Source organism: Rhipicephalus microplus, chromosome 1 (assembly GCF_043290135.1).
Source record: "Rhipicephalus microplus isolate Deutch F79 chromosome 1, USDA_Rmic, whole genome shotgun sequence".
NCBI classification, from domain to species: domain Eukaryota; kingdom Metazoa; phylum Arthropoda; class Arachnida; order Ixodida; family Ixodidae; genus Rhipicephalus; species Rhipicephalus microplus.
This window is the reverse complement of record NC_134700.1, coordinates 71,514,650-71,645,610: the sequence shown is the minus strand read 5'-3', so window position 1 is coordinate 71,645,610 and position 130,961 is coordinate 71,514,650. Positions and strand designations below refer to the sequence as shown.

The 130,961-nt window shown below is 47.5% G+C and overlaps 1 protein-coding gene across 1 annotated transcript; it reads left to right on the top strand.

The window, feature by feature from the left end:
• Positions 1-9,520: 9,520 nt before the first annotated feature.
• On the top strand, positions 9,521-69,648 carry LOC142765396 (uncharacterized). The gene is made up of 5 exons (XM_075866295.1): positions 9,521-9,673; positions 10,956-10,997; positions 27,184-27,225; positions 65,678-65,869; positions 69,511-69,648. Exons 1-5 carry the CDS (start codon positions 9,635-9,637, stop codon positions 69,646-69,648), a joined length of 453 nt encoding a protein of 150 aa, XP_075722410.1. The 5' UTR covers positions 9,521-9,634.
• The last annotated feature ends 61,313 nt before the right edge of the window (positions 69,649-130,961 follow it).

Here is a 130,961-nt window from a genome sequence, read left to right as displayed (position 1 = left end):
GGTTATTGTGCTCTTCGGTATCGCGTTAAGTCATTCAACTTTTGTGCGATTTGTTAAAAAAAAAACTCTATCCTTCGTTCTATATTTAAAGTGATTATTTCTGATTTCAAACAGCCCCAACCACGCATATTCGTAAGTCACTACGTTGCTCTAAAATTGATGCCATTCTGACTGAGGCGGCTGTCCTAAGGCGTTTTTTTTTGTTTAACAAATATGAAGTTACATATGCCCTACATGCTTCGTCCAACCAAAAGCAGTTTTCAGGTGATTTGCTGCTCCACCAGATATGCTCAGCACGCTCGTAGCTATTTTTTGCCATCTTGCTTTACTCACTACCTCTGAGTATTAAAACAAAAGTCAAAATGTAATAGTTTCTTCGTCGCATTCTTCTTAAACTCTTTCGTGATGCTTGGACGTTTCCTTCAGTAAATACATCTGCAGCATCAGAACATTCAGCTTGGCATACGCATCAGGATACTCATAACTGTTGGTGTACTAAAGGAACAAAATTCACGTCATTCTTTTGTTTCTCTCTACGCGTCAGAACAATAATATAGCACTTTGTCGTGTTTTTGGCCTTTGCGACTTTTATCTTTCGTCAGCAAAAACTGATGACGTGCTATGGTTGTGTTCTTGCTATTGAATGAGCGAACGAAATGAGTGGTGACGCTACATGTAGTAGCATCAGTTTTAGTCCTTTATGTAATATTGTACACGTGCAATAATAGTTTGCATGAATACGCGAAAAAAATGTCTGCCCCTGTGCGGTCTTGCATAAATTCATTTGTGCTCTCTGCTGTTTGACGATTCTGCCCTTCAAGCGTAGCGAGGCTTTTGCAGACCAGTTTCATACTGCCTGACTGCTTTCAAAACTTCAAAAAATTAATACTTTGATATCGACAGCACATAAACAGCTAGCATTACCTTGGCCTTCACCTGGAACATTGAGATGCAGGTTCTTCAATTCATTGGCTAGCAACCACTTTTATCTGAGCTATTCATCAGGCTGACATAAATAGTTTCCTCAGGCCCCCAATAAAGTATTGTATCAACCGGGTTTCCCCACCAGAAATTCAAGACACCTTCCACACCAGAACACCAACCGAATAAACCGAAGTGGTGTCGCTATTCTATCGCGAACTGCTGCAACATTATAGGCTACAACGCAGGTTCTACCCTTCCCCGCATTCCAAACTTTCAAGGGATGAAGAAACGAACTAAAAGCGCCTTCAAAGCAATACATTTACGCATGGCGTTCTAATGCATCACCCCAAACAAACTTCATACGATATCTGCCCACACTGTATTGTGGCAAGCACCCTAGCTAACCTTCTACTGCGATCCAAAGGCAGCAGCCAAGGCACACAAGCAGTAGCATTAAATGCAGACCAAAACCTCCTCAGGGAAGAGTTAGAGGCTCCAATATCCACGCCGGACCTCGTCGTCCAGCGCCAACTCGTCGCGCGGGCCCGCCAGGTGATCCAGGTCAGAGGGTTCCTGGAATAAGGCACGCTCAAACATACACTCAATGGTCACCTAATCAATGTTTTCTCTCTTTTTCTCTCTCTGTCGCCATGCTTCTCTGAGGTGCCAAGCGAGTTTAAATAAATTAGGTTTTCGAGTACCATTTGTTTGCCTGTATTGAAAACATTAACAAAATAAATACTTACACTGTTCCCAGCACACAAAACATTGAAGCGTGATGCCCACCCGTGCCTCCATAGTATTGCCTCTCACATAAATTCGTCATGCCGAAAATAATCAACCTGTATCAATGGAAAGATGACCCGCACAAATGTAACGTCCTCGAAAATGTTTACTTTTAAATAATCGCCTTTGTTCACTCTTTATTGTGAATAAATAAAGAGTTCCCCACAATTGGGCATAGAAGAAGACGAAGAAGAAAGCATAAAGCAAAAGGTAGGTAAGATTGCCAGCACAGTAAGTGGCCATTGTAGAACAATAGTCACTAATAATTTTTACAGCCACGTTCAAACGTCACCAAGAGGTCTTGAAGAGCCTAGACGCTGAGCGAACTGCCTCAGAAAGCTCATGGCCACCAAACACAAGGCTGTCGAGGCGAAAAAGCCAATCGTATCTGAGTGAGTACGTGTTTAAAGGAGTCTCATATTCAGTCACCTATTAAAAACATGAGGCATTTTGAATCTACGACACGCCGTTATTATGCTGATTGCAATAAGGACAGATAACAATTTGGGACATGACAGTGCGAGAAGACGTGAATGGTAGATGGTTGGTTTTTGCATTGACATGTTTGCACGCGGTAAACACAAATGTCTGAAAGGATGAGACAGGCGCCAATATCTGAGACAGCAACAAAAGACCATAATGATCACTTGAGCCGGTCACTATGTAAATCAATGGCGCCAAGTTTGCACTGTAGCTACGGCATATAGAAAGAAGTAGGGGGGGTAGCGGCATCGTTGCTCGATTGCCTGAATGTTTTCAGCAACGCCTCCTCAAGAAAGATGCCTGCAACGTCACATGTTTTCCCATGGGGATGGGAGGTTCTTAGTGGTTCAGTGCTTTTTAAGCAAGGAGCTCTCGCAGCTGATACTTTCACTGGAGTCAGAAGTGACGCCATCGCAGAGACATGACCACAATGCCTCAGAGACAACACCAAACGTCGCTTTAATCTGAGAGGCTACGAAGGTTAAAGCGGCTGCCGCAGCGAGCGCTCGCAGCCAGCACTGTTGGCTGCGAGCTAACAGTGCTGGCTGCTAACAGAGAGGTAAAACAGCTAACAGAGAGGTAAAACGGGAGCTTAGGCAGGGGTGCCCCCTGTCACCCTTATTATTCATGATGTACCTACAAGGATTAGAGGCAAAATTAAAAGGAAGTGGACTGGGCTTCAACCTCTCTTTAGTCAAACAAGGAAAACTTATTGATCAGGCACTACCAGCATTAATGTACGCAGATGATATAGTGCTAATGGCCAACAACAAGAAAGATTTGCAGAGATTGATGGACATTTGCGGTAATGAGGGAGATGGCTTAGATTTTAGATTCAGTAAGGAAAAATCAGCAGTCATGATTTTCAATGACAACGAAGGTAGTGAGCTTAGAATACAGGAGGTCACGCTAGAGATAACAGATAAATACAAATATCTGGGCGTATGGATAAGCAATGGGACCGAGTATCTGAGGGAACACGAAATATACGTGACGACTAAAGGTAACAGGAATGCAGCAGACATGAAAAATAGGGCACTGTGGAATTACAATAGGTATGATGTTGTGAGAGGAATATGGAAAGGGGTCATGGTTCCTGGGCTGACGTTCGGCAATGCGGTCTTGTGCATGAGATCAGAAGTTCAAGCAAGATTAGAAATTAAGCAACGTGGAATAGGTAGGCTTGCTTTAGGAGCTCGCGGGAATACACCAAATCGGGGAGTACAAGGGGATATGGGATGGACATCATTTGAGGGCAGGGAAGCTAGCAGCAAGATAAAATTTGAGAAACGATTGAGAGAAATGGGGGAAGAGCGTTGGGCTAGGAAGGTTTTCAGCTACTTGTACATGAAGAATGTCGATACAAAATGGAGAAAGCGAACCAGGAAGTTGACTGGTAAATACTTAGAAAACAGCAGGTGGCCAAACCAAAAAGAACTATCGGTTAAGAAGAAAGTGAAGGAAACGGAGACTGACATGTGGAGAATGGGCATGATTAAGAAGTCCGCACTAGAGATCTATCGAACGTTTAAGCAGGAAATTGCCAAGGAAAGGATCTATGATAATACACGGGGTAGTTCTCTACTGTTTGAGTCCAGGACGGGAGTACTGCGAACCAAGACATATCGGGCCAAATACGAAGGGGTAGACACAGTATGCAGTGCGTGTGGAGAGGAAGAAGAAACTTCCGAACACTTGATAATGTTCTGTAAAGGGCTTCACCTCATAGTTCAGGATGATGGCGCAGAGTTTTTCAAAGCACTGGGGTTTAGGGACCGGGAGGGCAAAATAAACTTTAAGCGGGTAGACTTAACCAGAAGGAGGTTATCTGATTGGTGGCTAAAGTCAAGACACGAGTGAAAATTAAACTCTTCACTGCAAAGTACGAATCCTCAAACTCACTTTTTAAGGAAAAAAAATAAATATAGTTTTTGGTTCATTAGGTGTTACAGCTTGGTGGCGCTAGCCACCGCCCGATCTAAAGGGTACAGCCATATCCATCCATCCATCTATCCGTTGGGGGGAGCGGAGGAGGAGAGAACAGGAGAGGGCCAGGAACTAGCTCTTCGTCTCAAGTCACAGGCATATTTCTAAAGCAGGCGTTGGTTTTCAGGAGTGCTGTGATTAGGCAAGCCAGTGGCATTGACAGAAGCATATATGTACGATCGAGAGTGTGGAAGAGAGGAGTAGGAGAATACCAGTGGAAGGCAATGTGAACTTGCTCATGAAGACTAGGTGAATACACAAAAGGGAAAGTGCTCACTCGGATAAGTGTAGCATGCCTGGTGCATGGACACCACTTTCTGTTCATGAATTCCACTGCCAAATTCGGAGTGGTCGATGAACCCTTCATCGGCAAACTCCACTCCGAAGGAGGGCAATCTATATAGTCAAGAAAGGAAGGAGCACACTTACAAGTCTACGTATTAGTACTTGTTTGCGTTTCGGCTGCAGCGAACATGTATACTGCCACGTGATGTCTTTTGGTTTTTCGCGATGAAAGTGCATGCTCATCAATTTGTGCCAATCATCTTTATATGCACCAAACTAGACATCATGTGGCAATACAAAAGCATTACACAAGCTCCGAATCAAGCAATCGAGTACCAAACATTCCGAACAGTTCGCGGGCGTATCAACGGCATTGGGAGCTTATGGCTCTGGTTAGCTCCGAATTGAGCACAACGCACGGCGCTGCTTCGACGCCACGCATCCGTCACCCTCCAGCCTTGGACAGAGCCATCCCTTTGCAGGCTTGGCGGTAGCCCATTACCTGTTGGCGCAGACATGCAGCTCCGAACTAAAGCCGGCAGCAAATTCTCTGCAGCTTTTCCTGTCTTCGAGCACCTGCCCAGTGATGTATTCAAGGGAGCGGGTTACGTTTTAGATGGGGACGTGCAGTATGTCATCAAGCGTGGTTGAGTTTTGCTGCGCCCATCGGTCAATAGTTGCAGCATCCAGTATACTGTTAAGGGGACAGGGTAAGCAAGAATATTATAGTAAGCAAAAATCTGCAGTGAGAGAGAATAAACATTATTTCAATGGGACAGTCCGTGGTTTACTCCCGGATGAAGCCCTCTTCTAGAGTCCCACTGGCCGCGGTAGCTTGCCGGGCCTGCTCTACGGTCACCCGTTGTCTCCCCAGTGCCAGCTCGGAAAGCGGTGCCACCCAAGGCCACGTTCTTAGTGTTTCGCATGAACGTGCCAGCCTAAATACTGCATGGGCTGGACGCTCTGTACATCGCTAAGTGATGTGTGAAAGTGTGGCTGTGTGGTGGATACACCAGAGGCATATCCTTGTTGTGTTTGTCTGACGGGAAATAGTGTGTATTGTTTATAGTGTGGGTATGTGTTTGTATGAAGGCGGCGCCCATTCCTGGCGTGCTGGCTGCTTAAGTTGGAGTGCCAAGGGGCGTACTTTCATCTTGTAAGGCACTGGATTTCTGATATCTGCCTGCTTGTTATGCTGTGTTATTTATGGGGTCTTGAGAGAGAAAGAGAGAGAGAAACGTTTTTACTCACAAAAGCATGCAGAAGGAGGCCGTGTGAGGAACCCCTTGTCCAGGGTCCTTAGGACGACTCTAGTGACGCGTCGGGCCCGCTGTACCAGAGCTCGATGAACCTCTGAAGGTCCATCGCGGAGAGCAACATACCGCAGCTCCTTATTTCGTAAAGAGTGAAGGAAAACAGGTAAGGAAGGAAAGATGTTTGCAGTGCCCTCCATCGAGACATGGAAGGCCGTGGGTGAGTTTCCACAGCCGGGGCAACAGTCTGCATAGCGCTGCGGGTAGAATTTAAAAGTCATACTAGATTTGGAAATGTTTCAGTATGTAGCTGGTATAGGACTACTGCCTCGTTTGGCAAGAAAGATGGCGGTGGGGCGCTTTGAGTGTAACGGACGTTATTGTAGTGACAAAGAATGTTGTTGTGAGAAGAAGATCACCCCACTCCGAAGTGGTCGCCTCACCTTCCGGGCCACCCGGAGGAAAATTTCACGGGCGACAGCGTGTGCGAGTTCATTTCCTGGCAGAGAGACATGACCAGGAGTCCAGAGTAAGCGAACGCGAAAAGTACTGTTTGACTCAGCGGATCTTGGGAATTTTTTGGCCTGCTCTTAGGGTGCTATGTCCTGATAAGGAGGCCCTACATGCCTGTTGCGTGTATGCCAATATGTATACCTCACTGTGAACACGGATAGCGTATCGCATCGCTAGAGCGACTCCAGGAATTTCGACGTGAGCCGCATTCTTCCCATGCACTGCAGCTGAGTCCTGCAGGAAATCGGTGCCATCTAACACTACCGAGGTGTAACCTTCACGAGTTCGAGATGTGTCTGTGTAAAGAGTATGTGATTCCAGGATGTCTTCCAGCATACAGCTTAGGTATTGTACGAGGGATCCGCGCCGGGCCTTGTCATACTGGGGGTGCATGTTGCGTGGTAAGGGATGGACAGTTAGTATCGCAGGCGATAAGGGCGTGGGGCAGGTTTTAATCTCAAGTGTAGAGATGGGATATCCGAGGAGTGAGAGTAGATTGTGGTCAGTAGGGGTGAGTAGGAGGCGTTGGTACTGACTGACCAAATCTGCCTCGAGCAGCTAGCTTAGCGTGTTGTGTGTCCCCAACTTAAGAAGACGTGTGGAAGTGTAGTTCGGAACGACGTGGGCCCGCTTTGTCGCTTTGCGGATCATGGCGTGTATGCGTAGTTGCTGCGGTTGGTCAACCACTAGAAGGGCAAGTGATACGTCAGGCGGCTGATCACGCAGGTCTCTACCAAGCACAACAGCTTTTCTTCAAGTCCTGAGTGCTGATTTGAAACCTGCCAGATCATGGACAGTATTTGGTCAGCTTGTCGAGATAAAAGGCTGGCGGTGTAGTTAGTTTTCCATTCACTTGAACATGCAATCCAAGGATGCGGGCAGGAGAGACATATGGTATGGGTATGCCATCCACGTGCACAATAATTGCGGTAGGAAGGCTACTGCTTCGGGAGCGAATAACCATGAGCCCTGATTTTCGAGGAGCACATTGCAAGCCACCTTATTTAGCTTATTTAACGACAGTATCCACTGCTTTCTGTAGTCGGTCCTGCATGACTCGATTAGAGCCCCGTGTGAACCAGACAGTGATGTCATCCACATAAATATCATGGGTGACATCGGGGGTCTGGTCGAGCTAGCCGGGAAGCCCTGTGAGCGCGATATTAAATAATGTAGAGGAAATAATGCCGTGGTGTCCTTGTGGTGTCCCACGTCCTGTAAGGTGGATTGTACCAGGCCGATGTGGTCCCATTTCCACAGTGGCTGTACGATCTCGAAGAAATGAGCAGATGTAGTTATACAATCGAGGGCCACAATGCGACTCGATTAGATTGCGAAGAAGGAGGTCGTGTTCAACATGATCGAAGGCCCCCTTCAAATCTAAAGCAATTAGTGCTCTCGTTTGGGCGCAAGAAGCAGGCCCTAGGACTTCCTCCCGTAGCTGTAACAGTACACCTTTGGCCGATAAATGAGCTTGGTATCTGAATTGAGACCGCGCGAAGAAGGATTGCTGTTATAACAAAGGCTGCAGACGTCGCGAGAGTACATGCTCCATCAGCTTGCCAATGCAAAAGGTTAGGGATAAGGGACCTAGGTTTTGAACCTGAACAGGTTTGCTCGGCTTGGGAGGTACCCTGAGAAAGGGTGCAATTACGATCTCGTCACCACAGAATTGAGAGATGAGGGCGTATCCTAGCCTCTCAAATAGTTTCCGTCTCTGTTGTGTCGTGAGTCGTTCTTTTTGCGCTATTAGCGTGGTGGCTGCCAGTTGCTTCATATGTATTATGCATGCCATGAGCTTGCTGTGCTCGTGCTGTTCGGAAGTCGCAGTACAGCTTTCTACGCTATTCTTATGAGATTGTTATACGCTAGTCTTATGAAATTGATTGATAAGCGAGCAAACTTTGAAAGAACGCCTCCTCCCCCCCTCCCCCCCCAGCACGCGCACGCGCAGGGGCGGAACCACTAAACATTTGCCGATTTTATTTCGTGAAAAACCACCTCCAATCCACAGGAACACACGCGAAGTCAGAAGTACGAAGATTAGACAATACCATGAATCCATATACTACCCATCATTCCCATGCTGACTAAAGCGCCCTGCGTTGCAGCTTCCATTGACACTATAGCCCCCAATGTTCCCTCTAGTGTATATTTGCGGAACTCTATGCCCACAGTCACATTGTGTAAGACACCTACATGCGATTAAGGGGGGACATCAATACTTGGCTTGCATGCAAGACGTGTTCTACGGCAACGCCAGCATCCGCGACATGTCGCATTTTGGGCTAGCTAAAAAGGCGCAACGCTTTTTCGCCATTAGTTGCTGGCGGACTAGGGCCTCGTTCGCAGACTTTATTTCATTGTTCTGAACACACATAATTCAGAATGAGCAACAATTTTGTCATGAAAAAGTTTAAAAACGGTTTTTCCTGTTCTCAGCACTCACTCTTATGGCCTAGCTGACACTATCTGAGTATCGCACGACACTTGTTGCGTCAAGCCAATCCAAATAAACTTTCTTTATAGTAATGTCACATGACTAGAAGCACTTCCCATAATAAAAATAGCTGATTTGCGTAGCCGTAGGCCGAAATAAGGGTAGTTTGTCGCGTGAATTAAAAATTATGATAGCTCGGACTTCGAAGTTGCCACTTGCACAACGATATCGGCGCATCCTACAGTGCCTTAAGAACCGGTGAAAAACAAATTTGCAGAGCCCCTTGGAGAAAAACTCTCCGCTTTTCTGTGTCATTCGCCAAAATAAGACATGGCACAGCTATTAGAAATGTCTACGTTACTTCTGTTTTTGATGAACTCCCCTACAGTGCTTTTTTTGTAACGACAAAACGCAGTCTGCGAAATGCTCTAAAATCACTTTAACGCTGCACCACATATCCTATGACTACTATAGCGTCTTCCATGCCAGGTATAATCTGTGAAAGTTTGCTCATTTTTCATCCTAATATTCTGCTGTTTAGGTAGTAACTGTTTCCGGTCGTTCAATCATTTTATTTTATCGTTCTTAATTGTAATGTTAAACATTTTATGTCTTCTATCTCTGATTACTTCACGTTACAAGTTTTTCAAATTGCACGTCACATTTCGTTTGTCGATATGCCAGGCCTAGTCATCCAAGCCATCATCTGGCTTTATCAGGTCTGTTATCTACGTTGTACTCAAAATGACCAAACAGATTATATTATAATTATTATTATTATTATTATTATTATTATTGTTGTTGTTGTTAATATTTAAACGTGCGTTGCAGGGGCAGCAGAGGAAGTTTTAGTGCTCTTCTGCAGAGCCCTCGAGGAAACACCGGTGACGAATCTGGTGGAGGTTTGGGATGGTCAGCCTCCCTCGCTTTTACCGCAACCTGCCTTGGGTCCGGTATCCTGTTCATGTTAATATTCGCACTGCAAGACAAAGCGACATTTCTGGTGAGATACCTTTATGCTATGAATGCTGAAAAAAATTACATCAAATCCCACTGAACCGTCAGTCACAAGAGCAGAACGGCTTGGGCCGACTGAATCTTTTGTTCATAACGGGTCCCTCACGCAATGTTAACGCGTGCTTGCAAGTGGAGCACACCATAAATTCCCTACAGTTTCTGTTTGTTGCCCATCCCGAACTTTTGTTGCAGCATCCGACGCGTGTTCATCGCCCCGCAACGCGAGAGTGCGTGAGTTCATCGCGTGTGTGCGGAATTTTGTTTCCTGGTGCCATCTAGTGATTCATCGGGAGAGGTTAAAGCGTCTTATACAGCCACTTACGTAGGACCGACTACGCTAGCGCGTGTCAGCGCGTTCTGACTAAGATACAACACGGTGGCTCATCGTGCGTCTACAGAATATCGTTCTTCGACGCCATGACATGATTGCTGAGAGAGTATAAGGCAAACTGCCGAAGAGTCTTACCCAGCCTCTCACAGAGGCAGGAACGCGCTTGCGCTTGAGCGAGTTTTTGCGGTACTTGTGCCACGTATTGCGCATGCGCAGTAAGGGTGATTATGCACACCGGATGGAACTCCACCATAAGCTGTTTCGCATATGAAACCATAGCATGCTAGGCTGTAAGGCTTCATACGAATAAATATTTCCAGCCATTTCAACGTCATGGTAATCTTTGGACAGCTGAAATAAGGTTGAAAAAGAATTTCAACATTCCTAAGTTGTACTGTTTTGTTTGTTTAGACACGAAGAATAATGTATACTTTAGGCAACTTTCGATAGTGTCACCTTTATCGTGTGCACTCTTTCCTATTCAATAAAGGAATTCACTTATACCTAGAAATGATTCAATGCTCCTTATTTGGGTGTAATGTGAAGCTGGAAAGTGCCCAGTGCCCTAGAAGTATGAACTGATGGGCCAGCTTAGATATTTTGTTTTAGTTCACAAGAACGACACTTCAGCTGTCGAGGTTCCCACCCTTGGTTCAGAAAAAGCACAACTTTATACCAAACTACCTGGGCCTGTTCAAAGTAGCTGCCCCATCTGAAATGCAAAGATGTTGCATCAAGGTTCCTCTTTTAGAAGGGCGAGTAGGTACTGTTCAGCACTGACATGGCTGATGGGCAAAGCTGATCAACCACGTCAGACGGGAATGTAAGGCAAGTGAGACTGTAGACCAGGGATTCTCTCATGAGAAGGATTAATGCTTCAACAAAGCATTCTTGTTCTGCTATATACAAATCAGTATTCTGTTGTTTCTTCTTAAAGGCGACAACGGTGATTTTAACAGATCGGACAAAGGAACAATGGGTAAGTTACGCCTGTTGTCTTTCATTAAAACTTTTCATAGCTAGCTCTAATAAATGAACACAAAACAAAATTATCTGAGACTTCTGTATAAAACACGAACAATCGACGCTTAAAGGAGCAATCAGTCTGCCACAGCTCTTTTACTGCTGAGGCTAATATTACTTATATTTCAATGGAAGAAATTCCCAGGAGCCCAACTACAAATATTCACTCTGATATGTACTTGTTTTCAAAAATTTATGCAGAGAAAAAAATTTCTCCACCACGCGTAACCTAAAGACTAAAAAGCAGTGACAATGGCGCGCTTTTATTGTACAATAGCATGTGTTAGGATACTTTTGGAAGACGTCTGACCTCACCGCCATGTTTACCCGTGAATTCCCAATCACTACCATGGAGCTGCCCTTTGCATGTTCTATGAGGATGCAAAGTTTTCTGATCCCTGCAGTGTTAAAATTCTCTTTCATCCATTTTATATATAAAAAAGCATTATTTATTTCGCTTTGTTACTACAATAGTCACCGGTTTCAATACCAGTCCCCCATGATGGGTAGTAGCCATACATCATGAAATAAAAAAATTGGCAGATCACACGTATTTTAGGAATCGATGATATCGGAAGCGTGAATTAGGAAGGTTGATAGGTCACTTCAAAATTAGCGCAACTTTACGAGGCGGACGTAGACTTTGCCCTACATGACTTCCATATGCCATGGTTATCATGTTCGATTGTGTGGTTTAGCTTCGTAGTCTATTCAAGTCATCACATGATACCATATTTTGTATCCCGTGACATAATATGTAGAGCTGAAAAACGGCTGCGAGCACGGTATGAGCGTAGCATGTAGTCATGTTTCATATGACACCCATATCAAGATCATGATATTTGGACGTGTCATTTACTTTCGTCGTGCATTCACGCCTTGCAACACCAAATTTCGTATATAAGGAGCTAACGCATCGGACGTGAGCACGCTATGAGCGTAGCATATAATCATCTTTTACGTGACAGGCATATCAAGATTATCATGTTTGCACGTGTCTTTTACCTTCGTCGTCTAGTCACGTCACCTAATACAAAATATGGTATATGTGGAGCAAGCGTCACAAGCTGCGAGCGCTCTATGAGCGTAGCAAGTAGTGATGTTTTACGTGACATGCACGTCATAATTTTCAGGTTTAGACGTGTCATTTACCTTCGTAGTTCATTCACGTCACGTAATACCGAATTTCATATATGTGAAGCTAGCGAAAGGGCCGCGAGCGCATCATGAGCATTTGAATCTAGTCGGGTTCTTACATGAGATGCATCTGATGATTATTGAGTTCGCACCAGTCATATACCTTCTCATCGATTCACGTCTTGAAATACCGAATTTGGTATATATGAAGCTAGCGAAACGACCGTGAGCGCAACATTAGCGTGGCGTGTAGTCATGACTAGTCATAACATGAAAATCAGGACATGCATATTGTGATTTACACGTTATGGTCTCTCACTTATGTTTGCCACGCAGTCATGTCATATCATACCACTTTTTCAAAATGTCATTTGAACGGAACCACCGCGACAGCAGCAAGGCTAATAAAGGTAAATGACGACATTATTCACGTACTGATCATGATTTAGACGTTATGACTACACAATTATGCTCGTAATACAGTCATGTTATGCCATAGGAATTTTGGTATCTATAACAATATCGAGACGGCCAGGAACGCTAAAAGTCACAGGCGGCCACACACACACACACACACACACACACACACACACACACACACACACACACACACACACACACACACACACAAATAGATAAATAGATAGATACGCTCGAGGTCGCTGAAGTTCGCTAAAAATGCTTCGCATTTAAAACGAAGGAAGTGTGTGAGCTTTGCCGATGATAGTGCAGTGTAATGTTTGTCCAGCCAAAAAGGGGGCTTTGTCGAGGCTCGCACACGGTGGAGAACTATACAGTTTCAAAAAAGAGATCAGAGGCATCTTTCAGTGACTTAGCGAAACAGTCGCATTGGTACATGTGGAGGTTGATACCTTGGCGGGCAAGTTCAGCGCGCTGGATGCTAAGGTCAATGCATTGGACGCTAACTTCGGTGCATTGGATGCTAAGGTCATTGCGCTCGAACGCAGACGCATATCTTGCGAGCTTCACCATAGCACGTCCGCCTTGAATGTTCAGGATTTTTCAATGAAACTGCTGGGAATTCACACACAAGAAGGTGGTTCTTCAGCAGTTCGTTTGTAGTCAGTCCAAAAAGTCGCACGCCATCTTGCTTCAGGAAAGGCTTTTGGATTCTATCAAATTGCCGGGTAACAAATCTCACGCTGTCTATGTAGACGGACGAAGAGGCATATACACGCTCGTCTCTAAGGCATACACCTATATCTGGCACGATCTCTTTATAGACACTAGTAAGGTGGAGCACTCATTGGTCGAAGTTATTTTGTGTGGTGAGTTCAACAGTAGTGTTTTCATTCCCCAGATATATAGTTTACCAATTGACTCAAGACAAATGTTTGCGGTGATTTTGACTTGGGCTGCTGCCAGGGCCGGCATCTCCCCGCTTGTGGTTGCGGGCGAATCCAACGTTCCTCGTCAGACTAGGCGTTATCTGCGGTCATCCCGTAAAGGCGAAAATTCGAGGCAAGTAATGGTGGACCTAAACCTAACCCTGGCGACGGACTCATCATTTTTTACCAGGAGGGGTGACTCTTGCACAAAGGACACAATTAAAGATCTTACCTTTGTTGAAATTGTTGGATCTGCCACTTGACACGACTTGCTCGTGGATTTGGGGAGCGACTAAAATGTCCTAGCTACCCATATTAGTGTAAAAGGTAAGCCCGTAAGAGTGTTTAGTAGTACAGATTGAGATTACTTCCAAGAAAAGAACGCGCAAGTTGAAGGACCATCCTTTAGCGTGGATCAACGGGCCAATCAGCTGAACGTAGACGCTAGTGAGGCGACAAAAAAGACACACACAGATTTGAAAATGGGTAGGATGGACAGCCGTATCGCACGCCTTCTAGAAGCCAAGAAATTGTTACTCAATATGTGGAAGGAGGAGAGGCTCGATCACCCGCTCCGCAAGTAAATTACAGAACCTTAACGATGCATCGAGGACCACTGCCAGACTCTGTTTAGGCTGTAGTGGAATGAGATGTGCAATTGTGTCGATTTCAAAAGAGATTAGGAGGAAAATGAAATTTGCGAAAGCACCTTTTGAACGAGTCACATTCCAGGAGTAATCAAAGGAAAGCCTTTGGAAAACTATACATGCAAGCAGACAGTCTGAATCTTAAGATGCTAGACTGGGTGGTTCGGCTCGCAGATATCTACCTATTGGAAGCTCGAGCTGTTCATACTATCCGTCTTACCCTGGACCCTCTTGAACTGAGCTCAGAGAGCCCTTTAACAACAGCGACGTCTGGAAAGCTCTTCAAAAGCTTTAGGGGCGATCGGCTCCGTGGCCGGAAAGTAACTCCAACAGGGCCCTTAACAACCTGGAAGAAAAATCTATTAGGTTTCTTACCAATGAGATCAACAGCATATGAAGAGAAGGTTCTGTTCCACACTCTTGGAAAATGGCGTCAGGATTCTTCATTCCAAAACCAGGAGAACCTCCAAGTCTAGCCAATCTTAGGCCCATATCGCTAACGTCCTGCGTGGGCAAGGCGATGCAGCACCTCATTCACAGCCGTATCTCTAAGTACATCTAGAAGACAGGTATTTTCCCCTACAACATGGTTGGGTTTCGTCTGTCCTAGTCCTCACAAGACACAATGAAGCTACTCAGGCATGAAGTCATAGTCGTTAACACAAGGGACGTAAGAGGCATCCTGTGTCTTGACTTGGAAAAAGCGTTTGACGACATTTCTCACGTGCACATCCTAAACACCACTTCAGAGCTTGAACTGGGTGAAGCCTTTCACAGATACGTAAGCTGCTTTCTCGAATCCAGGAAGGCCATACTCAATATTGGGCACCTCAAAACCTCTTCCATAGCACTGAGACCTAGAGAAACGCCGCAAGGTGTGGTGATATCCACGTTTCTCTTTAACATCACTGTGTGCAGGCTGTCCCCACTGCTATCTAACGTGAAAGGCATCAGCCACACACTTTCTGCGATGATATTACCATCTGGTGCCTCGGATGTAGCAAAGAGGAATTCGAGTCTGCACTCCAGGAAGGCATTCATCAGACGGAGTTCTTTCTTGCTGGCACAGGGCTGAGGTGCTCCTAGATTAAAACGGAGCTGCTTTTGTTCAGGCCCAATAGCAAAGGGGCCAAGCGAAAGCACTGGAAGCCTTTATCAGTGGTGGACATTTTGCCTCACACTGGACGTGGCAACTTCATTGCGAAAGTGGACACGATTACAGTGCTGGGCATGATTATAGAGTCGTATGGGTGCAATGGTCTAATGATTGCTAAGATTACAACCAAGACCATGATCAGGTTATTTCGTTTCGAGCAGAAGGAAGGGGCGACTCAGGGAGAGATATCTACTGCAACTCTTACACGCATTCCTCAAGAGTCATACTACGTACGATGATGCTGTGCACTCTTCGTATGGATTTGAAAAAATGACCCCAGAAAATCTGATCAGAAAAAAGAATAAAGAGGCTTCTGGGCATCCCCGTACGAACAAGTACTGAACGACTTATGCAGCTACGGGTCCATAACGCCTTGATTGAGGTTACTCAAGCCCAAGAGAATGCATAACTAGTGCGCCTGTCGTCTACATCCACCGGTAGGCAAATTCTGTCCGCCCTAGATCTCAGCCCAACGCTCGTAGAGGATCACCTTGTTCAATTGCCGGATGTGCTGCCATTCAGTTCTCTTCCTTCCCGCGAAACGTTCATCCCCAGCACACTGTAGGCTGATGCCGGGTTATGGCCATTACACTTCTGAAGAGCATCAGGACCCAGGCAGCACAAAATGTTGGCCCAATGTTGGGAATAGCTGACAATTCATAGCCCAAGAATGGCCCAGTTTTGACAACGTACCGCCAATAATGGCTGAGTCAGCCAAATAGAACGGTGATGTTGGACCAGCATTGACAACGTACCGCCAATAATTGCTGTGCCAGCCGAATAGAACGGTGATGTTGGACCAGTATGCAGAACTTCCCGCCAACATTGGCCGTGCCGGCGTATTAGAACGAACACATTAGACCAAGTTGTACAACCAGCAGCCAATATGGGTGGAGCCATGCAACTGGCCCGTCGTTCGAACGTTATTGCCGGTGACGGCTAAAGAGTCAACTTCGTTGGCATAACATTGGACCAGTATGAGCTAATTTCTGCGTCTGCTGCTTTTGGCGCTGTTCTCCTCTCAGTCACGTGTCAATTTTTCAAGTTCGAGAGAGTAATATTCCGGGCGCATAAATAATATAAGTTTGTCATTAAATCATGCACACCTAGTTGATATGCTTGATTGTTAATTGAAGTTGAATTGAATTCCATTTTCTGGTTAACCTCCCTGCCTTTCCCTCATTTTATTCTCTCTGAAGTTTCGCAAGGTAGACTGTTTTACTGATAAACATTTATCGAGTTTGTCGCCTGTCAGACGTCCGATGCGATGGTTTCCCAGATGAAGATTGTGCAGATCTGTGCGATGAAGCAACCGTGGATGCCACTGCCGTACGTCACCCACTTCGACGTGAACCGGCACGCGCATACGCCGGCGTTCGTTTTGTCGCATCTCGCTGGCGACGCCTCGCGAAGCGCTTTCGATTTTGTGGATATCCGACGCAAAGCGTATCGTAATGCGTGTCCTGTTCTGCTATCGCCATGACCGATTTGACTTTTTCGCGTTCACAGCGCTGTACCAGTTAGCGGCACACAAGTTTTTGACGTGTGAGAACTGGAGTTATCAGTTGCGCTACGGTGAATGAATCGTACAACACACGCATATGCCCTAATCTGACACACGCACCGATGCTCGAATCTTGTATCGCAATCACCACACGAATTACCTGTAACGTTGCAGCGAGCGGTTGCTAAAGTGTGATGGAATGCGTGGGCGTGGGGCACCTTGTCTCCTTGGGTCATCGCGAGTTACAATTTTGTTGTGAAACGTTTTTTGTTGAATATATATATATATATATATATATATATATATATATATATATATATATATATATATATATATATATATATAATGAGATATAACAGACAGTAATCGAACGCGTAATTCGAAGGTCGTAGGTTCGATTCCTGCTTACAGTTGGTAATTTTTTCATCCACTTTTCTTTCTTCTTATTTACATTCCATTAATGTTAATAACTTCCCCTGTACATTCCTTGGCATTACTGTCTGTTATATCTCATTATTATTGTGTTAAAAACACGGAAAAACGAGCCCTTAGGTATACACTTCTTTCCCTTATATATATATATATATATGTATATATATATATATATATATATATATATATATATATATATATATATATATATATATATATATATATATATTTACAATGCCCTACTGTAGCCAAAACATCAGCTAGCTTACGCAGTACGTAGACTTTATTGAACCCGCAGTACGACGCGCTAAAAAACGTTTCCGTGAGTTCATATGTGCTACCACATATGACACATACCACGTAGACTAAATCATTTATATACAAGAAACACGCACGTTTACGGCGTCGTGTTGTTTTATGAAATACAGAACCACAGACCCCTCTCCGCCCCTCTCCCTCATGCTTTTTCTCAAGTCTGGGGAAAGAAGAAAGTGCTCTGTACAGATCTGGCAAGCTGGTTCCTGTAAAGTAGAGTTTTATTTCACACTAGCTGTCCTTTATTAATTTTCCATTTAGTGGGGCAGCTAATGCCAGCTGGCTGTCTTTCGAGAAATCATTGGACATACACGTTACAGGCCGGAAAATGTGTCAAAAATTGCTGTAATCTCCAGAACATGAGGAGGGTCATTTGATAGCTGGTGTCAGGACTGATTCTCACAACTGAAAGGCAATATCTATGAAAAAACCTTAAGCTACGAGTGAGTGACTGTTTGTAGTACTGAAGATTGTTGCCTGTGTTGTCAGCAGCTGTGCATTTCTTTGTATATTTGGCATGTGAGATCTTGCCATTTCTTTCTCACAGTGTTTCTCAATCTAGCTCAATCCTATTTTTATAGTTTCCTTGCTCCAAAGTAAGTGCAGAAGAGCAAACAGAAATGTTGTGATCAGTGAATAACTAGTTCAATTGCCTTCATTATCACATACTGTGTGTGCACTTTTGTGGGGTATGTGTCTTCAGAACATCCTATATACAGTGGGAGAGTCAAACAGAACTGAAAGCAAGGAATGGCTCAGTTGGCCAAAGTAGCTGGTGCATATCACTCTTCCCTGACTTTATATCTTTAGGACTTATACTGTTCTACACACTTGAAGTTCTCATTGGCTTTCATAATCATGTGTTATATGAACATGTTTTCTCAAGGCTTTTCAAACTGAGTGTTGAAGATTGGGCGAGTTGGTTCATCGTACTTGAGCTGGTATAGCGCATTACGGGGAAGAAGAAACGGCCGAGCAGACCGACACAAGAGGACAGAGCGCTCTGTCTTCTTGTGTCGGTCTGCTCGGCCGTTCTTTTTTCCCCGTAATGCGCTATACCAGTTCAAGTACTTTTCAAACTGAAACGACCCTTTTCATTATTTGTTTGACATGCAGATCAAGATATTTAGCCTATCTCTATTATCCATGGCCTAAATAGTCGTGTCGACCAGAGAGGCAGTTTAATTGATGAGCCACTGAAGACACAAAAGTGCAAGATGGGTGCTTCATAGTCAATGCAGTGGTGTAGCCAAGGAATGGGAGACTGGGCAAATAGCCCACCCCTGAAATTTTCAGCAATGGAATACCGAGAACCAAATAACACATAGTCCACTTGCCAGCACTGAAGACCAAGGACGTCATCCCCCTAACCCTCCACCACACAAAGTTCCACCTATGTCACAGGTTATGAGTCGATGGCCCATGTTCAAGCATTTTGTCAATGTTTGCGCGACCTTATGTTTTCAATATAAATTTTATTTTAAGATAAACAAATATAACCTTTAACATCAGGGGCGACATTTGTGTATGCAATTTGTTTATGCTAGCTGTGTCAACTTGAGGCCAGAATAGAGTAAAATACATAGTTCGTTAGATGAATTGAACCTTCTCCCTCGTCGGTATGTCCTGACTTGACCTCAGTCTGCTGCTCACAACGGTAGCTGATCTCTTTAGTGAAGGAACTGTTATCTTTGATTGGTTGTTCAAATCGTGTTCTAAAACAAACGCCAAGTGTTGCTTTTCTTCTCCCGAAATTAAGGCAAAGAAAAACTAATTTTCACACACATAAAGAGCTTATGATTTCATTCTTTTATATCAAAACTAAATATAATTTACAGAAGAATAAAGAAGTATCTAATTTTATAGAAACTGTAATGGCTTGCTGAAGCTCACACAAAAGAACACATCATTTTCTTCCTTGGAATATAATATCGAGTGCCTTGTGATTGTGCTATCTGAATTTGCCACATTTGTCGGCAGTGCATCATAATACACACCTGAAGGGGCTATATTTTCGGAATTGTTATTAGTACTCTTCGCACGTGATTTGCAACTGACTAAAAGAAGAGGTTTTGCCTGTAGAGCTAGTAATACATACTCAGGACATCCCCACTGCAAAGATACACCAGCCGCAACCAAGAAATTGCCCACCTGCAATGGTTATTCCACACTTTTCATGTTTTCTGCTGTGCCAATAAGGCTGGCTGAGTGAGCACTGCATCCAGTACCAGGAGACTGCAGCGAAAAAGTCCCATTTACAAAACTTTCACCAGCTGAGAGGAGAAGTACCGCCGTGCCAACCATCCAAAACGGAATGCCGGAAAAAAGAGCGGTGATTACTTTTACAGTCCATAAAAAATGCTACGAGTTCAAAGTTGTAACGTTGCTGATCTTCCGGCCAAGTAAAATAAGGGTACACTGAGAAAAGATACCGATGATACGCCACCCGGAAATGACCAAACAAGAAACGACGGAGGTTCATCTTCATCACATGAACAGCCTTCAATTGATAAGGCGAGTAAGTAACTGACAAACAATGAGTGCACGAGGAAGAGCTGTCACACGAGGTCGTCAGCAGTCAAATGACACAGGCTGGATTTAGGTCTGGTGCCAGGGTAGGCACAGGGAGGCTAGACTGGAGCACCCCCCCCCCCCCCCATTTCCCAATTTTCGCCTGACCCCTGTGCTGTGTTATGACTATGTGTTACGACTATGTTCCTAAGAGGAAACACAGTCGTTACGAAATGGCCAAGTTCCCCGCCTCTCTGCTGCTCCTGAAGAGCCTCGCTTATCGTGGCTGCACCCCCAGTATAAAGCGATCCTGGCACCGACCCTGGCTAATATGCAAGAAGAACTACAGAAAACTCAAACCAAATGTAACCACCATACTTCGACTTCTTGCTTTGTGTGCAAATGAATCTAGCGAGAAGTATGTGGAACGCCAAATGAAAGCACCACAATCAGCATCTGCTAGTACCTGCTTTCATAATAGTACATAGTGCTGAAGAAACTTGCAAAGAGCAATCCTACGAAGCGAAATATTATAAAGCAATAAGAGGCTGTGTGGCCCTGACTGAGACAACACCACAACAAAAATAAAAACCTTTCAGTTATGTCAGCAGTTCATGCACAGCATTGAAAAGTCGTGAAAACCTACCTTCAATGCCTTTCTTGCACAAGAACATTAAAAGGAACACCCACTGATGGAGAAGAAAGCCATTACTCGAATCCAGCTCTTATGCACTGATTAAAGATACTTGAACCTGGGTTCCTTACAATAGCTTCAGTACAACTGTTGAACATACCCGCAAAAGTGCTGACCGCAAGTGGACGAGACATGAAGGCAGACTACAATGCGACACAATGAACAAGTCAACCACCAACCATGAACTTATGCTAGAGTGGATGCCGCAAGAAATCTTGAAGACTGGGAAGACGCAACGTTCCCAACCGAAATGTCAACCTCACAAACACAATAAGAATGTTCCCATGACGTGCTGCCCATCAGCATTATGTAAAACAGGGGCATATACATATTGTCACGAGGTTGTGATACACGCAGCACTTGAGAGGAAGCACGCAGGAGTCAGGGCGGTGTCAGGCGAACTGTTTATTGGGCGAACTTGTGCCCAGCAAAACAGGGCCAAACACAACTCACAGCAACAGCGGCGTGAACAGTTGTCGGCCGACGGAAAAAAAAAAAGACCCCCAGTGGCGCACTGCGCCGGCTTTTTATACACGCGTCGTAACGCGTTCCAAAGTGGCATACAAGATAAACGCGGCCTGCGTTGCGCTTAACAGAAAGTGATAGCGTCTTCCTTCGCAAACGAAAAGAACCGCACGTGTCAGTTTTTTATACACGCGTCGTAACGCGTTCCAGAGTGGCATACAAGATAAACGCGGCCTGCGTTGCGCTTAACAGAAAGTGATAGCGTCTTCCTTCGTAAACCAAAAGAACCGCACGTGTCACTACCCCCCTCTGAAAAAGCATCGTCCCGATGCTAAAGACAGAACATAAGAGAGAGTACATCTTTTTATACACGCGTCGTAACGCGTTCCAAAGTGGCATACAAGATAAACGCGGCCTGCGTTGCGCTTAACAGAAAGTGATAGCGTCTTCCTTCGCAAACGAAAAGAACCGCACGTGTCAGTTTTTTATACACGCGTCGTGACGCGTTCCAGAGTGGCATACAAGATAAACGCGGCCTGCGTTGCGCTTAACAGAAAGTGATAGCGTCTTCCTTCGTAAACCAAAAGAACCGCACGTGTCAATATACACACACAACTAATCTTTACGTGATCAAAATACTGTTGCTTCCAGGTTTATAGAAACCGTCTCACCAATTTTCTCTCTAATAAGCTCACCCTATTCATCGTTGCTGGGAGGGTGTTCAAATGAAAGGAGACAGAGGGCACTGGTAAGGCTGCATGCAGATGGTGTTCTTGGAGTAAATGAGCAATGACCTGCATGGTCATCTTTGACCACCTTTCACATCTGATCCAATTGTTATATTCACGTTGACATGTTAGTGTAGTAGTTGGGCCTAATGAAAGGCACGAAAAACATAAATATCAGTAAACGAGGCATGTAAACTTTGAGACGTCTTTTAAAAATTGCATACTTGAGCTGTGTTTGAGATAAAAACCAAATTGTTGCTCTAGTGACACTGTGTATATTATTGAGAAATATTTGTGCTGTGTTTCTAATAGTTTCCTACATGCAATGAGCGGATAAAGCGAGGCTTGCTTAAGCTGAAGTGAGGCTTGGAAGCTGATCAGAGAATGACAATCAACGTGCTTTCTTGTATATCCTCTGTCATAATCGGCTCTCAAGTTCTATAATATTATTAATATTAAAAGTATATAGATAGGGCTCACATGTTCCTCGATTTATATGGCCTTTCTTAAAATATAATACTGTGCCTTGCTCCAAACACCTTTTTCAATATGAAAAATGTCATCAATAGCTGTCCTCTTACTTCATTTGCCTTGAATGTGTGTTTGATCCAGTGAACTGCAGGAAAATTCGCTGCATTGACTTACTGTCAGCGGCGAATTCAGTTCATTGCACTAAAGCTGCCGGGAGTCTGAATAGTAGCATTGTTTCAGTGTGCTAGAGTTGACCAAAAAAAGAACTCTTCAGGCAGAAGATACACAACAATTATGGCAACAGTGGAGTCGAAAAGAGCTCATACTAGTGAATTTTCACATAAACAAGTAGGGACAGAACTACTATAGCTAATCTTGAGATCCCGTAAGCTTCCTGGTTTTTAGATTGGCACGACAAAGAAGATAAAGACTATTGAGTAACGTGCACGAGCGCAGGCTTCGTGAGTTGTCCTGTGATGATGTTTTGAAAAAAAAAAGAAGTAATTAAGAAGGTACAGTCAAAATGAAAAACAATCATGCATCAGCTTTCTTTCAATTATACCGCAAGGTAAACAAATCCTTCACTCTTGGGTAAAACTTGTTTTTTTAATTTTTTTTGGCACTGCTTGTCAATTTTGCGTATTGTCATGTAGATGTAGTTTATATATGTTCTGTTTTTTGAATAAACTTCAGCCGCGAATGGGCACTTTTGTTCCTGTGGCTCATTTCTTTTTAATCTTCTTTGTTGTACTGTTCTAATACCATTAATTCATACCAACTCAATCTGTCAGTCCTATTCAAGCTTTCTGGCTTCTGTAGTTGTATTAACTAAACCATGTCAGAGTTATGACCAAGCATACCTCTCGAAATGTTTGGGGGACCGTTTGATGTACGACAGGGTATACAGCATTCATCACATTAATTACGTGAATATTGCTTTTTGCTGTTCAGGGGCACATGAACGGTCTTTTTCTTTAGTTTTTGCTAATGAGGCTTTACAAGCTTCATTGCTTTTAGGATGTGAATGAGTTAAGAAAGACAATTAAGCATGACTTACGACCACGAGCTTGTTGATCTACAAATGAAAGAAAGCTGAAATGCAAGACTACACCTTTTTTATTCCAACTAATTGAAAGTTCAGGTGTTTAGAATAGTGCCTCAACTTTTTTAAGTGTGGTCTGGGTGCAGGGGTTAAGCTCACAGCAAACCTGAAGTTACACTTTATTTTAGATAGCACGTGAGCGTAAGTACCAGGTAATAAAAATTTGAAATTACATTCTTATTTTTTATTTGTGGCACTCGAGACCTAGGACATTTGAAACCCATGCAAAACATAAATTTACTGAATCATATAATAACATTACAGCTGATATTCAATAATTTTTGTGGCCATCATAACTCAGGTGTCACAAATTCAATGGGGCATTTTTTCGCACATATATCAATATTTCAGTTATAACAAATGCAGAAAACACAGAAAAGTCATTTTCACTTTGCCTGAAGAAATGATGCCGGTAAAGGCTTTGTTTGCTAGATTGACTTGACAACTAGTAAACATGCAATTTTAATCATGGCATTGTGGGGAATGTTTACTGATGTTATGTAAGTGGGATATTTTCGCTGTTTCAGGCTATTTGTGTACTGATGTTGACTTCTGCATAGGAAGTGAATTATCTGTCTTTTTTCATAAAACTTCCGTAAAAGTTACTTGAGAGAAATGTTTTTTTCATTTGGCAGCATGACACCAATAAAGGATGGTTAGCCCATATCATTTAATTATGCATGCATGTACAAGGGTCTAGTTCACTGCTATTATATGTGCCTTCCAATGCGGTGTCACACAGCTATAGGTAGAAGCTCCTTTATGATGTAACATAGACGAGATGTGTAGTCACTGGCAAGAAGGTGGGCTTCGTGTCGATCAGAGTAAAAGAACATGGTCATTGGGTAGGCCTACAGCCACGCCTAGAGCAAGTTTTTACAGTGTTGCAACCAATGTCTGCTTTGAATGTCATGCATATACGTTTAATTAATTCTATTGCTCATTGGGAGGTAGGGCTTGGTGGAATACTTTCGGTCCATATTGGCTTCCTCTATATGTTGGGACCAAGGATGACGTGAGTGATGCTGCCAGCAGCTACAAAAGCAGAAGCTACTGTGCATGACCTAGAAATATCTGGAGTAATAATATATTCCACCCTACGCTGAACCATGCAATCAACACAAGCCTACAAGTTTGTCTTTTGCAAGGCAGCAGTATAGTCAATGGCACAATAAAATCATCACAAACGTCGCTGTATCAAGTGGTTGGGCCTGCAAGCATAGCGAGCAAAGCCACAATGTGATTGAATGTTGAAGTGCTGCGAAGCATTTGACAGTGGTGGTACGTAAACCCCGTGATGCCATACACCTTACGTTATCTGCCAGGGGAAGCCTTTGGATTTCCCACGTATTTGGGAATGAAAGACAGTCTAGTAATATGCTTAGTTGTGCTTGCAAGTAGGCATAAATGGTCAGTTCTTGGGTCACAGCATGTGTTGAAGCTAATGTGTCTCCCGTTACTGGCAAACGACCCTGCACCACTGAAAGTCTAGCAGCGTCGAAGCTTATATTTCTTTCAGATTGTATAATTTGTTGTCATGTCAACCAGTCGCCACTTTTTAAGTTGTATATTTTTCTGGGAAAGGTGAACATGTTGCTTGAGCTACACGAGAGGGCGTCAATGACAATTTCGACAGCTCCTATGATATGTTGCGGGTATGTTTGACATCTGCTGCAGTTCATGGGAATATGCATGCAATGATTGTAACTGAGGGAGTGTAACGTGTACTGATAAGAGATGTACTTACGTATTCTATGACAAAGAAATCACGTGATTTCTTCCACGTAATATTGTAATGACAAGCACTAGCCATTTATGCCCACTTGTAAGCGCAATGAGGTATATCGCGATCAGAGAGTCTTCCAAATACACCCAAGTACACGGGAAATCTAAAGACTTTCACAAGCAAATAGCATAAGGTTTAGTATAGCATCACGTAGGTGTACGAACCACCTGAGTAGATTGATTTGTGGCACTTCAAGATTCAGTCGCATATTGACATTGCTGGACATTTTTACAGGGCCAACATTACGATTCAGTGAGATTCTTGAGGATCTATTGGCTTCAGTCTCCACAAAAAATGCTGTGATGCTGCTCAGATAGTGGGCATAAGTTTTCAGGACAGGTCAGGGAACTGATTGGCCGCCATATGTACTCCTTTGACAAGTCGGTGATCTAGCACAAATTGCATTCGAGATGTCGTACGACGATGTATAGAGGAGCTCTCATTTGATATTCAGGGAGTAGCATATACTGTCCCGCAAGCATCTGTTGATCCGCAAAAGTTTGTATTGGAGTTCTTGGTCTGAGGGAGCTCAATATAGTAGCATTTCTGTGTATCAATAGCACGAAGTGGAGGGTATATGCATAATGGCCAGGCAGCATAGTACAAAATGTTAGCATAGTGCGTAGTTCACCAAAATGAGACAAAGGAGCTTGTAGGGCTTATCAGCACCTAGTATTCGGAGATGGAACACTCTCAAACCCTTTAAATCTGCCTTGGTAGAGCTGAATACTGGATGCAGAGAACACAAGGATAGGACAAATAAGCTTTTGGACATCAAATGCAGACCTGCTTATGCTGACAAGTGTGCCTTGTTCACATGTTGGATTACAGAATCCAGATGTGAACAGTGCTCATCTGATGAACTCGCGATGAGTAGGTTGTTCAGGCAAGCATGAAAGAATTCAAGGCTGGGGAAAACGCTGAAATGTATGTTTGGAGTTTTTCATGCTGCATGCGATAGTAGAAGATCAGGCACGATGAACGGTGTCAATATCATTATGTTATTTGAAATATACACATCTTCTTAAAGGATTTGACGGTTGAACCTCTTGAGGCTAATTTTGAAGGAAATTGCTGCATCATATACCTGTGAAATCAAATAAGAATTTGAGGTGCTGGGTTGAAACAGCTAGGATCAGTTGATTGTTGGTGCTATGCCGTCAGCATCCTCATTTAGACATCAGCACCATTCACAGAACACAGTAACACCAACACCCAGCACACATTGGGATGAGTGAAGTTGGTAAAATCTGTAAATATATGCTTAATTTGGTATGGCTGCTTTGAAAATTCTTTTCGATTGCAGCCCAATTAAGATAGTGCTTTTATTATAATTTATGTAGTACACCAATTTTATGGTTGAGTTGCCATATGCAGAAATTTTTTGTCTTTTCTCTGTCATCAGAGCCCTCAGACTAGAGCATTTTCTTGAAGAACCATTCCTTACGTTTGTGGTGGTTCTGCGGTTTAATATTTGAAACAGTGAAAGTGTAGTGTGCTATATTATCGCTGCAACGAAAAGAAGCAGGTACAATTGCTATGGGCTAAAACACAAGTAATAATCTGACCAATCGCTTCACACCGATGCAGATCTTTTCTTAGCGGTTAAGCTGTCAAAAATGTTGAAAAATAGCCCTAGTGTTGTGCACACTCTTCCATAGTCCTCGTTATTTTTGCGATGTTTCGCTTATTTCGCCTATTTTTGTTTCGCCTATTTTTGCGATGTTTCGGGTAAGGCCAGTGAGACTCACAACTAGGGCTCCTCTCACCAGAAGAATTACCTTTTTAATAAAGCGTTTTTGTTCTGCCCTATGTTGATCAGTATTCTGTTCTCTCTTTTTAAAGGAAAGGCCGCTGAATATCACTGATCGGACGACAGAAAAATGGGTAAGTTACGTCTGTCATCTTTAAACAAATGTTTTCATAGCTTGCTGCAATGAATAAACCCCTTACAATATCATCTAAGACATCGATATTAAACATGAACAATCGATGCTTAAAAGAGCAATCAATTTGCCGCAGCTCATTTTACAAGTAAGACTAATACTACATATGTTTCCTGGAAAAACATTTTTGCAGAACCGAACAAGAAGTATTCACACTGATATGTATTTATTTCCTGAACTTTATACAAAGGAACAATATCTCCAACCTGCGTACCGTATAGACTATGAAGTAGAGGAATGCCGCCCTTTCATTCTGGAAGAGGGTGTGTAAGAATACTTTCGGAGGACGTTTGACGTCGCCCGCATGTTTAGCCATAATGTCCCAATCAATAACATCGAGCTGTGCTTTGCATGTCTAATGAGCGTGTAAAATCTTTTTATCCCTGAAGTGATTCATTTCTTCCTCATCCCTTTTAGAGATAAAACTTTTTCTTTACTATTTCTTTTCTTTACTATATTATTCACCGGTTTCATGGACAGTACACTGTGGTACGTAGGAGCCATAAATCATGATAAAAAAGCAAGCTTATGCGTGAGCTCTGCCGATCAACGCGGCTCTAGCAGATCTAATTCTAGCTGGGTGCCACATGTGGCGCTTTCAACTTTGATTGCTCGTAAAACAAGGAGGAAGGACTCTGACCATCTCTCTTCATAAGGAGACAGCTTAAACTTGCCCTGCTACGCAAATTTAGCACGTACTTTTCAAAAACTTTTTCTGGTGCTGTGAACTACAAGAAATTGTTGCACAAGTGGCAACGCCGTAATCGAGACTGCTATATTTGTAATTGGCAAAATAAACAATCTCGATTTAGAACTCTGGCGACAGAAATTGGCTGTTTCAGTTATGGAAAGGGACGTAATGTCATGTGAACTGACGATTAAAACAGCTGGCTTTTGGTTGGTTTGAAGCAACAAGTACTGTGCAATATTTTTGTGGTTGTAGCTAGGCTATACTTGTGAATGCTAAGAATACCGAAAACCCTTTTTGTACTGCCTTGTAAAGAAAGCACTATTGTTTTAAATGATATATTCTCAGAACAACAAACATGACACCTAGTCTGCGAATGAGGCTATGGTACGGCAGCAACTAAAGGTGGCAAAACAAGCCACGTTTTTAGGGAGCTCCTACTGCGACATGCGCCGGACGCTAGGGTTTCCGTATAACTAGTCCTGTATGCAAGCCTACTAGTGACCCTGCCCAAAGCGTATAAGCATGAATTTGAGCCTTCCCGCTCAGAATCTGCGTCATCGGCAAAAGACAAGCTTCCCCGGAAAGTCCTCGATGAGAGTGACTTCACGTGGCACATGACCGTCAGCTTCGAGCACGGGGACAGCACTTAGCGCGTGGCAAACGTCTGTGTCATCGACAGTGCGCTGGTCACTGCAGTTAGAAAACTAACTTCAGTAAGCCTCAATGATAATTGATATGCGGTGTTTAGAGTACCTAAATGAATATTTGACAATGAGAGACGTCTTAGTGGAACGCTCCGGAAATTATGTCTACCTGGAGTTCTTTAACATGCACCCAATTCTGACCCCACGAGCCTGTAGCATTTTTCACCTCCATCGAAAATGCAGCCGCCACAGCGAGGATTTGATCCTGCGAACTGCAGGTCACTAGCCAAGTACGTTAGCCACTAGACCACCGCGGCGGGGCGACCCTCCAGGGCAGGCCTTCAACTGGTTAAGAACCATCTTGTAATCGACTGGAGAAGCCAGGTCTTTGGAGCGGTCGGGAATTCATTGTGTAACCAGCATTCGTGTTGGGGTGTGATGGCGTTGGTATAGCGTACAACATGTGCTGATGCCTCCGAATGCTCTAGCTATGGCAATTATGAGGGCAGCTTTTCCGACATATGTGAATAGAAAGTGCTGTGAGCTATTGCCAGGGATGTTCTTGGCGCCACTGACCACGCGGCGACACAGTCCAGCATGCTTTCTATCTTTTCACTAGCTGCATAACCATCTGCCCTTGAGCGGCAGTGCGCAGTTGCAGCCTCGAGGTTGGGCTCCTTTTGAGCTTCGCTCTCAGTGGACCTCGTGTCAGACCCACTTTTGATTCAAAAAGGTTTGCCAAAGCAGCACTCACAGTAGCTACCTATTCCGGCCACGACTGTTGCCTGATACCATTTCAGTGACAAGCGACCTCTAAGGTGGTCAGTGGTGTCAAGCTATTCATGGTCGTCTGCGTAGGCCTAGCGAGTTGCACACAGAGGGTCTCTGGCCAAACTCCAGAATTGTCTTAGATTCCGTTGAACTCCAATGGTTCCAGCTTTGACATAGCAGAAGTCTGGTACACACAGCTGAATGCTGCCAAGCAGTCGAGTTAGTGCAACAGTTCTGCTATGCCTCCATAAGTTCCGTGATACTTTCCGGAGAGGCATCGGGAGAGCTTGATGTTGTCTCCGTAGAGCAAATGGCTTTCGCACCACTCACGTCAATATTGTCCACGGGCAAGCTTAGGGGTTCCACAGAGAACTGACAAAAATATGCCCACCCTGAGATTCAAGAAAAGCATGCTGGAATCAGTGCACATTTTTTTCGCGATGTGGTAGCAAGTGGCCTGTAAAATACAAGAAATCACATGCGAACCACATGCACTGTCTACGAACGGTGTGCTGTACAGTAACGGCCACTATTAAGAGTCAAAGCGCGAGCACCTTACCCTGCTTCACGGCGCCCCTGCTCCTGGAACAGCTGCGCATTGAAAGAAACCTACTCAGGCGTGGCAATACCTGTAGGCGTGGCTTCGCGTCGTCTGCTACATCGCTCGTGCTCTGGGGTGCGCCGAGCTTGCACTGCCGTGAAACAAACTCTGCTTACAATGTGACGTGTTCTCTGCAGCCAATAACAGCCTTTAGATTTATTGTGGCAACTTGGAGACCACCAGAGTACTGACGCTAGTAAAGTGCACTTCGTAATAAAAATGCTTAAAAAATACAGTTTCGTGGCTTCGAATTGAATACATTAAACAGATACTTTTAGGTAAGAAGTGGCAAGAAATTCTAAACTTATTATGTATACTTCACAAAGCAACGCTAACGCAGAAACTTCAATGTCGGCCCTAACGAGTCTGGTGTGTACGAGAATTTCGCGTTCATTGTGAGAGAGTGCTGTTGATGGTTAGTTCTTAGACATTGTTCTACGCTCTTGTTCGTAGGCGTGTGATGGCGAGAATGTTAACAATCAATAGTATATAAAACAATTCCTTCGTTCACTTTACAGTGTAAAGATCAATAGTTTATTGCAACTGTTTTGCATACAATTTACTGAAACAGAATATTTATTTACGTGAATTACAGCCACTAACATATTACCTTTTTCTCCTGTGAAAAATAAAACCACATATGAGAACCTGATAGAAGTTGAATGGATCCTCAGTTTATTCAAACATAGAAGTTGCAAACGATTTTCATGGCTGAAACAAAATTAGATTATCTGACACCTTACATACTCCTTGTGGATATCGCAGCATGAAGGTAAGCGAAAGTGCGGGTCTGCTTCTATGCGACTTCAAATAGAAACGTATCGCGACTTTAAGGTCACGCCCGGCGTGGCATCTCCCACCTTGTTCCTTCTTGGTAACACGCCTTTCCAGAAACGGAGCTGGCTCGGCGTGGCACCCCTTTCTTGCTTGCCGGACATATTCTCGAGAAAAGATGGCGCAGCTCACTATTATTCCCCAGCTCCTTCCTCAAAACAGCCTCTTTTGTGTCGACGAGGGTCACGAATAATGATGACGGGTGGATAATAGGAGCATCCGGGAAAAGGGGAGGTGTCGTTTGCTGCTAGGAGAGCTTACCGGCTTGACACCGGCACGACCACGTTAGGCTCCAGGGCGGGTCATATTTTTGCTGTCGTTTTAAGTGTGAATACACTTTATAAGCGACCCCAAACCATCCACCGCCGTCGGCGGCGTCCGCAGTCTTCTCTCTATCTTTAAAAGAAAGAGGACTTGGCGGGCTGCAGCGCGACGCTTTACCGAATAAGCCACGGACGTGACGCTGATATTGGTGCCAGTAACGCGCCTTATATCTTTAACGCCGCTGCGCGCGTCCCCCTCCCCCTTCGCTTGCTCCTCCGCTCTCTTCGCTCGCTGCAGCTGCGCGCGCACCCCTCTCTCTCGCGCGCCCGCCTTCTCTCTCAGTTTCCCGTCGAGAGTGGGTCGTGCGATGAATGTCCCGGAGGCAACGCTACCATCAACAACGAATGCAGTACAACCGAATGCCAGCACTGCACCCGTCATTGGAGGTGACGGTACCGCGGTGGTTTCGCCGACGTTGGAAGACAAGGCGGCGCTGCGAAGGGCTCGTGAGACCGAACGTAAGCGGGCGAAGCGTGCAGCGGATGCCGAACTGAGTGCTCGCGAGGCCGAGTGCAAGCGGGCGAAGAGTGCAGTGGATGCCGAACTGCGCGCTCGCAAGGCCGAGGACAAGCAGGCGAAGCGTGCAGAGGATGCCGAACTTCGCGCTCGCGAGGCCGAGGATAAGCGGGCGAAGCGTGCAGCGGATGGTGAACTGCGCGCTCGCGAGGCCGAGATGAGGCGTCAGCATCGAGCCGCGAACGCTGCCCAAGAAGCGGAACGACAACGCAAGCGTCAGGCGGAGAAGGGCGATAAAGGCCGGCGTCAAGACGCCGCTCGCAATCGTCAACCGCGCGTGGACGTTCCCGAAGCCGTTCGAGACAGTGAACGTGCCGCGCGGGAGAGGGCGCGAGCCCTGGACTTTGCTCGTCCGGACGCTTGGTTGCTTGGTGTGCTTGGTTGGACACGTCTACGCCAACGTCCTTTCGCATGCCATGTGTACTTCGCCGCTCAAGGACGACTCGCCGTACGCCGCCGTCTACACCGGTGCCTACTCCGGCGATGCCGTCCTGGTTGTGACAGTCTACCTGGCCCCGAATTTCTCGAGAGATGACGTCTTGGAGCAGATGGATGCGGTGATGGAGAGTTAGTCTGTGCGCGCGCGTCCCTCGGTTCCGATTGTGGTGGTGGGTGACTTTAACGTGGGCGTTAGAAAGGACAATGGCTGGTTGGTTGACCACATGCTGAACAATTACTCGATGACGTGTCTGTCTCTCGAGTTTCCGACCACGATCAACGGTGGCTTCATAGATTTGGCGTTCAGTAGGAACTGTACGGTCCGCTCCGTCTTGCCGGATCCGCTCACCGTACATTTCTCGGTACGCCTACAAAGCGCTGCTTGCCTACAAAGCGCTGGTACTAACCGTGAGCTACAACGATAACACGAATAGGTGTTAATCTGTAGTGTAGTTTGTGTGTGTGTGTGTGTGACGCGCTCGCGTCACACACACACACATGCATCGTACGAAAATCGTGCATCACAATGCATCGTACGAAACACAATGCATCGCATCGTACGAAAATCGTGAAGTGTAAATAAATAATACTTCGTATATAATGTATCTGTGTACGAATGCTTCATGACAAACAACACTTAAATTCATTAATTACACTTTAATCATCATCATCAGTAATTAAACTCCGAAGCATTTCCCCGAGGGTGAACATGGTTAAGTGCGAATGCACGGGGTGATGCTATCAGGGGGAGTAAAGATAAAATCTGTTGGCATTCGCCAGTGAGTTAACGTAAACTCCACCGTGTGATCAAATTGCGATTCCCAGGAACCATTACACCATAAAGGCACCATAGTGTGATTAATAAATATAATAGTGCGAATTAATAAATACCCCTCATAGCATCACCCCGTGCATTCGCATTTAACCATGTTCACCCTCGGGGAAATGCTTGGGAGTTTTTTTGCATTGTAAATAGTTGTGTACATAAAGTTCTATTAGTAAAACGTCCAGCGGTGAAGGCATCCTCCTCCGAGAAAAGTCACAAAGACAGCAGTGATAATCCTTGCGAAGCAACGAACGCGGCCTTCCTTCGCAACCAAGAGCCTGGTCCGAGCCATACACCGAGTTCGGACGAAAATTTAGTGGCACAGTCGCACAGCCTCACCACTCCGCAAACGACCACTGGACAAGTCCTTGGGTCAAGGCGAATCAGGGTCGCCACAACAAAGTAGTTGCAAGCTCTGGAGCAGTACCAGCAGGGAACAACTAGCCTAACCTGCAGCACACCGTGAGCGCTGAGATCAGCCGTCTCCGCCGGGACCACGCAGAGAAGCTTTCCGAGCGGACATTCAAGCACCGATCATGGACGCGAAGCCAGCCAGCTATCCCGCCAGGACGCCAGCACCGAGAATACCGGTGACCCAAGTTCGACACAGCAGCGGACACTACCGAAAAGAAAGTGCCAGGGGAGCATTTCCTGTCATACTCCTGATGAGGTTTGTGTTGTGTGGGTTGGTCTGCTTATATGCTCACTAGATACGGGCATTTAAGTCCCGACAAGCACCTTGAAAGCATAATGGGGATTAAGAGCGAGAACGGTGGAGGTGACCAAATCCGTAACACGCCCGCTCCCTCCATTTCCGACAAGAAAATAGAGTACAGGCTCAAGCTCGCCGAAGAAGAACAGCGATTACTTGAAAATAAATTGCAGATCGCCCAACTTCAAAGAGATAGCCCGCCGTGGACGCAAGACGTCGGGGGGCAATTCGACGTCCCGGATCAATCAAATGAAGCTCCTCTGGCACTATGCACAAATGGCACAAAATGCTGTCAGGGGCATTCCCAAAGTTCCCTGCCGACGGGCAAGTACCCGTCTGGTTCAAGTCAGCAGCCCAATTCTACAGGCAATTACTCATGGTCACTAAACGGCGCCGTGACACAAGGAGGCCTTTCATAACTCGCGTTGAGAGTTATTTGAACTTCTACGTTCGTGCCCACAGCGCCTCCTGTTTTAGACGCCTGGTTGAGCTCTTCGTCGCCGACCAAATAAAGCCGTTCTAACCAAAGAAGCGGGGAATGGTGTTAAACTGCGGAAAGGTGAGGCCTGGATGGCAGCCATTGATCTAGCTCGTTTACTTCAGACGTTCGAGGAGGGTACCGAAGAAAGTAGCACAAGCAGAAAAGCGGAAGCCACGAACAGAGAAGTGCCGATTCATGAAAGTTTTAAGGAGCTCAGCGAACAAAAGCTTCCCCAACGGGCGGAGACACAGGTGCAAAGGTACAAAAGGAATAAGCCCTTCTGGGGAGGGAAAGACCAGTCACGTTCGCAACGGTGCCCCAGATGGCGGCATTATAGAGACAGCTGTTCGTTCAGTGGTGATCACCTAAACCACTCCGAACGGGAAAAGTGCACAACGATGGTAACGGTGCGCGTTTCAATTACTAGGGCCGAGCCTCTTTCAGTGCTCCAGGCGGTACAGCCGAACTGCGAAGAGAAAAGGTTTCGACGCGGTTGTCGACAGATGCGCAGACATCACGGTTGTGCGAGTAAGCAGCGTACCGAAGCACCCCGTTAAGGCACATGCTACCGTAGAGTTAGTATCTGCCTTCGGTGAGAAGGAGAAGGCGAAGCTCGCTGTAGTCCCTCGCATGTGACAGGGTTCAGATTCTATTATCCAAGACATCGATGCCGTGACACATACTGTGTGCACTTAAGAACAGATCGGTCCACATGAACTGCCTAATATTCGCTGATGAATGGGAAGAGCTGCGCGTCCCTCCCAAGGAGAACATGGGGGTGCACGTAGCAGTGGTCAAGACACGTGCCCAACAAAAAAGCCGGCGAAGAAAGGCTGTCTAATGCCGGGTGAAATGCACGAGTCACTAGAGCGGCGACATCCCTTGCCTTTCCAAATCTCCTTCAAACACTGTACGTATTCTCTATCGATGCATCTAAGTGTAGCTGTAGGTGTGTGCTTGACGCAAATCCAAGATAGCGGCTCCGAGTCGACCGCCATCGGTAGAGATTGGTTTACAGCGACGCAGGCGCGGTCGTCTACCACTGAACGGGAAGAATATGCAATAATTCGGGCCTTAAAGGAATTTCAGGCATGTGGTGTTAGAGCTAAGGTAACTGTCATCGCGAACCACAACCCGTTCTCACACCTTACATGCAGCATGCCCTAAGGCGTAAAGCTGTCACGTCGGTGGGCTGATGGACTAAGCCGGGCCCCACGGGGGTCCAATTTTCTTGTGATCGCAAAGATTTCCTAGCCCTTTTGTGCAGGTGGTATGTTGCAATGCGAACTCTCGCCCATCAGACCGACTGCAGTCATACGTTCTCAAACTGAATGTGTGTGCTGTCTCACGGCAGGTTGAGCGTGTGCGCGGACATGTTTTTTTCCTCAGGTAGTGCAGCATTTGGCGTGAACCTTTTTTTATCGTTTAATTCGTTACATTCTCTCACCGATGAACGACGATTGGGTGGAAGGTGTAAGGTCGCGCTTTGCGTGACATCCCCTGCCTCCTTCATTCTTGGTAACACGACACGCCTTCCCAGAAGCGAATCTGGATTGGTGAAACCCCCTTTTTTGCTTACCTGAGGCCTTCACGAAATTGGCACCACAACCTACTCTGCCTCTCCTGCTCGTTCCAGGAAACTGCCTGTCTGGTGTTGACGAAGGCCACGTGCAACCAGTACGGGAGGGTATTAGGAGCACCCGGGAAAAGATGAGGCGTCTTTGGTGCTAGGAGAGCTTGCCGGCTGGACACCGGCACGACCGCCTTAGGCCCCACTGCAGGCCCTACCTTTGCTGTCATTTTTGCATTGTAAATAGTTATGTACATAAAGCTCGGTTAGTAAAACATCCAGCGGTGAAGGCGTTTTCCTCCATGGAAAAGTCACGAAGACTGCGGTGATCATCCTCGCCAAGCAACAAACCCGGCTTTGCTTCACCACCGAGAACCTGGTCCGAACTATATAGCTAGTTCTGACGAAACTTTACTGCGATTTTGCGCTAAATTCCGTCTCGAGCACTTTTTTTGCTTCAGTATCCAGTGGCTTCTCCGGCAGCGGAAATGACAGCCCTCTTCCTGCCTTCATGCGCAAAGGTCATAGCTGGCTCTACGTTGTTCCCATTCTTTTTCTACAGTGGTCCAAAGTGTATGCGCCGTTGCGACCAGCCTTTGCACTCACCGGAGACCCGAGATCAAATCAAATCAAATCAAATCAAATCAAAGTTTATTTACAGCCTGAAGATGTGGGCAAGCTTGGGCGAAAAGCGAAACAATTCGCTTGAGGAAAGCCCAAGCCCCCATATACGAGGCATAACAGTAGAGACACACAAAGATGTGAAAACGCTATCAGAAAACAAACTAGCGCGTTACATACATGAAAAAAAATACTAACACAGATACTCTCACGGGATCTCTCACAAAGATGAAGATGCCGAGGCAAGAGGAAGGTGAACTTAACAAATAGTTTCTTTACATTCTGTGCATGACGAGCTCCCTTCAATGAGCTGTGTGGCTCATTATACAGGGTAGATTTTCCCCAGAATCCTAGATCAGGGAATGGGTGTAGATTGAACAGTCCAATCACATGTCACATACATCTTGCGAGGGTGAAGTCCGCACCCGCCCAGATAAGAGTCCACTATTGAGGCGTTGTCACAGTACTACATTGTGGCACCAACGAGGCTGCTCCCTCTCGTGTGAGTGCCGCTGCGTAGAGGTCCCACGCTCAGGTGAATGGTTCATCAAAGGGGCCGCAGTAAGAAAGTTCAAAGGGTTTCACTCAACTGCTCGCTCAATTAGCGGGGCGAATTGCCCTCGGGGCTGACGCCGCTCTCTCTTCGAAGAAAGATGCTGCATCTGTGCAAACCATCGGGCTTGTCTCGGGGAACTGTTTACCGCATCTGATGACATGGCGCTTTGCTTTCCGGCTAGTTAGGACAATTTACGGCCGACATTAGGCCGGCAGCTATTCGGCGACTTCTTTCAGAAAGAACACCGCTCCCTCGTCGGGCCAGGCACCGGTCGTAACACCGCCGAGAGTCGTAGTAGCTTCCGGTGTAACACTGGCGCTGTATTGGTGCCACAGGTGTTCTTAATAATGCTGAGATCTGGAGGTTGTGCATTCCATGCAAGAACTTCGTAATACTAAGACGTCAGTAATGCTCCTACTTTTTTGGCCTCGTGAATGAGGGAGTTGCCAAAGTGCAAAACAATGTTGCCATCAGGGAAAGGCTCATTCAGAAGGTATAGTGGCATGACATCGTCCAGGACTTAACGTCAGCGGTAAACTTGCTCTCTATCCTTACTAAGGTTCCAAGGCCGGCTGGTAGCAGTGCGCCCATGACAGAAACAAACAAATGACCACTGATTGCTGCTATCCGCTGGGTGAATTCAGGCATATATTCAAAGAAAAAGAATGTTTCATTCGGGAGCTTAACTTTCTTATGGGTTATTACAAGTGAAACGGGCCAGCCTAAAATTTGACAACCAGTGATTCTGCAAAAAAAACTCAACTGAAAGGTTGCTATGTGAGAGTGATTTTAGTGCGGTATTTCTTTTGAAGAATTGTGTAGTCACGTGACCATCCTTCGAATTTGTTGGTGAAAGGAAAAGTAAGGCGGAATAAATCATGTGTATGTAACCTTCAAACAGGGTATGGCGACGCATTTGGTTTTAAACATTATGTTGTCAATGTTTTTTCACGTGACGTCACAACTACAACAATATATTACTTCTATGACGTATGTAGGCTTAGCAAAGAAGCAGAAAAACATGCGAATAAAGACAATTTTTGTAAAAAAATGCGGCAACGTTCTAGCCGCAAAAAACTTTTGTTTTTGTTTTTACCAGTGGACGTGGTATCTGCTAAATATCTTTTAAACGTCTCTAAACAAAGATTTATTGGGAAAAGTCCTTGTGAAGTTGACAAAAATTGACTTTTAAGGGAAGGCTAATCATAAATTAGGCATCCATACTGTCATGCATAATACATGACACAGTTCATGATGTGATCTAAAGCCTTTTTTATGTAGCCATTTTTATTCCTGTCAAGTATGCCTAAAATAAAAAAAATTGTTTTTGATGTGGACAACCAACGTCAGGGGTAGGAAGTAGTGATGCCTGTTTTGCCTGTGAAACACGTGCTCGTTCTTGGTGACTTTTAGGGCCTACATCACGACCGCAGCAGTTGCTCAAGCAAGTTCTGGCTAGGTATTCAGTGTACATATTAGAACCGACTTGTTTATTCTTCTTCATAACTGGCTTTTTCAGCCCAAGGTAATGTCGATGAACAAAACATGGGCAACGGTATCCATTCACTGCCTCTGCGTCATTTGATCTCCCACTGGTGCATGAATCAAATGGTTTCTTCTTCTCAGGTAGTTGATATTCGCAGGAAAACAGTGCTTTATTTTTATCAATGATAAAAATTAAATTATTGCTTCCGCAACGTAAATGTTTTGTCGTTCGCGTTTTTTTATGTGTAATCTTTTGTTCATACCCTAATCAATAGTAATAAATTATGCTATATTGCCCATCAGAATGCCTTTTTCAGTTCAATGAGAGAGTGAAGGTAGTCACACGTAAAGGGCAGAAAGGTAGATGGTCTGAAATAGTGCAGCTGTCGGGTCTTTTATATAACTAGCACCATGACAGGTCTCAAAATTAGTTTGTTTCCTATTTCTGAAATTGTTGAACAAGGGAACCAAATTAAAGTTACTTTTAACATTGCTTTAAGCACATCAAATAAATCGTGTGTTCTCTGAATCTGACCATCATTCGACCTCTGTAAGCTTGCTTTTACTGCCAGACGTTTTATTTTGCCGCTGACATCATCGCATGCTCATTTTCCATGTGATGTGGCGAAGACGTTCCACTCTTCCGAAAAGTTCCTCGTGGTAGTAAAGGTTCAAAAAGTTTGTCTTGATCTTATATTGAGAAGAACCTCCGCCGGAAAAAATAATCAATATTTTTTATTTGAGGCACGTCTCACTCCACTACCTCCAGTATTACGCACTCAAATGCGTGTATTGCGACTGTCGCTCTCCGGACAATCTGAAATAATGGCAAAACAAAGCACAAAAACACCTGCACGGGTGCTTTACTTGTCAATTAAGTAGACAACTACTAGGTGCACTTTGTTCTGTACATTCACCAGTGGTACGACTGAGCGCGTCCTGAAGTGTAACTAATTTTTTAGTGCAATCTTTCATTGCAACAGCCTCTTGAAGACTCAAACATGACCATATTTTTTGGAAGTACCCGGACTGCTGGTTGGTAACGAAATAATGTTTCTTAAGCTGACTGAGCTTGGGTCCAAAGCTGAAAAATTCTTGTGTGACAACGATGGTTTTGAGTGAGCAGCGAAATCCGCCTATTTATTGCTGAACACGTATGCTGTCTCTGCTCTCAAAATTACGGACGAGGCTTTTCTGAAGCAGGTTCACTGCGTAAGTTGTGTCAGGGCAGGGTGCGCATTCACTATAATTACAGTCTTCAATATTAGTCAATGTAGCGAAGTGGTCTTCGGATGTTTGTTGTAGGCCACTGGCATGAACAATTAAATTAAAGTTTTGGGGGTTCATGCACACCCTGTGCCTGCCACTCCCTCCAGCAAAAAAAAAATATGTGGCACGGACGTAAAGATGCTAATGTAGAAAACCCTCACTTTAAATTGAAAGTCTTTTTCAATGGTTCGTGTATCTTCCTGAGATTCATAATAATTAGGCGCTTCTGTTTCCCTGTACTTTTTTTCCTGGTAAGCAATAAGTCACCCAACAATTCTCACAGAAGCTCCTGATTGATGAGATTGTCTCTTCGTACATTGAACAGCCAGGTTTTTAATTTCGTGTACCCAGAAATATCTTCGCAAGCCTTAATCTTCAAGGCTTCGTGAATTGTCTTTCTGGTGCGCCAATGAACTTCATGGTGTTCTCGCGAGACCAAGACTGTGCGGCCAAACCGAGGTACTGAAGCTTTTTGCTCTGCTTTATTGGTAAAAAAGTTCTTTTGAGGTTTCGCATTAAAATTACGCAATCACAGAAAACAAGGTCAAAGTCTTCATATCTTTCACAGTTAGACTATTGACCAATTTATGCAGATATAGGAGCCCTAGCTCTTTGTTATTTCATGCCGGTTCCTTTTAAGTGCTTTTGTCGCCCATGCTGTACCAATTCTTCTTCACTACCAGTATCTACGTCTGAAAACTCATTGGTTTCAGCTGCTGGCCCTCCAGGTGAGCATTCCTTCCTGTGGACAGCACAGCGAGTTTTTGATCAGGGTTGACTATCTTGCGAGAAGTATGTGACATACGCAAGCACGCTTCACGAATTCGGCATCCTAGATCAAGGTTAAGAAAAGGATGTGTATCTACAAGCGTCCGGTCGATCTATCGACACGCCGCTGCATTTTGCATGTCGAAAAAGATCACAAAATATCCACGGATTAAATGTTGATGAGTTGAACTAAACTACCAGTGGTTTTTCGGCGAACCGTTATTCATGCGCTGCCCGCGTTCATTCGTGCGTGTGTCTGTCTGTCTGTCTGTCCATCCGTGCCTCTGTCTGTCCATCCATCCATATCTCTGGCCATATGTCTGTCCGCATTTCCGTCTGCCTGTATGTCTGTTTGTCCATCCGCTGGTCCATCTAGTGAACATTATAAATACCAAATTTCGCATGCTTTCATAATACAATCATCATATATGCAAGCACCACCATTCAGCGGACACTCCAACGACTGAAACAAGAGGCTGCTACTGCATACAGGAGACTCAAGTTTCACGCCCTAAGGAGCATCGCCCTTAAAAATGGGTCTGAACAAAGCTTTGAACCAATTTTGAAATGCATCGACCAAGATGAATTTCCTTGCGGAGCTCAGAGATCGCCGCACCATCCCACAGAGAAAGCTTCCAGCGTAGCAGGAGAAGGCGCTGATCTGTGTCACTCAAACTACAGTTTCCGCCGACTACAGTAGTACGTCTTGTGGCAGTACCTTGGCGCGAAAGTACGTGGTTGAAGTTCGTTGCCTGAATAATACTTCTGAGCGTATGTTTCTATTTCTAGCAGTAACCGTACTAACTATACTTCGGTTCTTTAAGTCTTTGCATGAACTACTTTGCTTATTTTGAGTCATCTAATGCACTGTAAACAAGTAGGTCAGCAAACAACAGTAATTTCAGAAATTCAGCATAGTCGATATACAGCATGCATAAAAGCATAAACCAGCCAGTCAATTAGAATTCTTAGAATAAGTCTTCCATAACTGGGGTGCCTCCATAAACTACCAGTATATTCTAGCGTCCTTTTTTTACCATTGAATTCTGAGCGTGGAGATTCAGGGAGGCTTTACACAGGTCTTTGTATTCTTCCTCCATTCTCAACTTCTGGCACCAAGTCCTGTCGGCTAATAGAACATACCAGGCACTTGTGAGCTCCAACACTGCTTAAAATTTTATTAACATCCCGTCAGTTACCTCACCTACTGTCCGCTGTGAGTGCCGACTCAGCCGTTGCAGAAACGTCGCTGTCCTGTCAAGTGCGATAACAGACGTGTAAGCATAACAAGACTTACTCAAACCAAGATAAGGCGTTATTTTTCCTCCCACAACAGAAATGTGAAATAAAAGTGGCTTGAATTTGTCCGATTGTGCTTATATACTTGCTGCCGTCTGGTTTGCAGCAGACTACGAGAAAAGTAGCACACAAACAGACTACAAGAAAGCCTACAGCAGCAAATATGTGCGCCTTTCGCCCATATGCATCGCCAATGTTGCTTGTGCACATCAAAAATTACATTTTTGTTTCAAACAAAATTGGTCCTCAGGGTTCGCGGACGTCGTGCGTGTGTCTGTCTGTCTGTCCATCCGTGCCTCTGTCTGTCCATCCGTCCATTTCTCTGGTCATATGTTTGTCCGCATTTCCGTCTGCCTGTATGTCTGTTTGTCCATCCGTTGGTCCATCTAGTGAACATTATAAATACCAAATTTCGCATGCTTTCATAATATAATCATCACATGCAAGCACCACCATTCAGCGGACATTTCAACGACTGAAACAAGAGGTTGCTACTGCATACAGGAGACGCAGGTTTCACGCCCTAAGGAGCATCGCCCTTAAAAATGGGTCTGAACAAAGCTTTGAACCAATTTTGAAATGCATCGACCAAGATGAATTTCCTTGCGGAGCTCAGAGATCGCCGCACCGTCACACAGAGAAAGCTTCCAGCGTAGCAGGAGAAGGCACTGATCTGTGTCACTCAAACTACAGTTTCCGCCGACTGCAGTAGTACGTCTTGTGGCAGTACCTTGGCGCGAAAGTGCGTGGTTGAAGTTCGTTGCCTGAAAAATACTTCTGAGCGTATGTTTCTATTTCTAGCAGTAACCGTACTAACTATACTTCGGTTCTTTAAGTCTTTGCATGAACTACTTTGCTTATTTTGAGTCATATAATGCACTGTAAACAAGTAGGTCAGCAAACAACAGTAATTTCAGAAATTCGGCGTAGTCGATATACAGCATGCATAAAAGCCTAAACCAGCCAGTGAATTAGAATTCTTAGAATAAGTCTTCCATAATTGGGGTGCCTCCATAAACTACCAGTTTATTCTAGCGTCCTTTTTTACCATTGAATTCTGAGCGTGGAGGCTCAGGGAGGCTTTACACAGGTCTTTGTATTCTTCCTCCATTCTCAACTTCTGGCACCAAGTCCTGTCGGCTAATAGAACATACCAGGCACTTGTGAGCTCCAACACTGCTTAAAACTTTATTAACATACCATCAGTTACCTTACCTACTGTCCGCTGTGCGTGCCGACTCAGCCGTTGCAGAAACGTCGCTGCCCTGTCAAGTGCGATAACAGACGTGTAAGCATAACAAGACTTACCCAAACCAAGATAAGGCGTTATTTTTTCGCCCACAACAGAAATGCGAAATAAAAGTGGCTTGAATTTGTCCGATTGTGCTTATATACTTGCTGCCGTCTGGTTTGCAGCAGACTACGAGAAAAGTAGCACACAAACAGACTACAAGAAAGCCTACAGCAGCAAATATGTGCGCCTTTCGCCCATATGCATCGCCAATGTTGCTTGTGCACATCAAAAATTACATTTTTGTTTCAAACAAAATTGGTCCTCAGGGTTCACGGACGCCAGCAACGCCTCCATTTGGTGCTCTGGATTTTCTTGAACGCTGTGTTCGTCAATCGGTGGGACACTCGGGTTGTTTTGACAACCCCATACCATGTGGTACAGTGTGTTTGCAGAGTCCTGGCAATAGTGACAGTTTCTGCTGTAGTTGCCGGCATACATTGCGTGTAGTAGTGTACCGTGCGGATAGGTGCCTGTCTGTAGCCTTCTCCAGGTGACCGCTCATTCGTTACTCAGCCGTTTCTTAGCAGGTAGATATTAGCGTCGTTGCTTCCAGTAGAGCGCAACTATGTCGGAGTATTTTGTAGTGTAGTGAAGAGGAATGCCCACTACTGCAGCGACGTCGACACGTTGGCGCAAGGCCCGAGCTGAGACTGCCTGGTTGCTGCTGCGACGCTGCCCGTATACTCGGCCTGCTCTTGCTGCTTCGGTACCGACACCGCTACCGCTGTTTACCTTGCATTTACGTTAGAGTAGGCATTGGCTTCTCTTCGTTTCTGGAGTCCGAGTACCGCTGCGGAGAAGCCCGCCGTATATGCTGTCGAGCTGCGGCATGCGCCGCTCGGTTCCCGGCAAGGGATTCGTGCCCCTATGTTCAGAGAATAGTTGCGGCTTTGAAGTGGCACTTCAGGGAGACTTGAATGGCTGATTTGCCAATTGATCCCTTTTGAAACTTGCGACACACTTTTTGTGAGACTGTCGCGACCATTACCGACGAAGAGCTTAAACTTATTGCTAATGCAATGCCCACTTCCTCCGCGGTGCTTGCATTATTGGCATATGTCGAAGCGGCAGCGGGCTCTGTACCATTTTCATTTACCACGCAGGCTACCTCGTTTTCTGTTCCTCGGTATCGGTGTTTAAAATGCTCTCGTTGTAGCTGTAGCTCCCTAGCCGCTCCTGCAACAACTGCTCTCATGTATTTCTTCTTCCTTTGTCATGTTCCGGGTGTATTATCTTTGGTATTGGGCACACAAATATTTTGTGCTTGATTTCATGGGGAATATACCGGGGAAGGTGGGCTCCTTTTTCGGCTGCGTTGCCAAGGTTCTTTATAGTGCTTGTCCCGTTTTTGTGAGTATCAGTCTTTCTAGCTGGTTCACCTTTGGGGCTTCAATTTTCTCTTATCAGGTATAATGGACTCCCATCTTGAGAAGCTTTGTCGTACACGTGATGGGTGAAAGGCCTAAGGCATATTTATACATTTTGCGGATGAAAATATTCATCTCGTTATGCTGACCCTTCTTCATGTCCACAGAAGGAGTCACGTATGTGATTGTGCTTGTAATTAACGCTTGAATCATAGCTATGCAGTCCTCCTCTTTGAGTCTATGGCATTTTTGACACCTCACTTGAATAGATGCGTTACTAATTGTATTGCTCGTTGTTGATTTTCTAGCTCTGCTTCACCGGTTCTCTGTTTTTGAATAAAAAGGCCAAAAAAAGGGATAGCATAGAGACTTTGGGAATACCGATTCCTCCAAAAGTCACTTCAGGATCCGGGATTTCTGGCGGTGGGTGGCCGCGCGTGCGTTTCCGTAAAACCAGGAGTTCAGACTTCTCTGGTGCAAACGAGAGACCACATGTCGCAAGGTATTTTTCAGTGACGTGCTTCGCTCCTTGCAGCTCATACTCTAGGGTGCCGGTAGATCCACCTGTGGTCAAGATTGTGAGGTCATTGGCATAAGGTGCGTGCTTGATGCCATTTACTCGTTTTAGTTGTTTAGGCAGTAAGCTAATGGCTACGTTCAAGGGCAATGGTGATATAACAAAGTTTTGTGGTGTCCCTTTTGACGGCAGCGTGAATTGTTTTTAGCTGAGACTTGCCATTCCCACCGTCGCAGTCCTTTCGGCGAGGAAATTTGGAACATAGTGATACAGACACAGTTGTAAACGTTTGGATGATGAAGGATGTTTTCATGGTAGACATTGTCGAAAGCCCCTTTTAAATCAAGTGCGAGAATAGCTCAATTGCTACAAGTTTATATTTGGTAGACTACTTTTTTTGGTTGAAGAAAGATGTTTTGGGCAGAAAGATTGCACCTAAAACCACACATAGTGTTTGTAATGTATTCGTTTCCTCCGAGGTGTGGTGTGAGGTGATTAAGAACCATATGCTCAAAAAGCTTTCCCGTGCGTGGAGTGAGAGTTAGTTACTTCAGCATGTTTCCACTACGGTGGAACTCTCGCGTCTTACCAACATGTATTGATAAAGTCAAAAATAAAATCAATTGTTTGGCTGTCTAGGTTACGAAGAATCTTGTGGTTGATTTGGTCCTTGCCTGGAGCAGTATTGCGAGTAAGGCTGCTGAAGACCACGAAAATTTCTACAGTAGTGAAAAGGCAGTCGAGTTCATGATTGCGGTGACCTGTGTAATAATTGAATTTTTGGTGCACCTGTCTATTGCGATATGACCTGAGAAACCTCTTCTTGGCTTCATTTATTGCTTCTCCTTTTGTCCCTGGGTAATATGTATAAGGTACTGAACATTCTGTCTAGTGGGTCCACAGTGTTTTTTTTATCCTCGGCGGGCTTCCCAGTCCTCGACGAGTCCTCGGCGGGCTTCCCAGAGGTGGAGTAAGTGAAGGTCCACGGCAGGGGTGTCGTATGTAAACTGGATCGTTTTCGTATGCTTTGCTGTTGTGGCTAAAATGTCTTTCGTACACTTTTAGATGTCTTACAATGTAGCGCTTGTAGTTTCGTAGCGAAAGGATTGCCAATCGGTAACTTTTGCTGTTCCAATTTTTATCATGGTTTTAAATTGAAAGCATTTTAGCGAACTTCGGCAACGTTGAGCGTATCTATCTATCTATCTATCTATCTATCTATCTATCTATCTATCTATCTATCTATCTATCTATCTATCTATCTATCTATCTATCTATCTATCTATCTATCTATCTATCTATCTATCTATCTATCTATCTATCTATCTATCTATCTATCTATCTATCTATCTATCTATCTATCTATCTATCTCGCCGCTTACGACTTTTACCTCTCCGAGCCGTTTCGATTATGGTATCGATACCAAACTTAGTATGCCATAACATGACTGTATGGTGAGCATATGTAATTATTTATAACACAAATATCATGACATGTATGTCATGAATGCCATGATTCACATTTAGTGGTCTCGCTGTTCTTGCGGTGCTTTCGTTTTTGTGGCATGTTGCAAAAAAGGTATGGTATGACAAGACTGCATGGTGAACACAAACAAAATACCCTATTATGAAATTCACGATACCCTGTCATGCAACGACATGACTCTATTCCATGCTCATGCGCTTGCGGCTGTTTCACTAGCTTCATTTATACCAAATTTGGTAATATGGGACGCCAATGGATGAAAAAGGTATGTGACTGATGGAAACTTGAGAATCATCACGTGCGTGTCATGTAAGAACAAGACTACATGCTACGCTCATGATGTGCTACCGGTCGTTTCGCTAGCTGCGCATATACAAAGTTAGGTATAATGGGACGTGAATAAATGACGAATGTATGTGACTGCGGAAAATATGATAATTTTGAGATACGTGTCATGTAACGACTTGACTAGATGCTATGCTCAATTTTCTCTCACGGCTGTTTCGCTTATTTCACATGTACCAAATTTGGTTTAACGTGACGCGAACGAACTATATAAGTAAATGACACGCCCAAACATAGTAATTATGACATGCGGATTATGTAACAATATGAGTACATGCCACACGCATTGTGCGCTTGCGGTCATTTCGATAGCCTCGCTTTCGCCAAATTTGGGATTATGTCACGTGAATGGATGACGAAGGTATGCGTGATTTAAGAGTGCTACGCGGTTGTATCCCCAACTGGCCCAATCGTCCACTTTGAGAAGGTATGCGACTGGTGTAAACATAATAATCATGAGATGCGCGTCATCTAAGATTGTGAGTACTTGTCACACTCAAGGCGCCAATACACTTGAACGTGACCCGACCCGGCACGCGTGTGCGCCGGCGTTCGTTTGTCGCGTCACGCCGGCAATGCCGCGTTAGGTGCCGATTTGCCTACCCTATACTCGCGAGCGCGATCCTTGCTGCGTTGCTTTGTTGCATGCTGGTTTGAATGCGCCCGGCGTCCCTCCATCACGAAAAGAGGAAGACGCAGTGCTGTCTGTGTATAGCTGCCTACGTCAGCATTGCTAGTCGACATGGGTGGAACGTAGGAGAGTAGAGATGGTAAAGTGGATGCCCTTGTGCACTACAGGGTGTCACGCCGCAAACGAGATTGACCTTGACCTTGATCTGCTTCGCATCTAAAATTGATTGGATGTGATAGATCAAGGGCACGAAATTTAAAAACAACGGTCTTATGTTATATTCCGTTATGGAAGAGGTGTTGGGGAAAATATAGGGGAGATTTACAGTCATGCCCGCACAATTGTCACCTGAACAGTTACTCATGTTGACGTTGCGATTCAACTTTAAGACAATCTTCGCCTTTTTTTCGGACCTGGACAACCTTTCATAAGATGTCTGATGCAAGAGGCGCGAACGTGTAAGCAATGTGCGAGAGTAGCGCTGCGTCGCAACGTTAAAAAACTTACAGCATATTCACAGACTGAAAGATGATGAATGGAGGAAGCGTCCACCTGTCTGTCCACGCATTCGTCCGTCCATCCGTTCGTTCTTGCTTCCTTCCGTCCATCCGTTCAAACATCAGTCCATGCGACCATCTGTCTGTCTGCCCGTCCGTCCACTCATCCATCTTTCGGAAACTCTAAGCACCACCATCTCGCATGTTCTCATTTGTAAATAAGCAAGATCGGCGCTGCTGCGCTGGCGCCTGCGAGGCGGGCGCGAAGTGGAGAAGAAGAAAGTCGGAAATAGAACAGCCGGCCAATAGCAAGGGTGCTCTCTCTGTCTTTCTTCCATTAAAATGGCGCAGTCGACGAAGGAGAAGTCTAACGTCCCGGCTTTGTCGTCCAGGACACCCGCCAACGCGCAGCCGCTGTAAGCGCCACCTAAGGACGGCTTGCAGGCCTCCTCGGCAGCTGTTCACCTGCCGCTACTGCCAACACCGTCCGGGGACGGCGTCAAGGCCTCACCGTGGCCCCTGTCCACTTTACTGGGACCAGTTCACAACAAAGGGCGTCATCCACACGTCCTTAGCCATACATGCTGCTGCGAACACTGGGCGGATCACGTACTGCATGAACACTGCCCACTGTCCATCCGGTATTTCAACCGACAGCGGTGCCTAGTTCTGGCATGCCCTCACGCAACTGTCTCAACAGCTCGACCATTTAGCTTCGGTGAGCTCCGGGGTGTGGCCATCCGCCTTACCATGGACCGCTCTTTTGAAAGTACCAGACTTTTAGGGCTTCCAGGCTGATGCCAATTCATAGGTGGCGACTATCAATGCGCTCAGTTCTTGTCATGCCTGGCATGGCAGTCACAAATCGTATGTCGCCAGCAGTCGTCCTTGGGGTAATACCGAGGCATGGAACAAGTACGTGGGCATGAAACACCAGTCCTGAGTGGAATGGGGCACCAGGTTTATCACTGTTATCGGCCGAATGCAGAGCACATGTGTGCTCAATCACACGAACACCGAACACGAGTCTCGGAGCCACTGCCTCGAGCCCGCAGCTACAGACAGCAACTCACCCACAGGCAGTTGGGAATCCTGCCGTCATATGAGCACTGCGCTCGGCTTCCCCTCAAAGTGGAGAAAAATGACCTCCCGCCGACTTTCCGTCACGAGTCCGACGACGTAGTACCACCCCTGTACGTCATCGAGCCAAAAGAAACCGAACGCGACCTCTTTCGATGGGGCAGGTCCGCTTTGACGGAATCGGTGAGTTCATGGCTGTGGTGCAGACGGGAGCCCCGCGCTCTGCTCTGCATCGCCGATATGCTCATTTGTCTTTCAGCCTTGGTCAGAGGCACCCCTGCGTGGCCTCGGCGGGAACGCGTTGCCTGTTGGCACGGTCGGGTTGCAGATACACACCTAAGCCAAAAGCACGTTTCTTGCCACCGTTCCAGTGTTCGATGACTTGCACGCAGACATGATTTGGGAAGCTGACTACCTTCTGCCTGATAACGTTGAGCTTGTAATTGATGGCGACAGCATAAAACTCCACTTTATGACTCTGAGCATAGGCTCGGCCTCCCACTACTCAGTGGTGAGACCCGAATCACGGATGTCCAGCAACGATATAAACCTCCGTGAGCAGATGGAGGCACATGCACCAACGGCACGTCAGTCGTTGGCCGAGTGTGCGAGTGCTTCGCTCAATAAGTTCATGGCTGTTGATTACACATCTATGGAAGGCAGGCCTGCTTTGACAAAATCCGGTCACCGCACCTTGCCCGAACGCCCCGCCGCGGTGGTCTAGTGGCTAAGGTACTCGGCTGCTGACCCGCAGGTCACGGGTTCGATTCCCGGCTGCGGCGGCTGCATTTCCGATGGAGGCGGAAATGTTGTAGGCCCGTGTACTCAGATTTGGGTGCACGTTAAAGAACCCCAGGTGGTCAAAATTCCCGGAGCCCTCCACTACGGCGTCTCTCATAATCAAATGGTGGTTTTGGGACGTTAAACCCAACAAATCAATCAACCTTGCCCGAAGCTATCGATGCTTCGCAAGCAGATAAAGCCAACATCACTCCTTTCGGCATCATCCCGGCGTGCATCTCTCCTAGTGGTTACGGTCAGTTCCACACCATAAATCGCAGCTTACCAACTGGGCCCTACGACTCCTCGACAGAAAACTTCGTCAAATTGCCTGCTGGCGAAACTCACCTCAAATTCTTTGCACCAATGCAGATATCAGAGTGTGCGTCGTTGTGTGATGCCACCGCTATACCACCAGTCACTTAGAGCGTTTGCTACAAATATCAGTCGGAGAGGCTGCTCTCACGCTCATCACCCTTTGAACACGTGAACGAACCAACTGCTTCTGTACAGGCCACTCTTACTGAGCGTAATGTAGACCAGTCAGACAAGGCCAAAAGATAAGCCGTTTCTTGTCGGGGCTCTGGATGTCACGCGCACTACAGTCGTTGGCCGAGTGTGCGCACGTCCACCTCTTGAGCCTCAGTGAAGACCCCAAAGGAAACGAAACCTCCACACTTTCAAACTCCTTAAATGACAATTTGAAGACAGGCACACTATTGCGGAGACGCTCCAAATCGTTCAGCGGACGCCTTCTTATTTTTCACAAGCCGTCTGTGTTGCCGACGGTTCAGCAGAAAATTATTGCCTATAAATAGGACAAGCGTAAGCGGGCATTCAGGCCACACCGGTGCAGCCAGTGTCGCCCTACTGAATGTTCGGCAACTCGGCCAGACAAGTCGCCACATGCCTAAGTCTGACCACCACGGCATAGTCAATGCCGCCCTCCGGAGATATCCTTGCAAGATATCCCTGCCAAGCTGCAGCGTTGGAAGACCACCTGCCACTCAACAGCCAAAGCTGACCACCACAGGCATCCTTAACAGATTATCGGGCAATGTCGCTGTATGGCCGTGACCGACCGATCCGTAAGAGCCAATACCGGCCTCCAGTGGCGATGTCGCAGCGTGGCCCAGTGTAAGGAAGCAAGACTGGCGCTGCTGTGCTGGCGCTAGCGAGGCGAGCGCCAACTTGGAGAAGAACGAAGTCAAAAACAGAACAGCTGACCCACAGCGAGAATGCTGTCTCGGTCTCTCTGCCATTACATATCAAATATTCATCATACAGAAGTACCGCCATCCAGCAGATATTCCAAGGACTGAACGAGAGGTGGCTGCCTACTGCTACCACGACGAATACTACTACTACTACTACCTACATCATGGACGCACGACCCACGGCATAAGGAGCTTTTCTCTTAAAAGAACCTTAGCGCCAACGTCATCTATAATCTAATCGTGAAGGCACACGTATCCCCAATAAAGCCTTGAAAAAATTACGCAGACAATCTTGGGGGCCGTGCCGCGTAGCTGAAAGTTTATGCTGACTGTAAAAATAGCATTGCGCTTACATCGTCTTTCCGATAACTTGGTGATGCGGCCAAAACATCGCTTGCGTTTCCGCACTCGCTCATGCTTGGTGTGTCTTCCGCGCCAGTGCGGAGAGCACCTCTTCGTACCTGCGGGGTAGCGTGTGCCCGCATCAAACGTCACGGAGTGAAAGTTGCTTCGGAACGACCATACCGGGAAACATTGTAGGTTCCACGCCAATGGGCCTTGAACGAGTCGAAATTCGTAATTCGTTTGAGAATATATATATATATATATATATATATATATATATATATATATATATACATATATATATATATATATATATTTATATATATATATTTATATATATATAGACTCCCTAAGAGATGTGTCTCGAAACTCCCCTCAGCTACTGAGCGGGCTGCAGTCACAAGTTATTAATTCATTTTATTACAACAAAGGCCCTGTCGGTAATTACAAAAGGGGGATCTACATGAATACATGTATTTAAAAGAACGTAAACAGTGGCGAATTTTCCTGCACGAATCCAGGAAGTGAAAAAAAGTTCTTGGAGCGGTTGGAGGGGTGGAGGTGCTGTAGGATAACCACAGTGCCGAAGAAAAACAGCGAAGCTGCGGCGCCTATCATTTTTGGTGAAGTGGTGACGAGCTTCGCGAATGACCGTTTTGGACCTCAAGCAATAAAAAGTGAACTCGCAACCGTGAAGACCAACTCTCACTGCAGCCTTCTGACACATTGCATCATCTTTGATGTGCAACAGGCGCTGGGGTGCCCTAAGTTTCCACAACTCCTCTGTAAAGCACGTGATTTCTGCCACACTTTTTGCTCTGCAGCTCGCATTGCATAGGCTTCTTCTCAACTTTCCTTCCTCCGTGTTATGCTCTGGTACGATTGCACTCGACTTGCCGAGCCAACAGCGGTCACTTCGTGGGCTCGGAGAAGAGAGTGCGTTTTTCATACACAGCGAAGTAACAACTGTGATACTTGTTCGTTTGCGCTCACCCGTACCGGTAATTACGCTTGGTGCGTTGTTTTTTTTTGTTTATATAGCGTCATTGTTTCAAATGGGAATGCCACACGTGGTTATTTTCTGGAACCATATATACTAAAGTTTGCAACAAAACAGCTAATATTTGATCACAACACGTTTCAAAATGCCCAAAGTTTTCTTTGGGTGCAAAAAGTTGACTTTTTGTATTTTTATGTTATGTGGTGACAAAATCAACTAACTTTTGTTGCAAACACGGTGTTTCGGCACACGAAGCGCGTCTGCAAATAAATGTGAGTTTTTGAACTATATGGCCGCACTTGTACACTCTAGCATCTTTTTCAATGTCTATAGTATTAGGGAACAATGAATAGAGTAGCTTCTTATCTGCATAATAGAAATATGGCGACAAATGTGTGAATGTTCCCATTTGGGAACATTGGCGTATAGTAGGGTGGTGGAAGCGGCCGCTCCTCAGTTATGCCTATGTTAGTTTGAACGCATCGTTCTTCACCCAGATGCAGCGATAAAAGTTTCTTACGCTGGAGGAAGCCGCGGAAATGGTTCTGGCTGACGATTTTGCAGAGGTAACCGATGTTGTGCTCCTCCCTTGACCAAGTGCGGACGACATTCTTACGGATGAAGAGAGCGACAGTGATATCGCCATTGTCGACACTCTGCCGAATGATGTTGCCGGCGAGATTGAAGTCCCCACGACTGATGCGGACGAATGTGAAGCAGCTCTGGAGGAAAAAGCGCCCCTGAGACAAAAAAAAGTCTAGATATTCTCGTGCCTCAAAACGTGCTACACTGTATTCGGGCAAAAAAGTATGGAGTGAGTTACAGTCACTTCAAGTGACCCATTAGGAGCTTGTCGATAAGGAGCCCTTTCATCTCTTTGCCTCGTACTAAACAAAAAAATCATAGGTCTCATAACCAAAGAATTTAAGCTTTACACCCAGCAACAGAACGATCACACAGTCAGCATACTCAAACATTATATACTTCAATTTGTCACCATTCTATTCTTGAGTGGTCACCACAAGCTTCCACGCTCTCACCTCGTTTGGTCGAAAGCTGATGACCTCATTGTTTTTTGGTGCAAATACAATGTGTCGCGCAAAGTTCCGGTTGATAAAAAAATACATCGAAGCATGTGACAGTCAAAACCTTGAGAAGGGGGACGAAACGGAAAAGATGAGGTCTCTACTTAGGCTTCTTAATAGCTCCCTTCAGGAGTTAAAAATCTTTTTCAAAGTATCTGAGTGTGAACGAGCAAAGGGCGCCGTATTTTGGCAGGCAGAGCTACAAGAAGTTTATAAGAGGAAATGCAATATTCTTTGGATACAAGCAATGGGTCCTTTGCTCTTAATGAAGGTACCCTTTCCACATTCACATCGAATGTAGCAAAAATGACGGCGATAGCACAGATGGACCATTTGGAACAAACGTTGTTTTGAACGCTCTAAAGTGTGTTGATGTGCTGACAGACCTCGTAGCTTTTATGGACAATTTCTCACATCACATGCCCTACTGCCAAAGCTTAAAGAACGCGAACTCAGAGCCACTAGAACCATAAGGAAGGTTCGGTTGAAGAAATGACCTATTCCGGATTCGAAGAAACTAGCCACTCAGAGCAGGGAATCTTGCGATTTTATGTGTGATGGTGACGTGCTTGCTGTGAAATGGAATGACAACAAGTGTGTTTGCGTTGGCACGAACTAGGACGGCATTCACTCGACCAACACAGTCAGTCTCTAAAGGCGCAAAAATCGAAAGCGAGTTTCAGTGCTCCAAGGAAGACAAATGCAATACAACAAGCACATGTGTTGTGTCGATTTGCTTGATAGGTCCATTAACGGCCAGCGTCGTTGTCTACATGGAAAAAGTGGCATCGGTCATTGCTGACCAGCCTTCTTGTAACACTGCGTGTTGCAGCCTTGAGGTCGTACACAGAAGTATGCATTGAACCACTACTTGACCAGCTTCAGTTCACGAGTGAGACCATCCAAAGTCTGCTGACAAAGAAGCTTGACACGCGAGAACAGACTGGCCCTTCCATCGAGTTAATTATGATGCAGACTCTAGGGAAAAAGCTCCCCATATAGCCCATGCATTAAACCGCATAAGCGCTCGGGCACCGCCATGATTGAATGATACTCAGATTTCGGGTGACGTTCACTCACAGTCACCACTGCCTGCTGCGAAAAAATGGCATTTTCTCTTTTTCGTGGATCTCTGTTACATCGCACTAAGAGACTGTCACATGAAGTCGAGTTTTGGTGCATTGGAACAGAAAGCACAGACGGCGACTCACCCGGCGTGCAAGCTAGTCGGCGCAATCGGCCGCACGCCGCATCGCCACGCTCTCAACGTTACAAGAAAGGGGGCGCCATCTCCTGAAGAAACTTGCAAACACTTCTCTTTGCGCTCAATGACTTGGATAAATGGCCATTGCGCCTTTTTGAAAAGCAATTTATATCAATTTTAGACTATTTTAGTTTATTTTATATACGTGAGCAGGCTTGTTTACAGTTTGTATTGCAAGAATTTCAGTGTTTCAAACGTTTATATTTAACAATTCTTTAGAGTACTCTGATGGCAACAATGACAGTGTTCCAGGTTGTCACCGCTCTTGTGGTTATAGCTTTTCAGAGTCTGTAAATTAACTCTATGGGTCCTTCAGGTGCTCTTGTTTTCTATAGAAAGGAAAGCCCCAGTCACCACTTGGTGCCCTAGATGAAGCAGAGAAGGTAGCACCAATGCACCAAACACACACGAATGAACTGCGAGATGTGTGGCATCTCACTCTACATCAATGTTTCAACTCCCTACCACGTGAAAAAATAAGTCACGCGTGGAGAAACACGCCTTGTTTTTGACCCAAGAGGATAGAGTAAGCTATGCTTGCTACATAAGCTTACATCCATTGTTCCCATTTTAGAACGATCTGTATATCATAAAGCAACGATAGCACGCTATTGAAAAACCCAGCACCATTGGGTAGTACCCACGCCATGTCTGACTATGGGCTATGTATCGCGCTGGTACTGGAACGATGGAGCATCTTGCGACTCGCTGGCGCTAGGTACACTGTGCGCAAAATGGCTGCTCAGGGTGAAAATCGGGATACCCAATTGCCATAAATAAATTATTGTATCAGTGAAAGAAGCGATATAACGCGCATTCGTATTAGAAATTAAAAAAATAAAACGTCCACTGACAGGATTCGAACTCGCCATCTTTTGATTTCCAACCGAGTACTCCACCTATTACGCCTCGCTAAAACATGTTGCGCAGATTGTAAAATGACTATTTTTCTAAAGAACACGCCGTTCGGCTTCATGTTTACAAGGTGCGCAGTAAAGATTGACGCGATATTTCTTTGTAAATAAAAATCGCTTCTTGATTGCATAGGGACGAATGGCTTCAGAACAGCCGATGACGTGCGAATATTTGCAATAGCGCAAAGTCTTCAAAATAATCCAAATCTTAACTTAGAAAAATTTCTAATTGACTGGAGGAGCAGCCACAGATTGCCCGCTGTTGCTGCCGATGTTTTGTTTTATTGCGATAGCAATTATATGGACACTCTCGGCTATATTTTGCCGCTGGTGTCGGTGTCGCTCACCGTATATGTTACTGGGCATTTGTTACTTACATCGTCCTCATCCCTGCATGATCACAATCACCATCATCCGCTTGTCTCTTTGTCCTCATTGCCACTCTGGGTCATCATCATCGTCATCGTCTGTGTACTGGCTCTGCCCGTTGGTTTTGCGAGGTCTTTCCTCAATTGAACGCTGTCGCAACACGCATATATATTTATGAAAAAGCAAGAAGCGGTGGCTGCAGTTCTGATGGAGGCGGAATTGTTGTTGGTCCGTGTGCTCAGATTTCGATGAACGTGAAAGAGCCCCAGGTGGTCGAAATTGCCGTGGTGATTTTGGGACGAGAAACCCCACATATCAGTCAATCAAAGGCAAGAATAAAACAGAAAAAAAGAATCCAGCGCCTGGCATCGAATTTCGAACCCCTGCGTTGTGAGTGCGAGGCGTTAGCCGCTCAGCCACCGAGAAGGACGTCGTTGAGCGTGCAAACGAAAGCTGTCTGCCACTTAACGCTGAAGATGAGCATCTCGGAGGGGAATTATCGTGTTTTCATCATAAGGAGCAAGTTCGTGCAATGGGCGTGCAGAAGCGCGTGGTGGCGCACGCCTTCTTCTCCAACACGTACGCGTATAAGCTGTAAGCAAAAGTTAGCCGAGATGGGAGTCTCTCCAGCCCGTGAGCGCACAAAGCTCCCCTGCCCTAATTACTTACTCCCTGGTAGGGACTGAACTTGGCACATGTCGTCGTAAAACGCCCCCTGCTTAATAACAGTTTATGAACGACATAACCTTGTTAAACTCCCCAGGGAGTTTCAGGCCACGTAGCTAAAAACTCCCTATGGGATTGTTAAAAAACCTTTTTGGGCGTGACGTGCATGTGGGTGTGTGTGTTTGTGTACATGTAAGGGCCTAAGTTTGCACGTCGGTGTGAAACACCAGTGCTTTGTGTAGCTTACCGTGTCAGCATTTGTCGACAGGCAATGAACTTACAAGTGCAGCGAAGAGTTGCAACAACCGATTAGTGTGTACTGTGAACATTTCAATATATTTCGCACCGTTGAACCACGCAGTACATCGCTTCAAATCATCAACGAAACGCTGCGAATGCTGCGCTTCAAAGGGCCGAGTTACAAAAAATTTGGAAGAAACTTTATTGGTAGCAAAAGTAAGCTGTTACGATCGTCAGCGATTGCTCCTGAAGTTTCAGCGTAAAACTTCGAAGTAGTCCGAAGTAGGCTTTGCTCGACGACGGCAGGCTGGCGGGCAACTGGTGTGAGAAGGTGATTCTTAAGATAGAAAGGAAGAGAAAAGTGAGCCCTGTAACTGTCTGCTTCAGTGAGTGACACCTCAACAGTAGCTCACAAGGGATGGGGGTCAGGAGTGATAAAAGGGGTAGGAGTAAAGGTGCAGAAAACAGGAAGAGACGTGAGGTGGAAAGCCAGAAGGAGCGACAACAAACTGAGGGGATAGGAGAGATAGGAAAGATGGAAACACGGTCACAGGAGTCTGAGTACGGGGCACCACTTGCGAGAGCTCTTGTCGGCGTCAATAGATGGCGTAGAGCAAGTCCAGTCGGTCAGAGCTACACTATCGTCGAAGGTCGTCGGCGTCAGGACGTGACGTAGGGCGAACCCAGTCAGCCAGAGCTACGCTGACGCCGGAGATCGCGAGGGCACAACCGTTCGGCACGGAGTCCAGCAAGCGAGTCCCAACTGGTGTGAAAGTAGCGCCGGCGACGCACTCGCCCCGTCTCCACCGATGGTAGATTCTCAAAGAGTCACCGGTATTTCACCGGCTGCAATATCTGAGTGGTAAGAAGGCCTCGCTATTCCGTCGGTATGAAGCCGGCATCGTATCGAACTCGCACTGCGCGCCGGCCGCCGTGGCAAGCGCTGCGAGCTAGCACTGACCACCGGCGAGGCAAAGAATGTGTTTCACACACACAAAAATAAAGTTGCGGAGATGAATAACAGCCTTTTGCGCCTTGCGACCGCAGCTGTCAAATGAATAACTACAAGGCGAGCGCTGAACGAGGCAGATTGCGATAGTCAGCGATTGCACCGTAAAAATTTGAAGCGGTTCAAAGTAGGCTTCGCACGACCACGGCAGGCTGGCCGGCAACCAGTGTGAGAGTGGCGCCGGCGACCTGCTTGCCCCGTCTCCTCCAATGGTAACTTCTCGGAGAGTCACCAGTGGTAGTGTGTAGGTGTTCCGTGGTGTCATCGGTATTTCACCGGCTGCAACATCTAAGCGGTAAGATTGTCTCGCTATGCCATCGGTATCAAATCGGCATCGTATTGCGCTCGCACTGCGCACCGGCCGCCGTGGCGAGCTATACGAGCTAGCTAGCACCGACTACCGGTGAGGCCACGAATGTGTTTTACAAAAAAAGAAAGCTACTGGGATGAATAACAGTCTTCTGCGCCTTGCGACCGCAGCTGTCAAATGACCAACTCAAAGGCGAGTGCTGAACGAGGCGGTGACACACAGAAACAGTGTACGGCATGCATGCATGCCCATGCAATGATGCGAGCAACAGGAACAGCGACTAAGAACTATCCCGTTCCTTTAAGTCTATCGCTCTGTAGCTTAAACTGCGTGGATAGCGGACTCCTACTTCTGTGCATGGAAAAAATAACGAGACGTAAACTGCACACCAGCAAGCATTTTGGGATCGCCAGCTGTCATTCATCGGATCACCATGCCGTACTCGTTAGTGAGGCCTAGTCGTCGAACGCGGTAGCTGCTGTCTACCTCGGTTCATCGCTGGAGCTGCTGATTGTGCCTCGTGAATGTGTTCATGCAAGGCCGCGTGGACCTTGTGTATGATTCAGTGCATTTTACGGATTCGCAAACAGTACTGCTACTGCAAATTCAGCCCATATTACAGAGCGCCAACTGATCTAACTTTTTCGCTATAGTTGAAAAAATTGAATATTAGGCAGGCTTTGATAAAAGGCATATGTGTTGAAGTGCTTACATCAGGCCACCACAACTTTATACCTATGCGGTGCGTGTTTATTGCCTAATTATTAGCAAAATAAAGGGTGCCTTCAGGGCTACATGGGTGGTCAAAATGTGGTGCCTATATATACCCGGTGACTGAATCGTTGGTGTGCAGTGCGGGTGGCAGGCTGTGGTAAGTGTGAGTTTTGTAACTTTGCGTGAACGTTGTGAGCATGTGTGTGTACTGTAATCATTGATGTGTGCTTTGAAAGCAATGCATCTAAAGTTACGCTTGCGCATGGAACAGCTGCTGACGTAATTTTTTTCCGGTTCATGTAGAAAAATCACTCCCATATTGACCCGAAAAAGTTCCCCGATGGTAATAAGGGTCGCAGCGCAAGCACGAAGGTGCTAAAAGGAACGTAAAACAAAAGGCGAGGCAAGGAAAGCAAAGAGCACAACACGAGCGCTGATGTTGTCCTCTTTGCTTTCCTTGCCTCGCCTTTTGTTTCACGTTTCTTCTAGCACCTTCGTGCTTGCGCTGCAACCTTTATTACCATGGTTTAACCAACTAGCCCAAATACCGTTCGTTCCGTTCTTCCCCGATGCATGTAAATAAAAACCCCCTTGGCACCATGCAAAAAGCTCCTACTGATGTGGAGGAATTTTTTTACTTTCACCGGACGGTGTTTATAAAACTCCCACCGGTGCGTGCGCTAAAGGACAAGCTCATTTACTCCCATCTAGGCTCATTTCTGTTCACAGTGTACTTTGCTTCGCGGAGAGGAGTGGGTGGTCTTGAAGGCCCTGAACGCACATGTGCGCGCCCTTATCTCGCGGTTGGGAGCATCTTATGTCTAGGGTGTTCGTAAGCTTTCACCAGAACAATCCTGTTGTAGTTACCGGGAGCACAAAGGTCACTGAAATCGTTGCACAGTCTCCGTTTGCGAAAAGAGTGTGCTTTTCAGACCTAGCGAAGTAACAACTCAGATGGTTACTTGCGTCCATCTTTACCTTTGAGTAGTTTTCTTGTGTTATTTGTGCGTGAGCGATGTGGGACACGTATCGCTGTGCTTGCCATTCTGCGCGGTAACTTCCAATTGGTTACTATCATGTTCATTGCTTGAACTTTGTGGCAAAGCTGCGACATTTTTCTTCAATAGTCGCTTGTCGGACTTACTACTGGTCAACATGTACAGATAATTTATAATGACTTCTTCAGTACATATGCACGCACACGATTGATTAAGTATTTTTCTCGCGCAAGCACCAATATAGCAGTATACATCTGGCGTGCCAGTGTACAAATTTGCAGTTATATCGACACCTGCAATAAAAAAAAATCCGTTCTGAATATTACGAGTGCAGTCCACATAAAAAACATGCCAGTATGTCAGCTCACTATGGTGTACCAAATTACCAACACAAAATTGCGTGTTTTTACATGCGAGTCAGAGAACTACCGGCTACTGCATGCGCCCGATTAGAAGCTTTCGGTGACAGCCTTCGATGCTGAAAGCATGACACATCGATTGTCATCCTTCTTTGTGCGGGCACCGGACAAGTAAAAGTTGCTGCTATAGGCTCAGGGATGTCTCAACTGTACAATACCGTCATTTTTACAATTTAGAATTGCGGGTACCTAAAGCAAAAAAAAAGCGCCGGTAGCACGTAAATCAACGCGGCCGCCACGATACGCCCAACGCTCGCTGTGACGGGGCACTGGGTAAGGCCGCTCTCGACGCAGCTGAGTAGCGATGCTTGATGTTTCGGTACTTGAGCTTCGCAACATTTCTAAATGTGATGTAAACTCTACCTGAAGTAAGTAAAAGGTCTGTCATTGCCCGACATGCATTTCCGGGGTGGCGATATCGAGCGACAGTTGTTTGTTTGGCCTCCGCTGCCAGTATACAGCAGGCGTTCCAGTGCACAGATTTGCAGTTATATCAAATAGCAAAACCTTTGGCCTATAGGTGAAGCACCGTGCAATACAAGGTGACTGCGGTAGAATGATCAACCCGTGAACTCGCATAAGAACTGATGAGAAGCATGGACGTCCGCCCCATGTCGATTTCACGGGATAAACTCTTGATTACGGAATGAACGTAAATCAGACCAAAATATTTAGCAAACGACAGAAACTGCTAAATGTTCGCTCCTCATTACTTGCGCAGTGCGAAGGGTGGTGGTGTCAGCTCACCAACTGTGCATCAACGATACTTTGCGTAATCCTGTGTGTGCTACAGAAAACTGCGCGAACCGGAATTCCCGTATAAAATGAACAGAACGCCTAGATAACTTGTGCCGAGTCTGTCTGGTGATTTGCCCGAGTAGTGGGCCACTAGCAAGTAGCGCGCCGTCGCGGATGCACAAAACCGAATGTTCAGCCTAGTGATTGTTTGCGAACATAATACTGTCACCATTACTCGCGCTGTAAGCATCATACAGCTGCTTCTTCAACGGAATACACGCATCTAACATCCCATTAGGTAGCGTTTGTGTCACAGTCATAATGAGACTCTAACAGTGCGCAATTTGCTGCAATCGGATGCTGTAGGTTCCATCAGGGCGATCGAAACAAGAATATTGGAATGAATGCACGTGTGCGCTTTTCGCAACGTCTAAATTCGGCGAACAACAACGTCTTTCGAACAGCACCGGTGAACTGCAGGAGAAGTTAAAGTGGACTGTAGTCGTAACTGCATATTTCATTGCGTTGACGTTTCACTTCGCTAATCGAGCTTGAGCATGTTGGCGGCATGCGGCGCAATGTAATATTCGTTGTAATAGGGTTACATTTAATGCACAAGAAAATATGTGCTTTTACTTTGAGCTCACTGAAGGATAATATACAAGAAATACAACTAGAGTGACGCACGCCCCGCCGCGGTAGTCTAGTGGCTAAGGTACTCGGCTGCTGACCCACAGGTCGCGGGATCGAATCCCGGCTGCGACGGCTGCATTTCCGATGGAGGCGGAAATGTTGTAGGCCCGTGTGCTCAGATTCGGGCGCACGTTAAAGAACCCCAAGTGGTCGAAATTTTCGGAGCCCTCCACTACGGCGTCTCTCATAATCATATGGTGGTTTTCGGACGTTAAACTCCACATATCAATCAACTAGAGTGACGCACAAACGAAAAAAAAGCATTAACGCACGATGGGACGTGAGGTGCAACTCGGTGGTCGTGAGCTAGAAGCAGGTCATTTATCGTCGCTGTACTCTCAGCGCGTTGACAACCAACTACTTCCAGTGAAAGATTCTCGATATCAAGACGGTTTCTTCGAATATCACTGCTGAAAGTAATCTGAAGAATTCTCTCCTCCGAACGATGTCCATAGCACCAACGACACGTCATTCACCACGCACAACACCAGCACGGTGTCACTCACCAAGTTTATCTGAGGGTGCGGAGATGATTTCACTCCGATACCGGGCAAAAAAGAAATTGCTTGCAGTGTGCTGTCATCTATCAACGAACGTAAAAAACAAGTGGCGCAGCCTAGGCCAAGGTTTGGAAGCGCAAGTCGTGGGCCTGTGCTACTTTCCGCGTAAAATGAACGTTAATAGATTCATGCACTACAAAAGCACTCACAAATGCTATACGCACTTAAAACAAAGCGAGTTTCAACTGCAAAGGTCCGACGATAACATTTACCTATCCAACGTGGCTGATATGTGTACTCTGCAGGCTATAATCGAAAGCATGAGTTGCCATGCATTTTCATGAAAACTTTGCGTCTCGCAAGAACGAAACAGACTTATCATGTCACAAACAGTCCGGTATATTCACTGATGCATGAAACACAAAAAGTGGTTTGCGTTCGTTTCTTGCTAACACGTTAACACTGTTGATTGATATGTAGGGATGAACGTCCCAAAACCACCATATGATTATGAGAGACGCGCGTTAACACTGAGGCTAGCGCCGCCGAACAAGGGAGCGTTGGGAGCATCTGCCTACTGATCGTCCTTAAGAGGACGCTCCTGAATTCCGCTGGGCGGTGCGACAGTCTGTGAAAGTTGAGAATAAAAGCAATTAAAAAACCGCCGAAAGAAATACTAATGCAAACCGCTGAAGACTTATGCCAGTCGGTTATTTGACAAAATCGTACCAAATTACCAACAGGAAATTTTACGTTCTTGCATATCAGTCAGAGAATTACCAGTCTGTGCGGCTGACAGCTTTCGGTGACAGCCAGCGTAGCTTGAAGCGCGACGTATCGATAGTCCGCGCTCCGTGTGCAGACATTGACACAAGGCAAAATAGTTTATTTTAGGGTGATATATTCCTAAAATATTCTTTACTGTTTTCTCACACTTTAAAATTGTGTGTACATTTATTAAACCAAGAAGCACCGGCAACATGTACACGGGCGCGACAGACACGATAGGCCTAAGGCTCGCTGGGCCTGGCACTGTATATGATCGCTCTACACGCGGTGAGTTGCGATGGTGGGATTTTCTGGGTATGAGCTTCGGAACATTTCTAACTGTTATTTGTTGCAAGTAATAGGATAAGCATGGCCAACATTCGTTTACGGTGTGGCGGGATTTAACGACAGCTGTTTCTCTCGCCTCTGCTGGGAAACCTTGCGAAGCGATCAAGGAAGCTGATTTACGTTTCAACTTGGCGGCGTAAACGATTTCCTGTTCTGTTAGGAGTGGAAGCCAGCTCCAGGCTCATAAACACTGCAACATGGATTCGTCAAAGCAATACACGACTGATGCAAATATGGTGTACCCAGGGACATGCGAAGAACGTGCATTAATTTCTGCAATACGTAAACCGCAAGAAATGCGTATGCTGGGGTTCTGTTAGGGTAGCATCCATCCAAGCCTTCGAATCAAGTGTTATATATTCAACGACTCCAAATTACACCACGGCACACGCTACATATATGTGCACGCTGCGCTGGTAGCAACAGTGCATGCTCCAGTATGCACCAGTGCTTTCCACACACAAAAAAAATCCAGCGCTTACAGCGCATCCCAGTGTGCATCAGCATCACACTGATTAAGTCAGTGCCCCTACCGGTGCTACACAAATTTATCCCAGTGCACCCAGCGAAGTGCCAATAAATACCATTGCGTGCCAGTGTTTTCAGCGTGTGCCAGCGCCAACAACCGTATTGGCATCACGCTGGGAACGCTTTTTTGCAATAAGTCAGTGAAAAAAATAAAATTTTTCAAAGATATTCAGTCCTGTTGCCAAGCTCAAATGGTTTTATTGTTGCTGCATTACATCTAATAGCGGCGTTTGTGGGTTACCTGTCGAGCTGCAAACGTTGTTAGTTGGCTGTCGTCCTGTGTGTGTTGTTTTCGTGCGTTATTTGTGCGTGAGCAGGGTGCTGCACATATATGTCTGCTTGCCGTTCTCAGCATTAGATTTCAAGTTGTTCCTAATGCACTCATTGCTTCGGCCTTGCGTGTGACTTTTTAAAGCAAGTAAAGAACATATGGAATGGAAAAAAAATCATGTGTAGGGCAAGCAGCTAGCGCAAGTACCGCGGTCCACGTGGTTTGCACCTTAGCCCTCAGATGTCTGAAAACAGTACTTATGTTCGTATTTCTAAAAATTCGCAATAATAACTATGTTTTGATTTAGAAGGTACCAACAGCCGAAACAAACTAAAGACTTGAAGGTATTTTCATGAAGAGACCGAAGAAACTTATTCTATGATCGTAAGCTAGATCTTAACACGCACGAATCCAAATATCTAGATGAGTGATTCCACGAATATAGCAAGTTCTAGCCTTCTGCAAAGGTATGATGCCCCAGCATGGTGGTCTAGTAGTTAAGGTACTCGGCTGCTGACCCGCATATCACGGGATCGAATCCTGGCTGCGGCGGTTGCATTTTCGATGGAGGCGGGAATGTTGTAGGCCCGTGTGCTCAGATTTGGGTGCGCGTTAAGGAATCCCAGGTGGTCGAATTATCTGGAGCCCTTCACTACGGTGTCTCTCATAATCGTATCGTGGTTTTGGGACGTTAGACGCCACATGTCAACCAATCAAATCGAAGGTAAAGCGATTGTCTTTGTGAGTATTTCAATTTTGCCGGCGATATTGCTATTTTTTCACCACTAGACTGTGGTCCGCTTTTTAGATGTCTCAAAGCAGTAATACGCTGTTTGTGAGAATTATTCAATCATGGAATTGGGTCCAGCAGCAATTTTCTCTGTTTTGCTGAAAAAAAAACTGTTCAACGCTATAACCTTCAGCTTCTTGCTCCAGCTGAAGAAACCTCATGAACTCTATGAAACACTAGCTAATCTCAAAATACCATCTGGCCCCGACGCAAGCTGACAATCTGCTTCAAGAATATCTGAGTTGAATTGCCATTCAGCTAATTTGTTTAGAGTGTATTAGTGATACAGCAAGGCCTATATTACTGTGTACATTTCGATACATCCAATCACAAAGCAGTCGAGTCATATAAATGCTTAAAAAACAAAACCACTATGTTTTCTGAGTAAGGAAGAAAGGTTGAATATTTGAGTTTCAATTTTTATCAAATCTGCGAACACCTTCTCACTTTAGCCCACTCAATAAACTTATCTCCGACAAACCAAACGTAAGGTAAGCGACTTGTTGTTGCTTTGCGAGCTTTGCAGTTATTTAATTTACATTTACTGGACGGATTGCGATTGACTAATACAGGGACTTAGTCGCCCTCGTTATACATTTATTGTTACCTTTATATGGTTTTCATGAGTAATTTAACCCTCTGTTTTACTGATACTTTAGTTTTCAACTTTGTTTACTTAAACGCGAGACTTAAGGAATTGGGTACAAGAATCAGAACACGCATTCCTGAATGTGCATTCGCATTTCTAACAAAATATTATTGTGTGATTTTGTGGGTCTGATACCTGCTTTTGTGAATCTTCAGTTTCCTTCCAGTGACGACACTGATAGTACAGATAATACAAATAGTCCAATCCCGCACAAAGAATGTGACACGCGTGACTGCATCTATATGGGCCGATACCTGAGTGCCTGGATTAACCGCAACGCCGACCCATGCGACGATTTCTACGAATACGTGTGCAGCAAGATACGGTCAATCGGCATCTTGAAATATGTAAGTTATCCCATGCGCACGTTTCTATGAACCACGTTCGAGACGATCCCTTCTTGAGCATTACAATGGGGTCTTCTCGAAGGGCTTACAGACCGTTTTTATCCTACTTTGTTACTTTTCATTAGGTGAATTTACTAACGCACTTGGTGAAGTAAAGGTGGATATTCTATGCCGTTTCTTACGCGGCTGGTTACAAATTCAATTTAAATCGGCGATTTCTGATGTATAGGTCCTTTCTAGGTACAGTGTCGTCTAGGTCTCGTCGGGCTTCTTGCTCTGAAAAATAACTAGGCGCATTAAGCATCAGTAGAAAGCAAGATGGCGACATTTATTTGAGGTTCACATACAGTGAGCCGCTATAACTGAACAATGAGTAGATCGCACGTACCTTGGGAATCTATGATATGCGAAGCATGCAGGTGGAATGCTGGAAGGCGAAAGTGTTGTAATATATTATTGAGCGAAACGTCACCGAGTGACGCTAAATAGACGAACACATATAAACACGTTTAACGGTCGCATATATGTTATATAACCTGCTTAATATTGTTGCTTAATGCTGCCAACAGTAACAACGGTATTAGCAGCACCCGAAGCGGTAAGGTTATTGTAGCGCTTGTGTTCGCGAGCACGACAGTTCTGAATACTGTTACATGAACAAACTTCAGCGAATAGAGAATAACTACTTTTGGCGTTATCCCTCATAAGATGAATATTTGTAATGTTTATGAAATCGGATAGTCAGCACATCTGTCACATTGATGTTTAACGTACACATTTGAGTCTATTTGAAGCGCAGTTCTGAGATCTGGCGTGGCTCTGTAGTTTATATTGATTCCCATTCTAAACGCTAGGTTCCAATTCCTGCCGAGAGCCTCAATTTCATTTTAAACGCAAAGCATTTCCTAGCAAACTTCAGTGAGTTTGACCATATCAATCTATCTATCTAGCTGCTCGCAGATATTAGCTCTCCTGGTCGTTTAGATAACGGAATCTATACCAAAATTGGTATAGCATAGCATGACTGATGAGGAGCGTAGCTGATCAGTCATACCATAAAAATCATGACATGTACGTCATGAATGCCAGAATTTGCATGTCAGGATCTTGGTACTCCTGTGGTGGCTTCTTTCACATGACAATTCGTAAATCTGGTACGGTATGACACGATTGCATGGGCGTGGCGAGCATAAGTGACAAGCTCTCACGTGGAATTGGTGACATGCGTGTCATGTAAAAATATGACTACATGTCATGCTCATGTTGCGCTGGCAGTCGTTTCGCTAGCTTCGCATTCACAAAAGTTGGTATTACGTGGCATGAACGGATGATGAAGGTATATGAGTGGTGCCAACATGATAAACGTGACATGCGTGTCTTGTAAGAACATGACTATATGCCAGCTCATGATGCGCTCGCGGTCATTTCACTAGCTTCGCATACACTAAATCTGGTATAGCAAGACGTGAACGGACGATCAAGGTATATGAATGGTGTAAGCGTGATAATCATGACCTTCCTGTCAATAAGCACATGACCACATGCTAAGCTCATGATGCGCTCCCTTGTTATATATGAAATTTGGTATTACGTGACGTGAATGAATGACAAAGCTTTTTGAATGGTGAAAACATAATAATCATGGCATGCCTGTCACGTGAAACATAACTACACGCTACGCTCACAGTGCGCTCGCGGCCGTTTTGCTCGCTTCACATATGCCAATTTTGGTATTACAGTACGGGAATGGATGATGAAGGTATACGACTGGTGCAAACGTGATAGTCATGACATGCGTATCATATAAAAACATGGCTACGTGCCTCACTATTGGCATGTAGTCATGTTCTTAGAAAACATGATAACCATGACATTGAAGTCATGTTTTGGATAATCCATTTCCGCCTGGTAACGTTGTGTGGATTTTATTGCCAAAATTCAGCCTTCCTGATTAGTGCTTCTCACATCTTCGATTCACACTATGCGGAATCTACCATTTTTTTGCATTCTTCTGGTCAACGCTATCGGTGCAAGCTTTTTCTTAACGCTCAGGCATCAAAATTGCCCGCATCTATTCTAGCCGGTCCCGGGTAAATGTAAACTTTCACAAAATTGTGGCACATACACGTACACCTGTGACACACCAGCCCGCAGGTATGTGTCACACGTCTGGCGAAAAGAGATTGACGATGTATGCGACTTTAATGTCTCTTTATTCCAGTTATAACCAGTGAATTTCCTTGAAGCCATTTTAGCCTCCCACGCAAATTTTGGTGCAGCGCAAGGTAAGAGGGGGTCACAAGAGCACTTAGACGTAGGTGAACACAGACAGATGGACAGGCACACTGACAGATGCATGCATTGACATACGTATGGCTTGCCGGCATACATATAAAACTCTCATAAGCAACACCCCACTCATCATCACTCACTCTGTGTATATTGTGACAGGGTTGTAGCGTGGTTAATGTATACCGCTGTAGGTCGAACAATGAGCTATTTGTGCTGAACTTGTGGCCACTTAAAAATAATGACAGAGAACAGCGAGACACTGGCACTGATAGCAGCAAGCGGGGCGTCGGCCATCGATGAGTTGACTAGCGGTGAAGCACGTCGGCATTTATACACGGCACGGTCGAATAGTCTAGCGTTATTGCTAGCCGCCTAGGTTCCAGAATAATCTCTATAGTTCACGATGTCGGCGTGATCTTAACAAAACGATCTATTACAGTCTTGATACTTCTCGAGTACCACAGGCGTGGTTTGCGCTGAACATAGTGTAACGGGGTGATAACAAAACTTGAGCACAGAAACATGGCATTGCCCGCCTCTGAAAAAGGTATCGTCGTGATGTTTGACAAAAGATTAAAGTACAAACGTATTGCTAGAAATACAAGCAATAAATTACAATACAGCACTAACAACAAGAAAAAATGCTATATTTCGGTTCGTTAACGCGCATAAAATGGCCGTAAGCGCGCGAGATGTATTACTTGAAGTCACGATCTGCATCGTTGAGAGCTTGTTATGCCTTCAGGGACCACCTCATAATGGAATGGACATTGACGTCGAATTACCCTTTATGGTACAAAACACCATCACAGAAATTTTCACTTTATTCACATTGGCCTATCGGCGTCCATACCAAAACGCGTTCACCGTGCTGGTATTTCACGAACCGTCATCAAAGAATTTAATGGTGGCTGTTGGTCATCTGTTGGTTCATCATACAGAGGCGGGCGAGTTGTCGGGCTTCTTCGGTGCGCTTGAGGTAGGCAGTCACGTCGATGTTTTTTTTCGTCGCTGACGTTAGGTGACATGACGTCGAGCGTCGTGGCTTGGCTTCATTCATACACCAACTTGTATGGCGTCATTCACGTTTTTCCTTGCACGGCAGTGTTTTACGTGAAGGTCACGTACGGAACTATTGCATCCTATGACGTGTGGTCGACATTGACATACATGGCCAGTATATCAGCGATGGTCTTATTAATCCGTTTGGTGAGGCCGTCAGTTTGTTGACGGTAGGCGGTGGTCCGACCGTGACTTGTCTGTCTAAACCTCTGAATCACCCGAGTTACGTGCGCTGTAAAGACCGTCCCTCTGTCAGTAATGAGCTTCTGTGAAGCTCCGTGACGCAGGACAAGGTTCTCGACGATGATGTTCCGGATGATGGCAAATCGTGGTCAGTAGTATTTTTCCTGTATTCTTGCGAGCGTACGGCAACCACCGAGGTGTCCAGCCATCGGGTTGTCATGTTGGGCCTCAAGTATTTTTGATCTCACTGGTGAAGGAACCATGAGAAAGAAGGTGGTCAGCTCAAATGGGTAACAAGTTTTTCTTTGAGAGAAGTCCGTTTCCAAAAAATAACGTCTGCAGTCCTCTTTGAAAACATTTGGAACAGTCATGCTGTTGCCCTCGAGGTATTCTCCCAGGCTTCTGAGTTCCGGGTCAGCTCGCTGCTGCTTGGGGAAGTGATCGGCCGTTATCGTTTCTGCGAAGCTGTCAGCCATGCCATCAGGCAGCGGTGGTTCGACAGCAGCGTGAGACAAGCAGTCAGTGTTAAAGTGTTTTCTTTAAGACTTGTACGCGATGGTCCCGTCGAAGTCTTGAAATCTGAAGCTCCAGCGTGCGAAGTAACATGAAGGCTCTTCAAGTTAGCTAGCCAATACAAGGGATGGTCGTCATTCTCAACCTTGAAAGGCCTGCTGTAAAGGTATTGATTGATTGATATGTGGGGTTTAACGTCCCAAAACCACTATATGATTATGAGAGACGCCGTAGTAGAGGGCTCCGGAAGTTTAGACCACCTGGGGTTCTTTAACGTGCACCCAAATCTGAGCACACGGGCCTACAACATTTCCGCCTCCATCGGAAATGCAGCCGCCGCAGCCGGGATTCGAACCCGCGCCCTGCGGGTCAGCAGCCGAGTACCTTAGCCACTAGACCACCGCGGCGGGGCCTGCTGTAAAGGTAGGGGCGAAACTTTGATGCTGCGCGGATGATGGCTGGGCAATACTTTTCTGTTGTGTAATAGTAGTCTTTGGCCTTGGATAGCGACCAGCCAGCATAACTGATAATCCTTTCCACGCCGTCAGTTCTTTGCACAAAGGCGGTGCCAAGTTTTACGCTGCTTGCGTCGGTGTGTACTTCTGTTTCAGCGTATTCGTCAAAATGCGCACGTATCGGTTGTGGCTGGAGGCGTCGTTTAAGTTCCTGAAATGCTTCTGTAGCGTAGCGCTAGTTGCGGTCAGCCGGTGCAGAAAAAAAATGACAAGCGCTGGTGGCTCGTCGCGCGCGGAGTCTAGAATGTTCGTTTGCTTCTGGCTGGGTGGACGCCATGGTCGCTGCGCTACTTCGGCAGCTCACTTACTCCTATACGTCTCGTCTACTCAATTAACCTGCCACGATGTCACGTATACGTCGGACGCCGTCACGTCGCTACACCACAGACACACGAAAAATCGACTGGCGCTGCACTACTGCCGCCGAGCTCCGCGGCCATGTTACAGCCAGCGCAAGCCTGGCAGCCCAAGTTCGACCTGCCACTGCCACCGTTCCGGACCTCTTGCCTAGAGACATAGTTCGAGGAGTTTGCGGCGGCCTTGGATTGCAAAGGCATCTTGATCCAAAAGATCATGTAAAAGGTATTAGAATATCATCTTCTACGTGACCTCAAACGCCGCCTCACATACTGCTCCTGGAGGGCTCACCTGTACGGCGATCTGCGAGACGCCGTGCTCAAGTTTTACGGCATCAAACCTGATTGTTCTCCTAAGGGTGAAGCAGAAGTGCCTGGCTCATGACCTTTGAGGACGCCTCCCGCACCATGGCCACTCGAGAATAACGCACTGCCGGCTACCAGCTACACAGGTGATGGAGACTATCCTTCCACTTCGATCAAGCCACTGACCTGGAGACCCACGACCCCGTAGCTCACAGATCCTGCATCTGATGGGCCGGTCCTGCCAACATAGGCGCTCCCACTTCTCTCCGTTGCAGACTCCATGCCTGTCCCGGCACCTAAAGAAGAGCGCGACTTCGGGGTTGCCACTGCGCTTCAGCGTGTGCTACCAACCGGCTCACATTGCTGCCTTGACCATGACCAAGCTCTCCCGGTTACGTCACGTTCAACCTCACGTCCGGCCACTAGAGCAGCAATTTCCACGCCCGACCACCCACCCGACGAGGTTGAGGATTTTACTGCCATCATAGACCAGTCCACCAGGTGCGTGTCTTCGACGTCCTTGGCTGACGGTCCACCATGCATTCCAACCAACCATACGTCTTCCTCGGCCTCCTTCGTCCGAGACAACTCTGGCGAGTCAGGCTCCATGGCGGCAACCTTGCCGCATGCCCCGAAGCCTGCCACAACCACGGACATCTTCAAACCCACTATTCGCGCCCCGATCGCGGAAGCATCACCGTCAACGATGCCCGAGGAAGTTCAAGTCCCTAACCTTTTAAGGCTGAATGTATGTGATGTTGCGATGATCCCAGAAAATATTGAGGACCGCTCACCTGGCTCACAACAGGTAAAGAACACCGTGTATACCCTTCAAGGCACGCAGGTAAACCACCCGCCTGCCTTCCCGCACGCGTGCTATAAAATTTACACCCCATCGAAGGCTCCACAGAACTGTGACGCCACAGACCCACCGTTCGATCTCCCCTCGCCCATTGGCCCTCGCTCGAACACCGCGTCGACTGACTGGCGTACGCCTACGCATTACACGTCATAGAAAGCCGGAAAAATTCATCTATCGGCGCCCTCTGAGTCACCCCGTCATCACGCTAAGCCATGTCGCACGTCGTCTGTCCAGAGCGCATGACTTCCGATTTGTATGCACCTTATTCGGCGTTTCATGCGGCAGCCGCTGCCAGTAAAGTGCCACAGCAAGCGACTGATTGATTGATTGATTATGTGGGGTTTAACGTCTCAAAGCTACCATATGATTATGAGAAACGCCATAATGGAGGGCTTAGAAAATTTTGACCACCTGGGGTTCTTTGACGTTGTTATGACCGTCAACATTACCGGAGTCTTTCGGCCTTGTGGACTGAACAAAAATATTTCGACGCATTTGAAGCAAGAATTGGCTGTCAAGAAGGGTTGGTATCCTTTCAGCAAAACGTGAACAAGGGGTTTCAAGACCGGTTCGCGCAAAGAAAACGCATGAAACAAGAGAGGCCATTTTGAGCTTGACTGTAAGCAAGGCTTTTGAGGCAAAGAAGGAAGCAGCTGGACCATTTTCGAAGTCACCGAGGATGTGTAAAGAACGAAATCAGTGGGGTATTTGCAGTTTTGGCTAAAATTCAAAACCAAACTGGTTGTGGTTGCACCGTGCGAGGAGAAGCGGAGCCCCGGAAAGTTGCAGCAAAGCCACAGTTTATAGCAAACAACGAGGGATGGAATGTACGGAAATGAAAAATGCACTAAGAGCTGCAGCCCTGGCGGGAGCCCACCTAGCGCCTCAACGACGAGGGATTAGTCGACCACTCCTCCTTCCCGCTTTTACCACAGGATCGACTAAATGGATTGGCATATTTTAACGATAAGCGGCGAACCACTACATTGTCCTACCTGAACGCAGTCAGGCAAGTTTGACGCGTGTACTGGGAGCCAGTTTTTCGAACGTCACCTAACTGGCAGAAGAGTTCTTGGAAACCAAGCTCATTTAGGATCATCAGACGTGCGGGAAATCTTGGTGACGTGTGCTAAACGTCTGAGCAGTCCGTTTGTGACCATATTTGGGCATCGTGTAGACTGTGCCATCTCCACGTGTGTTGCGTGATGTCTTTCCCGCCTTCGTGGGTGGAGCACATAGACCATCGAGCGCCGTATGGCTGAAGCCGCGGACAATAAGCCCAGGGTTAACAACGCGGCGCTCTATAAGCGGAAGAATTTTGTATATTTTAAGTTGTACAGTTCAAGTGTTTTGTACAGTTCTTGACTTCTGTTTGATCACTTGATCACCTCCTTCAAATGCTCAATTACTAACATAGTAAATTAATTGTAGACATTATTACAAGCGCCTAATCTGACTTGTTTGACGAGCGGTCCTAGGACGGGGGCCTGCTACCAAACTGTGACCAGCAAGACCCAGAGTAGCAACAATGCGCACCCAAATCTGAGCACACAGGCCTATAACAATTCTGCCGCCATCGAAAATGAAGCTGCTGCAGCCAGGATTCGATCCCGCGACCAGCGGGTCAGCAGCCGAGTACCTTAGCCACTACACAACGCGGCGGGGTGCCACCACAAGCGACGGTACCAGCACCGTCAACACACTACCTTCGTAGAGAACGCTCCCTATGAACGTTCCTACCACCAACAATATGAACGTTCATCTCGACCAACTTGACTGACCATAGTGCCTGCATGCTGCAATCCGTCTTTTATACTGAGTACCCGAGTGCGCGCGAAAACCGACCGCACCGAAAGGGCCCGACTGTGTTCTCGGCCCTTTATCATATTTCACCTTGTTGGTTGTACCCGCTAGCGCCAAAAGCGTCCCTTCATCATGACCTTCGACACCTACAGTTCTCCCAGTGCCATCCTCCAGAACTGTCGGGCTGGTCCGCACGCCTTCTACCCTGACGACATTCGGACTTCTCAGTGGACATTTTAGGAACTGCCACACATGTACATAGTGTTCTTCTTGCATCTTTTACATTCCTTTCTTTGTCGCGTAACACGCTAGGCGTGGAGCCCTTGTAACGTAGCGCTAGTTGCGGTCAGCCGGCGAGAAAAAAAAATGACGAGGGATAGTGATTCGTGGTGCGCGGAGCCTACTATGTTCGTTGGCTTCTCGCTGGCTGGACGTCATGGTCACTGCCCTACTTCGGCAGCTCGCTTTCTCATATACGTCTCGTCAGCTCATTTAACTTGCGACGACGGCACGTCTACGTCGGACGCCATGACGTCGCTACACTTCCTCCAGTGCCGCTTCCCACATGAATTCGCGCTGCTTTTCGTGAGTCGAGTTAGCGGCTCGGCGTTCTGTGAAAAACGTTGGATGAAATGCCTGTAATAGGCATACTATTGGAGAAATCGGCGAATAGCTTTTTTGTTGGTGGGCTCCTGGAAACCAGCGATAGCGGCTGTTTGCGGTGGGTAGGGACAGACTCGAGACTTCCTAATCACGTATCCAAGAAACAAGACCTCCTCGTACGCGAAGCAGCACTTTTCTGGCTTGGGGGTTTGTCCAGAGGTGTTGAAAGCTGAAGTGCCGCTTCAAGGTGGCGGAGTTGCTCGTCGAAGCTCGAAGAGTACACGACGACTGTACAGGGCGTCGTCTATACATGGGAGAAAGTGCTCGTCCTTCTTTGCAATTTTATTCAGGCGGCGGTAATCGACGTAAACATGTAGGGTACCGTCTTTCTTCACTAATACCACGGGTGACGCCCACGGACTCTCTATCTGAACATGAGGTGACTTGATATTTTACCAAGCCACCTCATGTTCCAAGCCACCTCAAATTACCAAGCCACCTCATGTTAAGAAAGATTTGTCACCACATTTGAAAAAACCAAACGTTATTAACCTTTGAAATAATGAACTTAGCAACGAAGTACTGAGTGTACTATCACGTGGACTAACATTCTGCCCTGTGAATGGAAAGTACGATAAACGGACGCTTCTAAAAGACCTAAACGACTTTGCACGAAATTCATGATTGGAACAATATTTCTTTGATAAACCTTCAAAAGATAACCCGCTATTTCGTGGGGTAATCGAACGGCAATAGACCCTAGACGCCAACAGAGATCGACATCTGGATCTATATATAGACGCGGTTCACAAAGATGTCATACATATAAACAAGGTGCAAAAATAAGGTATGAATAACATATAAAGGAAAGAAAGAGAGGCACTACTCGTGTTGAGCAACCGCGATAATTTCGTCAATAGACCAGCAGACAAAGGAGGCGCGATTGTTGTTCTGAATAGACCGTACTACATCAAGGAAGGCAGGTGACAACTGAAAAACAAACAATTCTACAAACACCTCGACTCGGACCCTACCACCGAGCACAAAAAGATCATTGTAACAACCCTAAAGGATCTCACAATTGAAAGAGCCATCAATTCAAAGCTTCAAAAGGCACTTACTATGGTACATTCGGCGCCTGGTCGTTTTTACAATGTGCCGAAGATTCATAAGGTGCGAAAATTTAGCAGACCTATTATATGAAGCACGGGAACAATAACGGTACCTATTTCCAGTTATATTGACTCTTTCATCAGAAATTTACCACCCACACATGAGTCCTTCTTGCATGACACAAAACGTTTTCTTCGGGAAATATCGGACGTGAAAATTTTAGAATGTGCATTCCTCGTAACCTAAATGTTATTTCACTCTACACAAGTATGCCACATGACGATGGTGTAAGGGCACTTGTTGAATCATAGGGCACCCACAACCATATCGCATATCCAAGAAAAAATGTAATTGAAATCTTAACGAGACTTGTACACGAACTGAACAGCTTTGAATTTAACAATGAGTACTACGTCGAAATAAACCGCACGGCAATGGGTACAAGAATGCCCCTAAACTACACTAACATATTCATGCACCATATAGAGTTTAATTTTCTTTCACCTTGTGATATCACACCTTTTATTTATAAACGGTACCTAGACAATGTATTCATGAGTTGGACACATTCGGCAATCGAGCTGCTCAAATTCATACAGGCATGTAACGAAGTACACCCCAGCATTTATTTTACACACTCCTAATCCAAAACTGAACTAAGGTTCCTTTGTGTACTTGTTTGAATGGACGATGGTGCGTTGGTAACTAGCGTATACAGAAAACCTACGGACAGGCAACAATACCTGCACTTCAAAAGCTGCCACCCGCGACACTGCATGACCAGCATTCTCTGCAAGACCAACAAGACCAGCACACTGCAAGCCCAGCAAGACCAGCACACAGATTTCGACGTATCTGTTTTTGCACCGAGGACTTCCACAAATACAGCCCACATATGCGCGAAGTACTCCTTCATAAAAAGTATCCGTCAGTTATTGTTATTGATGAAGCCATAAAAAACAGTATATCTGGACCACCAGACTCTTCTACAACACCAAAAAGATGCCGACCAGCACCGTTACAAAAATTTGCAATTAACTTTTATGAGCAACCCACCTAACATGAACAAGGTCCTAAGAAAACACTTATTGGAACATATTGGAAGAGAGCGTGCGACTATCCAAAATTTTCACTTCACCTCCGTTTGTGGTATACAGGCGGCTGAAAAGTATAAGGGATCATTTGTTAAATTCAAAATTAGACGTGAAACCTCTAACAAGGTGTCGCCCTTGTGGAAAAAGCAGATGCAAACTATGCAAACACATGCAGACAACGACAGTTGTGGGATGCACCCACTCAGATTTTAGGCACAGGATAAGAGGTGCACTGAAGTGTGACTCGGATAACGTCATATACTTTCTGGAATGTGGGGTATGTAATATGCAATACGTGGGCCAGAAAGACAAACCGTTTAGAATTAGATTCGACAACCATCGGGCACATGTACGTTCTCTGACAGGCCTTCCTCTCCGAAAACATGGTACATTAAAAAACCACAGCTTTGACGACTTCAGAGTTACACAGTTGGAAAGCAATTTTCGAACAGCCACATAGCGGGAACAACGAGTAGCTTACTTTATCTACAAATTTAACACAACAAAAAACGAAATAAATGAACACCCACGCAATCGGTGCGTTACGATCACTAAAAGACACAAACGCCTCTCTTTAATCAGTACTCTGCCCCTAGCCTCCCATTACAACAATCAGATTGCCCCCTAACAAAGTTTTAACCTATGCATCTGACAATAGAGAAATGTTTTGCCTCTTCATGCACAGCCAGAACGCACAGATTAGTGGTCCCGGATGTCGTACAGTTCCACCTTTTTATCGTTTTTTTCTTTTCTGTTTAGGTTTTGCTTCTTTTATTTTTTATTTTTTTCTTCTTCTTTTCTTTCACGGACAGGAGCCAATGCATATAATGAATATTGATAGCGGTGTCACAATTACCGGCTCTTTGATATCTTCCAATGCCACCAACTTGCACTTGAAGCGCTTAAGCTCTCCCCACCGATTTGTCGTAAATTTCAAAGAAGGGCAAGTTGCCAGTGAATTGCACCGGAGGGTGAAGTACAGAAACGGTGGTCTAAATGTCCACCTGGGGGAAGGGTGGGTGTTTGGAAGGTATTGTTGACAAAGATTGCGTAGCTCCTTTACGTTCGCCTTTGTTGAGTTCCTGTCCCTTCTAATCCTGTCATGTTCGTCTTGCTTCTTTCTAACGTTTCTTCCTCCTTTCTTCTTCTTTTTTGTTGTTGTTTATATTGTTCTTCTATCCCCTTTCCTCCTGTCTCAAGAAACTATAAGAAGACACGAAAATGTGTAAATAGTACAATGCCTTGAAAAAGACGGGGCTCCTGTCAACACGTCGGCTGAATAAACATGTTGTGATGTGAAAGCGCAGCTACTTATATATATATTGTTACGGTGCATCTTCGACAAGAGCAAGTGTGGCACTTTGGGAGGATGAAGAAGACGTCGGTGCTTCAGGCGCTTGCACGAGAGGCAGCTCAGACATCTTGTTAGGCTGCCCATTCTCGGTGAACACTATCCTATTAGCCTAGACTTCGCCCCGTCACATTTGGCGGACGTGCTGGGTAAGCGCCTCGCAACGGAACTTCGCAGCGGCCGTCGTTTGAAGGGTCATTTCACAACGATGACGGAAAGTACGGCGTCTGCATCTGCTCCTGGTGTGTCTGCTGCCAGAGATGATGCGGTAAATACATCTCCTTCTGTGACCACAACTTTCGTTCTCGAACTCCCGCGGGATCCTGGCACGTTCAGCGGTTCCGGTGATCCAGATGAAGTTGATATTGAAGATTGGCTGGCACAGTACGAACGTGTGAGTACTCGATACCAATGGGGCCCAACTCTTATGCTGGCTAACCTGTTATTCTATCTTAGGGGAACCGCCAAATCGTGGTATGAGAACCATGAAACAAAACTTGGGAGTTGGGAAGTGTGCAGGGAAAAAATGTTGGACCTGTTCAGAAAGCCGATTGGAAGAAAAACGGCCGCGAACAAAATGCTCGCTTCTCGGGCGCAGACCTCGACTGAGTCTTACGTCTCCAATATGGAAGATGTGTTATCGTTGTGTCGCAAAGCCAATGCCGAGATACCGGAGGCTGACAAGGTCGGACATATTCTTAAGGGGATTGCGGATGACTCATTCAACCACCTCATCTGCAAAAATTTTCTACAGCGAACGCCATAACAAACGGATGCCGGCTCTTTGAGCAAGCGAAGATCCGGCGGATTAACAGCGTGTTTACCCGCCTTCCAAATACGGCTGCAACGTCGTATTGAAGACCATGCAAGAACACGGCCACCACCTCTAGATTCATTGGATCAGGTGAGCCGAATCGTACGGCGCGAACTTGAAGTCATTGCCTCTGCTCCGGCTCACACCGCTGCAAGTGACACGACCCCACTCACCGCTAACATGGTTCAAGCCATCGTCTGCCAAGAACTCGCCAGCATAGGTGTTTCCTCGGTGTGCGCTTTGCCTGGCCCACAGCGAGCTTCATGGCGTCCACCCTCGTGTTATCACGAGCAGCAGCTTACGGCCCGATCTCGTGACCCTGCTGCGTGGAGAACCGTCGACAATCGACCAATTCGTTTTCATTGCCACCGTATTGGTAATGTCGTCCGTTGCTGCAATCTTGCAAATGTCATCGGCCGGCAGAGTGTAATTGCGGTCAAGACAGGGAGATGTAGCATCGGTGTCCAAACCAGTAACGTTGCCGCTGTCAAGTGGAGATAGGGTGGCCAAAGACATGTCTTGCGGGATAACTTGAGTCAAGAGACTCACGTTGACAAGTGGTATAACCACTGTATTATTAGCGACGGCGACAACAGGGTGAGCAAGGGTGACGTCTCGGGCCACGAGTACGTCGACTATGTGAGTGACGAGGTAGTCACCATCGGGCACATGACGTGAGCACGACAAAGGGGCATATGTAGCAGCTTGCGGAGGCGAAGCGAACGTGGGGACGAGAGCATAAACGGGGAGAATAGTCAGCTGAAAAATCGGCAAGTTGCGGCAGTTCAAGCTGAAAAGCACCAGTGGCACAATCAATGAGCGCAGAATGACGTGACAAGAAGTCCAAACCAAGTATTAGGTCATGAGGACACATTTCAATAACGGCAAACTTAACTAATGTAGGATGACCGGCAATGAACACACGGGCCGTGCACATCCCTTGAATGTCAGGGGTCCTGTCATCAGCGACAGGAAGTGTGCGGGAAGCGGCAGGCGTTAGCACTTTATGTAGGCGTCGGAATGTTCGCGCTCAACAGAAATGTGCGCTCCAGTATCTATAAGGGCAGAAATAACCACACCGTTAATGTCAACGTCTAACAAACTTTGTCTCGTCGGAAGCGTCAAGAGAGGATTTGTGGAGGTAATCGAAAATGCAACGTCACCTTCGGGCGCTGCACCCTTTAGTTTTCCGGGTAGGCAGGAGTGGGGTTGAGTGGGGACGACGGCCTGCGAGTCTGAAGTGAGCGAGACGGCTAGCGATGTCCTGGAGGCGAACGCGACTGACGACCATGCGGTGACGGAGATCGGCTTTTGAACCTTCTTTAGATGTTTGGCGGAGAAAGCTGCGCGGCAGATGCGAAGCGGGTGCTGTCATGTCGGTAGTGAGGTTGAGATGGAGTCCGAGGCGGCGAATACCAGTGGCCTGACCTCACTGCAGCACAAGCTGCCAGACTCCGCAGTCTGCTAACATTATATAGAGACATTTTCGACTTTGACCACCGCCCTCTCAGCCAAACAACTGCAGAGACTCACCGGATTCACACTGGTGATGGCAGTCCTATAAGGCGGCGTCCATATCGCGTATCTCACAAGGAACGCCAACTAATTCAGAATGAAGTCGACAAAATGATTACTAAAGACGTAATAGAACCATCTTCCAGCCCCTGGGCCTCCCAGTCGTGCTCGTTGAAAAGAAGGATGGCAGCTTGGTATTTTGCGTGGACTATCGCCATTTAAACAAAGTGACCCACAAAAATGTCTACCCTTTGCCTCGGATTGATGACGCCCTCGATTGCCTCCATGGTGCCCCATACTTTTCGTCTATCGTCCGGCTATTGGGAAATTTTGGTGGACCCCATGAATCGTGAAAAAACCGCTTTCGTTACGCCCGACGGCCTCTACCAGTTCAAAGTCATGCCATTTGGACTGTGTAATGCACCGGCAACTTTCGAGTGCATGACGGACTCCTTTCTCCGAGGATATAAGTGATCCATCTGCCTATGTTACTTGGACGATGTCATCGTCTTTTCACCTACCTTTGAAAGCCATATAGCACGTCTGTCAGCCGTTCTGGATGTTTTTCGAAGAGCTGCTCTCCAGCTCAATTCTGCAAAATGCCATTTTGGACGTCGCCAAATCACCATACTCGGCCACCTTGTCAGTGCTAATGGTGTTCCACCAGATCCCGAGAAGGTGCGAGCAGTACAATAAATTCCTGTACCACGCTCCACCAAGGACGTCAAAAGTTTTGCAGGGCTATGTTCCTATTTTCGTCAATTTGTCCGCAACTTCGCTGACATCGCTCGACCGCTTACTGATCTCTTAAAGAAAGACGTTTCCTTCGTATGGTGCATAGAGCAAGCGGACGCCTTTGCGGCTCTTATCCATCTGCTGACTACGCCAACAATACTGGCCCATTTCGACCCTGCATCACCTACAGAGCTTCGCACCAATGCCAGTAGCCATGGAATCGGAGCGGTCTTTGGCCAACGACAGCACGGGAAGGACCGTGTGATTTCTTACGCTAGTCGTCTTTTTTCACCTGCTGAACGGAAGCTCTCCATCACTGAGCGCGAATGCCTAGGTTTAGTGTGGGCCGTGGCGAAATTCAGGCCTTACCTGTATGGCCGAACTTTTTCCGTTGTTACGGACCATCACGCTCTTTGCTGGCTGTCATTGCTAAAGGACCCATCTTGATGTCTCGGTCGCTGGGCGCTCCGTCTGCAAGAATACTCGTTTGTGGTCCACTACAAGTCGGGACGCCTGCACACAGATGCAGACTGTTTGTCACGCTATCCGGTTGAAACGCCCGACTTGACAGACCTTGATTCAGACTCCTGCGTTCTCTCCATCCACGCATTGGGCAACATCTCTACCGAACAACGACGTGACCCGTCGTTACTCTCCATCATCGAGCGTCTGACTTCTGCTCCATTAGACCCTACCCTTCGCCTGTTCGAACTGCACGACAACATTCTGTACCGTCGCAGTTTCAACGCTGATGGCCCAGAATTACTACTCGTGCTTCCCAATCACGTACAAGCATTCTCGAACAGCTACATGACGTACCGACAGCCGGTAACCTAGGTGTCCCTCGTACCTACGATCGTGTGCGACGTCGCTTTTTCTGGCCCGGGCTGTATCGTTCTGTGGTTTGCTACGTCACTGCTTGCGACCGCTGCCAACGCCGCAAGCGCCCCTCTGTGCTACCGTCTGGCCTCCTACAGCCCACTGACATACCGACGGAACCATTCTATCATGTAGGCCTTGACCTGTTGGTCCCGTTTTGTACGTCCACCTCCGTAAATAAATAGGTTGCAGTCACCCCTGACTAAGCCACACGCTTTGTCATCACTAAAGCACTGCAGACAAGCTGTTCCACTGACGTCACTGAGTTTCTCTTGTATGAAGTCATTCTTTATCACGGTGCTGAGTGGCAGCTGCTTACTGATCGAGGAAGGTACTTTCTTTGACGTGTTGTGGATGGCATTCTCCGCGCCTGCTCCACTGAGCACAAGCTTACCACCGCTTATCATCCACAGACAAATAGATTGACCGAGCGTCTGAAGCGAACGCTGACGCAGATGCTGTCAATGCACGTTTCACCATATCACCCTGACTGGAACAAATCACTCCCCTTTGTCACGTTCGCGAACAATTCTTCACGGCACGACACAGCTAGTTATTTGCCGTCTTATTTGCTATTTGGCCGACATCCAGCATTGCCATTTGACACGCTTCTTCCTTCGGCTGCTCCTTTGTCTACTGAGTACGCCAGCAATGCCGTTTCTCGAGCCGATGCAGCCCGTCAGCTTGCCTGTTATCGGCTGCACTTGTCGCAAGCGCACTACAAAGACCGCTATGACAGTCGCCACCAAAGCGTGCACTTCTCGCCGGGGTCTCTGTACTTACTTCTCTGGAGACCAAACCACCAAGTCGGCTTATCAGAGAAGCTACTATCACATTACCATGGCCCCTACAAAGTGTTACGACAACTTAGTGACGTGAGCTACGAGATCGCACCCCTAAAGAATGCCTCTTCGACCCCCTAAATCCAGACAGACGTTGCACACTTTTCCAGTCTCAAACCGTATCACCCTGCTCGTTTGTCGCCGCCGTACTAAGCGCCGTGACGGCGCTTCCGCCGCAGGGCAGTGATGTTACGGTGCATCATCGACAGGAGCAAACGTGGTACTTTGCGAAGATGAAGAAGACGCCGGTGCGTTAGGCGCTTGCACGAGAGGCAACTCAGACATCTTGTTCGGCTGCCGATTCTCGATGGACGCTATCCTATAAGCCTAGACCTCGCCCCGTCACAATATATATATATACACATATATATAAATAAATAAATAAATATATATATATATATATATATATATATATATTGTTAAGTGGTTTATTGGCGGACACTCAGCGATGATTGACGACAGCGACAGCAAATGCGGGGATCGACTCTCTGCCCGAGCTGCTCTTCTTCTCATGAAAAGGGCGACCCACTAGAAGGCGCTGCAGAGGACGACTCATTGTTCATAGGCTTTACCACAACTGCCCCGGGTACAAAAAGGGAGCCGCCTGGCGACCCAACAGCTGGTTACAATGAGCGGGTCATGGTAGGCCTTGAGGCACTCCACATTAACAATGTCGTGTCCTCGACGACGCATGTCCGAAGATGGTTCGATGGGTTCAATCAAGTAGTTGACTGGGGAAGTGCATTTGATGACACGGTAGGGGCCTTCGTATTTGGGCAATAGTTTTGAAGATAGGCCAGTTGCAGTAGTAGGGATCGAGAGCCAGACAAGTGCTCCAGGCAGGGATGTGGGCGCAGTAGTGCTGGCGTCAGTGCGAATGGCTTTTTGCCGCTCTTGCACTGTAAAGGTTCTTGCAAGCTCTCGACGCTCTTCAGCAAGCTTGTCTGTAGAAGAAATAGGCGCCCACTCGGACGGATCTGGCTTGTACGGAAGTATAGTGTCAATGGTGTGCGACGGGTGCCTTCCATATAATAAAAAAAAGGTGAAAAGCCAGTAGTGCTTTGAGGGGCGGTGATATATGCGTAGGTGACGAAGGGTAGAATATCATCCCAATTTGTGGGATCGGCGGCGACGTACTTGGAAAGCATGTCGCCGAGCGTACGGTTGAAGCGTTCCGTGAGGCTATTCGTCTGCGGGTGGTAAGCAGCAGTTTTGCGGTGAACAACGTTGCACTCTTTGAGAATGGCTTCGATGACTTCAGACAGGAAGACGCGGCCTCGATCACTGAGCAGTTCCTGAGGTGGACCGTGTCGCAGCAGGAATTGTTGGAGCAGGAAGGAGGCCACATCGCTCGCTGTAGCAGCGGGGAGAGCGGCAGTTTCGGCGTATCGCGTGAGGTGGTCCACAGCAACAATAGCCCAGCGGTTACCAGCTGACGTTAGTGGAAGTGGCCCATACAAATCAATGCCAACGCGCCCAAATGGCCTGGCAGGGCAAGGTAGAGGTTGCAGACCTACCGGCGACAGTTGCGTTGAAGTTTTGCGGCGCTGACATTCTGTGCAGGAGCGAACGAATTTCTGCACGTAGCGGTACATGCCACGCCAAAAGTACCGTTGGCGAATGCGGTGGTAAGTCTTCAATACCCCGGAGTGCGCACATTGCGGATCAGAATGAAAGAATTCGCATATGTCAGAGCGCAGACTGCGAGGTATGACTAGTAGCCACTGGTGGCCGTCACCGTTGTAATTGCGTCGGTGAAGGAGGTCGTCGTGCACGACGAAATGGTGGGCTTGACGACGCAACGCGCGAGTGGATGGAGTGGATGGATCAGTCAGCAAGTCTATCAGTGAGGTAATCCATTGATCCTTGTGCTGTTCAGTAGCAATGGCATGAATGCTAATCGAAGAAATGGCAAGGTGAGACACTGAGTTGTTGGCATTGTCGTCAGGCAAGGGAGAGCTCGACAGGGCGTCGGCGTCAGCATGTTGCCTTCCATTGCGGTACAGCACGCGGATGGCATAGTCTTGCAGGCGAAGTGCCCACCGGGCGAGACGGCCTGAGGGATCTTTCAATGACGACAACCAGCATAGTGCGTGGTGGTCGGTGACGACATCAAATGGGCGACCATAAAAATAAGGTCGGAACTTTCCAAAAGCCCAGACGATTGCCAAACATTCTTTCTCGGTGACTGTGTAATTAGTCTCGGCTTTAGTAAGCGTACGGCTCGCGTACGCTACGACATATTCCGCGAACCCTGGTTTGCGCTGCGCAAGGACAGCGCCGAGGCCGACACCACTGGCATCCGTGTGTACCTCTGTAGGGGCCGTAGGGTCGTAGTGGCGGAGTATGGGAGGCGACGTCAAGAAACGACGAAGTGTTCTGAAAGCGTCGTCGCACTGTGTTGACCACAAATTGAGAGGCCCGTTACTTCCGAGAAGCTTCGTCAGCGGCGATATGATCGTCGCGAAGTTTCGAATGAAGCGCCGAAAGTAGGAACACAGTCCTACGAAACTGCCCAGTTCCTTGACGGATGTCGGCTTGGGGAACTCGGTCATGGCTCGAAGCTTGGCTGGATCAGGAAGAATTCCGTCCTTGGACACGACGTAGCCGAGTATTGTCAGCTGTCAAGCTGCAAATTGGCACTTCTTTAGGTTCAGTTGCAGACTGGCGTTGCTCAGACGCGTTAAAATATGCCGAAGGCGTTGAAGATGTGTCGAAAAGTCAGGAGCGAAAACAACGACGTCATCGAGGTAGCACAGGCACGTGTGCCATTTCAGGTCACGCAGAACTGTATCCATCATGCGCTCAAAGGTGGCGGGCGCATTGCACAGCCCAAACGGCATAACGCCGAACTCGTACAAGCCGTCGGGGGTGACAAAAGCGGTCTTCGGTCGAGCGTCTTCAGCCATAGGTACTTGCCAGTACCCTGAGCGCAAATCGAGGGATGAAAAGAATTCCGCTCCTTGCAGGCTGTCAATCGCGTCATCCACCCGCGGTAGTGGATACACGTCCTTACGAGTGATCTTGTTGAGGCGTCAGTAGTCCACACAGAACCGCACAGAACCGTCCTTCTTCGTGACGAGAAAGACAGGAAACGCCCACGGGCTGCTAGAGGGGCGAATAACATCGCGGCGAAGCATGTCGTCGACTTGATCATTGATTACATGGTGTTCTGTGGGAGATACGCAATATGGACGTTGCCGCAGTGGTGGCTGTGCGCCTGTGTCGATGCGATGCGTAACGGTGGATGTGCGGCCGAGAGAAGGTTGAGCGACATCGAAAGAAGAGCGGAATTCTTCCAACAGGCTCAAACGCTGGTAACGCTGGCCCTGCGTAAGGTCGTCGGGTAAGCAGGGACCGAATATATCATCGGATGATGAAGCAGATGTCGAAACAGCACCAAGTGTACAGGAACTTGAGCAGTGCATGTCATCGGGTTGATCTATAACTTGCGCGTCTTCGATGGGTTCCACGCAGCCGAGACATTCCCCTCGCACCAACGTAACGCTGTACGGAGATGAGTTCACAACGAAAATAGTGGTGCTGCCGTGAGTGAGTTGCACGGTCGCGAAAGGAACCAGCAAGATTTTTCTTATGAAAACACAATGAGACGACGAGAGGAGTGCAGTGGTGTCAGAAAGGCTTGCGCAGTAGAGCGACACCGCAACGGACGAGTTTGCAGGCACTTGAGTGTCGTCTCTGACGAGTACCTTGCTTGCAGCGGATGGACTGTCGCCTGGCGTCAAAGAAGAGAATGGCGTGAGTTCTATTTCTGCTGGTGCGCAATGAATGACGGCGTCATAACGGGAGAGAAAATTCCATCCTAGGATGACGTCGTGAGAGCATGAAGAAATTATGATGAATTCGACCGCATACATCACGTCCTGAATCATAAGGCGGGCTGTGCACATCGCCGTAGGGTGAATACTTTGGGCGCTGGCTGTACGGAGGGAGAGCCCACAAAGCGGCGTGGTCACTTTGCGCAGTAATCGGCTAAGTTTTTCGTCCATCACGGATACGGCGGCTCCAGTATCTGCAAGGGCAGATGCACGAACGCCATCCACAAGCACGTCTATCACGTTCGACGGGCTTTCCTGAGGGCTTCCGCAGTTCGACAGCATCGCAGCCCTTGCCTCGTGGACTGCGACGACTAGTTTTCCTGGTCGCCCTCGAGTGGACGTGGCCGCATTGGTGACAGTGAGCGACGTCGTGGAGATGGTGAACGGCGGGTAGACGGAACGGGGCGGGACGACGGTGACATAGGCAGCGGTTGGTCATAAGAGCGGCTTGACTGGCTGGGAAAGTTGGAGGCGACCTGCGGTTGCTGCACACGATTGCAATAGCGTGCTACATGACCGACGCAACCACAAGCAAAGCAGATGGGGCGATTGTCAGCAGTGCGCCATTGGTTTGCGGGTCGCATCCATGTCGCAGAACGCGATTGGCGAGCTGGCTGCTGATATGAGTGCATGGTAGGCGGCACTCGGGGCACGTGGGTGACGCCGGCGTATGTAGGCGAGACAGTTTCTCCAAAGGCCTGGGGCCTCGCGACGGTTTCGGTGTAATTTAGAGGAACAGTCGCAGAAATCGGTGGGGGCGGCCTGGCAACAACTTGGGCGTAGCTGAGTGGCACAAATGCAGGAGGCGGCTGGTGGTATTCAGGGACGACCTCCGCGATTTCCTGCTGAATGGCTCGGCGGAGCGGAGGTAGAAGTGTACTTGATGGCTGTTGAGCATGTTGTGGGGAAGCAAAAGCCAGTAGAGAGACCTGGCGGGCAACTTCCTCACGCATGAACGACTTGATTTCGGCGAGCAAGGTTGCGTGGTCAGGAACTGCTGACATGGCCGAGAGATCAGCATCACGTGGTGGCGGTCGATGGGTCATCAAGCGCTGCCGCCGCAGCTCGTCGTAACTTTGGCATAACATGATGACTTCTGCCACAGTGCGGGGGTTCTTTGCCAGAAGCATGGTGAAGGCATCGTCGGCGATGCCTTTTAGAACATGCGTGGTTTTGTCAGCCTCTGACATGTTCAGGTCAACTTTCTTGCAAAAGTCAAGGATGACCTCGATATAACTTGTGAAGCATTCGCCGGTCTGCTGGGCTCGTTCACGTAAACGCTGTTCAGCTTGCAGCTTACGAACGGCCGGGCGGCCAAACACGTCGACGACAGCGGTTTTAAAAGCGGACCATGTCGGGAAATCAGATGCGTGGTTGTTGTACCACATGCCGGCCACACCCGCGAGATAGAAAAACAGGTTGCCCAGTTTACCTGCCTCGTCCCAATGGTTGGGGACGCTCACGCGTTCGTACATGGCCAGCCAGTCCTCGACGTCGGTGCCATCCGCTCCGGTGAAGACAGGAGGGTCGCGGATGTGGGGGACACCGGGACATGGCGTCGGCGTAGGAGGAAGCGTTTGCTGGGCAGTGTCTTGGTGCATTGTTGGAGGCACGGTACGGGATCGAAGCTTCAAGGCCATCGAATGCGGACCGAAGGTGTTTGAAGGGCACAGCACTCTCAGCACTCTCCACCAAATTGTTAAGTGGTTTATTGGCGGACACTCAGCGATGATTGACGAAAGCGACAGTCAATGCGGGGATCGACTCTCTGCCCGAGTTGCTCTTCTTCTTATGAAAAGGGCAACCCACTAGAAGGCGCTGCAGAGGACGACCCACTGTTCAAAGGCTTTACCACAATACATATATATATATATATATATATGTAGGGGGTGCGTGTGTGATTGCACCACGGCCTGCCAAAAATGTTGACACTTAATAACAGTACTACGCTTATAATACAAACCATCGTCATAAATTTGCTCGCTTGCATTGGCGTTACGCCAATAGAATAGAAATAGAATAGAATATAATAGAAAGCAGAACAGAATAGAAAGCAGTACAATTTAAGCTGTCAATACAAAATCAGAACTGGTTACAAATAATTTGCGCAGATTATCAGACGGGCTGTATATATACAATTGGCACTTCTTAATATAATTGTGCAATGTTTTAATAAGTTTATAAGTAATAAGCCTTTCGGAAGGCAATAAGTATTATCTTCAGCCAAACTTGCATGATAAAACAGAGTCGTCACTGATTATGGTTCTGACAAGGTTACTAATACTCGGGTGTCTCGTGAAACAGTCGAGCTCATATAGGCTGATATGAGGAACACTGCGCTCTGGACATTGTAGATACTGCTGACAAAACGAGTGTATGGTTTAATCACGGTTTTGATACTTCTCCTCTTTTTGTAGTTCGCCAGAAGCCACTTTTGATGTAACGAAGATCAAAGCGCTTATTGAGTAAGAAGCTAAGCGGATCCGTGCAAATTCCGATTGACATTTTTTTTGTTGGTCGGCAGGCTCTTAGAACAGTGAATGCATCGACGCAATTTCGGCGTGCCTGCATATTCACTCGTGAACAATGGTGAGTAGTAGATACGTCCACTAATAAAGGCTCAGAAACGCATTAAACGCTCAAAAAACGTGCAATTACACACTTTCGCTGACTTGGGCGCGCACGCTTTCAATGCAGACGCTTCTAAAATCTTCAGTACCATGAGACTACAGTGCCGCCGCTACTGTCACCCGCCGGAGAATCAGCCGAGATGCGGCGCAGCCGCCTCGTTCACTCCACTGCCTCCTCCTAGCACACTGTAGCTAAGATATATCAGATCTCGCCGGAATGGTCGTTTGCACACAAGCAGACGCTGCCCCAGACGCTCTATGAGAGTAATGTTTATTTATTTATTTTATTTCAACACGAAATAAGACAAAAATTACAAGTGTTTTGTTTGGTTTTTTGCGTTTTTTCTAGACGTGAGGTGGCGCATTGTCAAGCCAGTGACATGTTGCGAGCTTTGTGGCCCCGACGTAAGTCGTCGCCATCATTGATACAACGACAGTGCACCCTCAGCATAGGTAAACGCTTTTTGTAAAACAAATAAACTTGACACATAAAAATAAACAACTTTCTTGTTAATTTTTATGAAAACATAATACAAGCCAGTTGAAACATTTCAATAGTTGTTCGCGAAACGAGAGTTGCGAAGCGCGAGAACAGAGAACAGCAGCAGACGACTCGTAAGCGGGAGCGTCAGCCGGTGTAGTCACAGCAAGCTGCATCAGTACATGATGACATCAAATTTTCACGCATATTGCTGCGCAAATTGGGGCTCCGGAAAGAAGGGTGCGAATCACTCTTCAGAGTTCTTACAGACAACAGGTGCATTCATCCACGTTATTTCGTATGGATACTACTGACTAGTTGTGGCAAGCAACAACGCGCACCACTCAGCAACGAAGCCGTAACGTGAATCAGTCAAAGATAAGTTTTATCGTTATCAACGACGTCAATACCTAAGTTTTCTTCTATCCGCAGAGTTTATGAGAAATAAATTTACAACAAGCATTTGATCACTCGCGAAAAAGATCTACAGCGCAATACTTTGGTAGGTCATTATATTCGCTACCACGCTCTTTAGAGTGAGCCTCTTGATAAAATAGGTGAATGTATAGCCAGGCATGAGAGGCGTAGGTAACCTGGGTGTAGTTACCGTATTAGCTTCGCGATTCTCTCCAAGTATCCTTACTGAACGCTGTAGCAAGTTTGCGGCAGTCTGAGGATTTATGCGATGAGAAAAAAGGTTGTACGAACTAGTAATTTTCAATTTTAGAAATAGGAACGTTATGGTATCGCAAATAAACAGAAACAGACAAAACACGTTTGCCGGGGGAGAGTTTATTCGCATGTGTGCTCCGAATGGTTGTGTCGTTCGCGACCTCCCGGTGCTTGCGTAGCTCCCGCCGATCAGCCCCCCCCCCCCCCCATACGCGAGCACGTGTGACCGTCTTCCAGTCTTTTTCGTTCATATGCCTCTCTATTGTATTTAACTCCTCTTTATACCTTCCCTCGTGAGCTGAGTAGTTACGGTAATCACTTTCCATTCTTCCTATATATGGATCTCTACTCCCCCCCCCCCCCGGGCTCGGCCGCATATCAAATACTTCGTGTTCATCTACCTGGTAAGAGAACTGGAACTCTTCCATGTTTTTTCCACCTCTTGATGTGTCTCACACAATGTCTATCTGTCACAAACATCAAAAGCGTAGCCAGAAATATTTTACGGGGAGGGGGTTCAGCCATACTTTAGGTATGTTCGTGCATGCCATCGCGAAAATCGCTACACTGTACGTTTCGCAAACGTCTGCAAGCAACTCATCTAGGGCATGCCAAAGAAGCCCAAAGTTTTCAAAGACGATAGTTTTTCTTGGGGGCCTTCGACGGAAATATTTTGGTCTGTGTGTCTGTCTGTACAATTGTCTGTTTGTCCGCCTTAACGATACCTCAAATGGCACCAAACGGCCAACGCCATTCGTAGCGCCCACCAGTATTGCTCAAGGGTTAGCGTTCATAGTTGTACGATTGCAAAATTAAAAAGCAAATATTCCGCATATCTGAAGCGCCAGAACAACACTGAAGTTTTGTATGACTGCCTTCATAATAGAAGAGGCACATACAAGTAACTCTAAGAAATGTAGCGTTTATCGCGCTGAGCTGACCGTGCAACGCGATGATTCAAAAGGTTTTTCCAACGCTTTGCTACGACGTCACGGTGGTGGCAACTGCCCGTCGTTTTCACCTTATCACCTCCGAGACTGGCGCATCTTTCTCCGTGGGCTGCACGCCTTCGTTTTCGAAGATAACTGCCAGATGGTGGTTGTTTCTAACGTGCCTCGATGCGCTCGTTTGCCTCCGCTACATGCTCGAGGCACCCTAACGCAGCGCCTCCAGAATACCCTTCACCGATTTTCTTGCGCAGAACATCAAATAAACGTTTTGTTCACTTTCTGCAGTTGCAAGACTATCGTCTTTCGACTACATTTGCGGTGAAACGTGCAGATTTGGAACCAATTTTATGTTCCCATGTCTGCAACACCAAACCCCTACAAATTTTTTGTAGCTAGAGGTTCCATTGTTACATCAAATTTGTTAACATAACACAGAAAAGAAGTCTAGGAACGGTATTGCTGCAAGCGAAACCCACAATCTTAAAAATCGAATAACTGACATTAGATACAAAATCACCAATATTTCAATACGTGACTGTGTACTGAAAACTTCAGGTTTTTTTACCATCTGGAGTTCTTTATTGCGCACTGACATCACCTGTACATGCCAGCATTCATTTAACCTCCACCAAAGGGCAACCTTGCAGCAGGAAAACATGCATCTTTCGGGTCAGAAGCTCACCACTGCAACCACTGTGCCATTGTGGTGCCTTATTTTTCTTTTTTTACTAACTACCAGCTTTTTATACGTGTGTGTACATATCGAAATGCCTGCGAAACTGCCTCTTCAGTAGTTGCATGCATCTGTGCCAGACACAAATGAAAGTGGTGTATGCAGAAGCTGTGCTCACGGTCTACGCTGCAGACGACGTGACTACTCGTGAGGAACACTGCAATGTCTTCACTTTATTATTCTCGTACTTTACTGAAATTTCGCTCTTCTGTTGCATATCGAATTTCGATGCTTTTTTTAACTCACACACTCTGACTTTAAGCTATGCATTGTATCTTATCTGTCTGAATACTTGCAAGGCTTATGCATACATTCAGCTACATCGGGCTGGTGGAAAGTGTGTCAACGTATACTCTGCGGCACATTTAAACTTTTGAAAGACGTTTTGAATTTGCTTGCCCTTGTGTGCCAATGTTTCTGCTTATTGTCTGTACATTGTATATTCAAACCTAAAGTATGTGTAAAGCAAGTATACGATAACGACACGGCCTCTCTTTTTGCAATGTGATGCTGTTAAGCTGTTATGTTACTCAATGTTATGCTCTTACGTTACTTTAATGCTGTTATGTTATACATGCGCTATCAATCGACGCAAGTCTCGTCTCGTTGCGTGAAACCTTTTTGGAACACTTTCTGTAATCCAGATGGACCTGCATGTTGCAAATAAGACTAACTATATCGTACAATGTATATGTAGTCGACACGTTCAATCTGTTGCAATATTGTTACGCAAAAGAAAAGAAGCCGTATCGACGAGACTGTGGAATAGATGTATTTAAAACTAGCGTTATTTGAGTGGCCAGTTCACCAGCGAGCGAGCGGAGACCACCCTTCATCTCTGTCATCAGGCACACACGCGCTTCGTCCCCTAGAATCTCAGTATGCATGCATGTAGCATAATCCCCGGCGGCAGAAGCGCCGTCTCGGCGCATCTACATGTCAACGTCAGTAGGAGAGTGGTAGGGCTTCAAGCGCGCAACATGTACAATATCGGTAGCCTCTTGGGCACATGAAGGCGACGGGGCGACAGGACGAATTTCATATGCCACAGGAGTAACGATACGAAGTACTCGGTATGGACCTGTGTAGGGAGTAAGCAGTTTTTGTGACAAGCCAACTCGACGGGTCGGAGAGCAGAGCAGGACCAAACAACTGGGCGGAAAGTGTAAATCGCGATGTCGTTGGTCATACAAACGCCATTGCTTTTCTTGAGAGGTCAGAAGGCGAGTACGGGTGATTTCGCGTGCTTGAGCGGTCCGAGTGTTAGTGTCCATGGCATAATCACTGGTCGGTACTGCAGGGGACAGTATGGCGGTGTCTAGAGGTAATGTTGGTTCTCGGCCAAACAGCAGAAAAAATGTAGAGTTACCGGCAGTGTCATGGCGTGGAGAATTATAGGCAAATGTGACGTACGGCAACGCAAGATCGCCGTTGGTGTGGTTGATAGAAACATACTTAGCGAGCCTGTCTGTAATAGTTTGATTTAGACGCTCCGTGAGTCCGTTGCTTTGCGGATGGTATGACGTGGTCAGCTTGTGTCTCGTTTGATACGTCGAGAATAGCTGACAAATGCTGAAGGTGGGTCTCAAATGATGGGGAATATACGACGACATCGTCAAGATAACTAAGACATGTTGACCATTTGAACCCTTGTAGCAGAGAGTTCATCATGCGCTCGAACGTGGAAGGGGCGTTGCATAGCCCAAACGGCATAAATTTGAACTGATATATGCCGTCTGGAGTTACAAACGCAGTCTTCTCTAGGTCTTTTTCGTTGACAGAAATCTGCCAGTAGCCGGAACGTAGGTCTATTGAAGAAAAGTATCGGGTGCCGTGGAGACAATCGAGAGCGTCATCGATGCGGGGTAAAGGGCAAACGTCCTTTTTCGTGATTCTATTTAGATGGCGGTAATCCACGCAAAAGCGCCACGTGCCGCCTTTCTTTTCAACGAGCACAACGAGCGACACCCAAGGGCTCGAAGAGGCTTGAATAATTCCTTTGTCTAGCATCTTGCTGACTTCTTGTTGCATTACTTTACACTCGGTCGCAGACACCCGGTATGGTCGCCGATGAATGGGATGAGAATCACCAGTGTTAATGCGGTGCTATACGAGTGAAGTCTGGCCGAGTGGACGGCTGTCTATGTCGAATATGTCGCGGTATAAAGCCAGAAGGCGGCAGAGTGCGGCTGACTCCTCAGGTTTGAGGTCCGGGGCAATCATGCAGCGTAAGGTTGCATCGAGGCACGTGGTATCGTGCGAGTGACGTGGGTGATCGGGACGTAGGTCTGCCGCAAAAGAGGTGACGTGGTCATCAATTAGGGGTCTTAGCATGGCGACCGATATTTCTTGCGACATGAATGGTTTCATGACACCAAAATCAATAACAGGTAAATATGTTTGGTTACAGGCCATGGTTACGATGGAGTGTGCGACAGTAATGTCGCGCGCTAGCAGAACATCAAAAATCGGCGTCACGACATAATCACCGTAGAGCACGGAAGAGGGTGTTGCCAATTCAACGAATGTGAGAGCTTTAGGTGGTATCCGGAAGAAGTCAGTAGTGCACAAGCTGTTCGGGAGTTCAGGGTGAGAATCCGGGAGAAGAGGAAGTTCTAGACAGAGAGCACCGGCGGAAAAATCAATGAGGGCAGAATGCGTCGATAGGGAGTCCATGCCAAAGATTAGGTCGTGAGGGCAATTTTCAAGCTTCGCAACTGAAACGGGGACATGATGGCCGGCAATACTAACGCGAGCGGTATACATTCCAGTGATGGCCACAGTTCCACCATCAGCGACACGGAGGGCTTTAGGTGCTGGAGGCGTGAGGACTTTTTTGAGCAGGCGACACAGATGAGCACTCATTATAGACACTTGAGCTCCGGTATCGACTAACGCCGTCAAAGAAATACCGTCCACACACACCTCAATCAAGTTCGTATTAGTGGGGAGCGCCAACGATGGCTTTGGATCACTCGTAATTGATGCAGCACTACTTCCCTGAGCTGCATGATCTAGTTTTCCGTCCGAGAGGATCTATAGTTGACCGGCGACGGATAGCAGCGTGGTAGGGGCGTTGACAACGGCAGCGTTGAGGTGACAGTGAACGAGCGGTGGAGCGGCTGTTAGGGACGTCGGAAGAAGGGTACACACGACTGGGCGAATACCAACGGGAGTCCTCGAATGGTCGAGTAGAAGAAAATGAGCTCCAGTTTGAGGGCGTCCAAGTGCTGCGGCAGTAGCGGGAGACATAGCCAACTCGGTGGCAGCGGAAGCAGATTGGTCTGTCGTCTGCAGTTCTCCATTCCGTCGGATTGCGGGATCGCGGAATAGAATGTAAGTCATGGCGTGGTTCATTTGATGTCATTGGTCTGGAGGTGGGTCGGGAGGCAGAACAGGCCACAGGAATACCGAGCTTTGCAATTTCCTGCCCCACGACGGCTTGCATAACGGAGACCGCCGGAGATGGTTGTGTAGCGCCATGGTCGAGCGGATGTGAAGGAAATGGTGCCGGACTTCGCGCCTTAAGCTTCCGTCGAACTATACGGGTCACACTGTCCTGCATGGGTGGTGCGGAACCGAGATCGGTGTAGTTGACGTAACAGACGTGTTTTGTAGCCGCGTAAACTGAGGCCGAACACGGCGGCTTTTGGCCAATTCGAAGCGGTGGCATTCCTTAGTAATCATATCTACTGTCGTGACATTGGTATACACGAGCAAGTTGAAGGCGTCGTCCGCGATGACCTTGAGAATTTGGCCTACCTTGTCACTCTCTGTCATTTGTTCGTCCACTTTCCGGCACAACGCGAGCACGTCCTGTATGTACGAGACATACGACTCAGTTGCGGACTGCGCACGAGTGGCAAGTTCTTTTCGCGCTTCTATTTGGCGATCGGATGGGTCCCCAAAGAGGTCGCGTAGTTGCTCCTTGAAGACATTCCAGCTGGTGAGGTCGGTCTCATGGGCATCTAACCGAACACGTGGGGTGCCATCCAAGTAAAATATCACGTTTGCGAGCATCATTGTAGGGTCCCATAGGTGTGTCTGGCTAACATGCTCGTACATACGGAGCCAGTAGTCAACGTCAAGTCCAGGTTTTGCGGAGAATGTACCGGAATCACGGGGGTGGGGCATCGTCAGGTATGTTGTTGCTGGAGCTACAGATGGAGACGCTGATGGGTTGTTGTTATTGGTAGCCATGGCCAGAGACTGAACAGTGTGGCCACTGCGAGGTTTCGTGGTGAGGACGAGGAACGTTACACCTGCACCAAATATGTTACGCAAAAGAAGAGACGCCGTATCGACGAGGCTGTGAAGTTGATGTATTTGAAACCAGCGGTAATGGCGTGACCAATTCGCCAGCAAGCGAGCGGAGACCACCCTTCGTCTTTGTCGTCAGGCACACACGCGCGTCACCCCCTAGAATCTCAGTATGCATGCATGTAGCAATATCTTGATAGATATACCCTTGTCAGAAGATAAGGGCATATTATAGCTGTATGCGCATACATAAGGGTGTCACATAACCCATTCTCCGGCGCAGAATTGGGTTTCTCTATTGCGAATGCCTTATTAGCACAAACTGCAAAATAGGTCCACAGGGGTCACGAAATTCGATACTGAGAAAGCCTCCATTCTGATAACAGCCAGTGCAGGATTCGCATGACACCCGGGTATATTGCATGACGTGCTACTCATATGAACCTGGTGCCGCAATAAAGGTTTTTCTGTATCTGCAACGTGCGCTGTTCTCGTTCTGTGATCGTGTAACTATGACAATATACAAACTCCTTACTACATAGAGCGAACATATTTCAAGAAAGTAAAGGTAATGAATACGATTACAAACCGTTTGAAACTCTCTTCGAGCACGGCCTTCCCACCATAAGCCACCAGTGAGCTGATTGAAGCATCCATGTTGAAATGATTGTGGGTTGGACGTGGTGACTGGGGAACAGATGGTAATTGCCGGAGACAACAAAACCATCTGCACTATGATTTTTTCACTCAAATCACTTATTCAAATGAATTAAATTTATCACGCAGTTTTAAACAAAACGTAATATTTTTTATTGTTGCAATATTTGTTACTGTTGCAAAATTATATACATTTTCTTTTTTGAGTGCGTTTCTTTACAGAATTCAAATGACACTACTGTTGCTTTGAAATTGTTAGGGGCATGTCACGGGCCTGGCATCGCCACGCAAAAGCCGCCCATACGTGTTCAGATTCTCTGACAGCATGGGCCTGGCGCTGTCTTCTAAGAAGCCTACGTAAACTGTCTACGTTCTGTCTAGAATTGGAACGCAACCTAAATTTACGAAACAAAACTAGAAACAGAATTATGAGCACTTGTTCCAAGACCTGTAATGGCGTCCCCGCAGCTAAATCTGTTGTGTTATTCCGTGGCCATCCAATTGCGAAAAAGAGCTCAGCATTTTGCGTCACGGTCCGTGACGTCCACGGACCCGTCACGGATGGCAGAAATCCGCCACGTGGGGTCATGTGATGCGCCGACCACCACGGGAAAGACAGATTTGGTCCGTCGTGTGAATACGCGCTTAGAAACAATACATGGTTCCGCTACCCTGACACCGCGCAGCCATTTAGCACAACACAGCATGTGAACCAATCACACGTCGCTGTCGACGAGGTAGTCCAGCCTGTCGCCTTGAGAATGTGGTGCTGCTCTACGATGGTTTCTAGGACGGCCGCTTCGCTGTCGCGTCGCTGGCCAGACGCATTCTTGACCACACCTGCAACACCGATAGGCGAGTCCCGCAGCTAGGCCTCAGCTTACCTGGCTTTAATTGTGGCCCCCGGAGTCTCAAGTCGCTCGTGAGTCTCGATGGTGGCGCTTGCACCGTCGTTACCTGCCGTCGCTCGTCGTCCAAAGTCACCTTGGGTCCACCCATGAGACGTTCGGCGCCGCAACAAATTGGTAGCCGTCGCAACCCTCGTTTTCTTCTGCTGTCCGACTGCCTAGACCCGCCTGGCTTCTCGAGCGCTCCAACATCCTTCGTCTTATTCCCGCTCTCTCATGAGTGGTGCCGCTGCGCACCACACAAATTTTAACGCGATGTCGTTAAAGAGCTCGTGTCACAGAAAACCCGCCGCTGGCGTCAGCCGCGTTAGTTGTGAGCGATCTGTGCGTCTGTGACCAAAAAATAAAGTTACCGAAAGAGCCGCTGAAGGCCACTACTTGTCCAAGCGTGTGCGCGCAATCACTATATAAAAGCCGCACATTCGAAGAAATAAAAAGTGCTCAAGGTCAAGAGGCGTGGTATTTTCTTTGCCCGGCCACCCCTCTCTGATTAAGTTCAAGCGCTTCCGTCGGGACGAGAAAAGAGATAATGCAATTGCAGCATACGACAAACATTTGTATTTCCACTGTCACTTGACCGATTCCTAAAATTTTGGGGCGTTGAATTCATGAGGCAATAAGCTCTTATTCAATTTATTCCATAGTTAATTCAAAAAGAGTTTCAGCGCCCCTTCAACGCATTTTGTTCGACAGGAGTCACGACGAAAACGAGTCGATTCGGTGATAATACAGCGCGCTGGTCTAATCTACTGCGTGCGTGTGTATGTTACATAAAATATCAATGAGTATGCATTTAGCGGTTGAAGGTTGCACTTGGGGCTGGATTTCGCTATCGTGTTCAACTTTTAAGAATGAAGCCTAAGAGTCCCCCAATTTTTGTCCTCTTTACACCTCTAAATCCTTCACGTTGTACTAAAAAATTTACTCCACTCGTCACACTCCCCCTCCCCCTTTAACAACGTTGCGCCGCGTAGAGAAGCGGTCTGTAGAACGGCACATGGCCCACATAAAGCACTGCAGCAATCACAGTGGTACCTAGACGAGGAAACATACTGATTATCCTGTGAGCACACTGAAGATCGAATTCTCAGAGGAAGTTATGTGTTAGCTTGGCTCAGATAGTCTGCGCCCACATTTTCTGAGCCTCTTATGTAGCTAACTGTGAAGTCATATTCCATGAGTCGAAGACTCCAATGAAGTACACGTTGAATGAGATGTTTGGCAGATTAAATATATGGCTGTGGTTGGTGGTCGCATTGAAGTATGAATGGTCGACTATAGAGGAAAACATGGTATTTTTGAATTGCCCACACTGGAACGAGGCATTATCTTTAGATGGTGGAATATGCTGCCTCGCGCGGCAGCAGTTTTCTACAGGCATATGAAACCGCATGGAGGTTTCCTTTGTGTTCTTGGAGTAGGACCGCGCCCAATTTCTGCGATGATGCGTCCGAAGGCATAACGAATGGCCTTTGTAAACCAGCTGGTTGCAATACAGGTTACGTTGTGAGCAAGGTTTTCTGCTTCTGGAAGGCCACCACATGCTCCTATTTCCAGGAGACTTTGTTCAATGCTCTCTTCTTTGGGAGCTCCATCACGGAGTAAGTCCATTCTGCAAATTAGGTACAAAATATCTGTAGTACCCCGTGAAGCCTAGGAATGCAAGTACCTATTTTTTCGTTTGTGGCCTTGCAGCCACTTGAATCTTGTCGCTGGTACTTTTCATTGTCCCTAGGCCAACAACATGGCCTAGAAACCGAGATTTCAGGAAACCTACTTCACTCTTCCTGGGTTTTTATAGTAAGCTTATCCTGCCGGACGCTTGCGAAGAAAAGCTGCACATTGTTGACGTGCTCTTTTCACGCTGTTGTAGCGATAAGCACATCGTCAAAGTAGTGTAGCTCATTTGATATATCTCCGATGACCTTACGCATCAATCTGTTAAACATTGCCGGCGTGGTTTTGATGCCAAATGGCATGAACAGGAACTGGCAGAGTCCAGAGTCACAGTAAAAAGCTGTGAGTTCTTTTGACTCGTTGGTCATGGGCAGTTGCCAGTATACCTTCGTAAAGTCAAATCGCGAGAAATGGCGGCAGTTTGTCGGCTTAGCAAACATCAAATTAGTGCGAGAAATCGACTCACAGTGTGGAACTACAGCGTTATTTAATTGGTGGAAATCATTACGTAATCCTATTGTGCCATCTTTCTTCTCAACAACGATATGCGGTGCTTGGTATGGAGAGTCAAATTTTTCAATGGTCCCGAGAAGTAGCATCTAATGTCTATTTTTTCCTTTTCCATGTCCTCTTTTATCGCGGAAAGCAGATTGTGTTGTCGGACTTGAATTGGTGTCGGCGTTGTGAGCTTTACCTGGCACTGCACGAGGTCAGTTTTCCTGGTAGGTCGGAATAAATATTTTCGTGTTCTTCAAACAACCTTTATACTTGAGCCCTCTGTCAATCCGTGAGTGCCAGTTGAATATTGACGTCTTGCCAGTCTTGATATTGCTTTAGCGGAACATTTACATCTTCCTCGTGAAGGCTGTCTACGTCGTCAGTTTCAGGGCCCGTAGCTGCCACACAGCCATCAAAGACGAGTCAGTTGTGTCTCGTTGTTCGTATTTTTTCATCATGTTAATGTGAAACACTCTTACATTATTTCCAAGGTCCACAGCATCCTCCAATTCACTGCGCCTTTCTACCACAGGAAATAGGCCTTTCCCTGACATGATGAACTTGTTTTAATCAGCTGGCAAGAAAAAGAGCACTTTGCCTCGAGAAAAAAAGATCTCGTTTCCTCGCTTTTTTGTCGTGATATCCTTTTTTGCAGCAAGTGCGCTTTCTCAAGCTCCTGTCTCGCGATAGCACATGTCTTCTGTAGCTGTTGGCGCAGTTCCAATATGTATATATATGTCGCCTTGGTGTCCGGATCCAGGTGCGTGTTTGTCCACAGCTCCCTTAGCACTGTCATTGGTACTCGGACTTATCTGCCATACAGGAGTTTGGATGGCGAAAACCCTGTACTACTTCGCGGGAGTTCACTGTAGGCGATGAATACAGCTCCGAGGTACCAGTTCCAAGCTTTCGGACACTGCCGGCATATACGAGCCAACATTCATTTTAACGTGCCATTGCACCTCTCTACCAAGGCATTGGTCATAGGGTGGTGGGGCATCGTTGGAATTTCCTTCACGGACAGTAAGCGGCTTAACTCCTTCAATACAGCCGGCATAAAGTAGGATCCCCGATCACTGATGAATTTTTTGGGAAGCCCCACGCGAAAAAACACTTCAAAAAGTCCTTCGGTCACTTGCTTCGAATCAATAGTCGCTATAGCGACCACGTTCACATATCAGGTGGTGAATTCAACCATTGTTAATATGTACTGATTTCCCCTAGATGATACGGGGGGTGAAATCGGTCTAACAATGTCAGTGCTCACTCTTGTGAAGGGAGTCTCGATTATGGGTATCGCGCCTAGGGGTGCTTGACCGACTTAATTTCACGGAACAGTCTGTTCGCGTACATCGTATAACATTACAAATCGCTTGGTAGCGGACTGCAAACCTGGCTAATAAAATTCTGCGCCGATTCTGTTCACTGTTCTGGTCACTCCTTGGCGACCCGCTGGCATTTCTTTATGTGCCATTTTCAACACTAGATGCCGCAGCCGTTTTGGTACCACTAGCTATTCCAGATCTTTTTGACATGGTAGTCTGTGTTTACGAAACAGAACGCCATCCTTCAGAAAAAAACTCTGTTTCGTGGGATTTGGCCATTTTCTTTCTCCCGACTGCATTGAAGCACCAATTCGACGAGACGTTTTCTTTCTGACAACATTTAGGTGTGGCTGCCAATGGCACCAACCGAACTCGCTAAAAGCGGTAAAGGGGCGTCAGTACGTTAATTCTACCAGTTGCTGCCGTCAGGTCGTAGCCCTTTGCTGTAACCGAATCTCCCAATGAATTAGCGCTGCCGGGACGATTCAGATTCACCCCTTCTTGTAATTCTTCACGTTTCTTAACATCGTCACTGCTACAGGATGCGTCTTGTTCAGTGACATCATTGTGATGATGAGGCAGATCCGCTGGTTTCACGTCATCTTCCGCAGCTGCAGGAGTGGCTCCGTTCGGGATCATTGGTGATGTATCCAGCGTTAAAGCTCCTTGAATGTTTGCTAAGACCACATCGCATTGAAGATATTGCATGCATTCCACTCGAACTTCACCGTTAAAAACAGCGTCTCCAAGAAGACTATAGCTTCTGGTAAGTAGCACGCTGTTCCATCAAGCAGGAACACTGGACAATAAGTCCAGGTAATTTTTTCTTCTGATACGAGCACCTGTCGAACTTCATTTGTGTTACAGCCAGTATCTCACAGTACTGTAGCTTCGTGTTTATCCAGGAATCCTTTCGCAACTGGCAAGACTGCAGTTGGTTGGTTGCGAAACTTTATTGTGGTCATGCAAGGCGCGCGTGAGCGCGCAGTGGGTGGCTCCCACGTCGGGACCGTTGGGTCAAGCCTATCGGCCGCTCCGCGGGCCTGCTGGACGGCCCAAAGTTGGTCGGCCAGGAGGGAGCTCCGTAGGGCCGCCTCCCGCCTGACCGATGTAGTGTCGGGGTACACTAGCTGTAACTCCTCGGCTAAGAATGGCATTCACAATCGGAATTGCCTCTCCGTCTTGTAAAACAACGTAATTCTCGTGATCTGTTGCCCATTCTTCTGCTTTACCTGAGGAGACCACGCATGAAGCCTCTTCCTTGCTTCTCATCCAGTGATAAAGCACTGCTCGATAACACACAACTTGTCGCCTGTTTGACTCTTAACTTTGTACTTTCCTTTCATGCTCGACCAACATTTGGCTGTTCTATGCCCCTTCTTGTCGCATAGGAAACAGCGATTGCCTTGCTGAGGTGACTTTCATTGCGATAGCAGTCATATGGACACTCAGCTAGATGTTGCCGTCGGCATTGGCGTCGACTTCAGTGTCGATGTCATGCGCCGAATATGAATACGAATCTATGTATATGAAAACGCAAGAAAGAAAAAAAAAGTCCAGAAAAAAAGCACTCCGGCGCGCGGAATCGAACGTGGGACTTCTGCGTAGTGAAAGCGAGGCGTTAACAACTGAGACACCCCGATGAACGTTCTTCACCGTTCAAACAGCTAGCTATTTATATCTACCACTTACCACTGCTGTGTTTTTGGCATTACCAGAAAGTTGGCGCAATGAGCGCACGTGGCCACTTCGCACAGCGGCACCCGGTTTAATCTCTTACGCGTACTTTGCCAGGCTTGGAGGAAGCCGCGCCCGTCCTTATCTTGCGGTGGTGAGGAGGAGAGGATCGTACACCTTGGCTGGACCCGGGCTCTACGAAGAACGATTCTGTTGTAGTTACCAGGCGCGCAAAGGCCACTGCGATCAATGCAGTTTTAGTTGACGAAAAGCGCGATCTATTAAGACTCAGCAAAGTAACAAGTGAGAAGCTCATTCACTTGCATCCGTACCTGTGAGTACGTTTGGGCGTTATTTGTGCGCGAGAAACGCGGGGGACGTTTCGATCTGCTTTTCATTCTGCGTGTGATCTTTTAAATTGTTGCTATCGCGTTCATTGCTTTGCTTTTGCGGCAAAGCTGTGACTTTTTTCGTTTGATTTGTTCACAAACTGGAGCCTTGGGCTGACTCTTTCTCAAGCCACTCTCTCCCAAAGTTCAGCAATGACTGAGCCAAGACGAAGTATTTGGCTGTCTGAAAGAGTTTCTGTATGCTTCGGCAGTTTCTCTCCGTCAAGAAAATTCTCAGAAGGGGAGAACATCTCTTAATAAATTGCTCGACAATCATTACCTTTCGGAGGCCCTGAAAGCTCCTTCTGATATCTGGGACCTCCAATCAATGGTAGAAGTACCCCGAGAACCTCAATGCGTACTGCTTAGTGGTTTCCCTATCTTCGAGCCCCGGATTACGAATTTTATCTCGGTACCCGTCTGCCATGTACAGAAAACATTGCAGGAGTGCCCGCTCAACGCGTCGTTATCCAAGGTAACAGTCGGGCCAATGCGTCCGATGACCGTAAATGCTTCCCCAGTCATACATAGGCTCAAGGAGAGCGTTCACTTCTCTTTGGTAATTGTTGACATGTGGCGACAGGTTTCAATTGTTGTAGGTACGCGTGTAGATCATTCTTTTTGTCATTGAACGGAAGTGTTAGCTTTTGGGGACTACAAACATCTGACGCGACGGACGCATTCATGCTGACAGCATTTTTATCATGGGCTGTTGTGAACTAGCAGCCCTTTCTTGAAGCCGAAACTTCAGCTCAACAGCCTTCATCTCTTGTTCTAGCAGCTTCTGTGCTGCTCTGCTTTTTTTCGAGCTGCTTCACGTTCCTGTTCAAATAACTGTTGCTTCCATTCCATTTCAGCGTTCAGAGCATTTCGTTCTTCGACACGCTCATCGCGTAATCGTATACGCTCCTGCTCTACCCATGCCCTCGATGATGCATTCTTCACTCCTTACTCTTTTCAATGCTGACAACGTAGTCGTTACCCATGCCTCGCTGCTGTGTTTGAGTGCTGGCTACCAATGTAATTATCCAATCCTGGCAAGGCTCCCCAATTGTGAGAGGTTCGTGTAGGCCCAGGTGCTAAAGCGACCAGAGACGCGACGTGAACAAGCACAGCACATTTATACAACATGGACGCGCATATATGAATGGTTTGCACCAGCATAAATGATCCTAAAATCATGTACGGCGCTATTGTCCCGGTGGGTCTTTAGCTAAGGTACATGGTTCCGCGACTCTGACACAGCGCAGCTATTTAGCACAACACTGCACGGGAGCCACTCAAACGTCGCTGTCGACGAGATAGTACGAGATGTCGTCGTGTCGCCGTGTCGCCTTGAAATTGAGGCGCTGCTATCCAGACAGTCACTGGGACTGCCTCTTCGCTGTAGCGTCGCTGGCCAGATGCGTGCTTAACCACGCCTGGAACACTGGTAGGCCAGTACCGCAGCTAGGCCTCAGCTTGCCTGGCTCGGTTACCCCGGCGATCACCAACTCGCTCGCGGGTCTCGATGGTGGCGCATGCACCATCGTAGCCAACCGTCACTCGTCGTCGAAGTTCGCCTTGAGCCCACCCGTGAGAGGTTCGGCGCTGCAATGAACCAGCAGTCATCACAAACCTCTTTATCTTCTGCTGTCTAACTGCCTCGACCCGCCTGGCTTCTCGAGTGCTCCAACCTCCTTCCTCTTGTTCACGCTTTCTCATGAGCAGCGCTGCAGCGCACCACACACATTTTTTTTCACCTTCAAAAAATCCACGTACTAAAATATGTACTCCACTCGCCACAGACGTGTCAGAGACGTTGAGCCAATGCTGAGTGATTGGACCGTTAAGGCTACATGGCACAAGTAACACACTCATTTGGCCTCCGAAGCCCAGCCTCACGTAAAAGGGACCCTGGGCTTACCCATCCAGAGGAAATCGCCAGTTGCCTTTTCCTATATCTCTCTCCCTACATCTTCGTATTTATCTGTAACTTTTTGTCTCTCCTGTCTCCAACTCTCTGCCGTTTACTTTAAAACTTCCTGGCGGTTAGAGTTGGCCCTGTGCAAACAGCGTTCCTTTTTGTAGGCGCATTGGGTTATGATACCGTTGTACGGCTGGCATCTGCAGGTTTCATCATCCAAAAACTTATAGTGTGCTCTTGTTGAGGTCTGTCGTGGGTGGCCGCCAATGCTCCCGAACAAAACTAAATCAGCATGCATAGAGCTTTCTCTTTGCTAAATGATCTTACCACCTTCAAAGTGCGCGCGCACTGAAGACCTCAATTTTTCAATCGGCCGACTGAACATTTCTCATTTCCATGTCACACCTAAGGAGAAAAGTGACAACAAAGAAAGAACCGTATCCCCCTTTGTAGTAGCCAAGTGTCTTACAGAAACTCTTGAGGCCGGGCAAAAAGTTACTAAAATGGCCAGCAGGGACCACCTACTTGAAGTTTGAGAACGCTATTCTAAATCTCATATGGCGCCCGCTACGCCCGCATCACCCGCTGCGCTCCCGAACGGTATTCTAAAACTCTTTATTATCTTCAATAAAGGGACCACAGTCTGCTCTGTTTACATATCCGCGCACTACAGTCTACAAAAACATTGCCACGTTACATTCCTCAAGTTTTGCCTTCCTCCCGTTACACTACGTTCAGCGCAAACCACGCCTACGATGTTCGAGAAGCTTCGAGGCTTTAGTAGTTCGTTTTGTTCAGATTACGCCCCCTTCAGAAACGTCACATATTATTCGGGAACCTACGTCGCCGCTTGCGATAACGCTAGAATGTTCGATGGCAAAGTATAATTGCCGACACGCTTCCCCGCTTGTCAGTTGATCGACAGCTGACGCTCCGTTCGCTCGCCGCTATTAGTTCCAGTGGGCATCTATGTAATCTGACCTTCAGTTACGAGACACAAGTTTCATTTAATAAATAGTTTATTCTCGTAATTACACCCTACTTCGTTCGTCCACATCACGACACCGTGACAGTCCCTAATAGAGCAGCTACCGCAACGTTATCTAGGCCTTGAGGACTTCAATATTACCTGATTGAACAATTCCTTTTCTCTTTCGGCGCGTGTCTTTTTAATCAAAAAGTCCCACCATATCACAAAATCACAAATTCAACATTTTCTCCCTTATATCTCAGCATTGCGCCTCCGCCTCTTCTTCCCGTTCATAACTGGGAAAAAATTGGGAATTGATACGGAAGTGATTATTTTCCAATAATTTTAAGCGCACCAATAGCAAATCCGTGTCCTCTACACGTTCCCACATAGCGCACGGATGCAGCCGAAAGAGAACGATTTCGAAGCCTTTCTCTGTTAATATAAACTTACCTGTATACCTGAACCATAGAAGCTGCTGTCGACTAGTATACAGCTTTTCTGATCGACGCTACAACAAAATGCATGGTACCAAAAAAAATTAGCAACATATCCACAGATTGAATGGAGAGTAGAGTGAAGCATTTGTCCGTCCATTCGTTCTCGCTTCCGTCCGTCCATGCGTCCATCTGTGGGACCGTCCATGCGTCCATCCTCCCGTCAGTGCGTGCGTCTGTTCGTGCCTCCGTCCCTGCGTTTGTCCGTGCATCCGCTTCTGCATCCGTTCATGCGTCCATCCATGCATCTGTCTGTGTGTCCGTTCGTCAATCTATTCAACACTTTAAGTACCACCATCTCGCATCTTTTCATCATATATTCCCCATATAGAAGCACCGCCATACAGCGGACATTTCACGGACTAAACGAGAGGTGGCACACGCACACTTCCTTACGGCTTGCGCTTGGTATCTACTTCCCACCTTGAACCACCTCGAAATCATTCATGGTATATACTAGTTCATTCAATTCATGCCCCTGCGGCTCAACGCTTGCTAAACCTTTCTAAAACTAAGAAGGTTATACCCAGCGAGTATAACGTAGCAACCCTTTCTTGTCAGATAGTGTTCAATGTACATGCCAATGGCTGCTAATCGGGATCGCCGCATGCGCGTTAACTAAAAGCCGAATGCTCCTGTCTGTCATTCTTCATTAGCAGCCATTGGCATGTACATTGAGCACTATTTTTCATTGTTCAACAACGCACAGAAGAAAGTTCTCACCGGCACCACCTTGGAGGTCAAAATGTTATACTTCTTACATACTACAACGGCTACGAGGGATCAACGGTTGCCGCTATAAGGAGCTTCGCTCCTAAAAACACTCTGTAAAATAACATGTTTTATGGTAGAATAACGATTGTTGAAACGCGTGCAGGAAACAAAACAAAGCCTGGAGGTTGCTCGGAGATTGTCCAACAGTAGAAAACCTTACTATCTTTAGAACATAAAGACGAAGGCAGGAAAACGCTGCCACAAGCGAGACAGGAAAGTTGACAGAGGTTTCTATCAAACATCACTTCGTAGACTCATAATGCTAAATTGTTGAACACGGTCAGCAGGGCAGTAATAAATGGGCATATTCACTCTCGGTGGCCCCACAAGGCGACAGCTTGGAAGATCAGGTGAACTCTCTGGGAAAACACTTCTAACAGGAGTCAAGCTTATTGCATCACTCTGAGGCTTTTAAGCGTTACAAATCAAGAACAGAAAAACAGAAAATAGAGCAGAAACGTACAAAATACCAGGCATACTGCGATGTTTTACGAGTGACGCGCTGCCATTCCCGGCAATTGGGCGCACCGCCACTCCTAGAGTCGCAATCACCGGCTTCCGGTCACTCTACCGGGCGGCCGGAGCGAAAGTGATCATGGGTTACTGTTTCCTTTCAAGAGGGACGCAGGGCACGGATCGCGAATTCGGCGAGCAGGCGTCGTTTTGCGAAAATAAAGCAGTTCGTATCCAGCAGCTCAGCGGTGTGATTCTTCCATCGTAAAACCACGCATACCCCGTAACCTAACATTGGCTACGATGATGGGATTGTGAAGAGAGCGCAGCTTCAAGTTTATGTCCAATATGGCTACATGATGAATGTGTGGTGCCATCGAGCCCTTTTCGGGAAAGTCCTGGGCACAGTGAATTCCGCGCATCAAATTCTACTTTGTGAAGTAGGACGTCAGCAACGAAGAGAAGAAAGTGGCCCTCCTGCTCACGCTAGGCGGGGTGGAAACATTCGAAACTGCGTGTGCGCTAGTCTCGATTAAAACTCCTGAAGAAGTCCGCTTCAGCGAATCGGTGATACTTCTCCAGTGGCATTTCGATCCAAGACCATCAAAGTTGTACGGCCGGTACGTCTTCAAGCGACGAGACCAAAACCCCAGTGAGTCCATCAGCAGCTATGTTGTATACCTCAATAATTTGACAGTGGACTGAAACTTTGTTATACAAGCGGCTGCACCTGCAACATCGACGCCAGGGGTAGGACAAGAGCCCGTTTCACAGCAGAACACAAGAATGCTGCTACAAGACATCATGCCGCGAGACAGATTCGTTTGTGGCATCCACGACTAACATCTCCAACAGTGCCTCTTTGTTAAAAAGGAGCTGAAGTTCCAACGTGGTTTGGATATATCTCTGTTACCGCAGAGTGGATCAAGGCAGCAGCGGAGTATCAGAGCTGGAAAGAACTTAGGGAGGTCAACAAAACCACTTCGAACAAAAAATAAGACGAGAAACCGTCTTCCCTACGCCGTTGCTAACGGTGTGACTGCAGACACGACCGTCAAACATGCAAGTTTTATACCGCAGAGCACCGTTTTTGCTACAAAGCAAGCCCTATCGAAGATGTCTCCATCGCACGCAAGAAAAAAGGAGAAGAAAGCTGGCGCCAACAGGCAACACCAAGGGACAAACACGCAGTGTCAACGCACTTACTGCGTGTATTCAGACTGAATGCAGCGATCTGTCTTATGAGCTCCATGCAGTAAGTGGGCACACACACGGCCCCAAGTTCTTTCGTAGACGTAGAAGTGGAGCGGTAATTTCCGAAATGCGAAGGGCACACGGGTGCCGCTCGCTCCCTGATAAGTGAGCAGACTTTATCGGGCGATGACGCCGGTGATCGTGATAATTTTATTTGTGTGCGCATACCAATTCGTATGCCCAGGCGCACGGCGCAGACGTGGCCAACACGCCTCACTTTATCTCCAGAGGGCCTCAGAAAATACGCAGCCACGCCTCTTTTGGTTGTCGCTTTGGAAGCCTCTTTTTGTTGGAAAATAAACTAGTCTTGTTCCAAACTTGAAGGAGTGAAGGTGCCTTTTTTTCGCGCCTCCATGGGGCGAGTACGCTACAAAGTGGTGACCCGGCCGTTTGAAAAGCAGCAGCCATGTCAGAAAAGGAAGGCACTTTAAGCTCACCCACAACCAACGCTTCGGAGTTAAAACTTCCTCACTTGTGTCCCTAAAGCTCCAGGGTGTGGTTCAGCCAAATCGAGGCCCACTTCGAGCTTCGACGCATCACATCGCAGCAGTCGAAATACCTGCACGTTGTTTCAGCACTGCCAGCTGACATCGCTAACGCCGTAGACGATGTGCTCACCTCCACTCCATCGGAGAAGCCCTACGACGAACTAAAAAGCACCGTCCTGAAACGTCTTCAGGTGTCCGAACCGAGCAGGCTGCAACAACTCCTGTATCACGAAGAGCTAGGTGACCAGCGTCCTTCACAACTACTCCACCGAATGCGTCAGCTGCTGGGTCAACAAGCGTCTGAAGAGCGTCAACATCCATTGCTTCGCGAGTTGTTTTTGCAGAGACTGCCACAGTCAACACGGATGATACTCGCTGGTTCGGATGACGTGACCCTCGAACGTCTAGCTCAACTCGCCGACCGCATCACCGGCTGCACTGAGCCACCAAAAATGTCTATTGCTGCAATGGGAGAGCCCGAACTTGCAGACTGGTTAGGTCACTTAAAGGACAGTGTTGACCGACTGGCTGCAGCAGTTGAAAACCTCGCCCTGTCCAACAAACACCGGCCTGCACGACTTCGTTCGCTGTCCCGTTCTCGAAGCCCGCAGCACCGCGGACACTCAAGCGAGGCAGAGCAGAAGATCGGCTGGTACCACCGTCATTTTAGGGAGCAAGCCACTCGCTGCACCCATCTATGCTCGTGGACGGGAAACGCACCGGCCAGTCGCTAACAGCGGAAAGCGACACGGGCCATCGTTCAAGCCGCCTTTTCGTTGTCGACCGCATCACCGGCAGACGCCTCCTTGCCGATACCGGAGCGGAGCTATCTATCCTACCAGCAGCAGCTCAACATTGCTGTGGCGGCAAGTCCATTTCGAGCCTGATTGCAGTCAGTAATACTGCTATTGCAGCATATGGAGTCCAGTCAATGACGATAGACATCGGACTCAGGCACACATACTGATGGCTCTTCCTTGTGGCCGACGTCAGAATTGCCATCCTGGGAGCGGACTTTCTGAGCCACTTCAATCTTGACGTCAGCGTTCGTGATCGTTGTCTCAAAGATAACGTCACTTCGCTCGCTGTTATCGGACTGAAGTCTGACCTGTCCTCATGCGGCGTTTGCACTTTCAACCCAGAGTCAAACTTTTAAAAGATTGTGGCTGAAATCACTGAAATCACCAGACCTCGGAACACCAAACTGCCAATCAAACACAAGGTGACGCATCACATTGTCACCACCGGACCGCCCGTCACCACTAGACCTCGGAGACTCGCTCGACAAAGACATGAAGTCGCCCGCCATGAGTTCGACCACAAGCTCCAACTCGGCATTATTCGATCTTCTTCCAGCAACTGGTCTTCCGCGCTGCACATGGTGTCAAAACAAGAGTCTGGTGACAGGTGGCCTTGTGGTGATCATCGGGTACTCAATGCTCTGACAACGGCAGACCAATATCCTCTCCCCTACATCCATGATTTCAGCGCTCGCCTAGCGGGAACGACCATCTTCTCTAAGCTGGATCTGATGGCCGCTTATCACCAGATACCAGTAAAACCAAGCGGCATCCTAAAGACAGCCTTGACAACGCCTTTCGGCCTCTTCGAATTTGTTTGTACGCCGTACGGACTGAAGAACGCGGCACACACTTTCCAGCGTTTCATGAATGAGGTCACTCGCGGACTGCTCTTTTTTATCTACTTAGACGACTATTTGGTCGCCAGCAAAATGCCGGAGGAGCATGAAAATCACCTGCGCCTCCTCTTCAAGCGTCTTGACGAGCATGGTCTGGTTTTGAAGCCCCAAAAGTGCGTCTTTGGTGTTGAAGCACTAGATTTTCTTGGCCATCGAATCAGCCCAAAAGGCATCTTGCCGCTCAAATCACGGGTGCAAGCAGTCAGGGAATTCCCCACGCCTACCTCTTTCCGCAAGTTGCGCGAGTTTCTTGGGCTAATAAACTTCCATGGGTGGTTTATCTCATCCTGTGTACACATTCTACAGCCGCTAACTGACTTGCTGCGTCGGGACGGCAAGAAAACGCCCGAGTTTCACTGGTCAGCGGAGCACGAAGAAGCCTCCCAGGACGCGAAAACTCAGCTTGCCTCCGCAATACTTCTGATTCACCCGCTTTCTGATGCACCAACGCTTCAACAACGGCAGTGGAAGCAGTGTTGCAACAATACGACGGCAAAGACTGGCAACCGATAGGTTTCGTTTCTGAACGTCTGAAACAAGCGGAAGTGCGCTACAGCACCTTTGGAAGAGAGATGCTGGCCATTTATTCCTCCGCAAAGCATTTCCGTTTCTTCCTAGAAGGCCGCATTTTCCACATTTTAAGGGACCACAAGCCGCTGACGTATGCGTTCAAGAACAACTGTTCCTCATATTCGGAAAGAGAACTGCGCCAACCTTCTTTCATTTCCAAATTTTCCACGGACATCCGCCACATAGCGAGGAGCGAAAACCAAGCAGCCGACGCACTCTCTCGTTTTGACACTGTTTCAGCAACCGTCGACTTAGAGACATTAATCGCCACCCAGCGGGAAGACTCAGAGCTAACCGAGATGAGGCAGAATCCACTGTCACTGGTGCTCGAAGAGATCCCGCTACCATACACAATGACTATGGTCAAATGCGACACATAGCAGAATCCTCCAAGACCCTTCGTCCCCGTCCAGTTTCGGCGTGCAGTGTTTGACAGCCATCACGACTTCAGCTACCCAAGAATTCGCGCGACGCAGAGGCTCGTCACTGACCGCTTTGTGCGGCCCGGAGTTAACGCAGGCGTTCGACTCTTGGCGAAGACGTGCCGAACATGTCAAGTGGTCAAGGTGACTCGTCACACGCGCACAGCACTCAAAGCATTTCGGCCACAAGAGTGTCGTTTCGACCACGTGCACTTGGACTTGGTGGGACCTCTTCCTCATTCGCAGGGTTACAGATACCTGCTCACTTGTGTAGACCGGTACTCACCGTGGCCCGAGGCGACGCCGATTCTGGACATCGCAGCCGGGACCGTCGCACAGGCGTTTGTGGCCACATGTGTTTCATGCTATGGCTGCCCACTGCGCATAACGACCGATCGTGGATGGCGATTCCAGAGCAACCTATTCTCTGCACTGGCAAGGCTTCTGGGAACACGGCTCCAGTACACCACAGCTAACCATCCAGCGAGCAATGGAATGGTGGAGCGGCTACAGCGTGAACGGAAGGCATCTTTAATGGCCAAATTGGATAAAGAGCACTGGGTGAAAAAGCTGCCTCTCGTTCTTCTGGGCCTGCGTACGGCGATAAAAAAAAGACCTCGGATTCTGTGTAGCAGAATTGCTGTACGGCTCTACAATCCGACTACCGGGAGAATTCTCGGGTGAGAAACCAAGCGCTACGCCGACGCCTTCAGAACATATGGAAAGGCTACATTCCTGGTTGGAGCACCTGCAACCCAGCGTGCCACGCGTCAGCCGCAACCAAAGAGTGTTTTTTTACCCAGACATGAATGAGGCAACCCATGTGTTCGTGCGACGTGACACAGTGGAAGCGCCTTTGAAGCCGGGGTACGACGGGCCCTTCCGTGTGCTTTCGCAGTCGCACAAAACTATGACCATTCGTGTTCGCGACGGAGAGGACATCGTTTATCTCAATCGCGTGAAACTGGCTCACCTCATGGACTAACTCGCACATCTGCTCGTTTTTTTCACAGGCTCCGCGTTCTTGGGGGGGGGGGTAACTCCTTGTAGCGAGCGATGACGCTGGTGATTGCGATAATTTTATTTCTGTGCGCATACCAATCATATGCCGAGGCGCACGGCACAGACGCGACCAACATGCCTCACTTTATCTCCGGAGGGCCGCGGAAGATACGCAGCCACGCCCCTTTTGGTTGTCGCTTTCGAAGCCTGTTTTTGTTGGAAAATAAACTAGTCTTGTCCCAAACTTCAAGGAGTGTAGGTGCCTTCTTTTCGCGCCTCCATGGGGCGAGTACGCTACAAGATATACCACAAAGCGGGGTCACGGATTGTCCCTCATTTTTCACGGGAGCAACTTGACTTGCGTACTTGGTCGGGAGAACTGCATGTCCAGGGAGCCCCCCATTCGAGTCAAGTTCAAGGCAGACGACTGCGTGCAACCGTTTCTGAGAATGAAAGGAGCTGGATGTGACCTCTTAAGACGAAACTGGCTTGCTCCACTCCATATCCAGGTTCACGGAAACAACCAGGTGAAACATCCAACTGATGAGATCAGGGAAGTCATCTCGTTGCACCACGGCGTGTTCAGAGAGAATATTGATGACTACACAGGCCCAATAATTCATATGGAATCAAAACAACACGCCAGCCTGACATTTTTCAAAGCTCGACCTGTGCCTTTCTCCCTGCAGGGGCCTATGGAAGATGAACTTGACTGTCTGAAAAATCAGGCCATCCTCTCACTAATACAGACAGATAGACAGACAGACAAAGAACTTTATTCAGGTCCTGAGGAACTGCGTTGTAACGGCCCCGTTTAGGGGGAATCCGTAGCAGTCGCGGGCTGCTCCCACGTAGGGACCAGAAGACCGTGGCCCTGCGCCCTCTCGCAAGCCCTCTGGACAGCCCGAAGTTAAACCAAGAGGTTGCCGCTGTTAAGGGCTTCCTCCCAGTCCTCTTCTTTGTTAAACTCTGCGTCACGTAACGCAGGTCATTGCCAGAGCATATGAGGTAATGAGCAATACACCTCTCCGCAGTCCGGACAATGCGGCTCGATGTTGGGCGAAAAATGACTGAACCTGCCTCGCGAAGGGAAAGACCCCGTTTGGAGCATCCTGTAGGCCGATGATTGCGGTCACGTAAGTTTAGGATGAGGTAGTGGAAAAGCCCTCCGAGATAGATGATAATGAGTCATGATCTCGTGGAAAGTGAGTAGCGAGTCCCTGTATCTTCCGGCGTCCCAACCTGCGAATTCGCCGGGACCACCGCGGTGAGCGATACTTCGCGCACGGTCATGGGCAAACTCATTGGCATTGGGGACATCAGGATGTACGTTGGCCCCCATGTGGGCCGGGAACCATGTTATGGTGTGAAACCCGGCAGCCCCCTCACAGCCGAGGATGGCCGCTGCCTCACGCGAGATCGAGCCCGAGGCGAAAGCCCTAGCTGCGGAACGCGAATCTGTAAAGACATTAGGACGCGATGGATCCTTCATTGCTATGGCGATGGCGATTTGCTCAGCCACCATTGCCGAAACCTTTCTAACCGAGGCAGAGCATAGGAGTGTGCCACTATGATCGACCGAGACCACTGCGAAGCGATCCGAACGCCCGTACTGGGCTGCATCGACAAAGGTCGCGAGATGCGGTCTGTTTGCAACTGATTTTAATAAGAAACGGGCCCGAGCTATGCGGCGCCCCACATTGTATTGTGGGTGGACATTTCTTGGAAGTGGAGCTACCGAAAACGTGCCTCTGATCGAGGGTGGTAGTGTTACATTACGCGGGTTAGTCTCCGTAGGACCGCAGTCTATGGATTCCAGGATGCGCCTACCAGCCCTCGAGGACGACAGTCGCACGACCTGAGCCATCTGCTGGGCCTCGATCACCTCCGAGAGGGAGTTATGCATGCCCAATTGTAGGAGCTTCTCGGTGCTAGTGTGGATAGGCAAGCCTAGAACTCGCTTTATGCTTTTGCGCATTAGTGTATCAATTCTTGCCTCTTCTCTTTTGGACCAGCGCAACGCCGAAGCGACATAATTAATGTGGCTCATGAGAAATGCATGATAGAGCCGAAGGAGATTGCTCTCGCTAAGCCCACCCCTGCGGTTCGAGACCCTGAGTATGAGCCTAAGCATGTTCTGCGTCTTGGAGGTGATGCGGGCTATAGTTCGTGAGTTGCCCCCCTTGGACTCTAGCAGGAGTCCGAGGACGCTGATGGAGTCCACTCAGGGTATTTTCTGCCCATCCCGTGTGTATAAAGCTATGGGAATCTGTTCTAAAGGAGTGAGGTTCCTCAGTCCTTGTCGGGTGGGTCTGTATAATAGTAACTCAGACTTTGCCGATGACAGGCTCAGGCCCGAACCGACTAGAAAGTTCTCCGTGATGTCTAATGCATCTTGAAGCGCCTGCTCTACTCCGGCGTCGGACCCTCCCATGCACCACACGGTGATATCGTCCGCGTAGAGAGCATGGTTAACCCCACGCACCGTAGCGAGTCGCTCCGAGAGGCCCTTCATGGCAATATTGAAGAGTAGAGGAGAGATAACTGCCCCCTGTGGGGTGCCTCTCGCTCCCAAGGTAAATTCCGTGGATTGAATTTGACCGATCCTAATGGTAGCCCTGCGATCCCTGAGAAAAGACCTAACGTATGCGTGGAACTATTGTCCTAGACCCATAACCGAAATTGCCTCAAGCACAAACTTGTGCGAGATATTATCAAAAGCTTTGGCTAGGTCTAGAGCTAGGATGCCTCTAGTATCCCTGGTGTTGTTGTCAATGATTTGTCTTTTGATAAGGAGCATCACGTCTTGTGTGGATAGTGCAGGTCTGAATCCTACCATATTGTGTAGAAATAGCTCTCTGCTTTCTATGTACTCGGATACCCGATGGTGAATCGCATGTTCGGCCACCTTGCCTACGCAGGATGTAAGCGAGATGGGTCGCATGTTCTCCAAAGCCAGAGGTTTGCCTGGCTTTGGGATGAGCGCTACCGAAGCTGTCTTCCAGGATTCGGGGACGTGCCCCGTCTCCCAGAATTTGTTGACTTCCTCGGTAAGCTTCTCGAAGGATTTGCCATCCAAGTTACGTAAGAGCTTATTTGAGATTCCATCCGGGCCCGGTGCAGAGCGCCCGTTGAGCTCGTGGAGGACCTTGCAGATTTCTGGTTCAGTGAAAGGTGCGTCCAGCTCCGCCACCATTCCACCCATGTAATGCGGATAGTCCGCATCGCCGGAAGGGCCCAGCGGAAGATAGCTGTCCGCTAACCTCTTCAGGAGGGCCTTTTCGGACACTCCCTTCGCTTTTTCGTTGTGAACGATTCTGTCAATAGCCAATCGCTGATTTCCCTTCGACTGTGACTCATCAAGTTATTGTTTGAGGAGGTTCCATTTGGCCCCCACTCTCATCTGTACGTCAACCGAAGAACATACTTCATTCCACTGCTGTTTGGAGAGTTGAATAGAGTAGGCTTCGATCTCGCGATTGAGTTGCGCAATTTTCTTTCGAAGTCTGCGATTGAGCCTTTGCGTCCTCCACCGGGACAAGATAGAATTCTTAGCCTCTAAGAGATGCGCGAGGCGTTCATCCATCCGATCAACCCTCAGGTTCGTTTTGACAACCTTGGTCGCAGCATTAGCATCCTCCTTGAGCCTTGCAAAGAGGCTGTCTAAGCTGTCGTATTCATCCTGGTCCTCCTTCCGCAATTTACGAAAGGCATCCCAGTCCGTTACTTTAAATTCACTGGGGGGAGCTGCATTTACTGCTAGGGTAATAGCCACTATGAAGTGGTCGCTACCTAGATTCTCTTGAAAATTTTGCCACCTTGTTCTGGCGACGTTCTTGACGAACGCCAAGTCTGGAGTTGTGTCTCGGACCACCGATGGGCCAATTTTTGTCGGGTATTGCGGGTCCGTAATCAATTCAAGAGAACAGCTAGATACGGCCTTTAGGAGGTTGTTGCCTTTGGGGGACTGCCTGGCGTATCCCGAAGCGTCGTGCGGAGCATTAAAGTCTCCCGCTACCACGATGGGGGCCCCTCTGGCCAGAGCCACCGCTTTTGCCATGATCGAAGCGAACCCCTGCCGCTTGTCCGACGGCGAGCTGTACACATTCAGGAGGAATACGCTGTTCTTGAGCCAGCTGTTGGGGATTATTTCGAGGATAATGACCTCAGCCTTGCTGTTGCCAAGCTGTAGTTTGTGTTCATGAAAGGAGCACTTTTTTTGCGACCAGGTTGCCAAACCGCGCTTCCCTTGATCGCGCACCGAGACTACTCGATAGCCCGGGAAAGTTAGCGCATCACCGAGAGTTTCCTGTAACATAATTACGTGCGGTTTGACCGCCTGAGAAGCAATAAAGTGCAGCAGTGGAGCCCTGCGCCTTTTGAAACTGGCACAGTTCCACTGCCACACGACCAGTTCATTAGTGTTGTCCGCCAGAATTACTGTTCTGAGACAGCCAATCTCCTGTCGGGTTGGCTGTTACCGCGCCTGCAGGTGACTGTGCCCTGTTCGGGCCTTTCGGAGGCGAGCTACCCGTAGCTAGCGCTGCCTGTGTACCTTCAAGAGACGACACCCTTTTCAGTAGGGTAGTCATGCTATCAGCCAGTTGTTTAATCGATTGCTGCATGCTTTCCAGAGCCTTGCTGTTGGATTCTGTCTCCATAGCATCCCACTCCCCTTGGGGGGTGAGACCCTACGTTTTCCCGAGCGCGCCTGCACGTCCCCTGGTGGGGGAATCTGTTGTCTCTCACCCTGCGAGGAGTAATGTTTGCGGAACGACTCAAGGTCAGCCCGCAGCTGTTGAATCTCTGCCTTAAGGCAAGCATTCTCTTGGATCAACTTAGCTACCCTGGGGTCTTCCCTATGCTCTGGCAATGGTACCTGCGTTACCTCTGGTGGCGGCGCCGCTGGCTTCGGCTTGGCTCGATCCGCCCAGGTAGGTACTTCCTGGATTCGTACCCGGGAGCAAGAGCTCCCTTTGGTGCGAGCGCGGCCCCTGGAGCGGTCGCGCCGGCGTCCAGCCGGCGTGATGGAACGCCTCTGCCTGGGAGCTTTTGCCACGCTGGAATCCCTTGACCGGTCCTCTTCGGCCAGCTGTTGCTGAGACTTTTTGAAGCGCTTTCGGCGCCGTCGTCTTCTCCGTCGCACGACGTAAGGAACTTGAAAGCGTTCTTTGCACGTTCTGTCCGCCGTCGGATGTGGGTCTCCGCAAAGGGCACATTTCGGCGAGCACTGGTGATCGTCGGGTGGAGACACAAGCCCACAGCCCCTGCACACCCTCTTGTTGGGGTTGGGGCAAACATCGGCCCTGTGACCAAGTCCTCCACATGCGTAGCAGACATCAGTTTGGCGCTTGTAGAGCGTGCAGCGCAGCATGCTGACGCCGCATATGACATAGTTTGGTACCTTCATGCCGTCGAAAAGCACTACCACAGTGGTGGTGTTCTTGATCCTTTTGGCTTCTAGGGCCTTCGGATTTCGCTGGTTGATGATCATCGTTTGGAGCTGGGCCTCGCTGATGTCATTGTCCACTCCTCGTATGACTCCTTTACAGGTGTTATCGAGGGCCGCGACATATACCGCCACATGGTACATTCCTTCGCTTATCCGAATCTGTTGGATCGCGGCGTAGGCGTTTGCGTTCTTCTTCTCCGGTGTGGAAACTACGAGAATGTTCTGGGCAATGTTTGGGCAAACTATCTCCCCTTCCGTCTCTGCCGGGGCAAGAGCAGCCGCCATGGCAATAGCCTGTGCGAGCCTAATTTGACTTACTTTTCTGATGTCAAGTCCGTCCCTCGGCCTGACGATAATTCGTATGTGGTCCGTCGGCAGCCGGGGGAGCCTCGATGCAGCAGTGAGGCACTTCATTGCACCTTGCGGGGCTGCCGTGCGGCGGCCTCCCTTCGAGCCCACATGTGATGCGTTGCCCACGGAAACTGGCGTTTCTACACGAGCTTTCTTGTTCCTGCCCAGCGCTGTCGTCCAACCAGGGCGATTGGCTTCTTCGTGAGAGATTTCCTCTCCTTCCACCATCTCCACTTCGGGCATGTTGCCCTTTTTCTCCCGCCCCTCGCCGTCGACGCTAGGCTGAGCCCGGTAGGGTTAGCCGAGCCGCGGGGCATTCCACAAGATAAGTTCAAATAATTCGGCAAAAGGACCACTCACCGAAAAAAGTCTGGTATCGACGTGATCCTCAGAAGAAACTGCGTCGAATGAAATGCAGCTCGAGCACAGGCACCACAAAAATCCTAACGAAAACATTAACAGAAACGGGAGCCGATCTTCTCGCATCCGCACTGGTCGGCGCCCCCTGCGTCTCCCTCTCACTAATACAGCATTCTAACTGGGCGACACCACTGGTTCTCATTCGGAAAAATGATGGAACATTGCGCGTGTGTGGTGACTACAGGAGCACTGTTAAGGCAGCGACAAAAATCTCCCCATATTCTCATCACACTACAGCAGAGGTGTTCGCGAACTTGTGTGACGGAACACTGTTCTCAACGTTGTACTCGAACGAAGCCTATCAGCAGCTGAAAGTCGATGACTAAACAGCAGCGCTCCTCAAAGTGAACATGACCAAGCTACTGTTTAGAGTGAATCAGTCTCGATTCAGAGTATCTGCTGCCCCTGCCATCTTATAACGATTGATGGATGTAACACTGGTAGGCACTCTAGAGGTTAATGTTCACCTTGATGATATCATCATCAGCGGTAAAGATGCTCGTGTGCACGAAGATCGTCTGGCGCAGGTTTTAACAAGGTTAAACGAAAGAAGCCTACGGTTAAGAAGGACAAGTGCCACCTTGGCAACACTTCAGTTGACTGCTTGGAACACCGAATAGATGCAAACGAATTGCATGCTGTGATGTTAATGAAGGGGCCGAACTGCTTCAAAAAGAACTTTGCAGTACACCAGTGCACAAAAACACGTTCACACTTCTATTAACATTTCATACCACAAATGAACAAACATTTGATTTATGTCATGAGCTTACGAATAAATTGTCTTTAAGTGAAAAATGAGCTTGCCGTGTAAGTGACGTATGCACTGGTTGCTTGAATGTGGTGCGCCACTTGCTTAGCTTGCCGTGTTCGACGTGGGCGCCGGTTTTTTTGAGGACGGTGCACCGGCTGTCTCACTCGCTATACTCGACGTAGTCGGTTGTCTCTTTGACCCAACCCTCTGCAGCGGCGGCAGCACTCAGCCACCTCGTCGTGTCCCGGCTGCACCCGAACGTCGTGCGAGCCGCTTACCTGCTCCCTGGGCCAGGAGCCCAGCCGGAACTTCGTTTGACCTTACTCGTAGCCCCAGCGAAGACTCAATCGACCAGCATGGATGGCAGCGCGAAAAGTGGACCTCGCGTGCTCTCTGGGCCAGTCACCCAGCAGGAACTTTGGTTGGCCTCGCTCGTTGGTTGCCCAGCCTCAGAAACAGCAGCCGGAACAACAGCGTGGCGCCTAGTCCCTGGGTCAGTCACACAGCTGTAATCCTGCTCGGACATGACCGCTGGTTAACCACGAACCCGACCGTCGAGCACCACTAAAGCTGCGGTTATCGCCCTTGCAAGGCCGTGCTCCGCGAGCTGTCACTGTCTCCATCTTTCATACCGCACGCCACATTGGCCGCAGAAACGCACTGTGCCACCGCACGAAATTTTCGGATTTAATTTCCTTCCCGCGCACTACATATTGTTGCGAATGTATTTACTACTTTAGAGTAGAAAAGTACTCCAGCAGTCAAGATGGCAGCCGTTGTGTATATCGAACAGCCCAAAAACGTCGTCGTCTTCTTCTTCGCACCGCCCGCATAGCTGCATAGCCGCGAACCCGCAACATCGACCTCCGGCGGCGAAAAGCGCCGACCCGGCGCTTGTTAGCAGGTGTTGGACGAGATGTACGGCTTGAGGCGAGCGACGTGGACGATGTCGGAAGATGTGGAAGGTATCGAAGGGTTTAGAGGTGCTATTTCATAGGTAACATCAGTTACCTGCCGTAGCACACGATAAGGTCCGGAATACTTGGGTAGAAGCTTTTCAGCCAGACCAACATGTCGCGACGGAGTCCACAGAAGAACGAGGTCACCTGGACTAAAGTGGACGTCCCGATGGTGGCTGTCATAGCTACGTTTCTGACGGAGCTGCGAGTCCGAAAGGCGCTGGTGGGCAATCTGACGGGCTTTCTCCGCGGTGCTAATAGCGCGGCGAGCATATGCTGTGGACAGGTCGGTAGGGTTGGGTACAAGCGTGTCGAACGGCAATGTCGGGTCTCTTCCATGCAAAAGGTAAAAGGGAGAATATCCAGCAGTGTCGTGGCGTGAGCTATTGTAAGCGAAAGTGACAAAGGGTAGCGCAATGTCCCAGTCACGATGATCCGTCGACACGTACATGGCGAGCATGTCAGTGAGTGTGCGATTCAGACGTTCTGTGAGGCCGTTTGTTTGAGGATGGTAGGCCGTCGTAAGCTTGTGCTTGGTTGCACAAGAACGAAGTAGATCGTCAATTACCTTAGATAAAAAGTAGCGACCGCGATCGGTGACCAGTTGACGAGGAGCACCATGATGTAAGATGACGTCTTGAATCAAAAAGTCGGCGACATCTGTAGCGCAGCTGCTTGGAAGAGGTCTCGTAATTGCGAAACGGGTCGAGTAATCTATGGCGACGGCGACCCACCTGTTACCGTCGGTAGAAAGAGGGAAAGGGCCCAGCAGGTCGAGGCCGACACGATAGAAAGGCTCGGCAGGTACGTCGATCGGTTGAAGGAGCCCGGCGGGGTGTACCGCTGGCCTTTTGCGGCGTTGGCACGACTCACAAGACCTAACATAACGTTGTACAGAACGGTAGAGGCCGGGCCAGAAAAAGCGTCGGCGGACACGGTCGTACGTTCTGGCAACACCAAGGTGGCCAGCCGTTGGTACATCATGTAGTTGCTGAAGTACGGTCGAGTGCAAATGAGTGGGTATTACGAGTAGTAGTTCGTTTCCCACATGGTGCATATTGCGGCGGTATAAAATGCCGTCTATGACAACGAACATGCGAAGCGAACTGTCTGTACAGCCTGTGTTCAGGCGGTCGATTAGCTCGCGTAGGGACGCGTCACGCCGTTGCTCACATCCCATGTTGCCGAAAGCAGAGAGCGAGGAAATACAGATGGACGCGTCGTCGGTTACTAGATCTGGAGCGTCAACGGGGTACCGAGAGAGGCAGTCGGCGTCTTGGTGTAAACGGCCAGACTTGTAAACCACTGTGTATGTGAATTCCTGGAGGCGCAGAGCCCAACGAGCAAGGCGCCCCGTTGGATCTTTGAGGGCTGAAAGCCAGCATAGAGCGTGATGGTCAGTGGTAACTGTGAAAGGCCGGCCATATAAATAGGGGCGGAATTTACCAACTGCCCATACAAGCGCCAGGCACTCGCGTTCCGTAATAGAGTAATTGCGTTCGGCAGGAGAAAGGAGCCGGCTGGCATACGCAAGAACTCGATCGTGACCGGATTGACGCTGGGCTAAAACCGCGCCAATACCGTAGCCACTAGCATCAGTGCGGACCTCGGTTGGAGCAGACAGGTCGAAGTGGGCGAGAATCGGTGGCGTGGTCAGAAGTGTTATGAGCTGGGAAAAGGCCGTGCCTTGATCAGGACCCCACTCAAATGGTACATCTTTCTTCAAAAGATCAGTGAGGGGGCGTGCGACCTCTGCGAAGTTTCTGACAAATCGTCGGAAATATGAGCATAGGCCCACAAAACTTCGAACGTCCTTGACACAAGTCGGTACAGGAAAATCCAGGACAGCTCGGACTTTGTCGGGATCGGGGCGGATGCCGGAGGAGTCAACGAGATGCCCTAGAATAGTAACTTGGCGATGCCCAAAATGGCATTTCGAGGAATTAAGTTGGAGCCCAGCCTCTCGAAATACTGAAAGAATTGAGGAAAGGCGCTCGAGGTGAGACTTAAAGGTTGGGGCAAACACAATCACGTCGTCCAGATAACACAGGCAGATAGACCATTTAAAGCTGCGCAAAAGCGTGTCCATCATCCGCTCGAACGTTGCCGGCGCATTGCACAAGCCAAACGGCATTACCTTGAATTGGTAGAGACCGTCAGGCGTTACAAAGGCGGTCTTCTCCCGGTCGAGGTCGTCCACGGCGATCTGCCAGTAACCGGAGCGTAAGTCTATCGAAGAAAAATAGGTTGCGCCATGAAGGCAGTCCAGGGCATCATCAATACGAGGAAGCGGGTAGACATCCCTTTTGGTGACCTTGTTTAAATGCCGATAGTCCACGCAGAAACGCCAGGTATTGTCCTTCTTTTTAACTAAGACTACAGGGGACGCCCACGGACTCGATGAGGGCTCTATGATGCCTTTTGTGAGCATCTTATTCACCTCCTGTTGGATAACTTGGCGTTCTGATGGTGACACTCGATAGGGACGCCTGTGAATTGGAGCTGCATCACCGGTATTAATGCGATGTTTGACTTGCGATGTTTGACTTATGGGCCTACCGTCAAAGTCAAATATGTCCGAATAGCTCGTGAGAAGATCAGTGAGGTCTTTGACCTGAGACGGCAAGAGGTCTGAGGCAATCATCTTAGTTACATTGTTGAGCCGTGTAGATTTGGCTGCGTCGGTGCTATGCGGGTTCGGCGAGGCGACTGTGGCCAGTTCACGTGACACTGATGAGATCTGGCACTCGTGTGACGGTGAAAGAGTGGCGAGAACAATGCCTTGTGGTAGGATTTGAGGGCTGAGTCCGAAGTTCAGAAGAGGAAGGCACGTCTTGTTCGCTGTGACAGTTAATATGGTGTACGGGGAGGAAACGTTGCGGGCCAATAAAACACCGGGAGAGGGAAAGACCACGTAATCCCCATCCGGAACACTGGGATACGGTTCAACTGTGACACAAGTTAGGGCTTGGGGTGGGAGGCGAACAAACTCAGCGCACGAAAGCTTGTTCTGTACCATCTTCGACTCTTCGGTGGCCGCAGGCAAGTCAAGTTGCACGACGCCGGCTGAGCAGTCAATTACAGCGGAGTGGTCGGACAAAAAATCGAGTCCAAGGATGACGTCATGTGGACAGTGAGCGAGAACATGGAATAGAACGGACGTCTGGCGGTCGGCGAATCTCACACGCGCGGTGCACATTCCGAGCACAGCCGGGGTCGCTCCACTAGCGACACGTACAAATAGGGACTCTGGCGGCGTAAGGACCTTGTTTAATCGTGCACGGAGGTCAGAGCTCAGAATTGAAATATGTGCGCCGGTGTCAATAAGGGCAGTAACAGGAAGGCCATCCACTTCTACATCAAGCAGGTTCTTGTCCGTAGTCAAGGTCAGCAGAGGGTTTTCAGGTCGGGAGTCCAATGCAGCGTCACCTCCGGGAGCTGCATTGCTCAGTTTTCCGAAGAAGGGCGTCCACTAGGGTGGGGCGACGAATAGCGGCGGTGCTGAGGTGACCTGGAGCGACGGTCATGCGGGGACGGCGAACGGCTGGACCGGCGGACTGGTGTCGCAGGAGTGCCATTGTACGGTCCATCGTCACGAGCGCTGTACTGCAGGGGCCGGTGGTTGTCGTCACGTCGATAGCCAGGAAACGACCGAGGTGGATACGTGCGGAAACGACAGTAGCGGGAGATGTGTCCTACACCATGACAATGAAAACATATAGGCTTGTCGTCCTGTGTCCTCCACTGAGCAGGATCACGATAGCGGCGGAATCTTTCTGGTGCAGGAGAAGGCGCTATGGTACTGACCCGAGGTTCCGTCAACGAACACACAGGCTGCAGCCCAACGTTTGCCAGCTCCTCTCTCACGACCTGTTGGATCAACGAGATCGTTGGTCGATCATCAGATGGGCGGGTCAGAAAAGACGGAGACGCGGCCTCGATTTCTCTACGAACGATGCGAACCACACTTTCGTTGTTATGTGGTTGACTGCATGGCGGCTGAAGGTCCTCGCAAGATGACGTAGCGGCCGTGTTCGGAAGTCGCAAGAAATTCTTGGCGACCCGGCGACTCTTCAGTTCTTCGAATCGGCGGCACTCTTTGATGATGTCATCAATGGTGGAACAGTCTTTGGAAACCAGTATGTTAAAAGCATCATCTGCAATGCCTTTAAGTAAATGGCTTACTTTGTCTTCCTCGGACATGTTGGGGTCGGCACGATGGCAAAGGGCGAGAACGTCAAGGATGTAGGTGACATATGATTCGGTCGTAGTTTGTGCCCGACCAGAGAGTTCTTTAGAAGCGGCCCGCTGGCGTCCGACGGCCTTACCAAACAGGTCACGAAGCTTCTGTTTGCAAGTATCCCAGCTGGTTATATCCGCTTCATGAGCCTCGAACCACGCGCCAGCTGTTCCGCAGAGATAGAAGCCAACGTTGGCGAGCATCATCGTAGGGTCCCACCGGTACACTGCTGCAAACCGCTCGAACTTCGGAATCCAGTCGTCAACGTCAACATGGTCGGTGCCGCAGAAGTTGCCAGGGTCGCGCGGTTGCGTCAATACGACCGGCTGTACAGGCTGCGCCGGAGTCGCGGCTGAAACAGGAGCGGCAGAATTGGTTTCTGTTGCCATGGTCGGGCAGTCGAGAACACGTCCGCTTCGAAGTTCCGTCTTGCGTCGTACCCAGCACCTCCACCAAAATGTTGCGAATGTATTTACTACTTTAGAGTAGAAAAGTACTCCAGCAGTCAAGATGGCAGCCGTTGTGTATATCGAACAGCCCAAAAACGTCGTCGTCTTCTTCTTCGCACCGCCCGCATAGCTGCATAGCCGCGAACCCGCAACAATATTGTCACATCACCCTCTTTTTCGAGCAAGTTGATTACAAAAAACTATTCTATAAGAATTGCGCCGGAGAGAAACAAGTTGCTATAGTGTGGGGTCACTACACGGTGCGTTGTTGACAGTGTTTGTCTGGACACTAAGTCACAAACTTGTAACATTCCAAAAAAGTTCAGGTAGGTATCTATAGGACAAGTGAGTTAAAGGCAACAAAATCAAAATTGTGCTAGGGGTTTTAAAGACCATGGGGCCAGTCGAATGGCAGGTAAACGATACTCAGTAGTCGGCTCCATCATTGTCGCCCCCCTTTATGTAATGGCGGAAAAAGATTACTCCTGCACGAGAGGACTCCACCGAAACACTCGGTTGTTCACATGTTTAGCAGAGTTCAAATACTGCAGTTGCTGGTGGTATGATTGATGGACAAAAGGTTTTCCATACACAGAATTGTGAAATTGTTAGACTGCCCAAACAAGTGCAAGACATTCTCGTTCAATTGTTTATTAACGAGCTTCCCGGGGCGATAAATTATGACTTCTGTAGGCAAATGGACAGAGTACTTAGTCTTTCCCTATCTGAAGCATTATGGCACCCAGGATTGTGTTGGAGGCATCCCTATGAAAACACTCTTTCAAGCGGTCGGGAGCCAGGAAGATAAGAGCATCACTGAGCTTCTTTTTGAGTGCTGTAAACGTTTTCTCTTGAGCTGTTCCTCATGAAACAGTGTGCCTTTGTTCCTTCCTCTTGAGGTTCATTGGGGGCTTCATCAGTCCGGCGTAGTAGTGTATACACTTTCTGTAATAGCCGGTCAAACCGAGGAACAACTCTACTGCTTTTTTGTTCGTCGGTCGTTTTGCAGCCAGTATCTTGTCGAGCATTTGATCAGCTGCTCAACCCCAGCCTTCCGTATTCGATGTCCTTAAATTGATATGCTGCGCTCTTCAATGTCAAATTTACTTGGCTTTATGGTGAGGTGGGCTTCCTTGATTCGGCGAAAAACTTCTTTGAGGATGTCATTGTGCTCTGGCCCCGTGTAAGTCGCAATGATGACGTCATCGAAATAATGGTGAACATTTTCGACTCCAGCCAATACAGACCTGATAAGGCGCGCGAATATTGCCAGCACCGTTCCAATGCCAAAAGGCATGCAGACGAATCGATGAAGCCCACATATACTGGCGAAAGCAGTTTTTTCCCTGCTTTTGAGATCCATAGGCATTTGCCAGTACTCTTTCGTGAAATCAAATTTAGAGAAAAAGTGCTTTTGTCCAACGAGTGCAAGAACTACATGGATGTGCGGTATCAGCTCACAGTCAGAGATCAGAATCTTGTTTAATTCCCGAGAGCCTATGCACAAGCAAATTGTGTTGTCCAGTTTTTTTTACGACGACGATCGAAGCATGGTTCGGTGACTGAGACCGCTCAAAAGTACCAAGTTTCAGCATCTCTTGCACTTCCTGCTGAACGTTTTTTTGCAAAGCAAGGGGAATAGGGAATAGCAGAACGTTGTTGAGTTTAGCTGAGGTAAGACATAGCGAACACTGCACCAGCGCTGTTTTCCCTGGTACATAAAAATGTCCGCATACTCCTCGAAAAGTGCCTGCACACTCTGAACTTAAACATTGGTGAGATGCGGGGATAGCTTGACATCCGATCTGAATTGTGTGCGATGCAAGCTCAACATTGGCATTTCCTTTGCTTCATCCTTCTCTTCTGCAACACTTTCGCTGAACTCTGCAACGACTGACACCTGCTTTGGTTTTGAGGGCTTGCGCTCTTCGTATTTCTTCAGCATGGTTATGTGAAAAATCTTGTTTTTTTTCGGGCCCATCAATGACATAGTCAACGTCATTTTTGCAGTCGATAATATGGACAGGTTTTTTCCATTACAATAAAAGCTTATTGGAGTCAGCCGGAAGCAGAATAAGAGCCTTGTCACCCGAGCATAACTTTATAAGCCCACTATTCCTATCGTAATAGGTTTTCTGCTTGGCAAGAGCATTTTAAAGCCGTTAATGGGCGATGTTGCATGTCTCTTCGAGTCGATTGCGCAAATAGAAGACAAAGGTGTAAGTCGTCCCGGGTTCTTGATCAAGACCCTTATTCGTGCATATTTCTCTCAAAACAGTTGGAGGTCCTTGGACGTGGTGACCGTAAATGAGTTGAAATGGAGAGATCGTAAGGCTTGACTGTGGGACTTCCCTATTTGCAAAAAGCAGGGGAGTGAGGTATGTACCCCAAGATCGAGGTCTCTTGGCACATTTTCTTGATAATTGTCTGTAGGGTGCCAATAAACCTCTCTACGACGCCATTCACCATCGCATAATATGGTGTTGTTTTTGCAGCTTCACAGAGTGAAGTCTGCTAACCTATTTCATTAATTCGGAGGTAAAACTTACCCCTGGGACAGTGACCATTTCGTTGACATGCCAATGCGGAAAACTTTTCTATTAGTGCTTCCGCAGCATGAACTGCATCAATTGCGGGCTGTAATATGTCTAGGTCCGAGTCGCGAAGTCAATAAGGGTCAACACATATCGGTTACCATGATCCGATCTTATAGAAAATGTGCCGATTAGATCAATGGTAACAGTTTGAAAAGGCGTCCGGATAAAAGGCATGTTGCCTAGTGGCACGACACCAACTTTTCCTTTAGGGGTAGTCCTCTGGCGATTGTCGCAAGAACTTACGAAGGGCTTCACGTCTCCTTCAGGTGAGACTGATCAAATTCCTGCAGAACCTGATCTGTGGATCTGTTGACGCTCCGGTGTCCTGCCATGATGCTTTCATGAAAAATATCTAGGATGCCTTGTCGGGGAACGAACTCTTTTGGCGTGACCACCTGCTAAAAAGTTCAACCAGTAGCATGGCGGTGAATATGACAAAGTAACCCCTTATCTCCGTTTATTCTGTCGCTGTGGCCCTTCCCCGAGTTAAAGTTTCTGTTGAGCTTAGTGAATGTAGCCTTGTAGGCTGGGTCTTTTCACTGCTCCTCGATGCGATGACTTCTTGTGACGTCGGGTAAAAAGGGTAGAGAAACATACAATGGCGTCATCCTGTCTCGACCTCGTTGGTCGGCTTTGGCTGTCTTTCATAACGCTTGATGAAAGAGACGAAAGAGAGAAATTGCAGGTGACTTGGTCGTCTGCGTTTCCGTCCAGAACTCCACCATATAAGTAGTAGACACCTGATTTCAGTCAGAATCTAGATCGTGTGGTCCTCTGACGCCTGAATAATTTCCCAAGACAAGGTGATACAGTGGTTGCTCCATGCAAGCCAACTTCAGCATACCTTTGAATTAATGTGTGTTGATTTGCACTACAGCTTCCGGGAGATGGCTAGTGTAGCCGTGTAGCAGAACGACGCCTATATTTCTGCCGCTCAAGCAAACATCAAAAACGAGCTTTCGTTGGATGATTGTCAGTTTGCATCCCGTACCGCGTAGCACCTGAACCTCTTTTCTATCAGTACATCTTCGACGAGTGGAATCTCGTAGACGAGGAATCATACTGCATCCTGCAAATTCTCTTCGCTTTGGTGACGCGAGAAAGAAGTAATTCCTCCTCGACATCTAGATGGCTTCCTTGAACGAGGCTGGGAAGGTTAGGATTCAGTACACGCGCAGAAAAGCTTGGTTTGTTGTCCCTTGCTGATTTCGGCAAGTTACCGCTGCGTCTCCCGTTTTCCCACAAAGCTTGCACTTGAGCATTTTGGCGTAGTGCGGCAATCAGGAGCAAATGACCAAAGCAATTGCACAATATACACTTGGCTTGGGACTTCCGTGACGCTTCAATTGTCTTTACACTGAAATGCTTGTTCTCAGGGCCCTTTCCAAGATTAGGCACATTCTGAGCCTTAAGACAATTCATTCATTAGCTCGCGACCTCTAAATAAATGTTTGTTTGTTCATGTGTTATATGAAATCCTAATGGAAGTGTGAAATTGTTTTGTGCATCGGTGTACTGCGAAGTTCTTTCTGGAGCGGTCCGGTCTCTTTATAAACATCACACATGCCACTGAGAGTAATATTGACGCCATGCTTTGGGCGCCCAAATCAACTGAAAAACATGTCATCGAGCACTTTTTGGGTTAATATACTACTTCGACTGCTTCCTAAAAACATGGCACATGTCGCAGCGAAGCTGTACGAATTGCTAGAGAAAAAGACACACTGGAAGTGGGAAACGTAGCAGGAAACCGCCTTCGAAGAGCTCAAAAACATGGCCCGCACTCGCACAGTTCTTATGCATTAAAATAAATCCAAACCTCTTACCTTATCAGTAGATGCGTCACTGTACGGTATTGGGGCAGTGATGGCTCAGGAAGTGGCTCTTCGCCGAGTGGAACTCACAGCACTCACTTAGATTACATAGGAAATCATTGAAAAAAAACTGTTCCCGGCCTGACAGAGAAGAGTTGGTCATTGTGTATGGTGCCAGGCTTTTCCACAAGTACATCGCTGGCCAGCAAGTAACTGAAATAACAGACCATGAAGCATTTCTTGGGTGAAAAGGAACAAGCGCCACCAGTACTATCACTCAGAAGGACTCGCTGGTGTTTAAAGCTAGCCACATATGATTACTAATTTGTATACAGACCAGGCCAAAGGCACCAAAATGCTGATGCTCTAAGGAAACTTCCACTACCAGTGCATGTTGATAAGCCTTATCCGCCGGGAGATGTGCTCATGTTGGTTTTCACGACAAGTGTTGAGCTAGCACCAAGCCACCTCAATGAAATGACCCAAC

Bases quoted from the DNA above. Each gene is read 5' to 3' on its own strand.
- LOC142765396 (XM_075866295.1), top strand. From the start codon at position 9,635: ATGTTAATATTCGCACTGCAAGACAAAGCGACATTTCTG. The intron at 9,674-10,955 runs GTGAGATACCTT...TTCTTCTTAAAG, and splicing joins AAGACAAAGCGACATTTCTG to GCGACAACGGTGATTTTAAC. The intron at 27,226-65,677 runs GTAAGTTACGTC...GTGAATCTTCAG, and splicing joins ATCGGACGACAGAAAAATGG to TTTCCTTCCAGTGACGACAC.